Source organism: Aythya marila (assembly GCF_965140915.1).
Source record: "Aythya marila genome assembly, chromosome: 11".
NCBI lineage: Eukaryota > Metazoa > Chordata > Aves > Anseriformes > Anatidae > Aythya > Aythya marila.
The window spans coordinates 16,991,457-17,135,635 of record NC_139052.1 but is presented as its reverse complement, the minus strand read 5'-3'; positions in this window follow the sequence as shown (position 1 = coordinate 17,135,635).

The following is a 144,179-nucleotide window of genomic DNA, read 5'->3' as shown; positions in this document are numbered from 1 at the left end:
AAGTTTAATGACTTGCAAAATTATGCACAAGAGAAACACACATATCCTGGGCATTTCCCAGCCTGATATGGTTTTAACTGGAAAAAAGGATGACAGGGAGGGAAGTAGAATTAGGAACAGAAACCTCAGATATCCTGGAATGAATAATAAATCAAAATTTGCTATTGTAAACTCTTCTGGCAGCTCTTAAAAGTGACCACAAGTAGTCTCTCTGATAGATAGTGAAGGGATCCAGAACTGCTGACAGGTTTGTATATACCAAACTGATTAACACTTTATATCACATAGGCAATTATTAGGGGCTTTGAATTTGAGTTCTTACATTGCTCTTACTTCGAAGCAACCAGCTGTATTATTTTTTTTCTGATGATGATACTTTCTGTAAATGGCATGTGGAACCTGATGATTATCATTCATTTTTATTTAGTTAGCAGATGGCTCCAACAGCAATTCCTTAAAAGTTTCTTCATTTATAAAATATGAAGTGGCTGACCTAAGTTAAACCAATTAGTAACTTTCCTTTATCATTTTTCTAGGTGCTTTCTTCATTATGAGATATCAATCAACTGCAGGGCAGTAAACATGCTAGTTCTGGTATTTGTGGAATGTTCAGATCATCAATTGAAGTACACGCAGTTCAAATCTGAAATATTAGCAGTTCAAAAATCCATTAAGATCCGTATCAGATGAGCTGTTATAATACCCATATTGAAATGTGTTGCACAGAATCAGCATGTGACACCTTGGAACTGAAAGAAAATATTTCCTGTTACTACAATGTTCATATAAAAAACTCCAGATTGCATTCTGTGGACAAGATAAAATGTTTTTCACCTAGAATATGCTCCCTGTTAGTAACACCATCTTCATTAACAATGTTCAGATTAGTTTCTTCAGAAAAAGCTTCAGGATGAAAGTATTTTGTGCAATACAACTGAAAAGCAATTCAGCTATCTGTTAAAAATGGCTAAATATTTTACCTTGTTTCTACAAGCAGGATCTTTCAAGAAGATAATAATTTTAGTTCCAAAAATAAAAAATAAAAAAATAAAGGCACATTACTTGAGATAATGTGCATGACTCAAACTTAGCCACACTAAATTGGTAGCACTAGATGTGGTCCTATCAGTATGTCTGCCTAACTGTATCACATACCTCTGTTGTCTGAAAATCTCAACTACCTTTCCAATTACACTGGAGTGGAAAGCAGTTGTTAGGTTTTATATCAAGCAGAAAAGAAACTAATCTGTGCTTTTTGGCGTATTTTCTGAGTTGAGGAATATTAGAAAAGTCTACAAGATCAGGTAAGGCTTTTACTCGCATGAGTTTGATCCTGACAGGATCAGGCCAACCATTCACCAGATATGTTGATCTAAAAAAATTGTGTTTTGGAAAAAGGCAGGTTAAAATGATAAATGTCAAATATTAGTAGTTCTTTTTAAAAAGGCAAATCCCCTGACACTTCAACCTCATCCCTTGCTCTCCTCTCCACAGATGGCAACGAGGTGCACAGTAAAAGAAATTAAGATGATAGTGTGTTGACAGGAGCAAGGAGACTCCAGTTTTCATCCCTGCAGACAACAGAAATGACATCACGTCTCCTCAAACTGACACATTAATAAATTTAGTATCACCTGAACTTTTCTGGAAAAGAGAACCCTTTACACCAGCAAGTTATCTGGTGTCAGTAATAATAGGATTCTGTATCATATTCTGCTCCATATATGATGGCAGAATTACCTTTTGGGCCCTAACAAGTTGACAGGGGTTCATTTTGCTTCCTCTTTTAATGACATCTTCTTTGCAGGTGAACTGCAGATGTAATGACTTCCTCTTTTGCCTCTGAATACTCCCGAAATGTCATCATGACCCAAGACATCTCAATCTGGCTTAATGCAAACGGGAAGCAAAGGGTTTTTAAAGGTGAAACTGATCTTGCTAATGAAGAAGTATCACTCTTCATCTGGACAGGGAGCACAAAGCTTGTTAGATCGAGCTAGGTGAATGTCACAGGTTAGAGTTCAAGCATAACACAGAATTGTGACTAAAGATGTTATCTTCTATTTATGTAAAGATACACAGTCAAAACAAAGTAATATAAGTATTTTGGAATGGCCCAGCAAGGTATGAAATAAACATTTGCGTGAGAGGTCAGCATTTTGAGGACCTTAATCATGAATAGTTCAAACATTTTTAAAAAGATGACCATAAACATGTAAGGGTATGTTTAAAAGAAAAAGAGAAAAAGGGATAAACAGAAAAGGGAGCATAAGGGATGCTATTGTAGCTCATTGCTCCAAGCTGGAGAATTCACACGAAAGTATCTGATTTGTATGTTTAGCTACAGCAATTCAGATTGTAAAAATACTTTATATTTGCCTCTGAGTTGGATTCTGCACAGACTATGTATACATATATATATTTTTAATGCACAAGAGAGACAATTAGGAGCTTCAAGTAATCCACGGGCTTTTTTTTTCCAGTATGAGCAGAAAGCAGCTTGCTCTTCAGACTTACAGAAAGTTCACTGAAGCCGTTGGACACTCAAAAAAAAGTACCAACCACATTCTGACTACCTTTGTAAACTGACAGGAGACCTATCTCATCATCATAATTTTTGTGGGAGACAGCATCCATCATGTTGAGAAATCTGAGAATCAGTGGAAAGCATTAATTTTCAAAGCCTTTTCTTACTGTATAGAAATGGCATTGGCAACAAAATTTATCTCACCTCTTTGCAGATGTTTTTTACACGTTTAATTCATTTAATAATGTTTTGTTTATAGTCCAGGTTCTGGTGACACTTTTCTATTTAAAGCAGCACACTGTTTGCAGGACTTCAGAATGTCTCAGATGAACACATTGCATGAATGGGTCCAGATTGAAGCTAATGCAGAAATTGTTCAATGATTCACCAAGAGAAAATAAAAAACAAAAGCCTACTGGATTCAAATGCTTGTCTGATTCAGGGAACATTTTAAAAACACCACATGAATATTTTAAGTGCCAAAACTAAAATGGAGATTTGAAAATAAAGGCTTAGATTTTTGAAGGAATGCTTGCATCATCTATTCAATCTTCACATCTATTTCAAATTACATTTTTTTAAATATAAAAGTATATTTGAGCTGCTCTGATATAAGTTTTTGAGCAGTTTTTCATAAAAAAGCAGAAATGTGCTGGCAATATATATTTTTTTCAGACATACTGACTTACTAAGAGTTTTTAGTTATTTACTTCTGCTTTCCCTAAGATGTTTAGTTGATTTTACTAATGTGAAATATAAAATCAAATAGAAGGGAATCTAAAAAGAACAAAACAAAAACAATGGGTAATTTTTAAAATTAACAATATCTATGGCTAAAAATTATGAGCCCAGTCCCTAGCTGAACTCCGCTATTTTATCCAAAACAATGAAGTCAGTTTTAGCATTAACAATAAAAATTTCCTTGTGTATCAAATCTGAATACTAAAGGACTCAGATGAACAAAATGGAACAACTAGAGGTTATACTCCATAGCAGTGGGTCAATTTTGCAAAAACTATTCAGCAGAGTTCCCTAGAGGTCATCAGAAACAAATGACAGAGGTGAAGGAACAGTGGTTTCAAGAAACAAAATTCAATTATGGACCCCAGAAATCTGCTGGTTGGCTTCTCCATGTCATCTAGATAAGAAATAGCTTAAAATATATCAGAACCTCATACAAGGACTATGGTTCCTTATTACGCATCTGGAAACAAAGAACAGCTTTTATGCAACAGTAAAAACTTCCAGGCCATACATCATGCAGCGGATTGATATAAAGATTGTTTTCTGGAGAACAGCCTTTATTCATTCTAAATCAATGAGTGCTATAGAATGGATGATAAACTTGCATGTCGAACTCTGAAGTTGCTATTCAAATTGCTTGATGAAAGAGAAGATTGAATACAAGATTTGATTATCTAATACCTGATACAAGATGTAAAACCTTCTTTCTTGCATATTTGAGGCACAGAAATTGGTTAATGAGTTTAATTCATGTACCTTGAAATAAAAAGTAAAGTATTTGCAAATAAGTTTAAATGAATTTTAAATTAAATATATATATATGAGTCACAGCCTCTGTGTTATTTTAGGAAAAACAAGCAATTACACTTCGTTCTAACAGGTGGAATAATGACTTTTTCACCTGTCAATTGACAGCTTAAAATTCCCACACATGTAGACCATTTCTGTTTCATCTTTTCTTTGAATTTCAGCTGCTTTGCTTTTCAATGCCTGTGCTTTGCTGGTGTCTCCTTTGTGTCTGAAACTCTCACACTGAGTTCCGCCTCTTTGGTGCTGGGCTTTCTTTTCACAGTGACATTTCAACATAAACAGTCAATATTCATTACCTCAAAGGAGACTTCCCTCCTATTGCTGACCAATTAAATACCAGCTGAGATAGGCAGACAAAGGTAAAGAAGCTGTAGCACAAGACTGGCTTGGAGTATACTTCTCTTAAAGGGGAAAAAATGTATTCAAAACAAAGAATTGACAATATTGGGAAAATCCAAAGCAGAGCAAAACAGTTTCTTCAGAAGTTATGCTCCCCCTCTTTATCTTGCATGGTCCTTTCCTAGTGTTATTCCGTCCTAGACAGGAATAGAAAAGATGCATATGCATCACAGGGACAAAGACCGATTACAGGTATTCCCATACAGTCTCAATAACTTTGATGAAAGCAAGGATGTAACAAAAAATAATAACTAATATTTGATGCCGAGAGAAAGGGTTTCCCTCTTCTTATTTCCGAGATGTAATTAAGATCCAGATGTGTTTCAATGTCGTTGCATTATGTACAGTTCAGCAAAGACTGCTTCTGTTTGTACTAAGTTCAACTTTGACAAGGAAAATGCCCACCTAAACAGACCATGAGCAAGGGTGAAGAGGTATACCAAGCTTAGGCTGATGAGAACAGCCTGCTGACAGACAGCCTGAAGGCTGATGAACCTCCTTCTCTTCCTCAGAGTGGGAGGGGAAGGGCCTTGGTATCATTCACTGTCTCCAAAACACAGGCACAGCCCTTAGGGGAAGGAATAGTTCTACACATGGCAATGCAATTCAAGCATTCAGTTTCACCTGGAAAGTGCAGGAGCACTGAGTCATAAAAATACTAAGCTGAAAAGGACTGAGAGAGATTGTCTATATGGCATAAGTGCCTCAAGGCAGGATCGGATACATGAACTATTCCTGACATGTTTGTCCAACCTCTTGAAAAACAGAGGCAGCACAGCCCTTACACCTCCCTTGCCAATCCACACCAGTGCTTAACTGTGCTGAAAAGCTATCAAGATCTTCTTACTGTCTAAACTAGACCCTTTTTGCTCTGAATTAAGCCTGCATAAACCCAAATTTGCACATACACAAATGAAATCCACAGAGAAGTCCAGTGGTGCTCTGGCCCATACTGTTTTTCAAGGAGTTTAAGCATGGTTGTTGTTGAGTGGTGATAATCTTCAGAGCAAGTATATATATTTATATATACAAATAAATAAATAAAGTAATGATTTATAATCTGAAACAATAAGGAAAGTTAATTATTGTCTTAAGGAATGTTTTAGTAGAATAACCTAGCAAAGAGAACAAAACAGCCTGGAATATGAGAGTATGCAGATCAGCCACAAACGTGATGCAAACAAAAACAAGTCTGAAAACAAAAGACTTAATGACTGCTCAGTGCAAGATCAGGCTGAACTGTCACAGTCTGAAAGTGCTGCTTCAATGATATGAAATAGTTCTTGCATTTTTACATGAACATATAAAGATTATTTTTTTTTCCTTCTTGTCAAACAGAGAGATTTCTATAGCACAAAAGGGCCCAATCCCACAGCCTACCCTCAGTGGGAGGTTTGCTTAACCAAGAAATGCAATGTCAGGCATTCTCAGAGGATAAAAACAATACAAAGAATTGGTGTACATGCTTTATGTAAAGGTAACAGCTTGAATCCCTGAAAGCATCCAAATGATTTTTACTTAAATGAATGTGACATTGCCAAGAAAGAAACTTTATCCTCATGAGAGATCTTTATTAGCCAGGGTACTTAACCCTAAAGATGAGGAGAATTTAATAATCACAGGGTTGTTTTCTCCCTCTTTCTTTCATTTGTGCAACCAGCAGCTAGAGGGCACAAAAGAATGCTTTTACCTTATGATCTATCATATAAAAGAGCTCTACTGACTGAATAAACAAACAAACAAACAAACAAAAAATCAGTGCTAATATCATAGTATACTACATATTTTGTTCAGAATCCTAGTCTGTGTCCTGTTTCTCAAGAAGCAGTGGCAATTCAGAGAGACAGTGGCATGACAGTGCAGGGGACTAAACACCTTTATTCCACTAAGAATATGCATTTAAATCCCAGGACAGAGCAGGTATTTCATGCCACATACACTCTCTACGAACACGGTCATCATTACTTGCCATAACTGTTTTGCAGAGCTCTTTGTTTAAAACTAATATAAACACATATTTAACCTCCTTCATTCTTACATCTTAAATATTAATGCTGGCTGTGATTCCGCATTAATAACAGCTATTATTTTTGCATTAATAAGGAGCTTACGAGAATAAACATGGAAGTCATAGTGCAGTCTTCCCGTCAATTAAAAAGAGAGTCAGTTGTAGTTGCAGAGTATTTTATCTTATCATTTCACTCAGGACATTTCCAGGTTCATGGATCTGATCTGAATAGCTCCAGTGATGATAAACATGTAAGTATGTAGAAAACCATCCTGGCAAGAAAGCCACAAAGAAGGTTATCAGTGAATTGCCAATTTTGGAAACCCTCACTTTGGAAGGAGCATTATCACCATAAATGAGGTCATTTATGTGGACAATGCGAGCATAGAGCTTGACATTTTTCCACCAGAAATCCTAATAACCCCAGAGGGGTCACATCTGTTGCTGCACTCTAAAATAGGGTGGACCTTAATAGCAACATGTGTATTTGTATGTGTGTATATACATATATATACACAGACATGTACTTAAAAAGTGAAGCAAAACAAAGACCCTTTCCCTTCACCCCTAATGAACTGCACCAACCCCTTAGGCAGAAATGACTTGGATCCAGATAGAGTGCCATTTGCCAAATTGTAAATTGCCTACATTTATTTTGGGAGTGCACTAAACAGAGTGCTAATTGCCTTGTTTAGCACTTTCCCTTCTTTCATTTGCACTGGTGTAAAATCTTAGTAAATTAACTCAGGATTTTATTATGTAGGTAGCATTTGAACAACTGAATCAGTGAGAAAGCAGCATCAAAGGACTGATAAAAGAGGAGTTGACTCTACCCAGAATGCCATTTATATGTCCCTTGAATTAAAAAGGATGAAATTAACTTTTAATCCTTTTGCTTTTCATATAGCTGATCTTAACATAACATGTATTACTCAGTCATTTTATTTGCATTTACTCATTTCAAAATGTTAATAACTGTGGTTGCAAGCTTACTGTATGGGAATGTGCAGTTGCTTGTATTCATATACGTAAGTGTGTAGGATTCCTTAGTAATTTTTTTGAACTGCAGCCAAACACAGACTTGAGGCTTCTGTTTATTGTCAAAGAGAACACCCTGAAGAGCAATTCCCATCTAACTGTTCAGTGGGCTATGCAAAATTAACTGGTGGTCTCACACTTGTCCACAGCACCAACGGTATCTTATTTTTACGTAAAGTCCAAAGAGAAAATGGAGAAAAAATAATCACCATATTCTCACCTCTACAATATTCATATTTCCCACAAGGAAATGAGAAACATGTCATTTATTCTGGAAGCAAATTCAGTGATATACATGTTTCAGACCAAAATCTTGCACCAACAATTTTTTTCCTCAAAATAGAGGATTTCAGCTTGGTAGCACTATTGCTTGTGAACAGAATTACATTAAAAGAAAATGCAGAGTGAAGACCACAGAGTTAGTACTGTAGATCTGGGTTCTGTTCTGAACACATGTGCTGGGCAATTCCTGTCTTCATGTAATGGATTACAGCAGTGAGGAAACGCTTGGGGTTTTCTACTGTCAGAACCTTAATTTTCTTAAGTTCAGAGAAGCCAGAACTTCTGTCTTCATAAGCAGCCTTATAATACAGAAAAGACAGATAAAAACCCATTTGTTGCTGTCAATAAACACTGTACTTGCCAAAACTTGATTTATGCTCTTCTCCTTTCAGTTTGCTGTTCTTTCAAATCATGTATTTGTATATATGAGAAGCACAGTATCATCAAAAATATGAAATTGATTTACTGAAGTTAGAATGAATTTGAGAAACTATAAAAAAAAAAAAAAAAAAAAAAGTAAGGTATGTTTTCTTAGTTTCTGATAGACTTTTTGAAAGACTAATTTGCTGGTTATTTTTCCCTCAAGTACTTCTGATTGTAATGGGAACGGGAATTACAAACCAACATAGTATCAAAAGTCAGCAATCCTGAATCCTTAGTTTTCTAAGAACTTTTTAGTAAATAACACATTATATAATCATTTGCAAGTACTCAACCTTTAAGGTACCTGACAAAACAGAAGAAAAAGGATTGCTTTACAAAGCAGGGTGTTTTTTTTATGAGATTTTTTTAGTTCAGTTTCCAGACCAGCATTGTTTGGGAGGGCTCCAGGTAACTATCTAAACTTTTGGATGCTTCTCCTAATTGAACCGCCAAGCCATTTGAAGTTCCTGTATTATTATCTAACACCTGGCTGCACTGCTGTAAAGTGCTATGTGAATAAAATAAGATATGATTTAACGTGTGCTAGCAACTATTTGCCAAAATAACAAAAGAAATGTTTCCTAATGATTCTCTGTACATAAATTCATAATAACGATTCAGAAGTTACTCCTTCCATTGCAAGGGTAAAGGAAGCCATGCCACGAATTTCCATGCCACATCTTCTTGCTACAAGACTGAGTGAGTAGGAAAGAAGTAGGTTATAGATTTATTTTTTATGTGTACAATATCATTAATTAGGAAGTGATAGCCCAGTTACTGACATTTTTTTTTTCTTCTTCTTTTTTTTTTTTTTTTTTTTTTTCCACATTACAGGTAATTTATTGCACTCATTCAAGCACTAGGACTTCCATGATGTTCCCTGCTATGAACATACATAAAAAATGAGACTCTACATCTGGAAGTTTTCATTATAATCTGAAGTGTTAAATTCAAAGTACTGAAGAGCAGACAAAATCCGTACCAGAGGGAAAGTAGCCACAGACCACATACAGCTCAACGGAGATAAATACAGCCTTTCCTTGAGGTGCCGCATAAATCTAGCAAGATTAAGTTGGTTCTGCCAATTCAGTGGAGAAGTTAGTTAACTGCTAAACCCATAGAGAAGGTAAAGTACATTTACTAGAGAAATAAGATCTAGGACATGGGTTGTATAGTTCTGAAAAAGGAGTACTCTGGAGCTTAAGGACAGGACATTTTTTTAACTGATCTCCAGTGTTTGACCATTTGGCCTTGTAGCGTCAGGAATATGTTTTTAATGAATTAAGATAATACTGAAAAACAAATGGGATAGAACATCTGCTTTCAAATTCTTTGTTATTTGGTGTTTAGTCACACACACACATAAAAAATGCAACAGAAAAAGAACAGAAAAAAATACACAAAGAGAAATTTGTCTACAAATACAGCACAAAGATTTTTATGTTCTAATATAGTCCCTGATCTCATACAAAATGAATATGCTAAAGAATCTCCATCAAAAACATTGATGCAGAAGAATTGGCCACCCGTAATGTTCCAAATAAATGCTGCACAGTATCGCTTTGTAATAGAAAACCATTCATAAAAATATATAGTATTCCAGTCACAAAATACAAAGAACTTTACAGTTCTACCAATATAACACCTTCACCACAATGATCTTTACTTTGTATTATCAACAGGATTTTCTCAAAAGACTCAGACTTCAAAAAGAAATAATCCAAACAAGATTGTTATACTAATAAATTAGAACTAACCTTGTTGAGGTATCTTACAGGGGCAAGTTTTGGTATTCCCTCCTTGTTCAACAAGCCCATTTGTTTCAGTAAGTTAATTTTCAGAGCCAGTTCTAGGATCAGTACTTCTTCCATCACCGTTCCTAAGCAAGCACTCTAGCTAAAGTACAAGCAATATTTTAGCTTAGATTGTGTAGGTATTTGAGGTATTTCCTTTCATAAACAAAGTTTAGAAGTTGATTTATAGAACAGAAGTGAATAAATAGGTATGAACTGGAGGATTTTCTCTGAATCTTTAATTAGTTGTATTTTATATACATGTCTTGCTTACAAGCATCTCTAGCAACTACCATGACATATCCCTAGTTATTATATATACACAGACATGCTCATGCATGTGTATCCAAAAAAAACAACCCAACAACATCCAAAAAAAAAAAAAAAAAAAAAGAAACTTTAATGGAGTGGGATCTGCACAGTGTCAGAGTTTTTAGTGTTGTTTCCCTGTACCTGTGAAGGACACATTCTAGTTTATAAGTATCAATCACATAGCACTTTTGGCATAAGAAAGTTCTCACTCACAGTGAGAAATCTTCCACGATAATATAGTATAAGGAGGTTTTACATAGCAGAGTGAATCTTTTGCCTTGATCTCACCCTCTTAATGCAGTTTTATTTATGCTTTTCAACAAAAATCAATGTAATCTGCATGTAGAAAGAAAACTCTTTGTATTGTTGTTGTTAGAATAGTTAAAGTCTGAATAAGTCATGAACTAACAACGAAGTCTTAAAACACGGCTGAGAGCAAAGCCTACATTGACAACAAACAAACAAAAAAATACACCTATTACTGGTAGATCAACTTTTCTAAGATGATCAGGGATACAGGAATAACTCAGTGAGAAATAACTGCATAGTGGGTGACATGCTATCTGGATTTTTAGGGACCTTGTTTTCTGCCTTGCCACAGAGTTGCTATTTGCCCATGGTTCAGCTTCATACAGATATTTTTAGATATCCAAATCAATCATTGTGGTACCCAGGGAGGAAAAAAAAAAGCACAACAATTTTAAATTATTAATACTGACGATGCTGAGACAGCAGAGCTTTGAGATGACTCTACCTGCATCTTTTCCTGTAAAGGAAACACACCAAGAACACACCTCAAGCTTTGCAAATAAGAACAATTAACTTTTTCAAATGAAAGAAACCTCAAAAAGATTAAGAAACACAAAAAAGGGAATGCAAAACTCCACAAAATTTTCTCCCTGCCTCCTGTGTCCTCAGAAGGTGGGTCATTTCCCTCAGGCTTGCTCTCAGATCAGCAGCTCAGTGACTTTCTAAATTTTGACAAGTTCCACTCAGTCTCCTAGCTCCCTTGGAAACCTCATGCTTTCTCTGCCTGAGGCTTGTCTGCTCCTTGTCCTCAGGAGTATCTCGGCCTTAGCCCCTATTTCAGGCTCCCTTTTCCCCTATCTCTTCTTCTGTGATCAAGCTCAGTTGCTCTTGGGGAAGGAATAATCTCCCCCAAATTGCAGAGGGCTGCTGCAGAGGACAGCAGTCAGGAGAAGTTAAGCATCTCCCCAGGGGAGCCTCACAGACTGCATACATACTGGCTTACACATAAGAAACTACAAATAAAACATAATATAGTATCTCTAGACTATTATGTTTATGAATCTATTATATTATACCCTTAAACATATGTTTCAGTTTTCTAGTTGGCTGGAAAGCAGCTCTCTGCAGCAGACCTGCTGGAAAATCCTGCCTCGACCTGGAGTCTGAGGGATGCTCATGTACGACCTCCGAGAAGCCTGGATCTTCCTCCCTCCTCTCATCAATACAGATTCTTACACATCAAGAGCAGCTATTAGATCAAGTCACCGCATTGCCTCCAGACAATATTGTCACTTTAAAATGGGACAATTTTTCACTTACAAAGCGCTTCACTCAAGAAATGCAATGCATTAATTGAGAGCACCAGTGAGAGTCCTTAGTATTATTCGCCATATTTCATGGCTGTAAATGATGGCACAAATTTTCAATGAGTTACCCAGTGCTAGAAACAGATCAATGCCAGAAAGACAGTGGCATCCAGACCTACTTAGAGCTGTTTCTGATCCTCCTGCTGCAACCAACGTTCCCTCCTGGGCAAACATCGGCAGCATTTGATGTCAGCTACAAACGTAAGCAGCACCAGTGAGAAACAGTTAATGGAGGTTTGATATTTCATTGCAGTGGGCAGGGAAATTAAATCTGCAGTTTGTGACTCTTAGGAAATTAAGTCTCTATTAGGAAAGGGTTAAAGACAGATTATGTAAATAAGGATATTGTTATTTGTCCCATATGTAGCACTGTGGAGTGAAGACCGCTTTCTCTCTCTCTTTTTTTTTTTTTTTTTTAGTTTTTCTTTTCCACAAATTGAGAGATTAACCTGGTCTCAATTGAAATGGCAGCCCATATCATACCTTCCCTTGATCTCACAGCATGGCTAATAACAGCTGGGGCCTACCAAGCAGGCTTCTTTATTTTTCCTTTATTGTTCCAGGCCACACAACCGTGAACCTTCAGCATGTTATGTACTTAAGCATGGTCAGGTTGATGTCATTATTTTCTTATTGTTGTGGAGCTCCCTGGGTGTTTGCCCATATTCATACAGAGGGGCTTGTGTGCTCTTTGTAGGTTAACCTTTTAAAAAGGAGATGCTCGACCACTTGCAAATGTAGCCCAGGGCTGTGACATTGCACTAGGCCGATTGGTACGCTTCAAAACACATATTAGCACCACTTGTGCTATTTCATCTTTCTTTTTAATTTTAGCCCAGTCTTGTTAGATAAATCTTATATGTGCCACAAGTAAATGCTTGATAGAGCACATTTTTAAAGGCTTTAGAAAGAGAGAAAAAAAGTGTGGTTTGTCTGGGTCACTGTGTGCTTTGTCTAAGTAGAGGCATAGCTATTTGCCAGTTTATCTGTCTGCTGTCCCTCTGTCTATCTCTCCAGCTACCTTGCAGCAAACAAGCCATGAGCATTAGTGCTGAATTGCAAGAGCTACAGGGAAAAGTGCTTCTCTGCATGAACCATGGCCACATTTAGCTTTTACAATCCTATAAAAATTGGTCTACTTGCTATCAGTTCAGCCTAGAAAGCAAGCCACAGCTCTCAATTGCCTCCAGCTTTGATGTAAGCACCCCACAATATTTCCGTTTAAACTACAGTGGATAGAAGACACCTATAAAAATATTAATTAGCTCCAGTTGACACCAGATGCAGTTAACATAATGTGCGCCAGCTCTGAAATACTAGAGTTTTTATTAGGTAAGCTAATGTTTATTGCAAGCATTAAAGCCTGAGTCATAAAAGGCTGAGTATAAGAAAGATGTTTCAGGTATTATTCCTTTCACGTATCAAACACAAGTTTGTTAAATCCTACTTGCAGGGTTAATTATTTTGGAAGTCATATTGGAAATACAAGCTTTCAAAGAGTTTGGCAAGATTTTTCCATGCACTCAGTGGGCCAAATGTAGATGAGTAAGAGGATGAATCTCTACTGGTTTCAATGAATTTTGGCCTTGCAACTTTTAAGTGAAGCAGATAAAAACAGCAGCACAGATTACAGGCTTAATGTCTGAATTACTTTAGTAGCGTCAACTATGATAATGATAGTCCTGACACCAGTGTATCTTTTGCTACAGTTTCTTTTGTAGGCTGGTCGATCCTTTGCTTTTTTAAACCAAGAGGTCAGGAAGGTGAGCTGTACAGCTGGGCAGCAAGCAGCCTCATGTATCTGGGTCTCTGTCAATGCCCCAAAGGTGTATCTTAAATTACTTGTGTAATGGGAAGAGGAAGGCCGCCCGTGCTCCTGCACTCAAGGATTAGGCTTATGGTTACCAGCAGTCTGGATGGGACACAACCTGCTCTTTCTGCAAAACCTGTGCCACACTGGCAGGAGGTGAAACAAAACAATGCAGAGAAATTTATAGGATGGAGATGAACTATTCTGGCTTTCACATACATAATGACACCTTTGAAACCTCTGTATGTCTTTACCAGATATAATCAGAATTATCCTCTTAATGTTTCTTTCAACTGTTATGGAAAAGAAAAGGAACAATTAGACTTGAATTTCTGTCATGTTTTTCATTGCTTATTTATATGAGAGTTCTGATTCTACAATTTACCTCAGCATATTTGTATGTGTGTACGTCTAAGCACAAGGATAGGTTTGTCATAATCCTTTGTATGTTACCACACTGTTTGGTTGCACAGACCATGGTTGCATTGCCTACCTTACTCTCCAGGATTGAGTTTGTTGAGCCATACAGAGCCAGCCAGATCTCTCTGTTTCACCTGTAAGGAAAAAGCTTGAAAATGAACCACTCCTATGACGTGTCTGGATTTCCCTGGACAGTCTGCATTACTGCAAAGCAGAGCTGGGAGAGCCAAAAAAGAGTTTGAATGGTCTGGCAGTTTGAGCCTGATGGCAGTCTCAAGTAGCAGGCTGAGATAGCAATGGAGACAGCCTTGTGCGCATGTCAGTAGTTACAGCATTGAACTTTCACTGTGCTTCCCCCTTTTCATTGCCAAACTATTTTAACCGTCAGAAGTTCTAGTTAGCCTACAAGGAAATACTAAGTAACACACTGAATTGACTTTTCTCTGATGTTTAAATGTAAAATGAAAACTAGATCTTCCCCGTAAGTATTTTTGTGATGTAATTGTAAAGAATGACACATGATGATATTGAAGTACTGCAATGAACTATAAATTCATTAAAAACTCATCAGTCTAATCCTTGATTATCTTAAGCAAGGTGGTATCCCTTGAATTGTTTTTTGGACACTTAAAGTATCCCAGTTAATTGAAGCTCAGTTATTAAAACTACTTTAATCTTTCCCCAGATAATCATGGTCCAGGTATGAAGAACAGCATGTTGCATTAACGTAGCAGTCCTTCACTATGCTGCTACACCAAAATCTACCATCATATTTCCTGACATGTGAAGTATATAAAAAATAAAGCTGTAGGAAAATTAACAGTTTACTCCAATACCTTTTCTTATAAATATTCTCTCTCTCTTTTCTTTTTTTGTAATTTTCTGTGGCCCAAAAAAATATTTCCAATTTACTGCTAAATTTCCAATGTCTCTTTTCAAACCTTCAGGTTCCATCAGTACCCAAGAAATACAACAATAATGCCAGAAGACGTTTACCATGAACCATGGCCTACCATTCACAAAATGACTTGAACGGGATCTCCTTTCAGACAGCAGTGCGCTCTGTTAACGATTCCATAAGATCTTTACATATTTCAAATGATATTCAGGAATATGCTTATGTTGTGTGTGTGTGTTGTGTTGTTTTTGGTTTTTTTTTGTTGTTTTTTTTTTTTTTTTTTTTTTTTTTTAAGATCTTATTTTCTAATCTGAACTCTTTTAACAAAGGTATTACGCTAAGTATAAAAGCTGTCCAATTTTTTTCCAACCTCTTGCTTCTCTCTAAACCACAGTCATTTTGTTAGACATTGAAAATGTCTTGATTTAGTTGTCTTGCTATTTTGGGCCTGTCCTGCCCCCTGCAGTGGTAATAAGGATGGGGCTTCCTGCTGGGTCCTGAAGAATACCATTTCACGGCCGCCACATAGCTGGCGGCTTTTATTTATGGAGCCAAGAAAATGAATGGGTATTAGTGTCCAAACATTTCAACATGCTCCTGTGGCCATGCACAAAAGGGACTGATTTGCAGCAAATTTCCACTTATTTTTCAAAAGTATTTACCTTGCAGAAGCTTGGCTGATCGCTATAATGGCATAGCAGAGGGGAAAAATGACCATTTCAGAACCCAATTTTTATATATGTTTCTGAACCTTAAAAGTGCTATACTTCTTGTGAATAAAGATAATACTCTTGGTTCCTAGGCTTTTATGGATATGTGGCTAATGCCAGCCCTTTTTTCATATGTGTCTTTACAAGATGAAATAGGCATTACCTAAAAGCAAAAAGCTTACTCTGCAATGGGGATTGCACAGGTGAAGGTTCTTGCAAAAGATGTTACCGGTTCCAGTGCCAAAGTTTAGGTTCTTTTAAACACTGTGAATAGCGCTCAGCATGACACATCCAGGAGGTGTTTCCAACACCTGTACTTCTACCTACCTGCTGGGGGCAGTACAGTGTGTATTTTATACCTTTCCTAAACTACCCCAGAAAACTTGGGTAAGACTTTCAACTGTCATTCAGATGTGCAACTGCATGAAACCTACAACACAACACTGCATCAACAAAAATTGGCGAGATTCGCACGTGCCTTTTAAATAACTGAAAAATGAAAGGTTATTAAAAAATGGTTGCTAAAAGTTTTGTCCAGACTGTGCAAAGTTCAGGAATGCAATTCAAAGTCCTGTGCTTACGTCTTCTTAAATAGTTCCAGATGAGCTTTTGGGGCAGCAAACTTTAACTGCAGTCAGCATGTGGGTGCTAGTAGATGTAAGGGCTTATTTATATAAAACGAAGACTGTTCTGCAGGTGTTTGCAAGTACCAAATTTCAGATGCAATTCCATGTATACACACATACAGGTGGAGCTTGTATGCTTGAAGATTTCTACCATAATATTTATAAGAAAGCCACAACAAAAAAAAAAAGAAAACTGCATTACTTGTACTATAACATCATTTCTTGAAAGTTCCCAGCAGGTAAGATGTGAAGTCTAGATAATAGAATCACACCACATAGCTGCTGTACAAATTTATGCAGGTCACCAAATATTGCAGTCTGCAACCCTTGAGTGGAAGTTTCAAAAGAAACAATACAGGAAAAGAAGATTTGGCAATGCCAATATCCTTGCAACATTTTTCCCCTTTATGTTTGTGGTGTTTTTTTGTTTGTTTGTTGTTTTTTTTTCCTCATATGTAAGATATTATTCTATGCAGAAACCACATCACTTCACTACTGTTTATGTCTGTCTCACCTTCACTTAAAAGGAAAACCATCACAAATTAGTTCAAAGTTGATTGCTTCCATGTTGGAATCTGTATCCGTTGCTTTTCTCCTGAAAAGTTATTTAGCAATTATAGCAACACTTCTGATTTAACTCCTGATCCTAAATTTTCCCTCATTTTTCCCTAAACTTGGTTTACATAAATGGCAAAACCAGACAGCCTGAGTATCTTACAGAGTAAATAGATAAGGATTTTTTTTCTATAAGGAAAAAAAAAAATGAAATGCACATGAAATGTACATCAGCACATCTGGAGCTGCCTCATAGTTACAGGAGTTGCTCCTTACTCCTTTCCTTCCTATTCAGATTCATTCTGCTCAGGCTCCATCTCCTAAATCTATTCTCATTCAGGCAATCCCAAAGAAACAGTATGCAACATGGGCAAATCCTCTGCAAAGAATGACTCTACCTCCTCCTGTTAACCTACCTTCAACTGCCAGTAACAGTTTCGCTATATATACAAAAAAAAAAAAAAAAAAAAAAAAAAAGAGATGGAGGAATGAAGTGGCAGAATAGAGAGGAAGATAAATAATCTTGTCTGTGTCAACACCCTTCAAACTATGCAGGAGGCATAACAAGAGGAGACACATATATGAGGCATGCTCTTTCCTGATCTTGCTTCCTAGAGTTTTACAAGATTTGGCTCCTCTTCACATTGCATGGCAGAATACAGCATATACCAGGAAAGCTGTTGGACAAGAATAACAAAATGTGCAGCTCAAAGAATACCCACAAGTCTCTAAGAAAGGGGCTGGCCCTTTTTGTCAACCTGTTTCTCTTACTGGGGATTGGATATAATAATGTTCATAAGAGAGCACTGTGAGGATCTGCTATGAATTCTGGACATGTTGAGTATTTTTAAGTTTCCACTCATTTCCTGGTCCCTCCTGCAGACATGTATGATACTTAATGAAAACCTTAGAACACCTTTAGAAACTACAAATTGCTTCACAGTTAATATAACATTTTAATTTTCAGAAGTAATCAAGGCCAATCAAACACCAGGCATAAGTGACCTTTTCTACAACAAACTGTAATTTTAAACATTTTAAAAATAAGAATATGCCATTCATCTCCCCAGCTCATAACAGTGCAATTAAGACTGTGAATTGGTGAATTAGTGCATTTTAATCTGGTTAAGAATAAACTGTCCTGAAAATTTTCACAGAAAGTAGAGTATATCAAAGCTTGTTCTTCCCAGTAAGACTTGATTTCATTCTGTTGTAATGAAGCAGGCAAACTTTAACAAAAATGAATACCTTGCACTCTCTTTTGTTCCCCTTTTTAATATATTTTGGTTTAGTCAATGACTGAGAAAGTCTATCAAACTCTCCTCAAGGTCCCTTTTTTAATCATTAGAAGTGAATCATCCTTAAACCCCCACTTACTAAAACAGTTTAATCTTGTCAGGTTAGAGGAAAAAAAAAAAATAAATAAATAAAAGAGAGAAAAAAAAGGAGAGAGCTAGAAAAAGAAAGAAAATTTGCCTTTTTTTTTTTTTTTTTTTTTTTTCCTGGGGTTAAGAATTACTTTTGTCTAACAATGGCTTTGCATGTTATGGCATTAATTTTGCAATAAATTATAGTGCAGGTAGGTAGAATTACTCACATTGCTTGACCAAAGTGTCTGACCTAGCCAGACCTCTGATTGATGAATAGTTTTTCATTTTGTTCTTCTACTCCTATCAGACAAAATCGAAAAACTCTGTGAAAAAGATCCTATTTCATGTAATAGCATTTTGTTATATATCATTACCACTTAATTCTGTCACCAGTGCCATGTCTGTGTTAAGTAGGCCTTTCAACTTCATCCTTTCACACCTCAATGCGACATTCATCTTGGACAATCGATGTACCAAAACTCTTGGTCCCAAGAAGTGGAATAACTCAAAGACTGAAATGTAGTCACTTAGTCCATGCCCTCCAAGGGGAGCTCTTTTACAAAATCAAAAATTCAATTAGAGCATGATTAGAACTACTTTTGATCTAAGTTCCTTGCATATCAGTACCAACGTAGCATTTTCAATATACTCTTTAGGAAAGACTTAGCACAAGCCCAAGCAACTTTAGCTGTTCACCCAAGTAGCTATTGCCTACCGAAGCTCATGTGGCTGTTACTTCACTGAGATTGTTACCCAAAATACTCAGATTTAATCTAGCTCAGGTACATTTACCTGTGATATTACATCTCTTAATGGCTGTAAACAGTGTCATAAGCTTATTCACTGTTTAGACTTGCTCAGGACCTCTTTTCAGCATGGCTACTAGATTTCAGTGAAATTCATGGTAAAAGTATCAATTGTCTCTTTATCCTGTATCCTTGTATCTTGTATCTCCGTCTTCAGCCAGAAACGCTGCGGAACTTCAAGCTTGCTTGGTATCCAAACTGATTAAAATGAAATCTAAAATCAGCGTGGCCTGGAAGAAACTCTAGAGTAATATGAAGAAGTTCAAACTCAACCTATCCCCAGGGTGTCATGGCTTCTATCACAGTGCTCCAAACAGCAACATGGATAAGACAATTGTACACATGGCTGTGTATGGTTGGCTTGAAACTTTCAATTTCTACCCCATAATGTTTTGTGGTAAGATCACAAGACATACATGGTCTGTTTTACAAACTGGGCAATCATGAGAATGAAATTCTAATGCATGTAGGTCTCATGTTAAGGGCTTGCCACTGACCTATATGAAATTTTGCTCTTTCTATAGGCATTTCTAACAGCTGAATTTCACTCAAGATAGATGAAAGGCAAAATATTCAGTGAGCTGTCTTTGCTTTGCAGATGCAGTTTTGTTATTGCCAATCTTACTGATTGCAAGAGGAGAATGAGGCAGCAGCTAATCAACTAACAGCACACAGAGTTCTGGTAGCGGGAGTTTCAGTGGGTGGCAAAGCTGATCAAAAGTTGGAAAACAGGCTTGTGAAACTTTCAGTGTTCCATGGGAATGGGCTCAAAACTTATCATTTTTTCCATCTTTGCCAACACTTCCATGACTTCTAATCAGAATTCCATAGTAAATGCAGAAATACTTATGTTCAGCAGAAAAATGTATTTTTTTGTACTGTAGTTTTGCACATGGATAGAACATAACACTTTCTTATGGATTTATGCTACTAGACCACACTATATCGCATGTTGTTCAGATTATCCTTGGTGGATGGCATGCCCTCCCTCAGAGTTAATTCATCAAATTACCCCAGAGATCTCTCTCATTCTATTTTCCCTTCAAAATCAACTCCCTCAAGAAGTGAATTAACAAAACTATTTTCTTCAGAAGAAGCGGTTTGGTTCTTCTCCAAATCAGTCAGTTTGTGGAAGAAGAAAGGATCAATTTAAATGACCTTCAGGATTACAGGATTTGGGCCCTAATTTCCAAGTTTTTATTTTTACATTTCATACTACAACAGCATCTAACCATGTTTTGCACGTTTTTGCATTTCAACCAGGGACTATTATTATGGTGTCCTTGTCTTTGTCTCCCTCCTCACTGTTTTGATGCCAGTACGTTGGGTCATGTGCTGTTTGGATTGCAAGTTCTTTGAAGCATGAGCTTTAACTGGTTATTCTTCAATGATGCATTTAATAGAAACAGGAGGTAGCTAACAGGCAGAAACTAGTATCGTGGATTAACATTTTTTTAAAAATCCTCTCAACAGAAGTAGCTACCATTAATTTTGAAGATTTTGTTTCTGATTTTATTCTAGTTATATTTATTTGATTGGCTGAATTTTCTTTTGTTGTTGGGTTTTTCTTTGTTTGTTTGTGTTCATTTTGTTGCTGCTGTTTTCACACCCGGTATCTGTCTAGAATCTTTAGTCTGAATTAAAGTTACATTGCAAGTGCCTTACCTCAGTCCCAGTGAATGTGTACCCAGAGACATTCCATTGGTTCCATTGGCATCAGTCCACATGTGCACAACTGTAAATGACATGAAAAAAATCTGGCCTGTGATATGAAAAAAGCTATTTATGCACTTTCACAAAGGACAAAAGTCTTATAACTTTGGGTCTACACAGAAATGAGACACAAATATGTTAGTGAAAAGCCCCAAGTTTTCTAAATGTAGATGAGCACAGATTAAGAAAGCAGTAATTAATTTCCTTTGACCTCAAGCTGAAATTCCTTTCTAAAGCTGTCATAAAGAGAAAGAGGCCAGAGAGAAGAAGTGAAACTGTGTAACAATGCAATTAAACCCTTGTAATGAGGTCAGCCATTGGACTTGTTGCAACTGATATCATTATAGCAATGAGGAGGCATTATACGATGGCCTGATTTTTTTTACAGGATTCATTTTTTCTTTAACTCTTTACCGGTCAGATATGTATTCTATAGCATTATAAAATAATTGCTGCTAGACACCAGAAGAGTAGGCACACACTTTTTTGTCTTACTGATGTTACTTCATAAGTTCTGATAATGAATACACATGAGAAAACTCAGCAACAGTAGCATACAGAACAACTTCACTACAGACAACCCCTCACTCAGATTCAACGTCATAACAGTGGGTAAAGCTTACTCTCAAAAAGCAACTTCACACCCTCCAAAAATGGGAGCAGGTAACTTTCAGCATTAAACCAACATAATTTAAAAAAAATAAGAAAAAAAAAAAAAAAAAGTGGTAAGCAGGACATCAAGTACCGAACTTTCTGTGCTGCAACAAACCATCTACTTTTGTTTGTACAAAATATTGGCAGACTTGTATGTTGGCTGCTGCAGCAGTCCTTCTTTGTCCTCTCTATTCCTGCCTAGCTGCAAGTTCAGGTGTATTTCAACAGGTGCTGCTTGTTAAAAACAAAATCCACTGTCAAGTGGGGATAGGCAATACTTGACTCATGTGGGAGTTGTGGTACTCAAGGAAAACACGAGCAGACCTGTAGGACAAACCTGAACCAGAAAGAATTCTAAGGAGTCCCGGTCTCACTTGAAACTTGTTTATCCACTGAGTGTTGGGAAAAGAATTTGCTCCACTGGAATAGTAAACATTGGTTTCATGTGGTCTACAAGCATCATAAATTTTGATTTTCTGGCTAGGCATTAAAAAGAAACAAAAAGTTGTGAAATGCAGATTTGGGGCTAGATTCAAGGAGACTTAGGTGGAGCATATTTTACATAAAGCTTTCATTAAATAAACAAAAGGGTTTTGAAGCATAAGCTTAGGACATTTTCCTTTTCTGGCAGGAGGGTCCTAAGTATATTGCCTGCAGATGACAACTACCTCTGTTATTACTTCTCTGACTCACTTGGATCCCCTGCAATTGAACTCACATTACCCATTTCCTCAGCAACTATTCAGCAGAGTGGTAAATGGGAAATTGCAGTTCTTCCTTCAACATGCTTTATAGGAGTGATTCCTTCTCAGTGCTGCTAAGACAGGGTTTGGGTATTCAGGTTCAAGTTTATGAATCCAGAGTGGCTGGAGAAATTGCATCTTCTCAGGACATTTCAGTCATACCCTTTTCTCTATTTCCATATTTATTAGTTTAGGTGTCTCCTTGCTCAGTATGCTGGTTCCTAGCTTGAAAGGTCTTGCAATAGCATAGGGAATATGCATACTGAACGCAGGGATGCATATTCAACTACAGAAATGAGGGGACCTAAAACTTGCATCATGCAGCAAGTAAATCCATTCATTTATCTCAGACCTACTTATTTCAATCCACATACCAAAACAAAAAAAAGCTTTACAGAATCAGTCCAAATTTTAACCCAGCACTCTGCCCTTTCCCCACAAAGGTTTTATGGGTTTAACAACCTGCATATTCTGCTGAAGGAAGGTGCCTACATCAGAAGTGGGTGCTGCTTTAGCCTGTTGAAGAACTGCAAGTCACTGGATAGAATTAAATAGACTTATATGTAATAAGGGCTAATAAAGAATAAAGAAAAGAAGATAGTCCACTATAGTTTTGGCTCTAGCCATTTGCACGGTTCAGAGAGAAAAAGTTAATGGAGAACCATATTAGATTGTTGGGGCCTTAATTAGTCATACCATATTTAAACCCTGAAAAAACATTTGGAGTATGCCTCAAAATAAATAAATTGTGGCATTTATACAATGACATGGAGGGTAGATGATTGTCGGATGAAGAATACATTCACTGACTTTAACGTGGCAAGGAGATTTCAGGCTTTAGCTGCCTCTTTCTTGAGACTTCAGTTCTGGTCTCAGAAAATATCAATGTGTGTGTGAAAGCATAAATAAAAATTTCAAACTGACGTCAAGTATTTCTAATTCTTCCCTCCACATTGCTTGGCTTAAACAAGCTTGATACAGAAGTTTCAAGCACCTTTACTTTTTCTGAATAAGTTCACCATCCTGTGTGCATATCCTGCCCTCAAAAGAATTATTAGAATGTCTTACTATTTGGAAATACAGAAAAGACCAAATTGTCTTGCACTTAGAGGACTGATTTACCACTTCACATCCTTCTCCTTTTACTTGTGCACTGAGTGATCATGTACAATTTACTTATGTTCCTCAGTTTCCCCTCAGCTAGCATAATACTCACTGACCTCTGCAGAGAGCTGCAAGCTTTCTGTTAACCTCTGTATTAAGTGCAAAGCCATAGTATTATTAAAGATATTTTAAACAGAGACAGCTGAGTGATGTCCTATAAATTGTCATTTCTCCCCAAATGGTCCACAATATAATATTTCCTCCAGAAATGCATTTATTATTTAACACTTTTCTGTGAAAGGTTTCTTTTACATTGCAAATGCCCAGAGTTCTTTCATAGGTCTTAGACTATTGACCCTTTACCTTAAAACATGCTATTAATGCTTAACACTGTTATTAGTATTCAGGGAAGTAATGATTGGTACTAAAATGGAAATGTGCAGTAAAAACACCTTCTATTTTGTAAAATAATTATGTAGCCTAATAATTATTTCATATGATTCCTTTTGATTGATAGGGAAAGGGCACCAAGAAGTTTGGAATCATGATTCTTTAAGGTCTACATTCAAATCGCAGCCACCAACACCATTGTCTCCGACAGTTCCATTTTATAAGAATTGCAGCAGGGTGATCCCTGATTCAGTTTGGATGAGGGTTACACATCAGATAAGATATCCTTTAGCTAATTACCTTTTTTTTTTTTTCTTTTTTTTTTTTTTTCTTTTTTTTTTGAATGGCAAGAAATTATAATTCTATAAAGGGCAATACAGCATTCTTGCAATTTCCCAGTAAGTCACTGGTACCCTGGAGGTCAAATTTAGTTCAAGTCTGCAGTGAAATGAGACTGCCTCCTTCCACTCTTCTGTCATCCCACCTGACCCTAACCTGGTAAAAGCATCCCTAGTGGTGCCAAAAAGGCCTTTCCATTTTCTGTGTACTAGCTACACTGGTCTTTCACATTTAAGGCTGCCAGATAAATGTCAAATCACAATGTTCTTATGATGTTTAATGGGAACCAGGCTGAGAGTGCTTGAACTTGCTTCACTTCAGAGAAGTTTTTGTCACTTTGGCTTAGATGGAAAAACAAGTCTTAGATCAATAATGTACATAAATGAAATAAATTCACCAGAGCTGGGTTTTCTTAGCTGATTTGCTGCTTGCTGAAAAAATGGAAAGCCTTTCTAGCTGCATGTGTCTGTGTTCAGTACAGAAATAGCCACAAGATTATTGTTCAATGTTTTACAAAGATGGCTAGTTTTAGCTCCATTATTTTCCTGAGTGCATAATATTAGAAACTTTTATAATGGTTTCCATCACAGATTTTCAGGCTCTGACACAGCTATTGCTGTGTGTCTCTCTGTGCATAGAACTATTCTAAACTATTTTTGCTGGCCCTGTTTTGTTGCCAGTTTTTCCTTCAAACAATGTATTGAAGTTGAAAGTGATAAATCTAAGCAAGGTTTATGTCTTGATAGATACTACAACAATGGATTGCAAATGAAAGGAAAATCACAGCTGCAAATAAGTAGCGTACGTGTACACACACAAATCAGTTGTTTATAAACATTTTAAAATAATTGTTAACATGAATTTGGAAAAAGCACTGAAGTCTTTCCCATTATAGTGTTGATGGAAACAAGGCTGCTGACCTCTTCTCTCCACCTTTACCAGCAGATTTGTAAGCAGGGAGAGAAAGAAGCCAACACCCACCACCACTAAGAACTCTGCTCTATCATTCAGTTAACCTGTGAGTTGTTCAGATATTAAAGTGATAACTGCCACAATAAAAACTCAAGGCCTATATAAGAGTTGTGGAAAGAAAGAAAAGAGATGTTTCTGCCAATCCCACCTTAGCTACTCAGCTATGAATGCTCTGGGTGGAGCGCAACTACTGTCCCAGATCCCTACTTCTGTTCCTACATGACTACTGAAAGACATCAACAGTGCCAATAAAAGCACTAAAATACCAGCAGGATCAGCAGTAGGAGCAACAGCTGGCCAGATACAAGAAAGGAAATAAAATGTACCATCTGAGGATAATCAAGGGATTAGTTACGACTCATGAGTCACAACTCCTTTCTGGACAGACTCCTGCTTTGATCTAGCTACATATGGCCCTTTGCTCTGGTTCTGTGCGAGAAAGAGCAAAAAGAGAAACACAGGAAGTAAGCATTAAATGGAAGCAGTAGGTGTGAGAAATTCAGAGCTATTTATACATTAACTACTTTGGAACAATTACTTGGATTCAGAATTACATATTTTACTACATAATTAAAATTCAGGTATTTACTTTTGTAGAAGAGGTTACAAAATTAATAAAGAAGAATGTCAGTCATTTACCTAAGACATTATCAGTGATGCTAGCAAGACAGACAGGAGATGGGTAAAGGAAATTTCAAAGGTTTTATGAATATTTCATCACATTTCTCTTAATAACATTGCAGTACATGATGACAAATGGAAAGAGCTCCCATATTTCAAAGCTGAATTTGTCTGTAGAGTTTCTATTAGCTCTAGTCATCTTGGTTTTAAAGCTATTGGGGAAAAAATGTTTGTTAGCTATCAGATATTCCTTTCAGACCATGGGTGAGTAAACTCCAGGAATACTATCCAATGAGTAGAGCTCTCTAAAGTTCAATTAGAAAAGTATTTTTGAGATCTCAAATCATTTCCATCTCTCTTCTCAGAATCCTCTTGATTTATTTATTTTTTAAGTGATTTTACTCTTTTTCAGGGTTCTTGTACATCTAAGAATTTTATTTATCCTCTTATATTGTCTAATGTTCAATTATGATTAACAAAACAGTTTTTTTCAGAGGTTCACCTTTCTCAAGTTTATAAATGTAATTTACATTCTTTCTCTAGATTCATGATTCTGCATTTACATTTAGCTGTGATAATACAGCATATTATCTATAAAACTACATAACTAACACAGTCTTATTTTTATTTACAATTTGACACCTGCAAATTGTATTTGCAGTTTTATATTTTCTCCAAAATATTTCAGAGAAAAGAATAACTATGAACTACTTGCAGATCTGTGTCAAACCATATTAAAAATACTTATGAATGATGATTTCTCATTTACAAGCAGATTTGGAGACCAACTAATCATTTTTAAATCTCCTCATTAGGGGCTACAATGATTTTGTATTACACTAATTTTTATAAAGAAAGCCATGTAGCATCAAGCAAGTCAAAAATTTACATTCTTTCAGAGCAATTACTTTCATCTGTTGGAGTTAATATCAATTCTGAAATGTTTAATGACATTATAAATCTGCCCTGACAGTATTATGTTTTCAACTGGACCTGAAACAAGTTCACAAATATGTAGGAATCCTTTCAGTTCTATCACACATATTATAACTCCTCCTACAGATTATGCAATGATGCAAATGTGGTTTCCAATAATAATATAGGCATGTTGTTTCATATATGCCGAATATAGAGAGCCTATAAATAGAGGGTATATATTTAGCTTCTACTTCCATCACCCAGTGAATGTAATGCCAGAGGGAATAATTAAGGGGCAAGACTGGTTGACCTAGACATTGGTTGACCTGCCCGACAGGCTTTCAGACTGAATTCTCTGGTCTGCTAAAGAAGAAAGACTCACAAAGTGTCTTTAAAGCAGCCATGGAAGACAAGAAGAGGGTTCCCTAGTGACTCTGTGATGATGTAAGTCTGTCAGAGATGGCTCAGCTATTTGCCATCACAAGGCATTTCCTGCCCACAGCATAAGAGGACAGTCATAAAGTCATATATGGAAGGCAGAAAGGGAACTAAATGTAGTGACCTTACTACCTTTGGTCTTTCAACAGCAAAAGTAGACTTTCCCTTTGTAACCAGAACCATGTGAATCTGAATCTTTAGACCCTTGTGGTTTCTCGCTTTGTTCTGTGGCTTTGACATACCAAGAAAATGTGGCTTGATGGCCTTATTATCCAAGCAATAAATCTATCATAGGCAACAATCTGTCAGTCTTCTATTAAATTTAATTTATGTATCGATGACCTATTTTCAAAATGGTCATCTGTCACAATCCAGCCCAAACAAGATGTTTGTCACCCGTAAATTTGTTTGGTCTATCTGACCCATTTGTTCCTAAGTCCTTCTATTGAATCTGTCCCAGAAATACTGCACAGAGGTGGTATTGGGGTTTGACCATAAGGCTCTGCATGGAGATGCTATTCAATTCACACAGGCTACTGAGAAGTCATCAGATACTAAAAACTTCACTTTGCTGATTGATACACTCTGAATGGAATCTCCAAATCTACTGCAGAGATGAAAGTCCCTGTGTCAATTCATTAGTCACCTTCTCTTTATCATTAGGAAATGTAAAACAGTAAGTTTGCAGGAAAGATATTCATTACTAGACCCCAGCTGGAGCCTTTTAAGATCAGGGATTAAAAAGCACATAAACTCACTGTTTCCAATTAGGCGCAAATGCCTCTCTTCTCCTCTCTTCCTCAGCAATCATATGACTTGCTATGGATGTGGCTAAAATGACACATTTTGGCAAACTACTTCACCACTTTTTTTTTTTTTTTTTTGACAAGATAGCTGATAGATTCATCTAATTAATCTCTGTATCTCTGTCATGAGCTAATACCAGTTATCACATTCCCACAAAAACACTTCTGCAGTACCCCTATTTCCAGAGCATTTTTTACCCCAAACTATGGTGTAACCCTTTCCTGTGCTCCCTGGAAATTCCCAGCTCGGAGACTGAGTGTAGGACATGGAGTAGAAGGCATTTGGATAATAAATAAATAAATAAATAAATACATAAATAAATAAATAAATAAATAAATAAATAAATAACACAGGCCCAGTTGCAATGCAATTAGAAGTCAGAAGGTTTCCAAGATTTCTGTGGCAAACAATCTCCAAAAGATGTGTAAGACAATACATCGAATCTCAGGCATGAATAGTAAGAGATCTTTTTCCTACCACTTTCCTCACCAGATTTCCATGACTACTCTTACTGTATCTTAAGTGTTTGGGTTCTTTTCCCTGTTCAAAGGTATGTGACTTATTTACATACAGTCAAATGTTCTTTAGAGAAGGTCACCATATTCCAAAAGCACAGTTTTTAAGGCTGCTTAGCAACCTCTCTTAAGCAAATTGTCTGCCAAATTCTGCCTTAAAACTAAAGCTGAATTCCAATGGATACTCACTCATGATCCCAGTAAACTCAATAAGACTTCTGCAATTGATCATCAAGTTTTCAGTCCATTGTACATTGCAATTCTTTTTTTTCCTGTAGCTTTTTTCAAGCCTGTTTTCAAATGGATGAGTTTCAAAAGAAAATGTTAATGCTTTTCTTTCACGAATGTCTGATCAGACTGACTGAAAAGAAGGAATTGGTGTACAATTTTGTTCCTGTTAATTTTGTTAATAGTCTTGTGCTGCAACTTGTCTAGATGCTTTGTGACTATTGCTGGTCTTTTCTCTCTCTCTCTTTTTTTTTTTTTTTTTTTTTTCTTCTCACAGACATTCTCTTGCCAAGGATATCATTATGACATTCTGTAGTAACAAACATTCTTCTGTTCAAATTTATATCAATTAGTTTGGGACAGTAATTCAATCGGACGACCCACTGGATTTTTGAAAGACTTACAACGATGTCAAAGTGGCGACCTTTTTCCTCTACTCTCAGCCAAAAGCCATTTTTTAACAAGGAGCTCTTGAAAAGAAATGCCACTTTGATAATTAGTTATTGATCACGGACAATGCGGCGACGAATACCATCGGATTAGCCAGACGCCAGTGGGTCGCGACATGATAAGGGTTTCCTTATCGCAATAATCTATGAGAAGAAATATAGAATAAAGGTCATTAAGGCTTGTCTTCTGGGAGCAAAACCCAGATAACTTAACTTCCTCATAAAAATAAAAATACCAAAGCATTCTGGATGCCCTTAGTTTTGTAATGGACCTGTTAAAATAACTTCTGGCTAAATAAAAATTTGGAAGTTCCACTGTTAGGCAACTAAACTAAAAATAATTTTGATGAATTAACCCTTCTTTGGCCAGCAGTTCTCCCTCACTAAAACAACATTATCTTTCCAACCCTAAAATGTCCATTAGAAGGAATTTTGGATCATAAAACACCATAACAATTATAGACTTAAAAAAAATTGGACCTTTTTTTGTCTAATTTAGGAAGCGTTTCAAGACCTCTCTGAAATTGCTTCATATAAGTTATTTAATGGAGAAAAAATGGCCAAGAACAATTTTATTGTACTTAAAGGAACAGAAAAGAGGAACAAATCCATTAGTTTTAGAGTTTCCTTCTAGAATATTAATGAAACATACCTTTACTTTGCAAGAATACACAGCTACCTATACTGTAATTTTGGCTGCCTTGAGAGACTATTAGGTAAGTACTGAAGTAACACAACTATTTTTGAGGTGTGAAAGATAATGTTAGAGTCCAATTGTAATTCAGTTCTTGTAACACCATAGGTAACAGCCATACACAAATGGACTATTTTACATTAACAAATAGATTATTCATAGATCATCACTTCAAATTCAGCACAGGGCTCTATTAGGTAATAGAGTTACCTGGAAGAGTTATTTCAGTGTACCATCGAGGTAGAGAAAAGCCATTATGGTTAGAGAAATAGAAGTCCAGAATAACTGACTGACTGAATCTCATGTAGGATATCAGAAGTCTGAAAATCTGAAAACCAAACCTGAATTACTTTGTTTTTCATCAGTCAGAATGGTTTTCTTATAAACTGATGACTAATGGTACTTAAAGCAGTGTGAGTAATTTCATGTTAGTCAACATACCTTAAATTAAGTTAATTTATATCCACTCACAATTGCTTTATTCCTGCATACTTCAGCACAGTATTAAGTATCCAGACTTAAAAGTTCTTTCACTTTGGTTTGTAGACATTCATGGGGCAGCATGACACCATTTTATGGATAATAACAATCCACTTATTCCAGGGAAAAATAACCTTGCTTTATTGGACAGATGAACCTGTCAAAAACACAATATTAATTTTTTCTTATATTCAATATTATTTTGTAAAGTTAATTATTAATTCAGCATCATTTTATTATTTTTATTAAATTACTGAATTACTATTATCTTAATTTATGACAAATTAGCTTTTTGAAGAGCTTCCACAGATTCATTTTTATACCATACTCTGTATGAAAACATTATAAAAATGTATTTAAAGTAACAATTACAATGGTTACTCATTAGCTTCATTAGGTAACGTTTGAACTTCCTCAATCTGAAGGTTACTTCATTTTATTGCTATGACTGCATGAAATACAGTCTTAAGGAGGAAACTACAACTTCATTGAAGCTGAGGGGACTTTGTGGCCATCAAGAAGGTAAATGACACAAAAGTTTTGCTGTGAGTAAGGATAATTCTACAATGTGGATGGCTCTTTATCTTTTTCTGCTGCTATTTTGCCATTTGGACTTCAGAGACATAATTCACTTTTAGGTGTTTTTCTGCCTGTCTATTGTGAGCTATTATTTTATGGTTGAGATTAATAGCATTAGAAGAATAATTGCAACACTGTTCTGAGCTGCTAAGAGAGAAATCTGAAGCATTCCAGTTGACAGCATACGCATGGTTTCTGGCTTCCCATTTCTCCTTTAGTAACTACAAAATACCTGTTATCACCTCCTTCAGGTAGCCAATAGTGCTCCTTATTCACTATATAGATGAACACATTCATCCTCCTATTTAACCACTACAACTCGTGCCTGAAAGCTTATACTTCATACTGTAAGAAAGATCCATAGCAAACAGACACACATACAGAAACTCTTTTTGTGAGCCCAAGATGCAGAGGCCAGACTATTTAGTGCGGTGTCCCTACCTAGTACACGATTCAGTTCATCTAATCTAGTCTTCTCTGCTTTTTAATTACTGAACTCTGAATATTCTAGAAACCTCTCACTTTCCTTATGTACAGACAGGCCATACAGGGACAGTGGAGCTGACTTCTTGTATGGGGAAAGATCACATATGCAGTGAGGCATCTGTCCTTCCTGACCTCTGGCTGTACTCTCCAGAAATCTTCTGAACAGAACATTGGTATTAATACAGATGTGATCATCTTTAAAGTAAAACATAAGATGTATCTCTAGCTGAGCTAACATCTTGCAATCCTGCCTCAGTGCATCACAAGGCAATAGCAAGAACACTGTCCATCAGACCGGGTGTTTGCGTAGATACCATGGTGATGGGTGTGTGATAAGATATGGTTTATTTTTACAACAAGGCAATAACTCTTACTTACATATTTTCCCCAGGGTGTTCTGAGGACTAATCAGTTAGTGTTTGCTCAAATCTGTAAAAGGCCATATAAGTGCTAAGTATTATTATTATTACCTTATTATGATATTGACTTTACCACATTGAACTGCAGTACTTTCCTCTACTTAGGTGTAATATCACCATGAAGTGTTTATATTCCCATAATGTAAATGTTTCCTTTTGAAGGTGAGTTGAACAGCTTATTGTTACATGTGACCCACAATATAATTTATTTACATGAGCCAGGAGACTCTAAAAATATATTCTAGGGACCTTTCCAGTTAGACTCACACTATTACATTCCCAGTTTGTCCTGAACAGTGTTTGTTGACATGCATTTCCGAAAACCTGTTTGGCCAATCCATACAGCCCTCTAGGGCCCTGTGTTTTGCTGCACCAGTAGGCATGCTGTCATTACTTTAGCACTGAAATATAGCTGACTGTAAAAGCCAGGCAGCTATTCTGCTGCTGAATTCACCTGATTCGGAAGTGTCTAGCCTGTTCCTGGGAGCAAAGACTTAACTACTGTACAAAGTCCAACCTGCAGTCCTGTGCACTGATCAGCACTTAAACCAACCCACCCGCCCCACTCCCCTCTCCCCCCCCCAAAAAAAAAAACAAAAAACAAAAAACAAAACACAGAGCCACCTGATCTGTCAAGTTTGCTCTTAGTATCCATATCCCAAGCTGACAGATATTTACTCTCCTTCCCCCCTCCCCCCAGCCCTTACATCTGGATCAACGGGGACAGGCTTTCCACCCCTCAGAAGATTCACTTACATTAAGTGGCGAGGTGGAAGCAGTGAATGAACAATAGATGGCTGTCAGGCTCGACAGCAGGGCATGGATGTATGAGCGTGGAGCTGACAGCGAGGGCCTCAGAGGGTAAACTGCTTTGCTGGAACTAATTAAACAGATGAAATTATTACATGAATATGCAGATGTTGTTTACATTTTACCATATGGTATTATTTCAGGTAATAACTCGCAGGAGGATCCCTTCCTCTCATCAAGAGGAAATGAGTTGAAAAGGAGGCTCCACGTGTCACCTTTCAGTTGCTAGGCAGACATTGATATGGCAGGCTTCTCTCCAAGTCGTAGGGAAAATCTTCCCCTTGTAGCTATAAAACACTGGAGAAGATTTGCATTCTTCCTACCATGCAATGCTGGAAGAGATTATCTTTTATTAAGCATAAATGTTGGGGTTGCAAATTTTTTTCCGTTACGCACAGAAGGCAATAACTTTACCAAATGTAGATTTTCCAACGTGTATTTTACAATCGAAATGCTGCCAATACATAGTCCATAGGTAGGAACTGACAGATCCATCCAAATATGCAGAGGCTGGAAGTATGACATTTCTGCAAAGTCTGACATGTGGCAGTGCTGGTTAACATTTACTGCTTTGCTAACCACAAGTGTTGATAACAAAGGCATTTCTTTCAATAAGTTTCCATTCATCATACTGAAAAGGTTGCTCTCTAGAATTATAGATGCACAGGACTACCATGTTCAAAGCTAAAAAGTTACTAATTACATGCATTTAGGATGGGTAGTCAGCTAGAATCTGACATGATCAAATTGCTGTACAACCTAGACAAAGATATATATTGAGAACAGTTCACCACTGTAATAGTTCTAAAAAACGTTAAATACAGAAGCAAGACAGTGATGGACCATAGTCAGTATTTTGGGAGCTGCTCATTGCTAGATAAATCCAGAAAGGATAGATGTGGAAACATATCTTTACTTATGCTGTATGCATCCAGTCTATGATGAAAAGCCATCCCAAATTCTGAACAAAAAATATAGATGTTATTTCCAAACAAGCCTAACAACCTTGATAATGAACAGATCATTTTGCAGCAATGTCTACATCTTAAAGATGAACATGAGTCCTGTCATTTTGCTACTAGATTATTCAAAACTTCAATCCTAAAACAATGCAATAATAATACTCCTACAAGCTGTTTCAGCATCTCATTTCTACAATGGATCAGTGGCACCACCTTTCTGATTAGATGCACAAAATATGTGTGTATTATTACTCTTGCTTCTTCTAAATGTTCATAGCTGATATGTGGACTGACCGCATTGATCTTTCCCCAAAGACTCAAGTACCGGATATGTTTCTAGAGCTCATGGACAGAGGATAATGCCAAGTTATATCACCACTGGATTGACAGATTAGTTGCGCATTGCACCGATGCATTTGGCTTCAAAATATGTTCTTAGGTACATCATTTTATTAGATCATCGGGGTCACCAGTGACTTATCTAGTTTAAAATGCAAAGACATGATGTCAGTAGTGCAAAATTTGGCCTTGATTCAAGCTATCTTACTGTATTTTTGAAATAAGACAAATATTTTCTCTTTACCGTGATTTCCCCTCTAAAAAATACAATTGAATAGCCAGTATAATGACCTCTGATCATTCTGAGCAAGAACAAGAAAAAAAAAACACATCCTTCTTGACTTAGAGTTAGATAACTTTATATGGAGTCAGTGCTGTAAGTTCAGAAAGGATTTCTTTGTCTTCTGACATAAACATTTAGCAATATAACATATATATCAAAACAAACCAGAACAGTTCACTTTATATACATTCCCTTTGGAGAGGAGGTGAGAAAACAAACACAGAACAGATGTTAGTCATGCTAAATGTACTACTGGAGGGTGCTTGGATACTAAGGTGATGATGGTAAAAGAAATGAATAGAGTATTCTCTTCTGCAACTGCTATTCCTAACCAACAAAAATGCAATGAGAAGTGCTTCTTTCCTCTGTTAATCAATGCACCACCTAACAACCAAACAACGAAGCTAAACACTCTAGATTTTCCTCAGGAAACTAGCACACATGACAGTTACTACTAATTACTGACTCGTTTCCACCTTTCCCTCCTCATTTGTTATTGTTGAAAGCTGGCTTTGATCACTCAAAAACACATTCCTATACAATAAATTGAATCACTGCAGCAGTTAGGAAAAAAAAGTTTCTGTAAATTCCTACAGATTATCTTGTCAAAGCATTTGCCTTTCTTGTTTTATTCATTACATTATATATTATATTATACAAAGAAATCTTGTTTTAGAAAACTATTTGTTTTTTACTAGAAACTAGTCTTCTGGGTTACAGGGCACACCACAGGATTTTTTTTGGCACACGTGGTCAATTTATCTCATCCCTTCCTTAGACCTGCCACTAGGTATTTTTGTGTAACCACAACCACTACTTTTCTGCTAACAAAGACACCAGGCTTTGGAGCAGTTTTGATCTCTGGTTATGAAGCATTGTGTCTGCTCGCAATGTACTATGATTCCTGGTCCTACTAAAAAGAGCCTGGGGGCAAAAAGGCAACAGCATGGAAATAAATTCAAGAACTTGAGTATCAAGATAAGAGATGAACTTGCTGCGAGTGATCAGAGGTGTGGACGAAGGAACAAATGAAAAAAGAAGTGCTACAACAGGAGCTGAGAACATCCTTGTTGTTGGCTTCACAGGAGGTAAAGAGTGACTGCACACAGATCACTGAGCAGGCACTGCCTGAGGCTGTTACTGCTGAGCAGAAATCATGATACAGCTATTATTAATAATAGCATAATAGTGCTCAGAGGTTTCTTGATGGTGTCAGAAACAGCAAATGAGACAGCAGATGAGTCCTGGAGAATAAGGTCCTGCCTTATGCCTTACCATCATTTCCCATTTACCTCTTGGGCAGACTTTCTACAAGTCTATATTACTTAATTACTAGATTCAGAGTCTTATATTTTGTAAAATCTGAGCACAGACTATGTAAGTAATGTGTAAATGCAAGAACATAAGTACTTAATACCCCTAAAATTGACCTATTTTCTTCTTCTGTTTACTACAATAGTAAATCATGACCAATCGTTTGCTGGAATTTTTTCCCCCACTCACTTATGCCTAAAATTCTTCACTTAAGTATTCTGGCTATTATAACATTCCTCTAATATTATTGCACTGCTCTCCTCAGCTCACTCTCTGGGTACTGTGAGGTCATGTGGACAAAACTGTGCCTTATTTATGTTTGGAAAATGTCCAGCACATTAGTGTTACGGGAAAGAGAAAAGAAAAAAAAGATAAACTTTGGTTTCATTTGTTCTTATTCTCATCTTTTGTTTTTCTTCCAAGAAATCAACTCCACTTGGCAGCCACTAATTTGTGAACACTAAGACAAACAATTGAAAGATGCGTGTTCATCAAGCATGTATGTGATTGATCATGCAGAGTTAAGTTTAACTGTGACATCTTACTTCCACCAGAAAGTCCCAATGAACAAAGGGCAGCAAGAAGTCCATTCGTTTTCTTCATACCTTATTCTGTTTCAGGGTTTCATACTTCAGCATTTTGCCACCTGATGTTTAAACTCTCCCTAGTGCACGCAAAATAAAGTAAATTGAGTCATAGCAAAGATGGATTTGGCCTGAAGTGTCTTGGATGAAGGCCCAAACCTAAGAAAAAAAATAATTCAGAAAACTTTGCATTCAAAATCAAGAGAGATAAAAGAACTGTTGTGTGTTCCTGAAGTGGAAAAGCCATAACTGTGCAACATTTCTCTTGTCCAAACGTCATACTGATCTATTCGAAATAGGAAAAACTAATGCTAGTCACAGAGTCTGACATGCTGATTACTATTGCAGTATTTCACTTTAATAGATATTATATATGAACTAGAGTGAGTTTTTGTTTTGTTTTCCAAAAATGTTTCTGTGTTGCTATCCAGGGTGAAAGACAAATACTGTGAGTTTTATGTATTATGCATAATCGTTTTGCAGCATTTAAAAAAAAAAAAAAAAAAAAAAAAGCTTCAAAAAGAAAAAATCTTATTTTTCAATGGAATGAAAGAAGGGCGGAGAGACTGCTATCTTTCTTAGGCTTCTATTCAAGTACAATCACAAATACCAAAAGAGTATTTCTGCGAGTATTTTACATGGTGACTACCACAAAATATTTCAGCTGTGTCAGCAGTCGTTCAATTCTAGATTACATTTTGGCATTTCAGAAAAAACCTATTCTGGCAAAAATGAAACTGAGGAACAAGTAATATGATTATGACAATTTATATTTGTAACAGTTGTGAATGGTAGCATCAGTGCTTGCTAATCCTTTGATAAATTCTTGTTACCTTTCAGTTCCCAAACGTATCTACGCAAGTATAAAGCATATTGGAGGCAGATGCTGCAGCAGATGAATGTGCTTGCCAAGTGGTGTTTTGTTTGTTTTGTTGTTGGTGGTTTCTTTTTTTTTTTTTTTTCCCCTCTAGGTATTCTTGATATATAGTGTTAAACGCACCAAATAGTTCTTACTTCTGGCACACTTTATGCAACATTCTGGGATACTGATTAATAAAGCTTTCTTCTTTTTCTTTTTCCCATTCTTCTCCTTTTTCCCCTTTCTCCCATCTTCATGTTAGATCTCATCTCATAGCCTTTACCCAGATGAGTAATATTTACTCTAGTGGCACTACTTACATGAATAGAAGAAATAGGAATAATCTTCAATGAACTACAGAATCATATCACACTAGAACCTATCCAGTAAAGCTTTGCTTTCTTCTTTCTTAACCCTGAAACATCATAATGGAATACAATAAAACAGAAGAAAAAACAGTTTCAGGACAATCAAATTTAAAACTGAGCTTGTTTTAACAATTCACATGAAAGGAGCACAACATCTGCACAATTCTATTAATTCTTTGAAAAAAACGCACCTGGAAAATTTTATTTTCACTGATATTATAGACAGATTATAAGTGATTATATTATATTATATTATCACTTATATTTATAGAAACTATATATCAATAACACTGTGTATTCCTGCAGTTTTACACCATTTCCCATCACCCAAAAAATGGAATATAGTTACTTTAATAGGATGTAGGTTTCATGTTCTCTCTGATATTCACTTGTCTTGATCCTTAAAAGTCTGTAAGGGCTTTAGTCAGTTGTTTTTTAAGTTTTAGAATTCATTCAGTTTTACAGTTATCTTCTGAATTTAAAGAGGGGTGGGTTGGCTGCACAGTACACACAGAAGACGACATTGACAACATACATCATTGTTGTATACTGTTCTTAATTTTGAAAGAAGTGTACACATGTGCATGCATGCATGCATCTTTATGAGCGCATGCACATAAGCAAACAATACTGTCATATAAAAAGGCTGGAGAGGTTTGGGAGCTTGAAAGCAATATCTTTCCCCTCTAAACTGCTTTATTACTGGCATTCCCTCCCTCTTGGGCATGCGTTCAGCTGAGACTAGGCCAAATTGGCAGTCATTTTCAAAGTGCTTGGCAGGCCTATGATCCCTGGGAGTTTTCAGCTGACATCTCTCTCTCAACCAGTCTATGCAAGGGTCAGTGGGAGACCTGACTCCCAGGCCCTGGCTTGCTCTAGTTGTGTCATGAGTCAGGACCAATATAAATTAAAACCTTAAAGCCATACTGTGAAGGCATTCTTTACCCCCTGAGGTATTTTTTTTTTTTTCCCTGTGACAGATTGCCTTTCTACTAGTTTCCTATTTTTCTATTCTTGGATGATACAGTAGCAAGTATGTTCCTCTGAGGTGAAGAAAGGGGGAACAACTGGCTAAGAGAGAGTTAAGCTTCCACCAAGTTTTTAATATTTTTGGTAGATTTGTTGATGCTCAACAAGCAGTAGCGAAATAATAATAATACTTGGAGCTGCTTATCACTTACAAACAATAGTCCAATGACAATGTTCACACTGACGGAAAAAATGGGAGTAGAAATTAATAGTGACAGTCCTGCAGGAAACAAGGGAGAAATTGGATACCAAGTTATAAAATACAGACTAACCCAATAGGCACATGCTGCTGTTATTATATTAATATTGTTAAAAATATCAAAGCACTTTAAAAATGGAATTGTACTGTAGGTAGATGGACAGTATTATTTCCACATTCTTTTAAATAGAAATTTTCACTCCTTGTTTGGCTTGAAGGCATGGATGTAATTTGTTGCTCAAAAACCAGTAGCTGAATGCTGTGAAAAATAAGACTTAGGATTAAAGTCTCCCATTTGAAGGACAGAATCAGGCTACACCAAGAGCTCTCTATTATTAACAGAACCATGTGAGTCACTGCAGATATGGATTTCACTGATGTTCAAAAGTGGGGTGAGCCATGTTTATTTAGTTAGTTAGAGAGCAGGGAAAGATTGTTTTTCCTCCATGCAAAAATAAACGGAAGAAACCCAACCAAACTCACATAAATGAAGAAGTAAATACATATCTCAACAAATCTCACTCTCTAACGAACCTAATCCTACAGACCCAGCTGACACAGGTGCTACCCCTCTAAAAAATAAATAAAGTAAAATCAACAGATAACTACACATAAAATGCAGAATATGAGCTCTAAATCATCAAGGAAAAGACCACAATATCAGTATTGACAATTCAAGATATTATTACAGAAGCTTTTTTTTTTTTTTTTTTTTTTTTTTTTCTTTTTCTTTTTCTGCTGTGCTCATAAAGTACCTAACACAGAGGAGGCCAAGCCCTCACATGTGCCTGAATAATCAACACCTCATAGTAACATAATTTCATCTGAAATCAGGGGGATCAGGCAATCAGCATGGCTTCGGAATAAAGCTGCATGAGGGAACATAGGGGCCCAGAAGGGTGCGCAGGATCAAGACAGGCCTACACACAGCTTCTCCTCTTTGCCATCCCCAGGTGGAGACAACAGACAGACATTGCTTTTTGTTCTCCCTCATTTGAAATGTGTCTGTACCCAAGGCTGGGTGGTGGAGACGGCACAAACAGCGGCTTGCCCCAGCTGGGCGCTGGGCTCCATGTCACCCTGAGTCGTGACTCCGATTAAAAGAAGTGATCAAAACCTACAAAGCAAACATGCTACTGTACCCCAAGGCCTGGTTTCACTGCTCTTTTTCAGTTGATTGCAAACAAAAATATCTGTTCTCTCATAGTGACTTCAAGCAAAGCCACCAACCCATTTTCTTTCAAGTAGGTTTCTTGATGCAAATAATTTTGATCTCTGTTTTTAGCAATGACATGTTTCCTCCTGCTTCAGCATTCTCTTAATGTGCAGTGAGACAGACCTTCATTTTCCACCAGACACCAAGCCTCGACTTAATAAGCAATGGGGGTAAAATATCCACTCTTTACATGTCGGGTATCCTGAGGTACATACAAGCGTTGCTCTAAGATGTGATAAAGTAATCTAAAGCTGGGCCCAGCCTGCCAGTTCAGGCCTAAAGGGATTTGATTCAGTGTCAAAACCTTTGGCTCAGGAGGTCACTCTCTCTTCTTGCTTTTCTTATAACAAAGGCAGAGGGTTCGGGGGGGAGGGAAGGCTTTTTTTTTTTTTTTTTTTTTTTTTTTTTGTCTTGTGAATTCATCAACTGTTGTTTGTTGAGCAGCGGGCCTTTATTCAGCCTACTGAAACATTTTCATTAGATGGAGGCCTCTGAAGTGCGCTAGCGGCTGGGACCGCGCGAGTACAAAATCTTAGGCCTCTCCAGAAGCCGGCTGATTGAAATCAGCACTGTGTCAGGGGCTGTCATATCTCAGAAAAGACATAAAACACACGGAAACATCAATAAGCAACAAGCCTCTGACAGCTCTGAGACATTCCAGCTGACAAGAAGAGAAAAGGGGTAAGGTTAGGGCTCATGGGGGATATTTAAAATGCCTAACAGCCAGCCGAAGTGTTGGCAGGCTTCAGGGAGGCCCAGAAAAGACAAGATAAAGTCTATCAGGTTATCACCTGGTTCGAGACGGATCCCTCACAGCAAGGCCACAGGGATGAGACAATGACACAACGGCATTATTATTATTATTATTTATTTAAAAATGTATCTGAGAAACAGACCGCATTTACACTGAGGTTACCCAGACAACGTTTGTGCTGAAGAAGATTAAAAAAAAAAAAAAAAAAACACGAAAAAGGAGAAGAAATGTAAAAGAGGGAGGACAAAAAGAGAATCCTGTGAGTTAAAGAATTCTGCTTCCAGCTACCATGTACAGAAATCAAAAAGGATTAACAAGTTTTTTTCATTTAATTTCCTGTACACCAGACGCTTTTGTTAAGAGATCAGATATTGCTATTTATTGAATTTTTAATATGATCTTTATTAAAAGGCAGCACACATGTTTGGTTTTCTTTCTTTTTTTTTTTTTTTTTTTTTTTTTTAACATATATGGGTATAAAAATCAAAGCATAGCAATGAACCATAGTTGTTTGATTTTGGTCACTTTATATTATGGTGATTCAGACTTATTTAAATTTTTAAAATAATAAAATAAAAATAAAAAAAAACAGCCCCATGGAAATGGCCCCTCATCTTCCTTTTAACTCTGGTCTATTCTGCAAACTAAGCAAAAGGCCCAGTGCAGCACTTTGACCAATCAGATAACAAATTCTGCATTTGGAGTCTGTATAAGACCAAGAAATGAGGTGGCATAGCCAAGTAAAAAGGGCTATCTGTAACCATTTAACATTTTTAAATTACCAATCACTGCAGCTTTAAGGTTGAAAATTTCACCACTAACCTTTCCAGTAATAATCAACAGCATTGGCAATTCCAGCCTCTCTTTCCTTAAATATTTGGCATGGCAAAAGTATGAGTTTCTTGAGGTTAGTCTAGTGCTAAAATTAGACAACATAAGAAACGAAACCATAACCTGATCAGAAGGTTTTATTCACTCTTTTATACCAGCCCCTCTACAGTTTTTCTTTATGTACTGTTAATATATTTTGCAATCATTTACAATACTGATTAGACTGAGACTTGTGTAATATCCTACTTATTTCTTTGTTACCCTGCTCTTATTAGTGTAAATCCGTAAGATTCAACTAAGTTTTATTAGGCATAATTATTACTGTACTAGCCTGAAGCTTGGGAGACTGAGGTTCAAATACTTTCCTCTGCCAGACTTCAGTTCTAGATGACCTGTAAACCACTTAATCTTTCGACAAAACCTTCTGCAACCAGAGCAGATGGACCTCAAGAGTGAAGGCAACCACAAGCTCTAGACCCTCACATTCAATTTATTTTTCTAGCAAGGTTTTCCTTTTTGGGGACATCAGCTGGATTTCATAGTGCCTATAATCCCATATCGCTTTGTGGTAGACACCATTGGGGAACTTCAGTAGCAGTCTTGGAAGATTTTGTTGACCATAGCATCATAGTCCTGCATGCAAGCTACAGAGAATCCACTGGGGCAAGCACAGAGCCAGAACAAAGCTCTAAGGAAATTCTGAAAACTAACCAACAGACTACACTGTTCTTCCTCTCATCTACAGGTTGCTGCTGCAAAGCAACGTGAACACAGCCTCTGGGCTTCACCTTCCAAAATGTGTACTAGGAGTAACAGTTCATCCTTGTAGCACCTACTCATTGTGAAAACAAAGTAATTATAAGTCTGAAACCACTGGACAACATATCACATATTTTAGATAGACAAAACACCTAAGGTCTTCTGCAGTGCTCAAACAATAAAGCAAAGCTCAGCGCTGGCTTAAAGACCTTTTACTCCAGTATGTATTAAGAGGCATGGTTAGCATAATAATCAAAAGAAAACAGGCAGAGTACAGTAAAATGCAGTTATAAAAAAACATTTCTACACAACCATCACATTTATGAAAGAACATTAGTAAAACATCAATTCCTACTTACAAGAAAGATACAACTTTTCCTCAATTTGTTGGAAGGGTATATTTTGCTTAACAGCATGGGATGAAGTTACAAACACCAGAGGATATATATCATTCAGATTATTTTCATGAGTCTCTGAGATCAAAAGCACTCTTACAAAAGATGTCCTGAGCCTGAAGTGAGGACAAGTAAAGTCTTTTGACTGAATGCAGCATGTGTCAACCTGGACACCCATTGACCTGCCAGGTTATTTCTACTTCTGGCACTAAGAATTCCAGGGAGGATATGTCATCTGTGTCTTTTCTTTTTAATGGAAAGTTGGATCTATATCTAACATCATAAGTAATTACCCACTGTACCAATAATTGTGAAGGGTGGTATGTGGATCACAGATGGCCTGTGGGGAACAGCAGGCATAGACAGAATGGTCCAGGTGCTATTTGATGTTGGAAGAAGTTAGAGTCATCTTCTAGCTTGGCACAAGAGACTTTCTTAAGATTACAGGAGTGCAAAGGTGAGCTTTCATTGCACTTGCACGTGACCTGTGCTTTCAAAAAAACACCTGTATCTCAGGATCCTGCCAAAAATCCTAAGTGATATGGGCCGTTGCCTTTTTTTCCCTACAGATTTTTCTGTCAGGTAGTTTTCCAAAGGTACGTGGATTTGACTTTGCAGTGGAAACTAGTCTCTCTATAGTTCAAAATAAAATGATGTCCATTTTTTTTCCCCAGTGTTTTGAGCTGGAACTTTGTTTCAGGTACAGTGGTCAAAACAGGATTCTCTCTTTTTACTGTAGAAAAGAATGCCAGGTTTATTTTTTTCTTTTGTCCTTCCCTATTCTTTTGAACACATTTTTCTGAAGAAAAAAAGATCAAACAAAAGACTTTTTTTTCCCTTGAGATAAAATAAATGGTACCAAGACTCCTTACTTCTTAACAGAAGTCCAGAAGATGAACTTAAATACATGAAGTTTTTATTCCTCTTTGTAAAGACTCAGTCTGTGGAAGTTGCACTGAAAACCAGCCAAAGAACCTTCTAAGACTGAAAAATCAGGTTCACTGATCACTTCCTTTTAAGTGTATCTGGCAACCAGTACTATTTTTATGACTCAGACTGAAAACTGATTTCTTCTTAGTCTTACAGACATTAGGCATTTAAAATCCCATACTATGAGATTGTCTGCTATGAGAAATGGAAATGCTTCTGACTGTGGTAATGAAAACCTCTTTTGAGCCACTGGATTCTCAGAACCTCAAATAGCTTGACTTGAGACTGCAGCATCACTGAGCTCCAACTTATTCCACTGAGCGATTTTACGTGAAGGCTTACAAAACGATGTACCAAAAACCTAAGTGGGTAATTAAGAAGCTTACAAACAATAACAATGCTAATAAAAAAGTGTGCTGAAATTTTAAACTTTCATGGGAAGCCAAACTGAAACATCACTACAGGTAATCACAAATGAGATACACAGAGTGGAAATGGCCCAATTCCTATTGCAGTAATGAAGAAGTGATTTCACTACAGGTCAATGTGGTTTGTTAACATCTATTATTATGTATTAATACAGGATAATAGTCAGAAGGTTTTTTCTTCCTCTTTTCCTTCAGTGCTCCCAAAAGAATGGACTGAACTGTGCTAGCCATCTTGGTAATCAGTGCTTGGTCTGACCGTCAATATATAGCCAGCCCCAGCAGGAAAACCACTGAGGGCATACCAGAGTTACTGCCTCCATCCTTGGACTGACTTGCTATGCATGTCAGCAGAACTTCTGGGGGCATATCTACCTCTTCTTGGAGGTCTAGTAAACCTGTAGAGTGCCTCTACAATTCAAGGGGGGAAATTTCCAGGCACAGGGAGAGCCATGACAAGGTATTGGAAGAGTAGACTAGACAAAAACTCCTATCAATTTTGATGAGAATAAGGAATAATAATGGGTAACTTCCAGATGAGAGTCCTAGTAACACTTCAGTGAAGACTATGCATAATGCTGCAGCACAAATATGTAGGCAGGGATTGGGGAAGACTGAAAAGACACTATGAAACAGTTTCCATAGGTGAGTTCAGAAGGATTAGTGTAGACTAGATGACCACATAATCTACTAAATACTCATACTGAAATTGGTTTAGGATGAGTGGCTTCTCTCGCAAAATACTTTGCTCTGGACTTCCCAGTTCCTTGCAGTGCTCTTGGCTTTGACTGCAAATACAGTCAAAGCCTTACTTGGAGTGCCATCAGTAGCAAGGTGAGCAGGATTTACCATGCCTTTAAAGTAATTACATGCAGCTTCAAACTCAATGAGTTCAGTGGCAATGAAAGTCCAGCAAAGTATCATGTTTACAGGAACATGTGTTCATGCAGCACAACACTGCAGTCAGAACTGTGAAAATACATTTTCTGATGTGTGTGCTGGGAATTAATTTTCATGAAATCAGAGTGCAGTCCCCCTGAATTTCCCCACACAATCTGAGTATATGCCATCAAGTACCACTTCTTAAAGAAACCTGTTAGGTTAGTTATCACCAAAAAAGCCACTCATCAAGTAGTGTGACTGTTGCAATTTGTGAGCTGTGCTTACTGTCCTCTAGAGTTTGATTTAAGAGCATTATAAAACTATGTAATTTTGGTGTAGTCTTTTTATTCCCATGGTAATTTATGTCTGTGGGTAAGCATTTTATTTTGTCAGAGCCATGGTGCCAGAGTTATTTTCTGAAGCCCTTGAGTTTCCCTTTGATGCCATTGAAATTAAAACCAGAGCTGTAGATAGTACCCATGCTGTTTGTCACAGAGTCAGAGGTTAGAAAGCATTTGCTCTATTTATTGTGGCTCATCCACTGCAATAGTTACTGGTGCTCTTCTCATCACTGGTACACAAGTATTAGTAACAGACAACTCAAGAGTGGCATATTACTGACTTTGTCAGTCACCATCAGCATCACAAAAACACATTACACAAGTATCACCAAACCTCTCCATGTTGCAGGAATCTTATTTGCCTTGGGAAATTTTTAATTAAAAAGATGAAGTCAAACCTTAAATATTTTATATTTAGACAATTTGCATCTTTAGTAATTAAAAAAACACTAAAAGGTGTCTCAGCATTTTCCATAGAGGTGGTATAAAATGTACATTGTCTATTACCAATTTATTTCTAAAATAAATCAAGGTTTCTTATATGCATAAACAGCTAATCTTGTAAAGAACCAGATGACATAGTTAATCTTTACAACTTAAAAATTACAACTATCTTCCTGTCTACTTGACACATCCTTACCCTAACCCATGTCTGAAATAGGGATCAAAGACTGAAATATTTTCCAAGATTTTATCAGGAGAATATGACCAGTATGTAGTAGAAAGTCACGGAAAGCCAAGTTGCACAGATATATCAACTACAATAATGCCCACTCAAGTTTTCCAGTGAATGCTCACCCTTCTCTCAGGAAAGACTCCATAACCCTTGAAGCCCTGGTAGACTTTTTTTGGGGGTGGGGTTGGGGAATCGTCCTAACTGCAAGGAAAAAACGTGGAAAACAGTTTCATTCAAAACTGAGATCAAATTCCCTAAATTCTGTAGATGTCTACTTTCTTAGGTGAGGAACAAAATGTTCAGCAACGCTTACAGTAATGGATCTATAATAGCCACTCAAGAGGAATCCCTCTAAGAGCAGGTCTGAAATGTATTTCAAGGCAGACTAGCTCTAAGTGACAACAGTTATCACCAGGGTTATAATATCATGGCCTTCATCACTCAGACTGTGCACAGACCTTGCACGATCCTCTATGAAGCATCTTAACATATATTAGCTTGAACATTAAGCTAATCAAGCGTCCCTCTTCAGCAGTCTCCTTACAGCACAGAAGACATGAAAGTAACCTACAGGTTTAGGAGACCATGCAGACAGTTCTGCATCAGTTGAACCCAATTCTGCATCTGGGCATTCTTCTTCATCCCCAGTAGAGCTAGAGACTCACTTTTACTTTGGAATTTTAGTTCATTTTCATTGTTTTATGTTTTTGCCCAGTGGATAAATTTCAATTCTCAACCTTTTCTGAAGGGGGGGTGGAAATAATCTTTACCATCTTTACCATTCTACAGGATGTCTTCGGTGTTCTGGGTCTTCTACCCGGAAAAAGGTACTAGTGCTTTCATCTAGTGAGATCACATTATGCTTGGGGACCCGTACAGACTATAAATCAAACACAGTAAAGATCCACAGGCCACAGCTAGAGAACACTGTACTGGGGTGTAGTTGTAAATGGTTGCCAAAAGAAGAAATAAGAGGTGGAAAGGGTGAAGAGTAGTATTTACTGTCTCCGCCTCAACTCCATCATCCAAGCCCCAGTTTTAAACCTCCCAAAGCTCAGTCAGAGCATAGAGTTGAGGCAACAAACTGCAGACAGAAAAAGTAGAGCATGCACATCAGAAAACTGATTTGAAAATTAAGAACAAATGTACACTTTAAAATATATAATTAGCCCTTTTTAATTACTGCTTCACTACCATTTAGTAAAAGGTGATGGTAGTTCAAAAAATTAGATGATTTTATTCAACATTATTCAAATTAATTTGCATACTCATTTCTCTTTAATAATTCCATGATACAGTAGGTTTCTTTTATCCAAATTTTAGAATATATGTGTGTAATAGTTATCTCAGACTGCAAGTACTGTTGCAAAATTCTGATAAATTCTGGAGCAGAATATTATTAGAGGAAGAAAAGTCATTTCATTATTTGCCATGAGTCTGATTATGCATCCCACAATGTAGTTAGAGGATATAAGCGTTCTTTCCTTTTAAAAAAGGTGAGAGGAAAAGAAAGGGCCATAAGACCACTATACCAGATATCCCATTTCTCTAGCAAGAATATACTATCTCCAGCAAATCTGCTTCCAATGTAATCTTCTGTTGCTCTTAATTACCTAAAGCATCCAAGCCAAAAGCTTCTGCCTTCTCATCATTGCAGAGGCATGAATATTTTCAATACTTCATATACTTAAACTCCACTAATATGCAATATCAGACTTGTCTGTTCCATCTGAGAATACTCTATCACATCCTTTGATGGCAAGTACCACAGATGCTATTTACCTATTCTGTGCTCTGTTGTCTTTACACCTAATCTTCATTGAGATTTCAATAGCAGAATCTTGTAATAAATCTCCCTTCCTGAAGGAAAAAAGCTGCACCTACAAGCATTCAAGTGAATGACTCTTGATACCAGTCATGAACTTAGATACGTTGCACTGCAATATAAAGAGCTGCTCCTAAGCCTAATAATTTGCCATTGATCAGCATTAATGAAAATTTCACTTGAGCTCAATTGCATCAGTGTAGAAATATTTATTTACCATACAGCTATCTGTGCATGATAATATAATATTAATGCACACAGTCAGAGCACTGAATAAATGTTATATCTAAAAGAAATCAAATAAGACTTTTCTTGCAGTTTTTCCAGGATACTGTTTTTACTGTTTCTAAGATTCCAGGGAAGGAAAAAGTCAGTTCTCTGCATTTCTACTTTCAACTTCTCATTAGGGCTGTCTGCTACATTGATGCTAGTAGACCAACCTGATGAGAACAAAATTTGCATTTATTTTTTTCCAGGAACTCCTAAGTTTCACATCTTTGAGCCATCTTAATAGATTCTATTTTGGTGATGACTCACATATAGCTATGATTCAAAAAGAGCTAAGATGGAAAATATCATTAAAAGCTTTGTATTTTTTTTTAATTTGCATTTAGTTTCTGAACTGTTTCTGACCTATCATATTTTCATAAATAGACTGAAACTGATAACTGTAACAATCTACACATTCCAAGGGATAGATCACAATGAATTTCTTCATTTAGAAAAGGCATAAAACTGATAAGGCAAATTTTGCCTGTATTCTGTCCAACAGCATATGCCCAACCTAACAATACCATGCCATTATACTAACATAGTTTCATTATGCTGCCAAATTTGCCACAAATACTAATATTCAACTTTTCTAAGGTTTTCATAAAGACTTAATTTAATATTTCCACATGCACAACATGTGTATGGTTACCAACTGATAACAAAACTAGTAGCATTCATTAAGTATTGCTATAAATCTCTCCACTGAAATAGCAATAATATTGCCTTCCAGCAACTACAATAAATGTAATGCTTAATCTCTCTCTGTGATATTGTATAACTCTAGCCTGCAGCTAGACTTCCACTGTAGGTGGTACTGTAGAGGATAAGTCTACAGTCTGCAGTGAGAGCACATGATGTGTTCCTCTTTTTTCAGCACATGGAAGTTTGTGAGGTTTTTTTGTTTGTTTGTTTGTTTTCCAAAGAGAATCCAGGATTTAGAGGGGGATAAGAAAGGATCTTGAATGAAGATGTTTTAAGTGCTGCAATACCACTCTTTAGTAAAAACCCTATGTGCTTTTTCAGCTTTTTTCTCTAAGGGTGAATATTTGATCTACGTCCCTTGAAACTCCACCTTATCCTCATTTTTGTGGCTCTTGAGAGCTCAGCCTTCACTTTATCCTTCTCCAGCATAGCCAATGATATAGCTACCATAGTGGGTTTTGTGTAAATTCAAAATTTTTAAGCACATTTCTGCAGTGGCTGATTTTGACCAATGAAATAAAGACACAAAAACCTTTTTTTCATGAAAGTTTCCAGTGCTAGCTTCCAGATCACAGAAGTCTAGGCAGCATCAGAATGATGTTCACTACTTCTGGAAACACTCATCCACAGAAAACGTCTATGTTATTTAAATGTTTGTCCACTGTTCAACATCACAGTTCCTATTGCCCAAATGTTCCAATTCATCAGCACTAGTCATCTAAGCGCAACCTTCCCTGCAAGCATACATGAAAGCAGCCCTACTCAGTTTGGTGCATCCCTGTGGATGCCCACGCATAGGGATGCACACAGAGGAACTCTCAGCACCACCATCTAAACCAGGAATCAAAATCCCACAGCAGGCTATCCAAAATGTCCTCAGCATATGCTTATTCCCAAGAGGCAGGCCTGCTCCCATAGTGTTCGCATCCCACTGAGATACACTGAAAGGAAGTGGTCCTGAGCATCCCTGCTGGACAAGGGCCATCCCACATGTACTGCTGGGTGCGTGCATCAGCCCCTGCTCTTTGCAAAGCAGCAGCGCTCGCGGCAGGCTCCTGTTTGCTGCAGACTGAAGCATGTATGACAGCCAGCTGAGGACTTGGCCGAGGCCTCTGGCTGGCAGACTGTGCCCTCTCAGAGCAGGGCTGTCACAGGCGCTTGCTCCCCCTCCCCAGACCTCTCCTGAATGTCAAGCTCTAATCCTGCCCTGCTGTTTCATGCCCCTGAAAGCAAAGCTTCCTACCTTCTGCCTTGTTATTACCATAGGTACGTAGCATAGGGCTAGATTTGACCTAAATTTGATTTATTCGTTTTTCCAATGCTTTACAGGGTACTTAAGCCCTAGGTCAGCAAAGCACTTAATCACATGCTTAACCTTAAGCACATGCTTAAGTGCTTAATCAGGGCCTTGTTGCTATATAAAGCACAAAGCTATGACTCAATTTGAGCAACTGAGTTGGAAAACTGAAACTCCCCCCCATTCTCATTTGCTTACCTTGACATACACATATAAGATGAATTATTCATATTAACCATGTGTTTAAATATTTTCTCGTTTGAGGCCCAATCTAGGGGTTTACAATACAATCTAGACAAATCTGAGTATTGGGGTCCCTGTAGGATTAGTGGCTATTAAGAGAATCACGCACTGGATGCAGAAAATGATATGCTTTCCTAAAGTAACTGTTGCCATATATTAATACTCTCTTAATTGTAATGATTGATCTAATAAAAAAAAAAAAAAAAAAAAAAAAGGGGATTATCTTTAAAGGTAAACTCAAAATGAGCAATTCACTTGTTATACAAAGACAGTACTTATAGCAAGATGCACCCATCTGCACTCTACAACTACATATGCAGTTTCAAGATTACTATTTTAAAATGTGTACTGCATCCTTATCTAACTTGTCCAGTAGGTGCAATTATTTGTAGAATTTGTTCTACAGTTCTGCAGGAAATTTTCCTTTTGCTCGAATGGTTCAGATTTGCCTCTGCTGTGATTTTATTCTGACTAAACATCCTCTGAAACATTTTTTTGATGCTTCCCAGAATTACTGGCACTCTGATTACAATATCCTGTTGGATGGATACCATGAAAGCTGCTAGCTTCAGTAACTATCTAAAACGTGCAGAATGTCATATAAAGCAGTTTATCAGGGGGAGGGGGGGGAGTGGACTTATGTGAACTGGGAATGCTTATCATCATATTTGCTTTTTCATATTACCTTCTTCACTTACGATGTTTAATGGGAACAATATACCACACATTTTATACCAATATTAATTAAGAATGGTTGTGTTCCAGAAGTTTCGGGTAAGACTGGGAAATGACTTTCATATTTATTTATAAAATAAATAAAATGTATTTAGAAAAAAGGTTTAGGCACAATAACACACAGTCAATGTAAATAAATCTTAGCTTCTCCAATGCAATCATCAATTCAGCATGAATACAATGGACCACTTAAAAGATATTTTCCCCTACTCCATCAGCAAAGAGGTACATCCTCAGCATCCTCCAGAAAATGTGCAATATCATTTCCGTGCTATTTCTATATGGCATAACTATATTTGCTCTTCTTCCCCTAAATATAAGGGGATAAGATAGCAGTATCCTAAGTACAGTCATTCACACTAGGAAATGCCCTCTCCTGGCCTTCTTGCACCAGTTTAACCAGTTCCAGGCTGCAACAGATTCTCCTTCTAAGTTTTGGTGAAATTCCTTCAACTGCAATAGGATTATTGCATTGTCTCCCTAATCACACTTCAAGGAACTATAAGCAAAATGAGCATGCAAATGGCCATAAGCTTCCTGTTACTAAAATACATGGTTGTCACACAACCCAATGCCATTTTTTCTTCCTTGGCTTCTAGTTACATCTATTAACTAGGTCTTCCCAGAAAGGACCAAAACTCTCAGCTGCCCTTGAATCTGTACATCTCAGCAGCTTTGGGGCTTTCTAAGACAAATGTTTTCTTATCAGCCATGGTTGGAAGAACTGTATTCAAATGGAGCAGAAAACTGAAGAATGACACAGGAGTATTATCTTCTGACATGAACCGCTGCTGGGAAATCGCAGAGGGAAGAAGGAGCTAACAAGGGATAGCCACAAGGCCCCTCTTGAAAATCTACCTCAGAGTCAAGCCCTGAGGTTTCTGGTTAGGGATGAAGCCAGAGGGCTTTTGTTGTCTACCCTGACATTTTTGATACACACATTATTTTCATTTTAAAAACAAGATTGAAGCTCATTCCAAACAAGTTTGCATTAGTTCAGCTCTTATGTTGCCACATCCACTACTGTGGAGTCACTTCTGATGTGTAATAGTGTTAAATAAAATCATACTCTATTTGGGGGCTGGTGAAATCAATGTTTTCTATTACAGGATTGGTGCACAGTTTATTTCCATCCATTATATTCTCTGCACAGCAATAGCAGGCTCTCAGTTAGGAGATGAACCCCAACCACTTATTAGTTCATGGCTGGAAGCCATCAGCTCTGCATTATACAAAATCCCTGATTCATCACTGCCTCACTTCATCCTCACACCTTTCAACTCATGCATCAGAGGTAAATACAAAGTAAAGCAGTGGGAAATCAGAACTAAAGTTTCTACAGTAAGTTTTAGTGCATTTACTGCCTTCTTTTCATTCTTTCAAAACCTTAAAAAAAGATCTATTTTCTTGTGTGTTTTTTTTTTTTTCCTTCAAATATAATAGTACAGACTTCAACAATATCTCTGCCAAAAAGGAAAACTCCTTGAACCTTGACTTTCCGTCCTACTACACATAATGAGACAACTACTTAAACTGCATTTAAAAAGTGCTGAGTAGATGAACTCAATGCCTAATGATGTTACTCAGCTTGTCAGCAGCTGATTGACACTAAAAGTAATAAATTAGAACAGAAAATGATTTTACAAGATCCCTGGGATGACAGACAGGCTAAGTGTAATATCCTCCATTACAGTTGTCACTAGATTTTATACAGTTCAGATCTGAACAGCCTCGGCAGGAAAGTGGAACAATTTCATGAGATAGATCTTCAGATGATGTAGAGTAGCATAAATCCTCTGAAGTTAAAGCTGTTCCGATTTATGCAGACAGAGATCTGGCTCTATATTTTTATACGTGTTTCTGCTCAAGTATTGGAATTAAATAATTTGTTTTCCCGTACAAATCTGCAAAAAGAAAAGCAGAAACCCTGAGGAATGCTGAAGGCTGATGTCTTGGCTGTGTTTGTTTCTACACACACACACACACCTTCCTTTTTAAAGGACAGAAAACAGTATTTAGAGCATGGCATCACTGATTTTGTTGGCTGCCTTCATTTCAGGGAATCCCACTGTAAATCCACAGCTCTGCAGAAGCACCTTTCGAATCATTAGCATTCACTGTCAGAATCCTTTATAATGTGTTAGGATGTGTAAAAGCAAGACAAAAGGGAAGCATGTGGATACTCCACCAAGCTCAAAAAGCCATTATGCCATTATTGTTTGGGGTTAATGAAAAGAAAGAATAAAAATGTGTATCTGAGCCCTAGCTATCTGCGAAGTCTGCTCTGATTTTTGTTTTTAGTTTCTGGTTTTGTAAACTTCCATTCATAAAACTTTTCTTTAGAAGAAAACATGCCAGGGTATGTAGTCTCTGCATGTGCAGTTTGTTCCAAGCTCAAGGATGATTGTGGATGATTTTAATTCTGCTTCATTCAATGAGCTCTTCTAATGCAATGATTTTCTCCATGGAGGACCTTAACCACAGTGGCCATTTGGAGCTGACTTTTTTTTTTTTTTTTGTATAAATAATTTATAAAGCCACTGCAGACTTATACTTTTACACTGAGAGAAAGGAAAAGGGGGAGGGGGGCAGGATTGCATCTTAAACTCTATTTACAAATTTACCTTGGCAGGCCCTCTTGCTGCCAATAGGAAGCCATGTTGCATATTTAATTTGCTCTTTTGTTATGACGGGGCTTAGGTTAGTTAATTTCAATTTTCGATTTCAAAAGCTATCAAATATGGCTCAGATGAGAAATCAATTTTTCTCAGCTGCCTCTGTTTTTGTGATGGGGAGGTTTCCCATTGGCGCGAGGACAGCCACGTGACACGGCAAGAGATTAGTTCACTAGACCCCGTGTTTCAGCCACCTCAATTACTGGCTGCCTCTTGTAATTTAGCCTTATAACACCTAATTTCAAGATAGAACTCATATTTAATTCATGAAAGCTTCCACAAGAGTAATTGTGAAATAAATTGCCATAGAAAATATCCATTTGTGACTCGTTTTAATTTTGTATGCTACTAGCACGCTATTTGTTCTACTTGTTTAACACTTTAGCACAAACATATTTTATATTGAACTTTATGGACTGCTAATAGGTTATTATTTTTCACTGTTTCCCCTTCATGGACACACTACCGAATGTCCCTCTCCTTCATGCTGCTCTGGGTCTAGTAACATGGAAATAGATGCAGTAACACACAGAAACTTGTAATCTCCTAATTATTGAATGGATTGTTATGATCTGTTCATAACTTTAAAAGTAGCAGATAAAATCACAAGTGATGGTTTATAAATGGTAGTTAGATGACAAGGATCATTTAAAGGGCCAAGAAATAAATACAGTTTAATTTCTGTAATGTTTTAAACAAACCCATTCATTACACATATTGATGTTTCATGATAACAGTGGTATATGTATTTTTAATTCTTTAACCAAAATAAATGTTTCCACTGTATACACACCATTTTGTCCTTTTCCTCCCTGTTGCTATGACAACAAGGTGGGTGAGGCCTCCTCAACTGCCAAACTCAGCTGTCATCCCTTCACCCTAAAAGCCTTATAATTGCTTTTATTTGCATACGACAATTAGGCAGGATGGCTCACAGCAAGAAAACCAACCTTTCTCTCCCCCAGTGCACACAACGCCAGCCTGTAATTTATAAAAGATACACGCCATGTGGTGGAGCACTAAAATAGAGTGATGAGTCCTTTCATCTGATTGTAAGCTATTAACAAAAGAAAACATCCCCTTTCAGGCTGTAAAAAATGCCTATCTGGTGTGAACCTGGAAAAAAAAAAAGGGGGGTGGGGGGGGTGAAGAAAAAAGTTTTGCCTCCTCCATGCAAATCCTTCACATTCATTATCACGTTGAACTCAGCAAAGGAGTTTGAAAGAAAGAGTTACATTTTGGTGCTTTATGAACAATGGAGTGCCAGCAAAATTGATGACATGGTAAAACTGGATCTAGATTTTTGTTCTTGGATGACATCACAAACAGAAATGCTAAAATGAGATGATAGTTCCTAGCCAGCTTGCTGAAATCGCTGCAAGAAAAGCATGTGATGGGTCAGGGTGTCAGACCAGCACAGTTGCATGAGAACCTAAAAGTTCAGTACTTTTAATAGCTGTTTTTCTTGAAAATCTCTTTATTCACCAAAGCACTTAAGCCCATGCTGAAAGTTAAGCATGCTTGCTTGTATTTTGAGTGGACGTTGGGCTTATATGTCTGCACAGCTTTTTCATTTGAAGAATCAGAGCCCAGGTAAATGTTTTTATGCAAGTTGCTTAACAACATGCTGCTGTTTTTAAACTTTCACAACTATGAAGTATCTTTCCTTAAGGAGACCAGTTAAGCATCTTCTCTACAACAACCTCTTCTCCTTTCTGCTCTCTTCTAGAAGCTTTTCATTTAACATTTATAACACCTGAGCTGATGAAACATCTCTAACCCTGAAAAAATCCCACAAAAGTGTCACCTTTCCTTTGACGCGTTTTGCATCCATGACCCAACTGGCAGAAACAATGACCTTTAAATTTTGAATGATTAAGAAGACATCTTGAAAAATGTGGGATTTGCTACTGGGAAAATGAGAGAGCAATAACTAAACAAAAAAAGCTTTCTTGCTGTGCAGGTAGCCTGATGGAAAATTAAGCCAGCTAATATATTACAATAGCATTACAACACCCATTTTTAAGCCTGACTTAACTGTCTCAGAAGGGCATCCCTGTTGAAAGTGGCAAGACTATGTAAGGGAGAGACTATGTAAAGCAGAACAGATCCAGTCTGGCTCGAAGATGAGACTGACCTGTTGTCTTCCTGCAGCTTCCTCTGTGACCTGATACTAGCGAAGAGGAGTCGGGAACACAGTTTGCAGGTATCTTAAACTTTGCTCACCTTGCTGCTCCTGCTTTAGCACATGAGACTTACCCAAACCAGTTTCAATGTGTATATGGAAAGGGGGAAAGTTTGGAGGGGAGAGTGGAAGAGAGAATGAGGGGGCGTTTAGGCATGGGACATGCACTGTGAAATCCTGTCCTGCCCTCCTTGCACAGCTTCCAGCATCACTTCACAGCTTTCATCAGTACAGGGAGCAAGAAAGTTTATGGACCTCAGGTTTCTCAGTATGAAGTTTGAACTGACTGCTCTTGGCAGTGCCTTGGACTGGCACCACATTCAACTTGACTCTGCCACCAATCCATCAGCTGCATGGGGACAAACCACAGCTCACAGGCTCACAATAGGGCTGCTCACACACAACATTGGTATTTACTTGAATTTGTGCAAAGGACAGGAAGATCAAACCATCCAGTCAGCAAAGGATTTTTTCTAAGTGCAATTTACTAATATTTTGTCCACTCTAACTTTACAAAAAAGTATCATTTTTAGCCATTATTCCCTTCTAAGCATACATACTCCATCCTAATTGACTTCATGTATTTATCCTAAATTTCAGTATGGTATTTTACCCTTAACTGTGTTTCTCTGAGTATTCACCTTACTGTTTTAGCATGTCTCTACTTCCAGTGCTTGAGAAGTAAATGGAGTCTCAAATAAGATTCTCAGAAACTGCAATACATAATTTTGTATTTAAGTAATTTTAGAAATCTCTTGCTGCTGTTACAAATTTGGTTGAATACACCTATTGACATCAATAGGATAAATTTGTGCCTCTTTGTTGGAACAATTTCTCGTTGTATAGTTAATCTCAAAATTTTGCTGTTGCTGAATTGATCCTTTTAAATATCTGGAGAAAAATTCTTCCCTGGGATACGTATGGAGACTGCTAGCCCTTTTGGTCTGAGACCTGAAGTTGTCCCATAATTTTCATAACATTTTCATAGGACACACGAACTCAACTAAAAAAACACATTATGAAAGTGTAAGTAATATAACTCTAGACTTCCACAGGATCACAGGGAAGTTTTATTTCCTGCTCCATAAAAGACAAGTCTTTTACACAAGGAAGCTAGGTTTGATCAAAGTCATTTTTTTTGCTCTGCAGTCCACAGAACCTAAAAATAGTAGAATTTCTTAAAAGGTAGGAATAGGACAAGACATAGCTGAAACTTTAGGAGGCTTTTCAGCTTTAGTACCTTCACTCTCCTTTTTCCAAATGCATGCACTTCTTTAAAGAAAAGCAAACTGTGAACAATTAGCAAAAGTTTACAAGACGGAGCTTTTTCAGGATGGTCCTAGCATGCACTCTGACCATTTACATGGATTTTATGTCACTATTGGCTGTTGCACTCAATAGGAACACTTACAGTACAATTACAGTAACGTGGTGCTGTTCATCACATTCACATAAGAATTAAAGCTTAATATATGTTTCTCTGCCAGCTCTCAAATCTCCTTTTGTACCCACCCAGTAAAGCCTGCAGCTTTGCTGAAGTTACTACAGCTTTCTATCAACATGAATTAGAGTAGAATTTGTACCAAAGTAAATACATAAAGCATGATTTATAGTCATATCTAACTGTAATTGTCTGTGTTTCTTTAACTACTTTATGGGAATATTTTGGGGTTTTGTACAAACTTGTACTTTTTAAAAAAATATTTTTGCAAATTCTCCATATATAGCAGGAAAGAGATTTGAATGTCAGGAACAGATTTGTGGCATGGAACTGTATCCTGTTTTGTGACATCCATTTACTGACAGGGTGGCATCATAAATTACAGGAATAAAACATAAGGATAAGTTTTACTTTGAGGATCTGTATTTTCAGACCTAATTTTCTAATACTCGTCTTAAAAAATAGGTTAACTTTTTCTCTGGCCCTCTATTTGTGATAGCTACTAAAATCAAACTGAACTGGTTGGGTTTTGGGGTTGGGCTGAACATGTTTATATGCACAAGAAGGAGGGAAAAAAAAGTTAAGTAATTGATAAGAGCTGTGAATGCTTAACTGACACCTGGAAAAATAAATAAACTTTTAATATAAAACTTGCTAACATTCCTGCACATATCCAATCAACCTTTAGTAATGTAACAACTAGAAAGCAATTAAGTTTTACTTCCACCACAAGAACAAGGTAAGATGCTTCTTCAGGTCCACTTGTCTCTACGACAAGTTTGTGAGTTCTTACCATTTTTTCTATTGAGATGAAAAATGAAAGTTGCTTATTTGGAATATCATGAAGTATACACAAAGCTGCTTTTGAACTTTTAAACTAAACTCTGAACACGTTTAGATATTTTATCATCTATGCTTATTTTGTAGGCAGAAAGACCTAGTTTCATTTTAAAACAAGAATTTTGCTCCTATTTCCACAGACTATGGTGGTAGTAGGATCAGGCTCTCAGTGATGTTTTGATTGTCACAATATAAAAATGCCACTATGTAATCTTCCGTGCAGACGTTATACAGCAGTTCACTGTTCTTTAATCCACCTCCTTCTGCTTTTTATTTTTTTATTATTATTTCCAATAAAAGGAACAATGTTCACTCGACATGAACTCTAAGATTTAAATGAAGCTTCGTGTGTGCTAATATTAGAGAGACATTAATAATAAATTTGGAAGCAGGCGAGTCTAAGATGATTTCTGACTTGGTTTTGTACCTCAGATACTAGAACTTGAACTGCAGAGTTTGACACTGACACTTTTTAGGGAACAAAGTCTCTCTCCTACTACCTCCTCCACCCCCCAATTCAAATCTCATCTGAGAAGTGCTGAAATGAAGCTGTCACTCAGGCCTGCTCAGGGACCTGTCAGCAAAACATTGAGCCTTTTCATTTTGATGGGTCAGCCTGCAATCCCCTTGAAAGAGAAGTCCGTGCCACTGTGGTTTTTCTTTCTGCAGGAATTCTGAATTCTAATGAAACTCCAAATCACTCAATAAAGGCAGGGGCATGGGGAAGTAATCCAACCAAGATCGGAGTGAAATTTGTATTTTATCTTTTTTCCCCTGGACCACTATTCTAATAGCATTCACAGACGGCTATGGATTTTTTTTTCCTTCTCTATCCCCCTCCCCATCTTCTTTTTTTTTTTTTTTTTTTTTCAGGGCAGGCGCAAACAGAATGAGGTGTCCTTTGTCTTGATGCTACGCTCAGATTAGGTAGCGGCTCTCTGAAAATGAAAGGGCATGGCTCAAATTTTCTTGGGTAAATATCCATCCACCTATTGCAGTCTGCATCTCCACTGCTACAAATATCTCTAATGTATGACTGTGCTGAGAGAAAGAAAATTTCACATTAGCATTTCCTACCCAGAAGAAACAGTCTGTCATTAACACTGTACAGAGCTTTTTCAAGCCCAAAAGGAAAACTGTACCTTTCTCACTCCTCTGCTCTCAACTCTTCTTCCACATTAGTTACTACCTATGACTGATATCAGAATGGAGGGGAGAGGATGAAGAGAGTGAGAAAATAATTTATATAATATGTTGATGTATTCTCTCTAAAGTGGTTTTATTAACACACATGTTTTATGGTTTTTAAAATATGTATGAATTCAGCAGCCCTTTTATAGTTGCTCTCATTGAAGGCAGTTTATTTTAACAAGGAGATAATTGTATTTTCCTAACTGTTTAAAATTTGGAATCATTAAAGAAGATGTAGGCAGCCTGAACAGACAGAATTTATGACATGGTCAATGCCATAGACAAGCGCTTGCTTTGTATTGCATGAGTTAAAGAGTGATCCTAATCATTTTATTTATTTAGACTTTTCTCTTTATGGTGCACAATAATTAAAAAACAATTAAGGCAGTTAACGACAATCAGATTAAAAACCCAAATAATTTGGAAATAAAAATTCAGGGCCCTTCCTGGCTGAATATCAGGCACTACAGCATTATGTGGAAATATAAAATATGATCTATTTGAGCAGGATTTTATGGAACTGGAAAAAAAAACGTGGATGACAAACTAGCTAAAAACTTGTAATTTGAAGTACTTTTACATCGTTGTGTTAGATTGTATCAATTAGATGGTGTAACACTGTTAATAGCACAGTGGTAAGTGTTGCCTAACTCTCTTCATTGTCTGGTTAACCTGCAAGTATGTCCACCAGTAATGTTTCAACAATGCTACAGCAACCCTCCCACCCTATAATTATGTTTGTGTTATTCAATCTTGCAGAATCACCATCTTCAAGCTCTCACCCTCTCTCTGCAAGAGATGACCCAAACATCTCATCTTCCTCTGCTTTGCCTGTCCAAAGTGAATCCATTATAACCCCAGGTGTTGAAAAACCCAGATATTATTATGTAGTACGTAGCAAACCAATACATATGTGTTTGAGCACAGTGCATATATATATATTCCTACTATTTTCTTGAGCATTGTGATAGAACTTGGATGTCAGAAAAAGTATAGTAAGTATAGTATGTAATTTTCCTTGGTGATGACCTTCAGAGGTTTTCTTCTCCCCTTGATTGGCACGCATCTCCATGGGAAATCATTATAATAGACCCCTATTTCTCTACCTACACTGTCAGGGGCTGCAAAAACTATACTTCATTTACCCTGCTATACCTCACTATTGCACCATAGGTAGCATATATGATCACCTAGAGTTCTGATGCTGTGTTACATCTGGATGTCTAGAAAGGAGTTAAAACAGTGATAGACACTGTTTCCTTCCTTTTGTTAGAACATTAATAGTGCTTTCTCTTTTTTTTTTCTGTATGAAATCCATACCATTCTTCCACTTTTGTGCATGACAGGTAAATGCAGGGACTTTAATATAGCAAAGCTACTTTTCTCTTTATTGCAAATAATACATTTTAATTTAAAGATATGTCTAATGCATGCAGTAAGCACTCTCACATGGAGTTCAAGATTGGAATATATATATATATATTTACATAAATCTAACTGACCCACCATATATATATGTGTGTATATAAAGGACACATCATTTGCTTTTTAAAATGTCTAAATGCTTAAAAAACTTCAATTCAGTAGGTGCTGTGCTTCTTAAAATTTACGTGCCACAAAGATAGCCTTTGGTTTTATCATTGCTATTTTATCATATACTCTAACATGAGATGCATGCATGTAATAATGGGGAAGGTGGCCTAATCATTTTACCTTTTAAGTATGTTCAAAGTCTCACAAAGTAAGTGTTGGTTCCCATTCACTGTCAAGTATCTGCTGATTGCAAAAACTTAATAAAGGAAATTTTCCTTTCAGTGCATCACCAACTGTTTGCACTTGCATTAACGAATAATTTTAGAATTTACCCTGAAAACTTAACTTTGACTAAAATGCTTAGTGCGCAACAGAACTTTACTTTCATATAACTTGTTTGATGTAACTCTAAAAACAGAAAGAAAATGTATCCCTATGTCATTTGAGGGCCTGATACAATGCCAAAGTAACTGAATACTGCACCTCTGGAAAACAAAAAATCAATACTCTGGATGAGATTGAACTATAGTTAAAATTATTTTACTCAAAAAAATGAAACTAATTGCTACCTTCCTTTCAATTTTCTAAGTCCAATTCACAGCTTATGTAGCATCATATATGTCAGAAAAATTTCCCCTGCTCAGAGACACGTGTGTGGACAAACCACAGACCGGGACACAGCTGCTTCCTCAGGTAAGGGTGATACTTGCCTTAATGGGAGTGCCAGGAATGCTTCAGGGAGGTGAGGCTGCCAGTGCACAGACCCACAAGCCTACATCTTCCCATATTCTTTCTGCCCCAGATGGACACAAGTTGTCACAATCCATCTTTATTTCACATCTTGAAACCAGTCTCATAGTTTCACATGCATTAACATTTCCTTAGTATATCAAGCAGCCTAAACTCAGTTATTAGCAAACATAGAGTTTCTGTGAAGCATTTTACCCTGAATCAGAAGACAACAGATGCATTTGTGATCAGAACATCAGGGTCTTCCTCTTTCTTCTGACACTTGAGGGTATGGGACGTGGACAGGCTATAGATAGATTAATGGGAACTACCAGAATTTTATAAGTATTACCTACTTATGTATCAAAAAGCAATATAACAGATTTAACAGCTTTAACTTCTTTGTCATGTAAATGACAAAAATTGATTTTTTAAAGTAGTCCAACAATGGACAAATCAAGCCTCTGGTCAGACATATCCAAAACAAACCATCAAGAACATTTAGGCAAAATGTGACCAGCTACTAACCAACACAACTATTTGTCTAACCTTTATTCATGTTGAATAACACCCAAATGGGACTCAATGGAAGAGTCAATCTCTATATGATATTTGAAGGATCAGATTCCAAGCAGCAAAATATATATTTAAACGAGCTAAGTTCATCTTCAGGTTAATTAACGCCATTCTAGCTTTATTCTAGTGATATTTCTTTCTAGTTCATCTTAATACTATTCTATTTCCCATAAGAACCTTAATATTTTGGGCTATTTTTATTAGGAAGTTTCAGTCTCACAGTGGCCTGCGATTAATTACTTTAATAGAGTTAAAACTTGGTTTACACTAGTGGCTCCTTTTTTTCTTTGTGGAAATAAACACTAGAAGATTTTGATGAAGTTAAAACTGTCATTGCCTTACAAGCTGTGAAGATTTAACAAGCCTGAATGGTCTGCTGAAGAGAATTCAAGCTTTTTTTCTTTTCCATTCAATAAAGTGGTATCTTTATCTGTAGGTTTCTATCTTATTTTTAAACTTTTCTACTTTGTCTTATTCTTATTTTAAAGCAAAGATACAGAACCTCTCAATGCTGAAAACCCCAATGATAAACCCAAGAAGCACTCCAGATACATCCACAGTAGCATAAGACCTGTTCCTCCCTCCCCAATCCCCTTATAATTGGTTATGATGTTCAATATAAGGGATAAATGAGTGCCCCTCTCCTGCTTGCTCACAGTATGCCACAAAACCCTGAAAGGGTTAATTGGCATTTTAAGAAAAGGTAATTGTAAAGCATATCTGCTGGGGTTATCCCCAGAACTGGGGGGGTGGTGCATAGGTCTCCCACCCACTGGAGCATCTCACATCTTGAAGAGCGTGCTGAAGACAAAAGCAGTACTACTGCTGTTTCTTGATTTTCACTTTCAGCTCTAACTGCTAACCCCCAATGTGCTCTTTTGAGTTTACTATATCAAGCTAGTACTTACAGCAGAGTATATGTACTGTGTCTTGACTGTAAAATTATACTGACATTGTAAGCATAAATATAAATCTGTGTGTGTGTTTAAATCATACATAATTTACTACTGGATTTATTGGTTGCAGAGGAGCAATACACTGACTGGAGTGGGTGCACTAAAAAAATGGGTGGAGGGACTGGCTGCAGTTTTATATTTTTTAAATAAACCAAACATTTCACTGAGTAAAATATATAACCTGGCATATAAAAAGAAATGTTGTTCTAAGTAAGTGAAAAGTCAAACTGAATCTAAGCAAGGTCATAGGTGGCCATTTTCTTACCATATCAAACCCTTTGCTGGTTGTTTGTAGATGCTTGTAACATTTTTATCCTCTGAAAATATATATTTCACATTCACTTTCCCCAACTGAAATATCCCATGATGTTCTTCTAATGCATTCCAGTGAATGAGTAAAAAAAAAAAAAAAAAAGGAAACTATACTAATATTCAGGAGTGAATACCAATTTTTTTCCTTTTTCTTACTCCTACCCTCCCAACTCCTCTCAAAGCAACACTTTTCTGGGCATATGTTGCTTTCCATTTAACTTTTCTTTGGAGTTTGGCTTTAGGCATTCAGATTGCCATACGCAGATCTCCTGCATATATATATATATTTAATAGTCATTCATCACAGTGTACAAAAAAAAAAAAAGTTGGCTTTACTCCTTTAGCAAGTCAGATTCCGTGACTTATACAATCAGAGACCCCTCCTCCTTTTGTGCCTGTTCCCATTGAAATTATACCCATAGTGCATAAACTACATGTATAGAAACGCTTACTGTAAGAAGGACCACAGAATGTGATCTTTTATATTTTGTACTCACATTTAGGATTAAATTCATCACCTTGAAAAAAAAAAATCTCTTTTGGTGAAACCAGTGGCACTAAGTGTATAAACACATGGCAGTAAAGTAAGGCTACGCAAACAGACATTAGTAAGTACCTTAAGCCTTTGTTTGTCATGAGAGTATCATAGGAGCAGCCCCTATTCTACCCCTGTTCTAATTTCTCTGACACATTATCTCCTCACTTTCTGTAATTAACCCTCCCACCAGCAATAACTCCTCCTTAATTTGAAGGATACATCACAACTAGTTCTGAGCAGAATATTTCTTTAAAAGTTATTCTCTTAATTAAAGTGTCATGCCTGGCAACACATTTACTGTACAGCTAACCAAGAGGTTGGTGCTGCTCATTCCATAACATCATATGAACATGTGGGAAAAAGCATGGACATCCACCAACTTCTACATAAGATTACAAGAGCTGAAAAAGCAATTTGGTACAGTTCTTAGAGGACATCAGAGGTTTATTATATGCAGCCGAGAGTTCTAAGTGCCTCTCATGTTTGCTAATTGCTAACCAATGAAGTTTTTATCCATACAGGTTTGGGAACAAAATACTTCTCCCATGTAGGAAACACTGAGCCGGACAGCACAACCATTTGTTTTGTCCCATATTGAAGGCTAGTGACATGAGCAAGGTCCCTCTAATATTTCACAGAGTATTTGTCTCTTTCTAGTCTGTTATTAATATTTAAGAGTAAATTCTTGGTTCTATAATTTTGGGGTGTTCAAGCATAAATCAGCTGCCTGCAACTTCAGTAGATATTTCTTTCAATACATATCTCTAATTGGGTCTTCACTTAAATGAGTTCCAGCAAAATTCTTGTCATTGTTGAGCATGTCTCCTAGATCCTTTCCTCTTTGCTTTCTGCATTTTCACTTCTTCGTGAAGGTGCTTAATGCAGCATAATTGAAACAATTTTATTGTCTCCAGCCATCCATTCTACTGTTTCAGTGGCAGAAAATACTGGTCAATTTGACAACTTAATATGACTTTAGTGGTCATTTGAACTCCTTTAAGCCACCAGGTGCTAAAATTACTTGTCATCTTCCTTCACCTGCAAACTGAATATAACTGGTATATGAGAAAAGGAGGAGAAAATTCTTTTCCACTGAAAACATTTACAGAAAGACATAATTGCAAGTTTTACTAATTGATAGGGCATTGACTCTTCCTACAACAATTCTGAACCACTTGAGAGCAACACTTGATACTCTCACCTGGGGCTCACGTGTTGCCTTCAAACTTTAGCTTTTTTTCTTCCCACAGGGCTGGATCATTAAACACAGGATGGGTTACACAGCCATTTCAACTTTTCCTTTCCTATAGATTATTTTTTGTAATCTAATTTATCTATTAATTGGATGCCTAGGGTTCAATAAATGCAGTTCAAGTTTACACTTGAGCTTAGTGCTTTGACTGTATAGCTGTTAAGTGTAGACACATACAGCTAATGTTCGAGCAACTGCCAAAAGAACAGAAAGTGTCTTCCCCTTACCTCCTCCTTTTTAAGCATATCTGTATAGGTTCTTTGTGTTTGTTTTTTTGTTTGTTTGTTTGTTTGTTGTTGTTGATGATGATTTATTTATGATAGAGATATTTCTGTGCATATCAATAACATGCCAGAAACATGGGTTATGAGTTTTTAAGGTCTCTCAAGTTTCCTTCTCAAACTCACATAAACGTATTTTATCATGCAAGTATAAGAATTACACAAAGGAGTTGATCCTATTCCCCCTGAAGTCAATGGTATTCCAATGAAATCAGCCAAACCCCACCATATTTTTACTTCAGATCTATTTTTTTAGATTATATGTTTCCCCGTATAGATTATACCACACGCTTGCATAATATCAATAACGGTTCCCATTGACTTATAGCCACAACTACCAGAGAAGCATTGTGGTTAGCTCCTGCCAAGAGGTCATCCTCGGAAGTTTCTGATAAATCAATGGGAGCTTTATGGACTGGTTTTATTCTCCCTTCCAGGAATAAATGCAAAGAGTGTCACTGCCTGGACACTTGTCTTCTGCACTGAACTAAGCAGAACCACCAAGCGTAATTCTTCTGTACCAGGAAATGCCATTCTGATCTGTCCCGTTGCACCTTTTCCCTTCAATACATTGCATTTTCATATGCATTAAAAACAGTTCAGTAGGTAGCGTTTAGCACAGGTTTGTGTGTCATTCACATTGTTGTGGAGTCACTTTTCAAGTCACATGAACTTGCTAATTTTAACAGAATCCACACAATGAAACATGCCATTTTGGAAAAAAAAATCAACCTTTGTATATTTGAGGATACATTTAGTAAACTTATAATCTTGTTATAGAAATAATAATTTTCTTTTTTTTTTTTTTTTAACCAATTAGCAGACTGTTAATAACAGCATTGATTTTGCCTAACAAAGTCATCACAGTTACTACGCAAAAAAAAAAAAAAAAAAAAGGTTGGATTGTAAGCTAGCTACTCTCCCTGAAAAAATACAGATCACAATTCTGTGAGCCTGGTTTCCTACAGATTTCTGTCCTTTAGCCCTTGCTCCTCATCTATATCCTCACCATACGCTCTATTCAGGAAGCACGAGGAGATGCTGCAGGCCGCCAGCTGTTCCCAAAGCGAGTGTGGAAGGGCTGAGTCCTGCCTGCCTTTCCCTCAGTGGGGGCACTAATTTGGATTTTTTACTCCTCCCCAGATTTTCACAAAACTTACAAGAACTTAATGACCACTGACATTTCTGCCCTTCTGTCAAATTCAGTTGAAAAAAGCAACAATACTAGGAGAGGACTGACAGGTAGAGCAAACGATCATGTAAGCTTCATTTTTGTAGATACATAGCCTAAAGAATAGTATAAAAAAAAATTACAGAAAGTCTAAAGCCCTGCTCTAGCAATGCTGCTAGCTGGATGATCTGAGTTAATGCTTCATTTGTATACGGGTATGTATTTAAAGATAATTAATATTAGCTGTGACTTTTGAAACTGGTATCAATACAGTCTCCCTTTGTAGTGCCTACAGTTTTGTAAATGCAAATAATTTTGAGTTCAGTTTTGCATTTTTAATTATTAGCAGGCAGTGTTCCTTTGGTATTTAACTGCCTAACCATGACTCAGGGTAGATACACACATTCATGGAATTAACAATGACTAGGATTTTCAGGTGAAAAAAAAAAAAAAAAAAAAAAAAAAAAGGGTTTCAAAAAATTTAACCTCCAAATGAATCTGGAAGAAATTTTATTTGAGATGCATGGGCTTGTTTATTGTTTTTTTTTTGTTTTCTAAAGCTTTGGCCAGAGAGATTTCTATTAGTTCAACTACAGTAACGTATATAATATTAATATGAACTCAGACTGTTGTGAACACTTACTGTATAGCATTGGGGGGGGAGGGGGGGAGAGGAGCAGGAGACATATACTATGATATTAAAAAAAAAAAAAAAAAACAAACATTATTTCGAGGTAGGCATGCCAAAAGCAGTTCTCCGGAACAGAAGGTGGCCTAATTATTAAAAGAAATGGCTTCCATCTCTGTGATGGTCTGACTGTTTGTGGATAAAATCCTACAACTGTGAAGGGCCTCGTGCACTGAAAAAAAAAAAAAAAAAAAAAAAAATCAAAGTGTTCAGCAGCCATACATCAGAGAGACTATACAAGAAGGGTATCGTATTTTTAGAGACCTCAGAATTCCTGAGCAAAGAAGTAGTTAGTACCAGGTCTACATCAAAAGAAAACAACATTCTATGTCATCGCTGGCCTCCTCTGTGATGTTTTGCCCTCAGCTTCATAATATTCAAAAAGTCATGGTTAAAAAAGACAGACTGTCCCTTTAAAATTAGATCATCCCTTTTATTAATATGCAGAATGAGTTGTCAATTGACCAAGCAACAAATGTACATCCTCATATCCTCATTTTCACTTCTATCTATGAATATTTTAAAACCCTAATGTGTGCTTGGCCATTTGGGTTTTAAGCAAAGACTTATCACAGTGTAAAACCCCTCATTTTTATCCCTTAGCTGAGGGCTTCTTTTTCCCTTTTCCAGGGTGTCATTAAAAATCTGATGCCAAGAGCTGGGACTTGGCAGGGTTTGCGATATAATTTGCAATCTGCAGTGTTTGCTGGCTAGCCCCCACCTGCCCCCCTCTTTTTTTTTTTTTTTTTTTTTTTTTTTTTTAACCAGCCTGCCTGCTAGAGTCAATAGGGGGCATCCCTCATCTGTCTAAAAGAAAAATAGCAGCATACTAATTAGAATTCTATTTGCCAGAAGCCTCGGAGTTGCTGTGCTTATAGATTTCAAGCTTCTTTTGTTTGAATTAAATTGCCAACTTTTCCCCCCCCCTTCCTTCTTTGCACTAGGCATGAGAGAGCGGGTGCCTTATTTGATTGAAAGAGCGGATAGGGGGATGGGGAGGAGGAAAGCCTTAGCTATGGAAATGCTGAGGAAATGTCAGGGTTGTGTTTAAAAATGCCTGGTATGCTTTTCAGTGCCTGACTCCTGTCTTTCTAGCAGGGTTGTCGAGGGGAGGAAAGGGGGCCTGGCACTAAGCGCAGGCACTCTGCCCCTTCTCCTGACACTGAAATTCTGGGGGAGAGCTGACATGCCTTTCCCCAGCTCAAAGCCAGATGGTTCAAGCTTGGATAAAACCTTGGGATGAGATCACAAAGCTTGTTCATAACAGAACACACAACATCTCTGTTTTTCCTGTTAATACCTCCTTTTGTACGCATTGTGTGGGGTGAGGGAGGGGCCAGGGGATATGTCATAAATCCAAAGGAAAATGTCATATTTAACATTAATTTGTTTTCATAACCCTGGAAAAGAATTCAGGCTTTCCCCATTAAAATGACATAATTAACTGCTGAGAAGTTTTATCACAAATATTTTTTTTTAAGTTCATGAATAACTGAACAAAATACACACATGAAAGTTTTCTGCTGCCCTTAAGCATTTTTTTTTATTTTTTTTTAGAAAAAAAAAATTAAAAAAAAAATCAAGGATTCAAAGAAAAATTTCACAGGGCAAGCTTCAAGCATGACCACATTTATGAAACTTCCTAAGTTTAGGTGGCTAAATAATATTAGGACCAAGCTCACTTTCCATCTCCACAAATTATGTCCACGCACAATACGGCCATTGACTCTGGCCATTGACAGTCAAGTCTCATGCACTGATTCACAACCAGGGATAAGCGAATCATGGGGACAGAATAAAGCACTCTATGATCTTCATATTCCTCATAATGATGGAATGCTTGCAAAGGAATCAGAATTCTTTTAGAATACATTAAATCAGTCAAATTTACTTGACATTTTCATGGATTTGCTTCCTCCTTACAAATTCTTAGCAGAGCTCACCTAGCTGTGATTGGTGCTCTTGGATGACACTGCCTCTGCTCCCTACCCAGATAAGCTCCTTATTTGACTTCTGCCATAAATGTTACCATACAGCATGCTTAAAATTTTTGCATGCATCAGTTTAAAATGTTTTCCTTACTATTCATTCATCCTATTGCAATTTCATTTCATATACGCCCATGAAAGGGCAAGATACTTTGGATATGGGTACAAATGAGGGAAAAGGAAATTAAGGCTAATTCCGCATTTGCTATGTTTGTCAGGCGGTAGTTAAAATTAGTAATTTGTGAAGTCAATTCTGTTTCAGAAGAATTTGACCCTCAAATTTGGTGTAAAAAAACACTGAACTATGCCACAATATTTGACAAATTCTGTGTTTTTGTTTGTTTGTTTGTTTTTTCTTCTAAACTGGGAAACCTTTAGAATTAATGATATTCTAATCTTTTCAAAGAATTCAGGCTCATGCCTGAAATACTAGTCTTTTCCTTTAAAAAAAATATCTATACGTTATCATAATATATTTGATTTTGGCTTAGTAGATGCTGTGATTATTTTTGCACAGTCCTTCAAAATACATTTCCTGAAAAAAAGACAGAGCTAAAGTACCAGCTAACCACTGCATTTTTATGTATTCATTAAAGATAAGATCTTAAAGGAAAGAGGGAAAATACGGACATTAGTAACTCTTACATATACTCCTTGGTGCTATTATATTTTAATTAGCAGTTTGCAGGATGTAACCTTTCCTAGGCCTACATGATGCATGAATATTTTATTTGCATTACTATAAAGTAAAAATAATTTGATTATCATTTGTACTATTTATGATTACATGTTTCTAGACACGCACATAGGCTCTATTTATAGCGGACTTTAGCATTCTTAAATAGCATAGAGTGCTGACAAGCAAAGTATTGATGTTTACAGTATCATGCAAACCCTGAAGCCAACCATGTTCACATCTCTTTGAATTACTTTTCCAATTCGAAGCCTCTAAGAATCCAGTCCTCCTTTATCTCTTCTTGTTATAAAAAGTGGCAGGAGGCAGAGTGGCAGAATGACCCACAAGATGGCACCTGTCACCAGTGGGATTTCTGCTGCCTTCTGCAGGCCAAATTTTGTTTGAACTCACTATGGCCTCTGTCATATCCTCATTTTCCCTTCCACTCTTGCCTCTCCTTCTTAATCCCCTTCGTGCAGGCTCAGGCTCTGTTTACCCAGCTTCCGAAACCTTTTTTCTGCAAGAAGCCAAAGTAAAACTTCATTGAAAGAGGGGTTCAGGATTAAGAGGCAAACCCTGTGCAGGAGGAAGCCAGCTATACCACCTGCCGCCTTTAACTGGCTTCGCTTAAAGACAGTTTTTCCTATACACAATTACCAGGCTCATTCTTATAGATGTGCATCTGAAATACATGATTGCTTTAGGTCTCCAAGGTGCGGGAGTTGATTAGCTCTCTAATGAAGCCTTTTGTTATTACTTACAGACAAAGTACATCACATAGATGGAACATATCGTAAGAAAGCTTTCTTACTCAGGGCCAGCTATATTTTAACTCTGACCTGGTAAGATCATCTACAGCAATGAGGTAAAGTAGTTTCTATAAATACAGAATCACTGGAATTTAACAAAAAACTGATTAAAGGCAATGTCAGAAAACAACAAACAAGCACTGTATGATCATTAGGCCTAATGTCCCAAAGATGAAACTGATAATTCACTTGCTATCGAGGCATTTTGTACTTTGTCCAAAATGATGTAAGGGAGCATTCACTAGTTGCCTAACACAGAGTTGGGAACAGGTCTATAAAAAAAGATGTAGATAAGCATCCCTTGTCTTTGAGAACACAAAGGGCCAAATCCAAACACTGTTACAATGACACAGAAAAACCATCCATGGAACACCCTAAAGCTGCAGGTCACTCCATTTAATTTGAATGGCCACAAGGGAGAATTGCTCTGCCACAATACAATGATTCAGCAGATCACTGGGACCCACATGGAGCCTGATGAATCCAGCAGCTCTTCTGCAGCCTGCACCAGTCCCAGACCTTGCTACTATTCTTCCTCCACCGCCTGCTTTGAAGATCTCCATGCCCTCAGGTTTTCGTGCACCCTTTTGTGCCTAAGAACATCATAACAGGCTGTTGGTTTTTATTATCTCAAAGCATAAATGGGTTCTTTCAGCAGCCACCAGTAAGGACAGAAGGGAAAAGTGTTTCTAAGATCTTTCCTTTTTTTTTTTTTTTTTTTTTTTTTTTCCCCCCTAATGCAAGAGGGCATGAGCTCAAATCTTACTTATCAAAACTTAAGTCATTAAGAATCTTATAGTTTGGTCAAACCTACTTATGAAGGTCTTGTTTATGTAATATTTTACACCAAGCCAAAATTTGTGAAAACAATGCAGGTATGTTTGGACAGTAACCTAAGTTAATCCTGCCATTAAAAATAACCATTACTACTGTGAAACCTTTAAAGTGTTAGTACCACCACAGTGATTAAGAATATCCTTTCAATATCTGTCTACAGTCAGCGCAAATAGCAGACAACATTGCTGTCCCATGTTAGTTGTTTTTACTACAAATATCCAGAAGAAATTTGGACCTTGCATGCAAAACATTTTGCTGAAATTCTTTGAATTCTAGGTATCAATACAGATCCAACAAGCTGGTTTCATTTTGATGGTCCCTTCACATCCAAATAAGGAATAATCTAAGGGTGTTCATAAAATAAATAAAAGCACTTCAGTAGCTTCCTTTCAAATTGGAAAATGCAGATTCATAAGACTAAAGTGGGTTTATGAATCATGCCAATTTGTCTTGAGCTTTGGGAGGGAGATTTTTTTTTTGACCCTTTTGTGTTTTCATTTTGAAACGACTTCTGTGCATGTAGTGTTTTTTTATTTTCCCCTCCTCTGGTAGATTATGAAATCAAGCAAGTCCAACCCAAAATGAACCATTTTGATCAATCTGAAAGGCAGCTTTTTCGAGAATTTTCCTCTGCCAAGAATTTGAAAATGTCACATTTCATTCCAGTATGAACAGAAGCCAGCTTCTGAACACTCCAAATCCTTTGCGAAATAAAATTTGTCTTTTTCACAACTCCAAAATTAATTTTCCTCAAAGACTGCAGGGTGGCTTAAGATAGTGGTCAGCAGTTGTGGATAGCATGTAGGTGCTTTTTAGCATAGTAGGGGCAAGGCCAGGATCATGGAGCTGGAGCATCTTGAGGGAACCGTGAGAGGCACCAACTCTCTCAGTTCCTGCCTCTCGGTGCCAGGCTCCAATGCTTCACTTCGAAGCAAGATATAATGCCAGAATTTCCTAGCTCCCACTGAGTTTCTATCAATATTCTTAAACTTTAGAAAAGAAAAATACAATCTGGTATAACAGCCTTAAAAGACCACTGACTACTGCTACAAGAAACATTCTACTACTGGAACCTATGTAGGGATATAAGTCCAGGAGGTGACTGCCCAGTCATATAAGCTCATTAAACTCCTGCTGATTTAAGTCAATCTCCAATAATGTAGTCCTGTTTCCTGAAAAAAAAAAAAAAGAAAAAAAAAAAAAATTCTCCCAATGGTTCTATAAAAGACAATTTCCTACAGATTGTAACTTTGTCAAAGAACTATTTAGGAAATTCTGGAAGTTATCAGGCCAAATCTGTGTTGAATCAACTCAGTGGCATCAAGACATTGCACCTTCTCCTGTGGCACTGTACAGAAGCATTTCCCTCCCCAGTCCTTCTCTGGAATTATTCTGGCATAAGCAAGAACACCATTTGGCTAGAAACAACCTCATAACTGTCACATAACCGAGTTGGGCACATAAAAAACATTGCATCCCTTCGCTTTACTGAATGTATTCCACAGCCATTCAACCAACCCAACCACAGACACACCATTCACTCCTCAAGGGACCAAGGCCACCCCACCACCTCCTGCTGCATGGTCACCAGCTGGCTGGGCACAGAATGGGTGGCTTTGTCCCTGCAGCACAGCGGTGGCTCTGGGAAAGGGCAGGTGGTCCAGAACATCTGACAGCCACCCGTGCTTTGCAAAATCACTCCAAAAACTGTTTTTGAAGCATTGTGATTAAATTCTTCTACAGCTGGTGCAATAAAACAAGTAGCAGAAATTCTGTGCATGTCAAGGACAGCTATCATTTCTGCTTTATCACTGTTGTTTCACAGCATTTCCTGTGTGAGCCCTATTACTTCTGCTGTTTTAACTACCATCCTGCTCACTTGGGAGTCATATTTAAGGTCAGGCAGTACACATTAGTCCTGTCTGGAGTAAAAATTTACTCCTTGCTCTGGAAATGACAGACCTGTACAACAACATATGAAGAAGAAATGCCATTCAAAAACAAAACTACAGGGCTGTCTTTTCTTACGTTACACAAATCCAGTATGAAAACTCTAACCTATATATTTTTACAGAAGCTCTGTCCCCTTTAATCTCTCTTTGTTTTTCTAATTATTTTAGGCTTTCCTTGCACGAGTAATAAATAGAGCTTGTATTTTCCCAGCATCCCAATGAAGTAACTTTGAAATCATGACTCGTTGTTTGCTTTATGCTTTCTTGTTTTCTTCAGTACAATTGATCTCAAGATGCCACTCCCCCCACCCTCTATGATAGTCTTATTGGTGTGGACAGGGAGGAGAAAGATATTTTGGTTTTCATTCAGTTAACCACTCCTTTCTCCAAACCAAGATCATAAAATCAAACAAAACCAGCAAGAGATAATCCTCCACCAATAAATTTATCAAGAGCAAATTTTCTGCAGGCTTGCTAAACTGTCATAAAGGGGAGGAGGTAGAGATCAAATATACTGTTGAGTAAGAAAACAGAGAGCACAAACTTTGTCCTCAGCTCAGGGACAATGATGCTCAAAGATTAACCCACCCTCTCAATTAACACCTCACATGAAAATCCCAGCAAGGTCATGGGATCCGTGCTGCAACTCGGTCAATCAGCACTGCCTGCTTCCATACAAACCAAGATCGAATGCAGAATTAACACTGGTCCCCCAAGCCCTCGCTCACAGACTCACGTCAGATTAAGCCCTTGCATGGAGGAGATATGAAAAGCATTTCTAATTAGGGTCTGAGGTTACTGGTTAAAATGCAGTCGAGCAGTCTACCAACCATTCTTCTCACCTCCTCCTCCCACCCACCCCCCTTTTTTTTTTTATAATTTTAATTAAACTCAGATACTATTTAATTCCTACCTGCATATATTTAGTACTACTTGAATGCAAACCTGATAAAGAATACTCCTGATCCCCACTTAGCTGCCACTAGCACTTATTAAAAGGAGGGTGACTGTCTTCAAGATCTTCCATGGGTCCCTTTGCAATAATTACTTTTTCTATCAAATGAAAAGCATAATATTTTTCTGTAAATAGATTTTTTTTTCCTTGTGAAACCTTGACTTCCCTTCTCTCATGACAAAACTATAATTATAACTTCAGCACAGCAGTTAGGTACTGTCATTCCAGTCCGTGAGGAGGCTTTTTCCATATATTCTCTGCTCCTCTTTTTTCATTGCTTACAGGATTCCTGAGACTAACACTTGAAGACATTTTGCAGCCCATTATTCTCACAGAAGCATTTCTGAACATCCGATATTTTGGGGAGTGGGAGGGAGAGGACTCTGCACTGGTCACATCCTGTTAAATTATTTGTAATTCCAGGGCACTATACAACATACCTGCCATTGTGTGATTAGTAATCTAGATCCCTCCATAACAATTTTTAATATCTACCATGACCCTGGAAGCCTTCATGCTACATCTACAGCATACTAAAGCCTTGTGACTCCAAATTATAGCTCTGAATAATTCAGGAATTGTAACGGTAGCTCAGTACTTATTAAAGCGTTGGGAAAACTTTGGAATTCTCATATCTACCGGCTCTCCGTTATTATTCTGATAATAAAGGTGTTTTAATATATGCTGTTGCTATTCTTACAGGTTACCACAATACCATTTGTGAAGAGTCAATAAATGATCCAACCCCTGTATTAAGGGGCTATACCTCAGAGTATCAAAGGATACAGTAAAATGAAGATTCTGTTTTTTCAGGGCAGACGGAATCAATAATAATCTTTAATAAAATAATAACCTCTACATTAAATTCCAAATTAGACAGCATAAACATTTACAACCAAATATTTCTAAGCAAAATAAAACCATCTACATATAGAATATTTCAGGTTTTTCCATGACACACTCACTACACAAATAGGGACAAAATTAATGCAAGTCTAACTACTTTAATAACATATTAAACAAATTCTGTCTATGTTAATCCCACGTAAGCAGCTATAATAAGTCTTACTGACAAGGAGGATCTAATGAAGAGTTGAATTTTTCACAGAGGTTTTATTAGGTTCATCAGCCTTCTCAAAAGTCCAGGCCTTCAGTCATGCCAGCTCTAAAACCTGGAAAAGATTATCTTCAACTTACTGAGAACAGACATCTCATTTCTACAAGGAAAATTCCATTCAATGACAAAACTTCCTCATATTCTAAACTTTGAAACCCTGCCACTGGATGTCATGCCTGAGTAGTTTTAGGTAAACACAAAAAAATATTTTAAAATTTCAGTATTCTTGAAAAAAAATCTATGAGACATTTTTAGTCTATAAGAATTACTGTATATCATTATGACACAGAGCAATGTATAGCATAGAAAGCATCCAAAACATCATTTTGGTGAAGTTTACTAATGAACTGCTTTCCCAAACTGTTGGAAAAGCTTTGTTACTTTCTGGGTAGTCAAGCACTTGCACTGACATTGACTCTCCTCAGCTGATTACCCTATATTGACTATGCTCTGTTAATGGTTTATCAAAGCAGATATCCCACACTATGAGAAGTGCTCTGTATTTCTTGTAGAATTCAATGCATCCTCTCCCCAAAACTTTGTAGACTATCAGATGGGGCTGGGAGAAGTACCCATAGTCCACCTCACTAAATAAAGCCAGTAAAGTGGGTTGAGCCAAGCAATTCTTGTGTGACCACTGCTTTTGATTTCTTGTTTAAAGCAGGTGATAAGGTTTTATTTAAAACCACCCTCATAATATTTGGTGTGAAGCAGATGATAAGGTTTCATTATTGCTACCTATTTTTAAAAGCAAATTACTTTCCAGTTGGCTACACTTGGGCAAAGCTTACATGAGAGGAGACCTGGGTTGAGTAGGAAATCTGTCTATTCAGGAGGAGGAGTAACAGTTCCACCATATTATACTTCAGAGGCCAGTGAGCTGGCGATGAAAGCTAGCTACCTGAATGCCATCTTCACCTGAAAACAGTCCCCACGCTTTCACATGTGGTGCCTCAGTGCTCTGCAGCACAGTGAGAATGAGACCATGATCCCGCAGCTTGTGCTCAGCCACCAGGACACAATAAGTTTACCCTGACATCAACACTTGCAGCCACACAGTTGGAAGCAAACCCAGGAATCTTTGCTTTTTTCTTTATCTCAACTTAAAGAGTAAGCAAATCAAAATGCCTGGTTTGTACAGCCTTCAACTGCTCCCATGCAAATTATACTTTCACTTTTCACACCAACATTGGTGGAAGAAGGTTCTTAACATCAATAGAAAATGTAGAGAACTCTTCCTCCAGCCAGCTCAGTTTTAGTTTTAGAAAATAGGTTCCTACCTCCTTAGCAGATTTAACTTGTTTCTCTCCTTTATTATTATTTTTTAAATACACAAAGTTCAATAACTTCATTATAGCATTAGCCTTTAAGTTCCAGGTGCTGTTCTGGGATAAACGTACATGAAAGGAACTAAGAATATACTACAAGAGGAGTGGCAGACTTTTTTTTTGCTTTTACCTACTGTTGTCAATTTTGGAAACCTTTGCTTTCAATACTGGTTTAATGCAAAAATTAAAATTAAAAAAAAAAAAATGACAATTTTGCAAGAATGTTTTTTAAAAATATAATTTTCATTTTAGTCCTTTACCATAGTGAAAGAAGCAATGATTACCCTCAGCTCCAGAATTTTTCCATTCTTGAAATATATGAAGAAATCTGAATGTTGCTAAACAAGAAAACAGGAGCAGACAACATAAGCAGTAACTCTGAAAACTCCTCAAAATCCTTCAAGATTAAAGTTTGTGAAGACAATTGTATTTAGGTCTCTGTTTTACTTCTAAAGCATTTACCTTCTAGGTAACTTTCAAGGTAAGCAAGTCCTGATGTGAAGAAGAGCCTGAAATATTAGCTTACTACAGAGAAAATATCACCCCATTTTCAACTAATGACAACAAACTTAATCCTGCAAAACTCCATTACAGACAGGTAAGGAATAAATGGACAATTAACCACCATGCAAACAACAACAACAAAAAATAGGCTCCTGACAAAGGATTTTTCAATCTTAAATGCATCATTATTTTTAATAAAATGTGTTGTGTCACCATTATTTATCCTCAAATTACACCTGCCCCTTCCTTATACCAGCTCAGATTAACATGCAAAAGCACTACTTGCCCCTATGTACATTAGAGGAGATCCTGTTTAGGTCAACAGAAAAAAAAAAAAACTTGTCTAAAAGAGAAAAAATCTTCAGAATATATTGTTCTTTTCTAAAGCTTGTCTTTGCCATTTAGGTAACTAGTATTCTTTTCATTTAATCTACTCAGGTAAAAATAACCATTAAACATCACCTAAGTATTACTTAAATTCTATTTTGGGGATTTATGACTAGGATTAGCTTCATGTCAGCTTTGTGTCACCTCTTAGTACAGGCCTGAATGACAGAAATTCATTTAACCACAGTTTGAATCCCATTTCTTCCCCACTTCTGTATTCATACACATTTTTCTAACATATATTGATCTCAGAAACCCAGAGTCACTTTTTAACGCTTTATTAAATACAATATATACAAGGTAACGTATTGAAGGTATAATAATGAGGCCAATGGTAATATAATAATGACAGCTAAAGCTCTATCAAATATGTAATTAATATTTTAATTATATATCACATATCTGCGCCCCACTGTGAAAAATAACTGGGTCTAGTAATTTTCATGGCCGATGACAAGATTACTATTACTAATGGTCTGAGGTACAAGTGTTTATTTTTAACATTATTAATGGTACTAATTATGATGAATATGATTATTTAGAGTCATTAGGTGGTAGAAGAGTTTGATGATCCACTCAGGTGCCTAGAATTTAACATTCTCCATCTACAATCTATGGAAATTAATGACATGGCTTAACTCTATTGTTATCGTACGCACTGCCATGAAAATTGCTTCTAAGGAAGAAAAAAGCAAAAGGGATCATCCAAGTATGCTGTCCATTTGTGTACCATCCTACAAATGTTCATGTTTGCAAATCAGTACAAAAGACAGAAAATAAGATGTTATGCACTGAAAAAATGAGACCGTAACTTTGATAGAGGGACAGGTTTCATGAGCACTCCTTCATGCAGAAGTGCTATTTTTGTTATTGTAGGACTTAGAATCAGAGCTCTTGGGCCAGGTACCAGGTAAATATGGGTATCTATGAGAGTTTACGCAGGCATAACAGACAAAGGAGTATGTTATAATGCCCATTTTGCAGATGGCAAGCTTACTTCACAAAAAACAAAGGGTCCTAAGACCATATGCTTATGGTCAGAGCATCTTAAGCATATGCTTAAGACCATGAGCTTATACTACTCAGAGCATCTTCATCCATACCCATAAGCATGGCATGCCTTATCTCCCTTTACTGTCTGTGCACCTTTGCACACATGAAATACCTGTGAAGACATTTATGTCGCTGAGGTATTTGGGCAGAGAAGGTGCCACAGGAGCTCAAAGACATATTACAACTGTGTTTGCAGGCTCCCAGGTAGGGAAACCTGGTTTGGTGGGCAACTTTGGGCTTGTTACTGGCAGAGAGCACCAATATAGACACAAAGGCTGTGACAGGGGTAGGCACAGAACAACCGTTTCCTAAAAATCAGAGTCACAGCCTCAGCAAGGCCTCCACAACACTTGCTTTCACTACAATCAATATGCTATCCACATAACTACGGCATGGCCTTGCAGGTCTCAACCAAATACTGCCTCGATGAGGAAAATGTACATATAATTTTCCCATTGATTTTTAAGCCAGTCAATGCTTAACCCTTTACAGGACTCTCAACCCTGCAAAACAGCTCCTACAGATCCCATGGACTGCTTATGCATTAACTGCCTGTTCACTATAAACAATTGTCACCTCTGCAGCTAGATTTCTCGGAGCACACAGAAGTAGAGGGCAGAATCATTAGCTAGTTAAATCTGATAAATACAGACTCTCAGAAAAGGATGGAAGAAAATGGACCATTCTCACTTTGTAATGCATTTCCTTCGGTGACTGGCACACTATTAGGATCGGGATCAAAGGGGGTGGGATGCTGGCGTCTTTGGATTTGGGCCTTTCACGTTGTCTGATTGATGGAACTGAAAGGCTTCTGCTTGTAAAGCAGTCACCCCAAACAGCTGTCTCTTGCTCCTGTCCTCCTCTCCATTGCAGTATATGCAGTTCAGATTTCATTTATCAACCTCTTTGAATAGCAACACTCTTAACGGTGGAAGTAAAGCCTTGCATTAAAGAGGATGCTTAGCAATTTGCGTGCATGCACTGTATTGCTAAGCACTGTACAGCGTTACTTGCCAGAGGACATGCAGCAATGCGTATCTCCTATCTCCCACACTTTTCTGGTTTCTTAAATTATCAGTGTTTTACTTCCCTTTCATGTTCAAAGCATAGCAAATTTATTTGATATATTCTGAATGCTGAAGCATGCCAGTGACATCAATCAAACTACAGAACACTGGGAAAGCTGCTATAGAGTAATCAGAATTGGCCATAAGCTATAAATATCTACAGTCTCACGATTCTTTTGGCTGCTATGCAAACTTTGATCATTAGCACTGATCAAAGATCATGAGGGACAAAACGGTATTATGTAACAATGACATGTATGCTACAGCTGATACTAAGGGCTATATATGACCTATGCATGACTATATTGTCTTTCTCTACACACCAGCAGCATTCATTAAAATAGCAGATTTATTTTGCTGTACATACTTAAAGGACGTATAACAGAAAACTGTAGTAGAATCAGAATTGGCATTACTCACAACCAGCCTGTTTTGTATTTGTATTCTCTGCAACATACTTTCTTATATCACTGCACAGGTGACTGTCTCATACAATGTCTAATTATGCCCAAGAGGTCAAAAAACATGACTAATGACTTTTTATTGTTTTCCCACTTTGAGATGAATTAGACATTTCCTCTCTAATAGCAGGATACATCAAGCACTTCACGGGTATATCTTGCATAGTAAGGTTATGCAAGTTAGGCTTCACATTTTAATCTAATCCTTATTTGTATGAGATTGGTTTCTTAATGAACATATCTTTTATTGATTTGTAAAACATCCCCCATTACTAGTGCAGTTTTCCCAAATTAAAATTATGATATAGAATATGGGTTCACCTTCCTTGTCTGACAGCGTACTTCTCTGCCCCATACTCTGAATTAAATATTTAAATACATTATCAGAGCCTCAAAGCTTTCAAGCAAACTAAAATAGTATCCAATCTCACAGTTGTCAACTAAAATGACATAAAATTGTTTTGTGCAGAAGAAATTAAATGAATACAGCCTTACTTATTAACTTATGTTTAATTTTCTTAGGAAATCCTTCCAAAAAGAAAAAGAACTAATTGTTTCAAGTCCTCAGTCTTACACTTCTCCCAAGAGAAACAGAACATTTAAGTTTATGAATTAGCTTACCCAGTCAGGGACAAGAATGCCACATGATTTGCATGGCCACATGCATTTCAGAGCTGCTTACCAGTAAAATCTACACAAGTAATCCATACAGGTAAAATAAGAAGTGCCAGATGCACATGCATAGACAAAACTACACAACTACACCTGCACAACAAATCAAAGTGCATCTGTCAAACAGAAGACTATTGTTTGCTCACGTGTTCTTCATCATTATGTTCTCATCCTGCTTTGTTAATACTTCATACTTTCTGAAGCTTGTAGATAGTTCTAGTACTTTTGAAAAGTAACTTATAGGTAGAGGTGGCCTCTCCAAAGTCTTATAAGTAGGGCTGAAAAACAAGAATGGATCCCATTTCTCCTGGATTCAAGTCAAGTAATTTAAACACAAAGTCTTTCTTTAGCTTAATTGGGGAAGGGCACTCAACCAGCAGGTGAACCCATATTCTCACTAACTGCTTCTGTGTAACCATGTTCTTCACACCCACTCCCCATCCCTTGGAGTTGCTTGAATTAATAGAGAAAATCATTCATATAAATTATTTTGGTGACATATTTAAAACAGCTGATTCGCATGTACAGGTTTCACACTTCAGGTCAGAACGAATTGTCCTCAAAAGCAACACAGTTAAATTGAGTGGAACTAGCATCCACCAACTTCCAAGGTACATAATATATATTATAAACTTGTCTTACTTGGCACCAATTTGACAACCTCAGTTTGAGAGAACAGAGTGAAAATGAGTTTTAAGCATTCAGCTACAAAGAGGGACAACATTCATTATGTACAATCCTTTAACAGATTGCTCAGATTGTGGAGATCGTTCGGGAAACTGACATTTAGTGACTCTATTACAGTTTTAGTTACTACATGGACTACTACTAATTCCTGCTACTATGTAGACTCCTACAAAGTCCTGAGCTTCCCACATACAGATCTTATATATACCATGTTGCTTCTCATGTAACATTTGCTCTAGTCCTTAATGGATTTACAAGGCAAGAAGCCAAATTCCACTCCGTGTGTGTGAAACTGAGGAAGGAAACTGCTGAAGATCAGTATTTATCTCAACATTCCTGGACAGCAGGGTATCAGCCACTTGGAATGGACTCTCACATGAGGTCTTCCCTAGTCAAAAATTCTGTGGCAAAACATGCTTAGAAAAGCAAAGGAGAATCACACAGCCTTTGATACGCAAAGCTGAATTCAGCACTTACGTCATTCCTACAGGTACGACCCAAAATGATTCATTGCCATTTCTGATTTACATCTGTGTAAAGGAGAACAGATTCTGGCCAGATTTTATTGTGCCTTTGTTTCTTAAAAAGTGTTCTTCCTTTGTTCATTTTGTGAGGAAGAGATGAGAAATCTCCATTTTGTGTGGTTCCTTCTCCTCCCACCCCTTACAATTTGCAAATTAAGCTTTCAGATTTTATCTCATCTAAAAACAAAATAAATCCTAAAAAAGAACAACAACAACAAAAAACAGTAGCACAATTTTACTTTAGGTCATTCTCAAGGTCACTGTGGCAGCAATCTGATAAAACAAACAGTACAAACCAACAGGAAAAACCTGAATTACAGCACCTGGTCCAGTGCCTACCAAAGCCAATGGATGTCTCTGCACTGGTTTCAGTGGGCATTTGATCAGGCTCAGGGATAATTTGGCACTCAAAACCACTTTACTTCTTTTTTTTTTTTTTCCTTCTAATTTCCATTATCTCAATCTCACTAGCATAGTCCAATTTTGGGCTTACGTTACATGCAAAGACCCATCATCTTGTCAAAGACACAATAATCTTGATGCTGTTATAGTGCCTTGATTATATCCCTGTATTTTATCTAGTCCACTGGCTCCTGTATTGGAAGAGATTTGCATTTCCCACTGACTTGCTGATATGACTTTATTTTAAAGCCCTTTCTCCCCCACACCACCCCCATTGTAAGCCTAGCAGTACATTTGTGAAGAAAACAAAACCAAAAAAGCAGCCCTTGTGGTTGAATGACAGATGCATGAAATATTTTCTTGTATACACTTCAAGAACATGTAAGGTTTTTTTATCCAGTAATTGAGATCATGTGTATATCATTACACACATACACCTATATCTACCTAAAAAGACAGAAATACATTAAAGACATTTATATAGGTTAGGGTCTGGCAGACTTGAGTTTGCCAGACCTAGAGGAATGTGCTTATATACAAAGTTAAACAAATATCACATCAACTTCCTCACAAGATTGTGTCACCTTGCCTTTAGTAAGAGGAAGGGATTATCTGTAAGGATTAGAAAATCACTACTTCCTCAATAAAGATGCCAACTAAATCTTCATTGGACGCACACATGGAGATCAGAACCAAGAGATACCAGCTGTGATAAAAGATTCCTGTGTTTGAAGCATGAGAAGAGGAAATCTGTGTTGAGTTATTTTTTATATTGTTTTTCTAATCAAATAGTCTATGGTAAACCTGGAAGAATATTGTGAGCCTAACTGCATTGACTTTCCAGAAGCAATCATTTTAAATTATTTTGATGAGAAACTCCCATCTATGCAAATCTCTAGGATTCATTTGCTAAGCTTGAACATTGTCTTCTCATCTGCCAAACAGAAAGAAACAATTGATTATGCTTTCACAAATCTGTTCCCTCATTTTTTTAAACTAAACACAGGCCTTGTAAAAATGTTTCTAAGCCAAAGGACATTTCTATTTCTTTGCCTCATTTTCTACATGTAAACCATGAACATTTCCACTGCTTCAGTCATCTCTGCTGTAGGCCACATTATGGGACAATCTCTTCTGAATGCTCATCTTTCTTTTCTCCAGATTTTTTCAATTTCTTAGATTTTTACCCTTTGCAGAGCAAACACCAATCCACAATGGAATTGTGCTCTACTGGTAAATTTGTACCTACTCCATCAATCTTCATGTGTTACATGCCAACAGCCTTGTGCTTCTCCCTTTGCTAACAAGGGATTTAAAATGTTACTCCACTTATCCTCTCCAGTCTAAATCCTAAAAATGGCCCACAAGTGTTCCACATACACCCTCTGATTACATTACATTCTTAATATCTGTCTAAGTATTGAAAGCACAGTCCTTATCATGTGGTTTTCCAACCGGCTATTGTAATGACATTAGCCCTTCACATGTAGGTTCATTAAAACTGCTTTTTTTTTCTATACGAATAGCTAGCCTATACATGAACTGCTTGGAATGAACTGTTGCAATCAAGCTCACCTGTACACAAGTTTTCCAATACTGGTGCAGTATTATTTTAATGAAAACAAACTTTATTGACCATGGCAGCAAAGAAAAGATTTGTTCATCTTTCATTCCTTCAAGAAAAATTCTTGGCAGTGGGAGTTTGAAAATAAACACTACAGTCAGCTTTTTTCCATTTTTGACAGTTAGGGGCAAAATTAAATAGCACTAATGCATTCCATTTATTTCAGATAGATCAAAGAAGGAGAGAATATGCATCACCAAGCAAAGTTTTCAGAGCATGTGCTCACACATACACTCTTGCTTTTTCTAGAAGACTTTTTAATGGAAATTACTGTCATTTAGTCCATAGATTATCTTGATTGAACAGGAGAGCAAGCATCATTTGGAACAGTGCAGAGGTCATGCGTGACCTTGGGTTTACTGAACATGCTTAGACCATGAACATGTTTAGTTTCCAGTTAAGAGTATAAAGGTGTTGACAGCTCTAGTGAAGCCAGCTGTGGTGGTTCTGGAAACTGCCTCTGCCAGAGCTGACCCAAGAGAAAGGCAGAAGAGAAAGAGGCTTTCAGCTGAAAGTCTATCTTTATGGCAGTGAAAGCAAGCAGGGGATTTTGTGTTAATTAGACAGTATTCACTGCAGTCCTCTAACTTTATTAGTCAGTAACTTCTGAAAGAGCCAGGACATCAGTAACTCCTCACACCTTTGCAGTGAGACACACTAGAAGTTACTAAATAAGCACCTAAGTCACTGCTCTGCATTACAGAGCTTTACACAGAATAACTCATGAGGGGTAATGAAAAGAAAACTAGGTATCTGTTTGAATGCTTATTGAAACCCTAGTGTTTATCTGGAATATGAAATACAGCCAAATGTCTTCCTACTTATCTTACACCAGCCAATATTATCAGATATTATCACTTTTAAATATTTTGTCCAGCCTTTAAGATATCTCTTTTAAGGCAAGGATTCTGGCCAGTCAGTTTTACTGAAAATGGATTGGCAAGCAGTTTTGACACAGATATTTTGGTCTGCACATTTTGTTGATAATGCATAGTTATGCATGAGTATTTTTTTATTAAAACCAATTGTGTATACGTTAAATGGATTAAAACATGTTTGATGGATTTCAACATGTTGTTGATAGGAAATCAGTCAAAAAGCAGTATTTCTGTAAAGATGTGCTTTGCACAATCTGCCTTGATCCACTACTGCAGAATGTATCAACAATCCAGAAGGCAAAACATCAGGACTAAGGAGGTATGAGGGAGAAACAGCAATAAATGTAGCACTAATATTTAGTCATTACCAAAGCATTTCATACAGAAAATTAAGGTGATCCCCCCCCCCCCCCAAAAAAAAAAAAAAATTGAAAGTAGTAGTCAAAATTTTGAAAACTTGCTGAATAGCAATGGATCTAAAGATTTCTTAATCTAAACAGATTGTCCAGAAATTTTAAGAGTTAATAAGACTTTGATGTAAAAGCACTGGTGTGGGAAGAATATATCAGGCCTGGCCTCCAAGGTATGAGTTGCTACCTGAATCTAGACAGATGAGGCAGCTATAGGGTGGCACCAGGGCATGTCTGACTGCACCCAGCATGAACAGGATGCTACACAGCAGAAGCTTCAAACCCTTTAAAAACGTCCCATGTGGCAGGACTAGGCCCTCTACTATAAATTGAACCAGTGGAACCATCAGCAGCTATACTAAGGAGTTTGTGTACAAGTGTCTCTATAGCCTAATGAAACATTAAATCAGATTTCAGGCTCTGTCCTCCTCATTCCAACCTCCTAGGCTTTCAGTTTCAAAACCAATTATATTTCCTAGTCCACCATGCCTGTGGGCTACTTCCTTTACATGCTTCAGCCTGAGATTTGAGCAGCCTTGCAGCCATGCCCAAGTGGATATAGTACCTGGTAGTTTTCATCTGGTAAGCAAGATGTTTTCCTGTTCCCTGAACAGTCAGGAGGCTGACAGACATTGCACTCTACTGAATGAATACCGTTATGGCCTTCAAGGGGGAGGAGAGTCAGACAGGAGCTGGGACAGGAGGCGGGATGAACCTTCATGAGAACCCATCACTGAATCTTCTCCCATGGGTTTACTATGATATCCAAGGCACAGATAAAAATATTGTTCAGATTTAGTTGCAAGATTTACCAACATACCCTTTGAGTAGAGAGTTCTGTTTGAACTTTATCCACAACATTACTTCCTTGTTTAGTTGAATTTAGCTTTTCCAAAGAGTCACTAAATACTCACTCACATTTTCCTTAATGATATTTTTTATTATGAAAGTAGTTCATCATGCTAATATATATTTACTTCACACAAAAGCATATATATATACAGCTTTGTACTGGATACTAGCAACTTATAAACTGATGTTATTACCAGAGTCACTATGTGTAAGTTGGCAATTACATATGTTTTTCTTCTTTCCACTATATAAATTTCCTTTTCCTAATAAAGTGTGGAAGGTTTCCCAAAGAGTTTAATAACCCAGAATCACTGAAGTGTAGCTGTTAAAACAAGCTAAACTGGTTTAACTTCTGAGCTGTCAGACTTAATTTGAAATGACGCGATCTGACCACTGTTTTCACGTGAATTGCTAAAATTAGGTCATTTCCAAAGATATGCAATAAATACTAGAAAGAATGTCAAAGTTCAGGGTTTTTTGTTCTGAATTTGCTTTCTTAAATGAAATTAAGTGGCAAAATAAACCATTAATTTATTACATCAATCTAAAAAAAACAGTTAAAATAGTTGAACATACTAATAAACCATGAAAAGCAGCATTCCTGTAATTAAAAAAGAAAAAAGAAAAAACTTTCAAAAGGTATTTTAACATTAAAAAGATATCTACTTCAATCATATTTTTTTTTCAGGCAGTAAAAGCAAATGCATATGGCATGAAAATCTGTTAAAACATAGTACTTTACACCTTTGTTTGTACCTGCTCCAAATATATTTGTCTATAAATTAACTGCACATGGTGGTTTTCACATTGGTTTATTTTATCCATGTGTTCAAGAAATTTAATACATAACTTGTATTCCATCAATTACGGTTATATTCAGTGACTGAAAAAGAGAAGGGATATAGACACACCTATGTATTTTGCATTTTTATATGCAGTTTAAGCCCAAGGTGCCAACTGGTATATAAAAAAAGACAAAAAAGTAACTGTGAACTTCTTCAGCATCTCAGAAGAGCTAAACTCTCTTAAAATCCCAATGTATTAAGCATCATAATGTAATAGTTATGTATGGGGTTAGTCTCATTCTACAGACAGAAAACTGAGCTATGACTTCAGTGGATTGGCTTTCTAGTGAGACTCACACGATCTCGTTGTCCTCACCCCAACATCAACCATCATCTTTTGGCTTGTGTAGTAAGTCATGTCCACAGCTAAATATTATTGCTGTTTTTTCCCCAAGGAAATCCATGTATCTCAGAAAGAACCCAGGTATTCCTGATATCAAATATGCTAGAAACTTTGCAATCCTTATTCCTGCTTCTGTGAGCACTGGTTCCCTATTTAAAAAAATAAATAAATAAAAATAAAGCATCACATACAACTCCGCAGGTTCTCCGCTAACTCTGTCAACATGCACTTCCATTCAAAGTGGGACGGATATTTATTACATGTGGGTTGGGTCACTTCACCCCTCTCTTTTAATTTTAGTGCATGTGAAATTTGCCATTTGGACAGCTCTGAAGAGTGAAGTCCTTCACTTACTTGCAACAGTAGTAAAGTAACCCTTTCTATTACTGTTTCTTTAATATAACCCATCCCTTGGCCCAGCTTTAGAAAATTAGAATTAGAAATTCATGAAAACTGAGCAAGATCAAATCTTGCTCATAGCTCCCTACAACTACCTAGCAACTACAACTACCTAGCTTGGGTGGTTCATCTTCTGTTTTCTGCTCCTGTTCTTAGGTTGTTTGGAGTTTCACTCTGAACAGTCAGATTTGTTCTCACCCCCAGCTATAATTTATTCCCATGTTATTGTACCAGTAATATTCTTGGACAGGTTAAGCATGGGCAAGAAAGTTCAGATTCTCCCTTCCATTCACTCTTTGCAATGAAAGCTTCATATTCCACAGGTACACATTATTCTTGGTAGTTAGACTAAGACGAGAAATCCCATTTCATATTATCCTTTCTATTACATCTACCTGCTCTGGATTCAGACTGAAGATTAAGACTTAAACTCTACATCCCTTTATTTGATACAAGGGCAGTTGGTACATTTATTTGAAGAGGTTACATATGGAAAAGGTTAGTACCACAATCCTGCAAAAACTTGCCAAAATGCTTAATTTCAGGCATAAAAATAATTTCATTACATGCAAACAACTCAGTACCACTGAATTCAACATGCCTGTGCCCATGATTGAAATATAAGGCATAGGATCGTGGACTTAGAGATCATTATCCATGACCCAGTTTGGTGGGTCCTGACATAAATCAGATAAACAAATCCCTTCTTCTTGCATTCAGAGTGCTGAATCCTTACAAGCTGGATGTCTTAGGAGATGCTAACAGGGAAGAGCAGCCAAGCATCTCTAACCCTATGGCAAAATTGGACCTGTAGCCCCAACTATTCAATTTGTTAATTTTTTAAGAAAAAAAAAAAAAGAGAGATATCAACAAAACTCAGTACAGCATCTTAGTACGACTGATAGGACAATAACCATATTCCAAAATTGAACTCGGTAAGCACTGCCTAGAAGGTGCTTTTTTATTCTCTTCTTTTAATTCACTTCAAAGCTTAATTATATTACAGGAAATATTTGGCTAAGGTGTGGATATTCATCACGATTCCTATATTAACAGTATGATCAGAGAAGTTTCAGTCAATTTTTCATTTTAAGCTGGCTTTTACTTTCAGAATACAATTATACCCCCCTCATTTCATTTCTGTTATAAAAAGAAATTATATCTTTTAATTTTCTTTTACTAAAAGAAAAGCTTTTTCTTTAAAAACTGACGTTGTAGTGGGCAACATATTTAGAGCTTACGATCAGCAATTTCTCTAAAGAGGAAGATTTAAGGAAAAAAGTGGCTCTAAAAGTAATTTCAGCAGCAAAGTAGATTAAATATCCACCATATTAGTCACAGAGTATTAGATGGAATTGGATTGACTGGGAAGAGGTCAAAGAGTTGCTGAAGGTTTTAGCCCACCAGAGGAGCAATAAAATTCAACCATACTTAAAATCATTAGCTTTAAACCCTTTGATATGAGATCCAAACCTCCAATGCTCACAGAAGGAACCTCCAAGCACCATGCCAAGCCAAAAGGAAACCCTTTAAGGCATCTACATTTCACGGAAACCTTTAAGTGAAGTAGTAGAGTGGAGATAGAAAGGACACGCATATGCAAGGAAGACTGGGGCACAAACAGAAGGGAAAAGAAAACACAGCATTTAAGGAAAGCCAATTTATAAAATACCAGTGTGTTTGCTTTAACAAATTCTAGTGGGGCCTGCAGTTCTGCTAACAGAAAACCCACCCAATTCCTGCACTTTCTCTAGTTTGCTCCCTTGCTCCCAGTACCCCTGTTCAAATGCTCACTTCTCTCTTCATTTTCTCGTGATAACAAGGCGCACTTCTCCTAACAAAGAAAGGCTGAATTTGCTGAGTGAGTATGGCACCAAAACGAGACAATCAGAGCTCTGAATTGTATGACATGATAAAGGAAAGACGTGCTGACAGCAAGGCAAGGAGGAAATCTAAAAACTCAGAAGTCATCTAACAGACAATCCAAAAGAAAAAGGCAGAGGAGTAATTAAAAACCCTGAAGACAGTGATGGGTCTCAAGTTTTTGAACTGGCTCCCTATTTAATAGAAAGGATGGTTTCCACCCGAGAGAAGAGAGATAAAAGAGAGACTTTTCTGTAACTAATAACCGACTGACATATTTCTGTTGGTTTTGTACATTTTTTTCACTCATTTTGAAAATGACAAGTATAATTAAAGTTGTTAAATACATTGAGAGACTTGTCATTCAACTAAAATATCAACTCTTATAAATTTTCCACAATAAGCACTGCACACAGCACAATGCAAAGAAATGAATCTCTCACTAGAAAGATTTAGTCATTTGATGATCCTATAAAAAAACTCACCCAGACCTTCTATTTCCCACAGCAAGATAATGAACTTTCCTTCATGTGCTTGTGAATATAAAATGTATGTATTTAACTTAATTTCTGTTGTACAGAAAAATGAAAACCTCAAGAAGAATATTAGTGGTCAGTCTGAGCTATTTGGGACTTTAATTTTAATGCAAGTCCTTCACAGACGTACATTAGTATTTTTGCACAACTGTTTTGTTTGTTTTTCTTTTTATCCTTCATGAAAAATAAAGAGGATGCACCAGCAAGATGCCTTCTGGGGACAAACTCCAGTGCAGGAAATTTGACTGTGCTGCCACAAGGCTCAGACTAAACTGGATCTAAGTGATACCTAAGACCTGTGTTAGCTCTCTATGCAGGTTAATTTTAATTCCAAAAGATCAAAAAAAAAAAAAAAAAAAAAAAAAAAGTCTCTTTTTGGTGAAGCTATACCCTTTCAAAAATAACCAAACTCTCAAAACAAAATTTCAGCACTCATCTAATCTATGTACAGTGATAACAGTTATAACATGAACTAGATGGCTTAAAGTGTTTTAGTGAAGAAAAGCCCACACAAATACATGAAGTATTTCAGAAATAGAGCTGTATGAAATAATGTACACAAATAAAAAAGGAAAAAAAAAAAAGAAAAAAAAAAAAAACATGAAAAAATATGCTTTTTCAGTATTTGACAAGAAGTAAGTGTCTCAAAGAAGCCATCATCACTCTACATCTGCAAATTGTGCCTTTCTGACAATGCACTGGAGGAAGTTAGCAGGCAATCAGCGCATATACTGAAATACTCTGCCATCCTATGCAAAACATGGACCTCTGCAAATTTCAGAGTCTCTTCATCATATCTATGGGAAATTTCTGTTCTACTTCTAACACCCAGGAGTGAAAGCAGAGCCCAGACAGCAGGGCTTGGTAGTACACAGCTCTAGATGGCAGTACAAGGCCACGAGGGGCAGCAGGTCTTGTCCCTCTTCTGAATGGCCTGAGTGGATGACAAACCCCAAAAGAGGGGGGACACGCTAAAACTCCTCATGAAGGCAACACCTGCAGGAAAAGTTAGCTTATTTCATATTAGTCGCAACGTGTTCAAGCTGCATTTGAATTCTGCCCAGAGTACGTTGCAGCCTTTTGTATAGTTGCTGTACAGATGCGAGCAGACAGAAGGAAAAAATGTATGAAGCGCCTTGGCGCTTCACATGTTCACTAACACATGTTCAAGAGCAAAGTCAGTGTGAAGGGGGAATAACTTCCAGTTCATCAAAGGCTTCAGTAAGTGATCCTTTTCCAGGCTGAATTCCTCTGATTCCTTCTGGGGCAATATAACCATGAGCTTGTTCAGGCAATGGGAACCAATACTACCTAAATTAGCACATCTGCTGTTACAGGGTGTCAGTTGGTTTCTCACTGTAAAAGTTACAGAGCCCTGATTACAAAAGGAGTTTTAATTATTAACTAAAAAATAGGATAATTTAGTTACTGGCATTTTAATATCCTCAGTAGTTAGAGCAGAATTTGTTATTTTTTCATAGGTTACTAGATGGGAACCAGACCAGCTTTTCTGCTCCTGCTAGCAGAAGGTCAAGCCTCAAAGCAGCTTCATCTTTGTTGTTGTTTAAACCTTGACAAGACTGCTGAGATTGTCAGGAATCAGTGATGGTTTATGTACAGAGAATACCTGACCACTTAAAGCTGGGCTGGGATCTCCTGAACAAGGCAGATTATGGATGAAACTTCCCAATATGCTTCACAAAGCAAGGCAGTTGCTTTTGCACTTCACAGAAGTAAAGATTAAAATGTATTTTCCCATTTGAAATGTATTGCCTTAAGCTGTTTTGATGAGTAGGTCCCATGTAGTAGTAGAATAAAATATGCACACACAAACATTAATATCTGAGGACACTGTAAAACAGTATATTCAAGGATGTTATATGCAAGGTAGAATACACTACTGCAGCAAAGCAAATCCTGTTTCATAATTTAAATCAGAACTGGATGAGTGATCAATTTCTTTTCAAGGATAGTGACTGAAAGAATAGTTCACGTTTTATAGTTTTTTTTAATGCCTAAAATAGTCTGTTTTCAATCTCCGAAGGCTTATTTTTCTTTCTAAAGATGGCGTGGGGCCTGGGGGACCCACTTAAAGTTTCTTGCCATACTTGGCCAAGAAACACAAAGTGTTGGTGAAGTATAAACACAGAGCCCTTTTTCTTTGACCCATTCTGCAGTGTGATGGGATAGTGTTGTTAGTTTATGTGAGAGAAAATAGCATAGGCTTTCTGGAAAAAAAAAAAAAAAAAAAAAAAAAAAAAAGTGGAATTGGATTAAGGCCTTTGTGCAAGCCTCAATGCTGAGGGGAATTAGCAATAGTTGTAGGCACTTAAAGGAGCTCTCATGCTGAAGCTTATCCCAGATTTTACACAATAAACATTTGAATATCAACAGTGTTTTGCAACTTGCAGCACTAATGTATAAACTTCTTCCTTTTGAAACTCCCAAATCCCTCCAAACGTTCGCAATACCCTCTACGTAAACATGTAGGGCCTATAGTGGAAAACACCCAGTCAGGGATACGATTTTTTTTTTTTTTTTAATTTTCATCCCCAAAATCTAAAGTCACCTAGTACTATTAGCTCATTTAAGCACTTCAGAAGTTCTGTATTTTAACCATCCAACTTTTTCCCCTCCAGCCTTATTTTCCATTTAAAAGACAAAGATATCAATGGGACATGGGCTTGACTTGGGTATACTAATCTCACATATTTCATGCTACCTTAAAAAGGCACTACAGAAGCTTCAAAGTGTTTCATTCTTTAAAATACTTATCTATCACTTTTTTATCAATATGTTCATAGCAAATTTTTTTCTGGAGCTCACTACCAAGCTTAAACCACACTATCTAATGAACACTTGGAGCAGGCATTTAGCTCCCTCCCCTTAAACTCCTCTGTTAGCAAGCAGGATTCAGAATAGACTGACTAGGGAAAGCTGGATTCCTTGCTGCTAGAGTTGTACTAACACCCATGGGGTTGGTGTCATTAGCCATAAGTAAAGTCTGGCAGTTAATGACAGATTTTGAATTCAATGCTAGGTATAGCAAATTCACACTAACTTAGTTGGAAAAGAGACCTGTGCCTTTTCTAGGTACTGATTAGCAAAATTTGCTGTTGACATGACGTTACTAGTTTTTGTAGATGCAACTTAATTTCAATATCCTGTTTAAAGGATGATAGCAGATTCAGGAACAAATTACTTCCATACTCTTAGCATGATCCCAAAGTAAATCTTCTCAGTGCAGTATGTAATTATAACAGATTCTCTCCTCCTTATTTACTTTAAGTCATGTTCGGTAGTGATATGTGTAATCAATTTTACAGCTTTCTATCTGTCCACTAAAATATCTAACAAATAAGCCTATGGTGAAAATAGCAGGGTGAGAAAAACTTGGAGATCATTTTTTGTTGCAGTGTTTGTTTTGTTCTTGAAAGGACTGTGATAAGAAACTCATTGCATTAAGAAAAAATGAAGACATTACTGCCCTGTCCAGTTCTGAAGCATGTTGAAGCAGTTTGTCTATTGAATTTGATACAATGATGTATAGATGAATAAAGTTATCTCTAGTATTGAATAGGACGGTGTCAGTGGGAGGGTAAAAAGGGAGGAACTTGGAATCTGAAAAGAATACTTCCCTCCCTCCCCCCCCCCCCTTTTTTTTTTTTTTTTTTTTTTTTTTAAGAACTTGAAGGTCAGGGTCCAGCTGCCGTAAAAGGCTAGAGGACAAACAAAATGCTGGACAGGCCCAAATAAAGACAACTATAGACACATAGACACACATATTGCAGAGGTTTCCTGCTTCAAGTAGCTATTATATTAACCTACACTTTAAGCAAAGAGCATTTTTGGTTTCACACTAGTGAAAACCTAGGATGAGCAGAAGCACCAGTAAAAGTTGCATCTTTAATGAAAGAGATGAAACAGGCCAGCAAAGGTAGGAAAATTTTTTTTAAAAGAAGAAATTATATTGACTCTAGTTTACTTGAAAGTCTAGTTACTGGCTTATGTCAGTCAAAATAACATTGCTTTTCTCTTTACAACCCACTAGTATCTATTCTAAAAGATCTGGTGCCTCCCTCCTTGTAAGGCCTGCGTGATACGTAGCAAGCCTTGAAATTTGAGTCAGTATATGAAAAACTTGAACTCATTGTTCACTCATCCATGTTAAAAAACAGTTTATTAGTAAGAGTTCATATTCTGATAATTTATCATTCACATCATGGTCTGGGAAGGGGAAGAATCTTCAGGGAAGTAGTCAGAAGGGTTAATATCACTGATTAGAGGGGGAACTGCATTAAAGCTTTGAGTTGAGGTGCATTCCGTCATTCTTACTCAGTGCTGCTTACTGTTTTCTTGTAATTATTCTAAATTTAAATGTCTCCCCATAAAATGAAAGTGATTAGTATCTTTTTTTTAAAAAAGAATAAATACTAGTAAGCCTGTCCTGTTCAGCAGGGGGCAGGGAGGAGGGAGCTGGAGAGCTTTGTCTGCGTTTGCTTGGCTTTTTTAAAACAAAAAGGGAACGCCGGAGTTAGAATAGTCTCACGATCTCAAGTTTTTAATATACATAATATAATTAATAGCCTTAGATGACTGCTACATAAAACAACCCAATTCACTGTATTACTGTTTTCCAACACTAGTTTTATTTATTTTTTAAATCAGTGGCATAAAATTGAAAAAGTTACTCCAAATTAATTTAACAGCTTGATATAGAGTATATTTTGCAAGGCAGAGACCTTACAGTAGATAAGTCTAAGTTTTACTGATATCACATCAAGCTCTTTACAAGTTATCTTTTATACTAAGTTCATATAAAAATCATGCAAGTTGGTGAAAAGGGAAAGGCAAAAACTAGAACAATCTTCTGTTAAAAAACACTTTCACCTTGCAACAGAAAAATGTTTTAAGAAACAAAAGATGGAAATAAATAGTATAAAAAAGATGCAACAGTTAAGTCTTTAGAACAGTTTCAAGGCTAACGTAAGTTGCAGATCATTAACTGAATGCATTGTCTAATGGGCACAAATGATAGACTTCATTTTGAAGTTTCTCTTTTGTCTGCAGTCAAACTTTGAGTTTGATCCAATCTATATAGATAAATCTACGGATTAATCTGGAGGTTTAAATGGTTTAGCCAAAGGTTGGTCCAGCTTTATAATAGTGACAGCTGATCTGTGTTACTTTCCACTGAGATTTCTTTTTTGGATGACCCCCCTACATATTGCATCTTGCAATTAGACTGTTGACAACTCTATTATGCTGACAGCAGCAGTAGAGCTACACAGGGAATTATACAGCATGTTGTGCTGTAAATGTTACTCACAGATGTCTTAAGAGATGGTAGTTTGTCCCATGTGTTCATATCTATGCTGCAGTGCATCTCAAGTTGCAGTTGTTCAAGGTAGAACTGGTGACATGCTGAATCTAATGCAACTCTTACCAACAACTTTCTGAGATTAAGAGCCTGTCAGGATGATGTCAAAGGAGGTTTAAGAAGCGCTTCCTGAAGTTGTTCTGAGTTAATAATTAATGGATATCTTTCTTTGATAGTTCTTTTATATTTGGATGCAGCTGGCTGGAAATAACCACAAAGGGAACCTGATTTTATTTGTCATTAATTTTGACTTTACTTCGCAAATGATCATGTCCCATCATCACAGCTTTACTAATCTGGCTGTACTATAATGTGAAGATGAAACCTTTGATTAACAAAACAGATTAATCAGTTTCTAGGGTATTTTAGGATAAGATGCGTACATACATCTCCTCCCAAGTAGTTTTCCAGTACATGCTTAGAGATGTGTTAACTGTTAAAAGCTGTCGAGTAATCACAGTGAGGTTTTTGATCTAGGCTACATCTTCATCTTGTATAAATGAATGTTTTGCCAACTAAATCAGAGATGTTTTGTCTGTACATATGAGATGCAAATTTGGCATTGCATGCTGGAAAATAAATGTTGGGCTCAAACCTGTATTTTATGCTCAAAATTAAGATTTAAAAGGGATAATCTTGCTATGACAATGCCCACAGATGCTAAAAGCTGGCTAGATATAGGCAAAGATTAGAACCTGCCTCAAAAATGTATTCTTTTTATATATTTTCCAGTATCCAAAATATGTGCATATGTATACTACATAGGCATTCCAATTCACACAAGTGTAAGTTCACACATAATCTTTATGTCTTTACAAGAAGACCTGCTTGAAGACTCAGCCCTTTATGAGATCTCAACACTGTCACATAAGTGTACTGGTCACTCAAAAAACTTCGATCAAACTGATCTATTGTCTATTAACAAACTAACTCTGGTCTATTAAAATTACTTCCTAAAGAAATTAGAGAAAAGGAATCAGAACTGGAAAGAGAAGGAAAGAAAGATGCAGTATTCTAAATACTCAGAGATTTGTATACGCAAACATTCAGTGTCAAAGAAAAGTTAAAATGACTCTGTAGTACTTCAAAATACACTTAAATTTAAATAGTTTTTAACAACCTGGGTAAGAAAAAAAAACCTAAGATATTAATATTAAATGCAGTTGTATTATTTTCATATAAGAAAACAAACAGTTAAGGATTTTTTTATTATTACCTACAAGTTAAGAATCGAAGTAAAATCTAGCAGTTATATAACAGGTCTCTTACTCTCCTGGGCGATCTACCCAGGATGAAATTCTGGGTAGAATTCACTACTATGAAATTCTATTGAGACAGAGCATTTTACTAGTCAGATAATGAACAAGGAGCAAGTTTATTGTATTGATTTTTAGAGAGCACACATTTCTAAGAACATATTACCAATTTTCTAGTTATTTTCTAGTTATTAGGTATTTTCCATCCTGTGAATCAAGTTTCATGTTCATAAACAAGTGCAGATTGCAAGGTTTCCCCGTAAGACCAGGGAATTAAGTTAGATTTAACTGTTGCTGTCTATTTAGACACTGAAGTAGGTTTCTTTAGATGTGATAAATATAAATTCTGGTCCCAAGGTTTTAATGCAGACTATGGCTTCACTTATAGTACCAGATATCACCTGTTAGCAACTCTGGAAAACTTCTGTACTAACAAGGATGTGACACCCACCACTACGACAACTAGTGCACATCACAAATATTTGAGTGTTTGAACACATTTTTGAACTATGAAGGACACCCTTAAGAGTCGAGAGAAGCTTGACCATCACACTGCAGTTCTCACTGATCCTCCATAACTGAAAATACCTTCTCTTTCTCCTTCCCTCCCTCCCCAAACACGGCTTAAAAAATTGTTTTAAAAAGCTAGCAACTGTCAGCAGGGAAGCTGAAGGTACAGTGAGGTCTACAGACTTTTTTAATATCTTGTTTAGACAGATTAAGTCAGGAAAATATGCTGTTTCAGTCATCTTGAATATCTGATTACTATTTGAGTTGGATTTGAAATTTGTCAGCAATGTGCAAGAATTAAAAAAAAAAAAAACTTGCTAAATCTTGGTTGGGGAGCTCTAACCGTTTTTGTTTACTGTTATAACAAATAAGCACATACCTCTGCATGCATTTGTAGCTGTGAATGTATGCTTATCAATAAGCAACGTATACAAAATATACTGAAATGCATGCAAGCATAAGTCATTATCCTCTGCAGTTTTTCTCCCATTTTAAAAAGGATAAAGATAACAGAACTATAAGAGTATTTGTTAATTTATACGCTAAATTATCTGATTGGTGTATATACTGAGAAAATTTAAACAGTGTTCTTGAATGTAAATATATACAGATAACTACAGATATAACAAATTTGGAAAGGCAGTATTAGGAAATTGAAGCCTATTATATTTCAGTGCCCACAGCTAGACAGCACAGCAGTGATCTGTGCATGACTTGTTACTCAGCTGTATTCTGAAGTTGATATTAAGGGAACATTTATTTGTTTAGTTTAAAATGATGTTCAATTTCAGCTCAGTGTTACATTCTTAAACCAAGACAAAATTTTATGAAATGTTTTTGAATGAATTATAACTGTATCAGTTCCAAACAGCAGCAGAAAAAGCACACATTGACGATCTGCATGTTGATTTCATACTTCTGATCAAAATAATTTGTATGCAATTTTAACAAAATTACCCAATTTTAAACTGCAGATAAATATTTCTGATAAATGCACAGCTCATGAAGTGCATAATTAAAAATAGGATTTTTTTCTAGTATTTCTCCTAGAAATATCCCCAACAGCAAAATACTTTAAATGATTTAAATGTGAAACCATTTAAGAACAAATAGTGGTATCCTAGGCATGAGATTCTGATCTTCACTTCCAGAAGAAAAATATTTTGTTTCTAGTAGAAACAAATAACTTGAAAGTGGTTTTCTATTAAAAAAGGCAAAATAGTATTTGCTTCTGTGTTAGTTCTGTTTCACTGATGTGGTTAAATACATCTTTATCATTTACCACTTCTTAAAGGTACACATAAGCAGGGTAATGACAAGATATATGTGTCATGGTAAATTGAGAAATAATTATTCTATTCTTTGATTTATTACATCAGTTGTGAAGCCTCTAGCTGGAACTGGGTATTGTAACCTATGCACATGTAAATACCTTTCTTCATGTTATTTGTCTCATAATCTGTTCAAATGGGTTAATTACTCATGGGTGTAAAGATGAACAAAATTTGGACCTTAACTCTTCACTTTACCCTTAAATCTTTATTAGCCTCTTTCTGCAAGTCTATACCTGTGTGATAGAGAAAGGAGCAAATTACACAGTTGCTCCAGTGTAATTGTTTTAGATGTTTTGAGCTTGAAATAAAAGCTATGTTAATAAGCCCTCAGTTGAAAGCTTTGCTTTCTATAGTGTTCAGATGCTTGTTTTCATTTGATGAAAATTATTAATACTAACACAAAAATTGTTTTGAAACCATTTATATGGAATACGTACCTACCTCTTTGGTTAAAATCAGTGATCCATTAAGGCTTTTCTTGCTTTTTTCCAAGCTGTGAGCATACTGCGTATTTAAGTGTGTGTAAGAGTGAAGGTGGGGGGTAGGTTTAGCTGAATAAAAGATTGCTTGATATCTTGAAGTCCTTTGAAGAGTTTTATAGGCTTATAAAGCCCAGTGTGAATGAATGACATTTTTCCTCCTTTATTTTTACATATGGAAGTTTGTTAACCTGCTTTTCAATTAGTGAATAATTATTAATTATACTAATTACAGGTTTAATGAAAACCACGTACTTTGAAAAAAAAGTTAAGCTTGGGGCTGAAATTGTAGCTGCAGAGAGTGATGCTATGATAAAGGCTGAGGCAACATTTGTGCTTGTGGGGTTTTATATACACATAAATTTATTTGATAAAACAAAACACTAGAACAACTTCTTACAGAAAAGAAAATCCATAGAGAAAATATATCCAATAAATGATTTCAGACAACCTTGATTTTTTTGAACCAGGAGTAATAACTGTTTATTTTGTTTTAAAACGAGAACCATACCAGAGACACAGGAATCCTAATACAACACACAAATCTGTCTTCATTTTAAGCTATCTACACAAAAGCAACAAGAACTAATTGCAAGTTATCTGCTAGAAACTGTAATACTTTTTTTTTTTTTTTTCCACTGACAAAAGAGAGCATTGCATACATTGAGTTTGCAATTATACATGTATGACACGACAACCAAGTCAGAAAACTTAGATCTGATGGTATGATTCTGTCCCAAGGAAACTCCAACATTTTCTCTTCACAAACTTTGAATTCCAAATAGGAAAGAAGCATGAACTTGAAACATCTCCATTTTCACATGACTATTTTATTGTAGTATGTTCTCTTAATTATACTTTTAGGTAAACTTTTCAGAACCCTCTGTAACAACACTATTTACTGCTTCTCCCTAGAAGGAAGCACCTCTAGAATGTTTTAAGAAATGTGTGAATCAGAAGCTTGTTATTTTATATTTTTTACACATATATATATAAAGACTAACAAGACATCCTACTCCCTAGAAAGCAATTATGTTTTAATCATAAGTTAATGTCAGTTTTAACTAAGGATAGAAAGGAAAGTCACTAAAGATCGGAATTTAAAAAGCTACATGTGCGTATATACAAAATTGCTCATTCATTCTTCCACAATATAATTTGAAATAATCTGAACATTCAATACTAAGTTTTATAGAAATAAAGCTGTTCTTTTTCAAAAAGCTTTGTCTTTTTTTTCCCCTTGTGGCTTTCAGAAGTTTTCCCTTGTCTTCTGCATTCAGTTGAGCATGTTTTAAAGCAACAAAAACGTTTCCATCACATTATTATAACAGAAATTGAGACAAATATTTGCATAATGAAAAATTATTATATAGATAATATCAATAAGTATGATTAAAACCATCTATATGGGGGAGTTGAAAATGGAAAGATGGAACTAATATTTATAAATTACCACTGCAAAATTAATAATGTTAAATATTTTTTAAAATAGCATGCAAAGCAGCCAGCAAATGTTTTGTTTTAAACCTCTTTTTATAATATCGGTGTTACGTTTTCCACAATTAGCTGGTAACTTAATCCATCAGAAGTACATACAATTAAATCAACTATAAGGAGATGAAATTACTCTCCACATTTCTCTTCCCATGCAGAGAGAAATCCAAAATTAAAGCAAATTAACTGCATTATTGAAATCCACTTGTGATCTTGATTTTAGATTTAAACAATATTTCAGCAAATACTTAAACAGACAATTATTGTTTATATAGTAAACAGAAAACTGCCTGCAGTTTTAGATGAACTAGATTCACCAATATTGACAAGTACATAGCTGTTTGGACCCAAAATAAGACTTAATTACTATAGTCAACAACATTCATTATTGAATGCAGCATACAGCTTATATTAAAATATAACATTTACATATTTGTTATTCGCCCATCTTTCATACTAAGAAATTAGAATATATGAAAATGTATAGAATATTAAACATGCTGGCACTACAGATAGCAGGTATGAATCACTTTAGCAAGCTTTCAGACTCAGAACTCCAAATCTTTTCTTTCCAAACAAAACACATTAATTAGGCCCCAATCCTGCAATAGGATCAAAATCTTTATAAGAGTCAGACTCTCTGAATACAGTATGGTTCAGACCAGGACCCTTAACAGGCTCACAGTACTTCTTTCCTCTTGATTTGAGCTATTATCAAATTAAAGAACTGCTGCAGCTTGACTTTCTGCCAACTGTACTTGAATTTTCAGAGAACAGCTTTATTCCTTTCATAACCTATTTTTGAATGAATAGAAATATTAGCTGCAGATACCATTGCCTGAACATCACCAAAATTAAACAACATGAGAAGATGTGTCTGGTCCTAGGGGTAGAGCGCTACTTTTCATTGTCTATTAAGGCTCTGTAGGAAGAAATCTCTGAAGCTGCCTTTACAGAGCAGTTTTGGGGCATGTTAAAGCTTCTTGTCTTTCCCTGTCCCCCTGCAGAAAATTTGCTGTTTACTCAGACCAGGGAGCTTTTCCCCAAATGCACAATAAAGAAAAACCTGCAGAGATCTCCCCACTGGCTTTGTCCCATGGTGCAACTCCCACTGACAACAGCATAGAAATAGTTGGGGTCTGAAATACGAAGCATGATCACTCTGGACAAGCAGCTGCTGTACACATCACACAGGAGCTGTAGCATGTAATAGCCCTCGGGTCAGTATGGATGTCTACAGCAAAATCAGACAGCTGAAAAACAGCCAGTAGCAACTTTTGGCACAGACCTGTCAAAGATGTACTTGCCGAGGCTCCTTGGTAGGTGCCAGAAAAACATTTTGGTTTTTGTGCTAGGGTCTACAAAACCTTATGCAAGTTTTAGGCAATGCAGAGGACCCTAAGCACAACCCCCAACAGAACAGTGGAACAAAACAGTCATGTCATATTTCTAAATTTAAATGCAAGTAAATAAATTTACATTACAAGTTTACATGCAGGAGAGAAGTGTCCCAACTCCCCAGGAAAAACTGCATCCCTAATTTCCACTTCAGATCATTTAACAACTTGCAAGCCCTTTGCACCAAGCCCTAGATTTGTATCCATTACCCACCCCCCACCACCCCCCCCCAAAAAAAAAAAAAAAAATCAGGTTTCATTTCTAGCATGAAAAACACTTCCATCCAGATCCTTAGTTATAAGGCTTTCTGCAGTAGATCCTACAGTGGCCAACTCAGATCTGAGTAAAAAGGGCTAGACTGGCTATGAATCCTACCCGCTCCAGAAAGGAGCTCCTTTTTCCACCTTTGCAAAGAGCACCATGGAGGGAAGCAACCATACAGAGGCATTGCTCATAGCTCACCCAGAAAGTAAAGCAACTGCAGCTCCACAGGCTGCTCTTGGGTTTGGGATGTGGATTTTCGTTGCCAATTTGTCTTAAATGGTTAACACGGATTTCACAAGAGGAAGTAACCATTGTAAAATGGCTTTAGTAATCAATATATCAAAGTTTTTTATCAGAAGGACTTCACTAACATAATTCACAACCACAATGGGTTGGAGAAGAAACATATCAGCAGTAGGTCACAGCATGACTTACTCAAGCCATGCTCTTCTCTGTATTCAGGTGTAATTCCCCTGAAATCAATGAGAATTGGCTTGAGTAAGGAGTAGGGTTCACTCAGTGATAAATCTGAAGTTAAGATATCCAAAGCTTCACTATAGACCATTTCAAGGACTAGCTCTGATTACTCTTCCCCAGCAAGGAAAAAACTGAGCTCTCACATTTCAAAATCAAGGGTGGGCTGATAGGGCTGCCAAATCTCCTCCAGCATCACAGCACACTGAAAAATGGCAGCTCATTGTTAATACTCTTCAGAAGCCCCTTATTTCCATTTACATGAGTTCATTAGGATTACACAGGTGACTGATGTTATATGCTAAGTGTCTCCATGATTGCACAAAGTGCCGTATTAACAAAAATCAAAAATAAAAGTGGTTTGTCAAACACCATACATAAAATGCTGAATGCTTCATGGGCAAGTGTTTTAGCCTCCATATGCCTGCACACTATGAAGCAATCTTTAATTACATGATCACGCACAAAACTTCATCCTCAGTGATGGTAGTTCTACAACATTACAAACAACAAAACCCAAGGGAAGCAGCACCTAGGGCTACTTCCCTGCCTTCTCCAGTAATGCTGCACCAATATAAACCTGATCTTGTTGTTCTCAGGTTTTCAATGCAACTAAGCAGCTTGTTTCAAGACATAGGAGTGAAAACAGCCTGCAAAACCAACTGTCTTCACCTTTACAAAGTCCATTCACCTCGGTGAATTTTGCATCAGTTTTTGCATCGACCCAAGCATTTACTGATAGAATTATTGTAGTCCTCCTGTCCTTCTTTTCTCCCTTCCCTAGGAAGAACATGAAGGCTGACCCTACAAAAACATCTGCTTGCAATTTCACCTACAAACACCTTGAATTCCTAAAACCCAGAGTTTATCATCCTACTCCATAGGTAATGCCTAAAATCAACTAGCTAACCTGTTTTACCATGAAAACACACTGAAAAGTTAAGAGCTGTTTATATATTGCACACCATACGCCACACATCAGTTAAATACATATGGATCCAGGCAAAATACAAGTATCCAACTGATTCTTCCCTGATCCTAACACAAAAGCCTGTATGCATCTTTACTCCTAGGAGCAATCCCGGCTACTTCAGCAAGACTCTGCTGAGGGGAGAAAAAAATCATGTGGAGAAATTAGTTCACGTTAAGCTTAAAAATATTGTCGTTCCTTCCTTTACATTATTTGCTGATTGATTCCTGATTCGGGGTCTTTATGGGAATTTTGTATGATAGGCACTTCTGCAGCAGGCAAAGTGACAGCGAGTCTCGGGTGGATTTCTGGACAACGGAATAATATTGTATCATCGTGTCTGCACGGTGCCCTCTCCATGCACAATAGCTCTGAGTGGCAGTGCATGGTAAGCGGATGAAGCAGTAAGAAGTGTATGATCTGATGAGCTTGGCTAAGCTGGGGGCGTCTCCTCTACTCGGCTAAATTAAAAACCTCCCTGCAATTTCAGCCCTAATCACCCCCTCTGATGCTGTAATTGATGATGGTCAGTTAACTCCTTCACTCCCAAGGCCATTTATCAGAACCTAGGGAACTGTGCTTTAGCCAGCTTCTCATAGCTTACATCACTTGGATTTAGCTTTTTTTAAAAAAAAAAAAAAAAAATTTAGAAATATTAAATAAGTGATATGAAGTATACAGAGAGTCACAGCGTAAATATTTCATGGCAGGTCTCTGGTTACTTTAGAGCCATGGTGCCTCACTCCCAAGTGGCACAAGCTGTCTTTAAGCCTGGTTTGTGGAAAATCTCTCCTCTTCAATGGTACCGAGACATACATTGGCTTCTCTGCCACTCTCCTCCCTGTGGCTGGCACAGGCAACATGCCAGCAGCATTATTACACCCTTGCACCTCCCAGCTGGCAAAACAGCCCTTTGCAGCCTTTACCAGTTGGTGCAAGCTGCTCTAACTTGTGTTGAGAAACCAAACCAGAAAAGAAAGTCCTATTTGCATTTTCAGCCTGATTCCAGACACAGCCCCTGTATGCTCTACATACAGGCTTACTGTTAGTTACTACACAACATGTTCCAAACTTAATAACAAACGTGTGACTAGAACTGTTAAAATGATTCCAGAGCTGAAACAACATCTTTCCATTCCACCTTCTATTTATAAAGGTTTGTAAGGAATTGTCTGTAAAGTGCATTGTTCTTCTCTTGCAGAATTCTTTAAGTCTGACTCATACAAAGGAAGAAAAAAATCTATAAGATGTGATATATGTTTATACTCAGCTGAATAAGAGGCTTTACAGCATTGGGAAATCTATAGCATGAATTATTCTAACTGATTTATAATAGACAGCAATGCCTTAAGGACACTATTCTGACTATTTGTGCTTTCATAACAGGGTCGATGTACTAGCTGCATCATATTCAGTAAGTAGAGTATCCAAAGTTTATGTCCATATACCAGTTTTAGAATGACAGCCTATTACTGTACTTTAGATGAGGGCAAGAGGCAATGCCCCCCCCCCCCCCCTCCACACACACACATTTTTAAGGTTGTAACTTTTAACATTGTGTCTTGAAAGACTCAAATGTGCATGCAACTTATAGTTAACATAGTTCCAGTATCAACACACAATCATCATGCCTAGATTTTTAAATCACCCCATGCTGTACTAGAACACCAGCAGCTGCTGAAGTCTTATCTTTAATTTCTGTTGTGTTGCTTTGCTCTCTTTTCTGCATGGGGAATAGGCTGCAAAGTCTTGATAGGGTAAGGCTATTTTGTGTGCAGATCCCAGCACTGCCACTCTGTAAATAGGAAACCAGCTGACTCAGGAGACATCTGGATATCAAAAGATGTGTCAGCTCAGTTGAGACCAAGGCAGAAACCCCTTTTGCAGCTCACTGCTTGAGTAGCAGAGGTTCAAAGCTGCCCCCATAAGATGTTTCAAGACTACTTTACCCAGTGACTAATAGCTGACTGGTGCCTGATGGGCAAGAAAATTGGATGAACTGATAGACCTTTCCACCCAAGGTGCCATTCCTTGTCATCTGTCTGTGTAGGAGGGCAGTAATTTTTCTAGATACTTTGACAGATGAAAGCATTGATTCTAGACAGCCATTCCTACCCAGATAAGTGATTCATCTTGTAAACAGTACCATATTCTCATATACTACATCATTTTCCAATATAAAAAGGAAAAACACATCTCTTTATTTTTCTGGATCCATGAGAAGGACAGAGTCCTGGCTGGTTTCAGACAGTCTTTGATCAAGCCCTACTCTCAGGTAACAGTCTGAAAATATAGAAAAAGACAGGGAAATAACTTTAGAGTCTACGTCCCTTGCTGCTGTTATTCTTGAAAGAGATCATTTCTCAGGCCCCCAAAGTAACCACACCACCCCTCTCTTCCAATACTACTTGCAGCGTTTGACCAATGCAGCACAACACCAAAGTTCATATCAAAGGAGGAAATGACAATTCGGTCTCTAACACAACAGAACAGCTGGCCCTGAAGATCTCCCAGCACAACCAGGATCCACGTGGCACTGGAAGACGGTGTGTCTGCCAGTCAGTAAATGAATTTAATTAAGCAGCAGAGTGACTGGTCTCATATGGCTGGAACTGTTGAGTATAGGTGTGTGTGTGCATGCACACTCTACACATTAGCAGAACCAAGCCAAACTGCAGAAGAATCCATGAACTTCTCTTGTAGCAATTAAGCTAAACAGACCCTTGCTCTGCCCATGCCAGTAGGACATCTACTGGACTTGACTTTTCAGGAAATTACTTACTGCTTGAAAGGTAACACATAGGAAGAAATATGTGCAAAAATACAGAGTTGTGAATTCTATATGCCTTGTTCTGTACTTTACACTGCTTTACACCAGTTTGAAGACATCATGACACGACAGAATTAAGCATGTTAATGAAAAATAATTTAAAGAACATCTAAGAAAAATATCTCGAGATCAGGCTGTCCCCTTTTTAGGTCAGATTTGATAGCTTTGCTCATGGAAAAAGCATTACTTACTGTTATTAAAGGAAATGTGCCCAAGGCATTGAGGAAACAGTTCCATTTACTGGACCTACATGCAGCTATGCTTCTATATCCAAATGACATGCAAACTACTAGTACACAATCAACTGTGAAAGATAATATATTCACTTTTTGAATATATACTTCTGTATATACAACTAGCTAGCTCTCAGCATCTATTCAGGCACTAATACCAAGACCACTCCAAGAACATCTTTCCTTTTTGCAGCCCCTTTAGGGCAACAGAGACAAGGGCCACAAACTAATTTAATTGGCCAGTGGGGATTTCCCTTAGAGGAGAAAGCACTCAGACTACATAGGACTGACATCTTACCCCATTCTCCTTTTGTAGTCTGTGACAGAAATGAGTCTATTGGCGACAGGCGAGACACACCAGCCATATGGCCACAGCACTTTGTGTTACAGCTATTGAGGACCAACCTATCTCCTAACAGGACAACTGAAAGTCACAATAAGCCAGTGCAGGCCACCATACACCTAAGGTTTTCCCTGCAGAGTTCTCGAAGATGGCAACTGAGCTCCATGTTATCTTTGATTTAACCTTATTCCCAAAGAGTGCTTGTGGAGAACACCCAATGAGAGACTCCATCTAGTCTGCTGGCCTTTGCTGGCCTTCCATTCCCACTTTCTTATTTTGAACAGTCTCACTGTAAATGAGTAAAATATTGGAACATTAACTTATATTGTACTGCAAAGTCTATTCCAGTAAACCTGTCAAAATTGGCATCATTAATAATAATACTTAACACTTACATAGTGCTTTACATTTTCAGAGCACTGTAGACATTAAGTTAATTAACAAGTGACAGTTTCACAAGCAGAAGCTCTCCCTGCAGCACTAGTCTGTATGCCTGAATTTCTCACAAAGTCTCAAACTCTGCATTAATCCACTTGTCTTTCATCCTTCTGAAAAGATTATCTTCCTTTTTATTCGCCTCCTTTGGACATATACACCCATGCTTTTAAAAACCAAGCTATTAAAAAAAATTTAGGTGGAAGAACACTGACTTAACATAAGCTAATTGGAAAATCCACATTACCCTACTTTTCAGCCTAAATTACACAAAAATCAGAACTCTATCAAGCAAATATCTGGACAGAATATGTCTCTAAATGGGTGTAAAGTGTACTTAATATTGATTGCTCTGCAATTTCCCAAACTGTTCAGAAACAGAGAGACATAATTAGGTTTTATTTGAATTTTTCCTTCGGGTTTGAAAAGAAAGATGGCAAAAAAAAAAAAAAAACAATACGTTAGTCTATCTACAGAAGTAAAGTAAGTGAAACCCTTGTCTCTAGCAATTTATCCTATGAATTCACTAGGGAAAACAGCAGTCAGTTCTAGGAGCTATATTTCAGAGGAAGCCTATGGAGCCAGCACTAATTTCCAAAGTTTAAATTTAGGCATGCCAGTGTCACAACAGGCTTGTCTTCCATTCATAGCCCACCAAGCAAGATCAGCACCCAAAGGACACAGTTGTATCAGAGGTCCTCCATATGTGGCCTACCTACTCAAGGCAGGGTAGAGCCTTACTCAATCTGGTCTTCATCAAGATAGTCAAGTTTACAGAAGCAAAGGAACAACTTGAGAAAATGCACCAATAAGCCTGTTTTCCAAGATGCTTATGAACAGTAGAACCCACAATCCACATGGGCAACATAAGCACTTGCTGCCCATGCGAGCCACATAAGTCCCATGTGTCCACACTACAGAAACGCTGCAAACACCATCATGTCCCACAGCACCAGCCTCAAAGAGACCACTCAAAAACAAAGTCCAAACATTAGTGCAAGAGTGGAAAGAACTCCTCTCCCAGCCCTTCAATTAAGACACAATCTCATCTCCAGACAGCTATATGCAAGCCATGAGGATTTAAAACACCCTCACCACCATGTTGAAAAAAGCCCTCCTTTTGGAAAGCCCTCAGAATCTCTAGTCTGCCCTCCTCTGAGTTCCCAGCAACAGCCTCAGCATACACAACCAGGAGGAACTGAAAAGTCACAATCAGCATTCAAGTTACTCACATGTCTGATGTCTTCAGATTCAGGATGGAGCCAGGCTTTGCAGAAGCATCTCCACCAGAACATTTGTAGATCTTCAAGATGGAGCCTGATGGCCACACTGAAACACTACAGCTGCCTGCACTGATGAGGGAACACCACAGCAATCCACGTCTCCAGCAGCCAAACCCTAGGGCCTTCATTCCCACTCTTTTATGGCAGGGCAATGCAGAGGCCATAGTTAAAAGCCATCCACCATCCACCAAAATGGCAGTTCTGAGGGTAGGCAAGGTGCTGCAGCTGGGTGGCCTACCTTTTTGGGGGGTGCACCTCATTCTTGCTGTGGTGCCTTGCTGCATGCTCTCCTTTCGCATTCAGTCACAGTGCCCTGCTCATTATGTGCCACCATTTTCCTCAGTACCTGTGCGACTGCTGGCAGCTTTTCTTAAAATCCCACCTCCTGGAGTCAGAGGGTTTGTGCTTTTCTGGCCCTGTTTCAAAGGAGAGGTTTGTGGCTGTTGTGACCTGCTTGAAAATATCGACAGCTAAACCACTTCAAACATACATGTGCTACCAGAAGAAGAAGAAGAAGAAGGAAGAAGAAGGAAGAAAAAAAAAAAAAAGGCATTACAAGTGCCCTACCCTCCATTTTATAAGCACCTGGAGCCCAGCATAGGCAGAGGGGACTTGGTCCCCTTCTCCACAAACTGCTCAGGCTGTGCCTCTGTGACTCTGGAAAGCAGCTTCACTGTACAGCACAACTGCTATGAGGATTTGGCCATGACGTGAATGTTAATTTATAGCGTAACAGTTATATTGGGAAGTGATGTTTCTTCTAAGTTAGTTCATGTGTAGAAGCGGGCAAAGTCCTGTGCATGCTCAAGGTGTGGAAGGCAGGGAAGTTGCTGTAAACTCTTTAACTCTTTCAGGTGGCACTTCCTGTGGGGTCAGACCTTCAGCTGATGGAAATCAGCATTTCTCTGCTAAAAGCAAATGGTCATATAGCCTGGTTATTCCAACAAATCCATTGCTTAAAAAGAGCATTGTAAGATCTAAATATCTGCTAAATTAACTATTTTAGATCCAAAAACATGTTTTTAATTTCATTTCAGTATAAAGACATCTAATGCTAGTAAGCTGTTTGGTCACAATGTGCTTATGCACAAACATGCACACACAAAAATAGCCAAACTAACTTATTCAGCTAGGATGAGTGATTCTGAAACAACCTTAATACTACCACGCCAGTGCACAGTGCGAACAACAATTCACAATTTCTCTTCCTCTAATAGACAGCTCAAACACTGGCGAAGCTCCTATCAAAGCATTTAATATCTGCTGTAAGCCTCTGTTTAGCAGGAAGATTACATCCCCCAGATTTCACAGTTCAAAAGTTCATGCTGTACTGTTCTATTTATAGACTTGCCTGACATTGCTTCTTCTTTAGTACAGATATTCTGAAAAAAAAAAAAAAAGAAAAAAAGAAAAAAAGAAAAAAAGAAAAAATGGAACTTGATTTTAAAGAGTTTATTTTGTGCAGACAGCACCATCTCTCAGTCCTGCACCCAGTCATAAGGAGCTAGCATGAAGTTTGCAATTAAAATTTCTTCTGACCTCTCATTAGACTTGGAACTTTGAAAATAAAGTTACAATTCAGAACTGAATAATCAACACTAACATCAACATATGCTTTGCTTCTAGTTAATAATTTTATCAGGAGGAACACAATGATTAAAAATAATAATAATTTTGAGAGATCCACAGGTTAAAAATTACTTTTGCTTGAAAAGAATGGTCATGAACAGAAAGATTCTTCCAGCCTGTAGTTGCTTGATTATTTTTATATCTAGTTTTCCCTTCCCATTGTATGTATTTTCCGTAGGTCTTTCAGCAAGTAAATCCCTCATCCTCCATCTTGGTGCAGGACTGCTTTAGAAACACAAAATAGATATTTTAAGTCATCTCTAGATATTCAGTTCCAGAGAGATAAGACGCAGGCCTCAGTTTAATCTCATTTACACAGATCAAAATCAGAATTCATTTCACTGGAGTAAGCAGTGCGACACTGCTGTAAAGCTGCACAGCTTCTTACTTGGGGCAGTTTTGTGTGTGATGTTTTTAACACATCTCTGTGCCAACTTATTTGAATGGATTATTTAATCAAACCTCTCTTTTAAAAACAAGGAGGCACTCATGTTTGTGAAGAGCTCTGGCCTGCCAGTACTTTCAGGTCAATGTTGTACACGCACAGCCTCCAACCAGCTTGACCCTGCCCTGATCTGGGGTTGGCAGTATCACGTTGATTTGCCTTTTCATTCCTCTGTGCAAATGATCAAATACCTATTTTATAAGTGGACTAAAAAAGGAAGAAGGTAGTGAGAGGGAAAGCTTCTGAAGCAAATTAAGGAGAGGTCTCAGATTCACATCTCCTGGAGATACAGAATGAAAACAAAACTGCGCTGCCATCTTCATTGGCAGAATTGGGTCTAAGAGTCTTGCCTCTAAGTACGCATCCTTGCCATCTATTTAGCAAAGCACTTTATGATTGTTGAATGTGTTGACTATCTTTCAAGTGCTGTCATCTAGTTAGAGAAACGATTTACTTACTGATTCATCTGAATATTAAAAACATCAGACAGCATTTCTCAAAAATGTGTTGCTCTGTAAGCAGCAATGTTGGTGCTGTGGTTAGTTTATTAAGTGAAGCACAGGTCTGAGAGACTTTTATAACTGAATCCAGCATGTTTGGGGCTTGTGCATTGTCTTTAGGTCAAGCCTAGCTGAAGTATCCCTTAGTCACTTGCTGCGCATGGCATCATCTTCAGGGAGCAGCTTCTCACCGTCTTTTCTGCTCCATGTTTCCCCATGGTGTCATGGGCTAGAGGGGACACAGGGCTGTATATGACTTTTCTGCACTATGAGTAAGGATCAGAAACAGTGGGACAACCTCACTCTTTTCCACAGTACTCCAGAGGTCATGAAGTATGTGCTTGAAGGCACATGTGTATTTAATCAGTTCGGACGTTAAAGAAAATCAAGCTCAATTTTATGCATGCCCTATCTAGCGTGGAACCACAGTGCCCAGATTTCAGGCATATATCTTGCATCTTTACAAAGGAACACAATTTGCTGCCTAATGCTATTCCACTCCTTTTTCCCGAGGGGAATGCACCTTCTGAAGGCATAATCTGTAAGCTCCTTAGCCAGCATATCTTCTGACAAGCTTTGCCCTGCTAGTCCTCACAAAGCAGCCTGCACACCCTCGGTTCACACTCCTCTCAGCTGAGATGACAGAAGCAGGGCATTCTGAGTGCCACTTCTCATGCTCAAACTGCGAGTAGCGAACTGCTTACACAAATCCTCCTCTTAAAGTGGCTGGCCCAGCGTGACAGCTTTCGGCGTGGTAATGCAGAGCTGTACACCTGCAAGAGCCAGCTAGCCTGCAGTGGTGAGAATGTTTTGATCGCAGACTGCAGTAAATATTTAATTATCGTGTGATTTCGTCTGTGGAAACCTCAAAGCATTTCTCAATATCAATACTTGCTCTAGTTATATGTAACCATCTTTCAACTTTAAGAAATATATTCAGGAGTGATAATAAATATTTCATAAAACTGTAACTAAAACCTGTTTGTAGACTAGAGGTGACCTGCTGCTTATTCTGAGGTGAAAGAAAGTACTTCAAGAGTGTATTAATTTCAAATAATTTTAAAGAAGTCTTGTATTTGTTGGATATCTGCTTTACCCAGCTGAAAATCAAGGCCACGATGACTCAGTCATTATACTGTAACGTGAATTCACTGTCCTCCCTTCATACAACATACACAGTATGATTCAAGGTTAAGCATAGAATATCAAAAGACTCATAGCATGGACAATTTTAATGGTAAAAGAACCTTGACTTTTACTGATTATATTAGTTCAACTAAAATTGACCTTCAATATATGAAGATTTCATTTTCACAAATAAATGGTATGACTGATGCCTTTTATTAGGCTTACAAAAAAGTAATCAGAATTGAAGCTTTCAAGGCCACAGACTCTTTTTCAGTTCAAATTACTGATAACGGAAGGAAACAGTTATGAGATCTTAAAAGCTAAACTAATCTTTTCTGTTTGTTTGTTTCTTAGTAAAAGGCAGTAGTATTACTAGAGGGGTCCCACTAGCTAGCATTGCTGCTAAATAACAACATGCCACTTTCCAGCATTATCACCAGAGTTGTCACTTGTGCATATTTATCCAGTTAATGGGATGGATTTATTACAAGTATTGAATAATTTGGACCCAGCCTACACTGATGTATTTTATGGCATGTGGTCAACACAGCTATTACGGCATGGATCTGCAACTGCTCTATAAACTGGAGCATACAGTCATTAAAATGAATGAGCACAAGTGTTTGTTATGCTGTTTTTAATTATATGTTTATCTCCTTCTCTTTTATACTTCCATTTTATTTATACCACATGTGGTCACATATGGGCCATGGATGTCATCTTAGGGAGTTTAGACAAACCCTAGGCAATCATCTTACTTTATTTAGGAGGGTATAACTTATCTTAGCAGCAATTATAGGGCTATACATCTTAATTTACATCCATATTCCTGATTTTCAGTGAAGTCCAATATCCAGAGCTGAGGGTATGCTAAGCAAAAAGGAGCAAAAAGGTTTCACTATCGTGTGGCACATTAATTATCAGAAGGATTAGACTCAACTCCCTATTAGGAGTTGGACTCAATGATCCTTGTGGGTCTCTTCCAACTCAGGATATTCTATGATTTTATGATTTTAATGTTTATCACAGATTAAAGATAGCATTATTAATTACATTAGATGTTTACCTTATAAATTCCTGAAGGAGTTGCTTTAATAACTTTTGTAGAACAGAAAACCCTGGAGACAAAAACTTATGGAACTATTAGTTTAATAACTAATAGTTTGAAATTATAATTTAAGGCACAAATTAATGCTACTTACAGGGCTCAGTTCTGTTTTCTTTGAGTTCTGCCAAGTAGATAAATGTAATTCCCTTATGTACTGATGAAAATAAGTCTGAAATGATAACACAGGTATTGGAGATATTGTACCATCTCTGATAGTACAGTTCTACTGCCAACAGACAGGGAGCCACTAGAAACCAGACTTTATGTAATGGTACATGAAACCCAAGGGACTGGTCCATGCCTCTGGGGGCCATTGGCATCATGTTAGGCCTGTAGTTTATGCCATGAAGGCCCTTTGACTTGTTCTTAGTTGGCTTATGGGCTTATTCTTCATATAATTTCAACAAAAAGATTAAAAGAAAATTAAAAGCATTCTTCAGTGAGTTGTATTGCCTTCAAGTTTGCTTTCTGTGAATGTTAATGCCAGAAAGCACAATCATCTGAACTTTCATGAAAGTCAAAGACACTGTTTTAATTCATGTACTTTCTTTGGACAATTGGCAGTCAGAGACTTGCTAGACAGTAGCTTCCAGACACACATGCATCTATAAAAATTTGCATGTATATATACATTGCTTTTCCCACTGGGTGGGCTATCAGTTGTACTCCCAACTTCAGCTCAAGGCCTATATCTTTCACATGACAGAATGTGAGCAATTTATGCATTTAGCTAAATCAGCTTAACCTGGGTCAAACTACACCCATGTTGGAGCTCTGCCATCATACGCAGAAAAGAATTATAGATCTGATGGTACATGTTCTGATGAAGGAGAAGCAGTGACACTGGACTGATCAACAGTTTAACTATGACACTACTGGCTCCCTCTGAGGACAGGATCAGGTCTACTGAAATGATCAATTTAAGTTTTAAATTGTACTTTTAATTATTTAAAATAGAACATCAGCAGAGCTAGGGAAAAAAAATCCCTTTGTGTCAAACAGTAATTACATCTGACTTCTGCACTGAAAACTCTAAGTTCTGTAGTACTACATTATAACGGCTTAAAAGTATAAGGTTTTTTCTTTTGCATAGTTCAGATTGTGCACTGAACTAGATAGCTTTGTTACTAGGGCACATGGCTCTCCATTCCTGGAACCCCGCTTGAACTCTTTACTTAAATGAATACACTGGTTTTGCTCAGTCATTAGTAGGCAGTAACTCATATCAAAATGCATTGCATTTAATTCAGGACAGTTGGCAGTCTCTGCACAAGAGAGACTCCAAAATGAGCCAGCATATAAAGGGGAGGGGGGGAGGAGGAAATGTCTTCAGCTTAGAGCTGGGGTTACCACTAGGGCAAGGAGGGGATTTTCTCACTCCAGCTGTCTGCATCAGAACTGGTATTCAGTTTCTGGTACTCTGAGGACTGTAATCTTGGGGTGGGGTGGGGGGGGGGAAGAGAAATCTTAATGCTTACTGGGAGAACAGAAATGTGATAATAAGCCATATAAAAAAATCAGAAATATACATGCTCATGCATCAATCACCTCCATTTCAGATGCAATGCCAAACAGAGGGGATGAATGAGGGCTCAGCTCAGTTAGGAAGAGTGCAAAAATCAACAGCACTAAAGCTACTTTTCAGGTTAGCATAATCTTCTGTCTGCAAACACTGTTTTATCTGATTTATTTTATTTTTTTTTTTTTTTTTATTGGACAGCTGTGATCTTCTCCTTTCAAAACCTTGTCACTGCTGTTCAGCAGAAATGTAAGTGATATGATTAAGGAACATGGCATCTTGTATAATCGGTCGTAATCATTATCTAGGGGTTTCAGTAACATGACACATGCACAGCAACAGCAGCATCTGCTATGGACTGACAGATATCTCAAGCTCAGGATGATGGAAGCACACTCAGGGATTTGTAAACTTGTCTTGGCTAATGCCACTATCCTGATGTGAACCTGTTGTTGGCTACGCTGCTTAAAGGCCAAAGATTAAAAGTGTTTTATAAAGTTCATCGTATCCCTCCTGAACCTACATCTCTGGCTGGTGTGGGATGTATCACCTTAGCAGACCTTTCCCACTTTCACTGATAGGGTGGTACTTTTGGAAGTAGCTGTAAAGAGCAGAACTCTATTTTTATAGCATTTCCTCACCATGCATTAGGTTGGTCTTTTACACATACTCAGTATTAGATTAACCATCTTTTAAAAGAAGTCAACAAAGTTGAATTGTGTAGTATACTATGTAAGTTATAAACACTAGGGGATGGATTCCCTGCTTCAGGGACACGTGACAGTAACTTGAACGAGAGCTACCGTGTCCCTGCTGCTTGCTTAGAAGCTCTGTACCTTATGTATATGCTGAAGTCTGCTGGCCATAGCCCCAGAGACACCAGACATATCCTGGGTGGAGATCTGGGCATAAAGGAGATCTGAAGTCTGTGTCTTCCTCAGCCTGCAGAGACTAAAACCAAATCTCTCACTTTCTGTGCATGTTTCCCAACCACTGTGCTGTTAAAGATCTGGGAGAAATAGAGATGAGAGATGTTTTCCATGCCTCCTTGTTATAACAGGGTCACTGGGAGGCAAATGGCAGTGAGCCAGGAGAGCAACAAGCAATTGAGAACCAGGCCAGAAATGGGATACAGGCATTTTTTTTATTATTATTATTATTGTGGCAAAATTTAGAACAGCTGTAGGCTGCATTAATTTACTCTGAGGTCTGACTGATTGCCAAAGCCATGGCTGGGGACATCACTTTTGTACACCAACTGTGGAAATTCATCATTCCTCCCCATTGACATTGGAGGATTGATACCTGGGCATTGTTCATTTATTGTGATTCCAAAATATTTCTTTCAGTCACTTCTAGACAGGATCTTGTATTCACTCTGCTTCATTCAACTGTTTGTAAACACTACTGCAGCCATATTTCTGGTATTGTTACAAGGCAATCAGACAGTGGGCATGGTGAAGTCAGGCTTGCTCTGCAATGAAAGGTTTTTTAAGCAAACATGGTGGTTTATAAAGGTAAAGTCCATCTAGACAGGCTAGTACATTTTATTTGTATTTTTCATCCATCTCAGCAACAGGAGTGTAGAATTCAATACTCACAGCTGACAGATTCCAAGTAACATTGAGGGTTATTCCCAAGTTACAGCAAAGATGATGTTTGTTATCCAACAGTTGTTAATAAGGTCCACATATGAGGAGGTCCACATATGACAGAGGTCATAATCTGTCTTGGACAATCTTTAAACAGGTTAAATGCTTTAAATTAATTGCTTACTCTTCTGCATATTGTATATACACTCCTACTCCTGAAAAGAACTCTAGATCAAGTTGCATCAAACCATGTTATCTAAGAAAAACATGGCTAATTGTTCCAAACTTATTTATTCCCACATTACATTCTAAAGGCTTTCTGGATAAGGATGCTTCATAACATTTTATATTATGATTCAGATTCCCTTGCTGTCACCATGGAGGACCTTATTCCACAAATATTCTTCTCAGGTTAGCTTTTTTTTTTTTTTTTTTTTTTTTTTTTTTTTTTTTTGATTATGGGAATCAGCTATGTTGATTTATACCATTTGAAAATCTGGACCATTGAGTTCAAGAGGATGACTAATGGAGTCAGGTGCTTATCAAGTTCAGAGATGGTATCAGAATCTGATTCTGCTTGTATCTGGGGACAAAGGACTGAGACCTGATGAAAGGAGAAGAAATTAGTTAACCACCTTTATGAAGAAGACAAAGACAGAATGCAAACGCACCTGCCTCTTTAAGGCTTCCTCTACTACTGCCTCATGGAACAAAAAAAAAAAAAAAAATAGTTTTGCTTTATTCTCAAATACAAACATATTGAATGATTATTGTGTCAGTGCCAGGATGTAGGTATCAAAATTCACTCTTCCTTCTAGTGTTCTTGCAGGTCAAGGTTTGAAAGAAAAATATGTGTATAAATAAAACAGGCACAGATCAGATGTAAAAATCCACCTGCTACATTTATTAATGTGATTCTGCCTGTGAAAATATAATGTCTAGAATTAGGTATCCTGAAAGTACAGCTAAATAAACTTAAACAGAATTTTGAATAAAGATACATTTGGGTATATAAACCAGGAAGAGATTAAACGTAATATAATCAAGCGTACAAAACAGAATGTGACACAACAGGGCAATGATCAGTATTTCCACTCTTAAAAATTACATTTTTACATTGCCACAGGTGAAGTTACTATAGCTGCTCCCACTTTCTGCATAGATGTTAGCAGGTGTTCCTGCCTTCCCTTTGCCTCTGAGACAAACACCTGCTAATATTAGCTACCTACTTCCAGTCCACACCAGAAGGAGCTTAGCAGATGATATTTTCATTGGATTGTGCAATAATGTGAAGTCTTCTCTAATCTTATTTGGCACATTACCCATTGGATTTATGGAAATCCTTAATGAACTTTAACCTGGAGGTGTAACAGTCACATAAACTTTGCATGTGAGTGTGCGTTGTGGTGGTCATGAGGTGTGCCCTTGACTTTACTTACTGCCTAAGTCTTTGGCTAGTTCTACAAGTAACCCTTAAATCCAAAGGGAATTAAGTATAAAAATCAGTCTTCCAAACACATAGCACTTTGGCTGATTAGCATGGAGAAAAAAAGAATTAATAATGAGGAGAAAAAAAAGATAGCCAGAAACTACAAACACCAGGGAGCCTGTTTCAGTGTTACTTGAAAATAAAGCAACAATAGCAAGACTAGTCATCTCATTAAATAATAATTTGTTATTTCCCTTTAATGCTGCACATGTTCTTTAATGGCTGTGACTTCTTAAGACAGTTGGACTATAATTTCTATGAATTTATCAATGGGAAACTTGTATAACTTTTAATGAGTCCTTGAACTGACCACCTGTGAGCAAGAGGTATCATAAACCTTGTCTCTTGAAATATGAAAAATAATTTGAACATAAGCCTTCCTTGATGTAGCTGATCTAAAGTAGGTCTTGAAATTACTGGCAGACAGCTCAAGCCATGCTCCCTACAAAATTAAAACATGTCTACTGCCTCTGTCCAATGGCAGGGAGTAGGTGTCCACATTTCTCACATTTGGAAAATTGCAGGTAATTAAAGAAGGAAAAATGTCTGTGTTTATTAGAGATTGATTCTTTCTGTAGAAAGGCATATTGTTATATTTCCTTGTGATCAGAGTCCAGCCATCAGAACTTTCCAGCTGTTGAAACTATCCTCATGGTCTTTCATGTCTACGTGATTGGTAAGTTGGATGTCTTGTGACAAGAGGCAAGTATGTGCTTTGAATGGGATCCTGGACTCAGGGGAATTTCATTTTCATATGAAACTGAATTAGTACAACTTGCCACAAAATTTCAGAGAAAAATCATGTGAAAAATGTCATTTAATATCAGCTGAAATGCTTTGTATGCTTTACCAGCTCTGACTACAGTGCTGAGAAGTGCTGTGGAGTCTTTCTTCATTTTATTCTTCTTTATATATCCTCTGTTGGATTTTCTTGTTTCATTTTTGCTTCACTGGTTTGTTCAAATGTTAATATTTCTGGTCTAAATCACATATCCTCTGGCATGTGTTTCCACATGCAGAGGTTTCTTTTCCATTAACAGTGTAATGAAATAATGCTCTATTAATAAATCTGTATAAACATTTTCAAAAATTACAGAAATACATTTCCAACAAGGAATTTTCAAATATATTGAAAAAAAAAATATTTCAGCACGAAACAAATGTTGCTTTCAATACAGAAAGTTGTATTTAATTTGAAATTCTGTATTTTCCTTGCAAAAGAGGAAGAAATATTTAAAAAAAAAAAAATAATGAAATTTTAATTCCTAGTTTGCATACTATTCTTTCATTTTTATTTCATAGGTATGGATTATCTTTCAACTCTGAGCATGCTGCGGGAACAAAATTCAGGCACTAGAAGTCCAGTGCCAATTTTAGAAAGACTACAGATATGTTGAATTCAATTCTCAGGATGTGCTTTGCAAGAGAGAACAGTGAAGAAGCCAGAAAAAGTTAGATGGCAAAACCACCACAAATGCACAAACTGTTTTTACAGAAACATTAGCATAAACAAGGTAAATCCATCCCTTAGCTCAGATGGCAATTACATCACAGGTAGCACAACATTTTACTACCTTCAGCAGCTTTACAGAGATAAACTCTCTGTGAAAAATACACTTTGAACAATTTTTCCTGTGTGTGAGCCTGAACCAGGCTTTTCTCTGGTGCTAAACATAAATACCCTACTGTAACTCCTGTCTTCTTCTTGCATAAATAAACAGTCTACAGGCAGTGGAAAGAGATACTTGCTAATGTGCTTCTGTTGTGACAATGTCAAAAAAAAAAAAAACACCATTGAGGTGTTTTCCAAGGGGCCATCTTTATCCTGACGAACATCCATACAGAAAATGTAATTGCACCCTTTTAAAGTATAATCCTGGTGCCACAGAATATCCTATGGATCTGCTGAGTGATTTACTGCACCAATAATGCTGTCCTTTAGTTTTCACATGGTTTTAATGGAAATACCTGAATACTGGGAACTACACAGCATTCCCTTTTGTGGCACCTGTCTCAAATGAGCTAGGTCCCTCATTTTTCCATTTCACATATTAGAATGAATATACAGCAGGAGGAGCTGCCTTACATTTTCCATTCTTCATGTTAAATATAATCTCCTAGCCTAAGTGCTGAATCACATCTCCCAACTATTTCCTGCTCCAATTGTGCCTTCACTTGTGATGCTTTTATTTACCATGTCGGCTCGCACCTTTCTTAACAGTGTTGCTTTTCTTCTCCTTCAAACAAACATATCCTTTTCTCTATGGCAATTTTTGAAATGTGTGCTCAAGTCAGGGGTTAGACAAACCTTATCAGTATGCGTGCGTGTGTGTGTGCGCACTTGTGTATGTAATTCAGGTATTTTCTCTCACTGAGCAGGACAGTTGCATTGGAAAGCTCGTAAAAGCTCGAGTGGAACAACAGCACAATGCATCAAAGGGGGAACCGAGATTCTTTTTTTCCATAATTTTAGTTGAATGCATCACAAAGTGGCAATTATATGGCACATTTTTCTTCTAAAAAATTGGCCTCGTTGTGCCTCTAGACAACAAAACAGCATGAGGAAACCATACAGGCACAGCTTGGTTCCAAATAACCATGTTTACCTAATATACACAAATATGCCAGGCCTAACTATATAAATATTGCTGTTCTGACTTATTTCTGGAAGTTTCTGAAACACATAACATGGTGAGTAGAAAAGAACATTCGCTATTTATTTTTCACTATTGGAAAAGGCAGTAAGTTTCAAGCATAAACATTATTTGCAATGTGATAGGGGAAGATGACAGAAATGTCTATGGAGCATTTTCTACCCACTCATACAGTGAAAACCTTGCAATGAAAAATCACTGGAGTTGTGCAGCTCAAATTTACATAGCATGCATTTTGATTGATCTAGGAAATATTTTCTATGTTATTTAATTTGAATTGATTCCTACTATACTTTTCCTTCTTCCTTTTATAAGATATTCAAAAGATTCTCAGGGTGACATGAAACACTTTTAAGAGAACTACCACTTATCTCTTCTTTTCTTATCTCTTGGGCAGCTTTTTCCAGCATTCAAAACTAGTGCCTGAATTTTAAAACTCCCTCACAAGATTCTTATCATATGAGGTCTATCGACAGGGAGGTTTCCCTCTGGAGACCGAATGTAGTGTTTGAATTCATCAGAAATTGCAAATGATGCAAGATGACTCAAAAAATATATTCCTAACAAGCACTCAAGAAATTCCCCAAACTAGATGTATGTCTGGCTTTAATAAATGACATATCCAAAAGGTAGAAAAAAAAATAATAATTCTGATTCCAGGGGAATCCACAGCAAATGAGCCACAGCCTGTGGCACTTGTGCCTGACACTGCTGTTTCAGTGCACTTGTGTCAAGGTGCAGGGCTGAGATGGCACTGTCTCCTTTTTGCCAAACCTGGAAGATAATGCAGCTATGGGCTGTAAGAGGCACCCTTACCATTACCCTTACCATTAGTCAGGTTTTGACTTAAATTATCCTGTTGGTGGTTCCCACAAGATTCTTACAAAATGTATTTGCAGCAGTCATTCCTTGCTCACAATCAACAATCCACATATTTTTTGGCTTCTAGGGAAAAAAAAAAAAAAAAAAAAAAAAAAAAAAAAAAAAAAAAAAAAAACAGAGAATTTATAGGGCCTAACTCACCGCTCATCTGAAGCAGAGGTTGGTGCTGAGATCCAGCATATAAGATTTCCACATAACCCCAAGGCGGCCAAAATCTATATTGGCTTTCAGTTCCAGCTGTGCCACTTTTTGGACTGAGGGTGACAAGTGGGCCCACTGCAAGTAGCTCCATTTCCTGACTCATGTCATCTGGATGCTCTCCAAGAAGATGCTCTGCAATAGGGACTGCCCCATGGCATAAAACACAGGAGTCCTGCCCAGTGTCCCTGTGGTTAAACCTGGTTAAACCTGGTTAAATTGCAGTATACCTGGTCTTAAATCATTTTAAGTCTGGCACTTTATTTCTATAAAAACACCCCAAAATATCTCCTTCCCTTTTTGCACTCACTTGCTTTTTAAAGCATTTGAAACAACAAAACTTGTGTTTTGCTTTTTGTTTTATTTTTATTTGGTGTTTTGGGGTAGGTTTATTTGCAGGAACAGAGGTTACTCCATTTAATTACTTTCTTATTCCTCTTCATTTGTCCATTCTACTAAACTTGAATATCTTCCTCCAGTTTGGAAAAATTAGGTTCTGACTAAATGACAGCCTTCTCTTTCCTCTGCTCTCTTTCTGAAAACCACAAAATACTGAGAAATTCTGAAGCAAAAAGAAATTTGAAGGGGGGAGGCAAAATAAAATTTTAAAATTTCACTTGAAGTGACTTTTTGTAGCTATAGTTTACACTCCTATAGAAAATAAATTATTTTGTACTCACTCACAATTATTTTTTTTTTGGGGGGGGGGGAATAAAAATTATTCTTGCCAGAAACTTTTAGGAAAAACAAAACAAACAAACAAAAAAAACAGGTCTAATATGTCCAAAATATAATCAGGCTTACATTGTCTACCAGTATTTCTCCTGCAGAAGTCAATATGATCATTTAATTTTCAGCAGTGAAAAATAATGGAAGATTTTTTTAAAAGAGCCCTTCCAGGAACAAACAGTAGAGAATCTCAACACATTTATTAAGTTAGGAAATCCAATGAATAAAGAGATTTTTCAGGTCACTTAATTGAAAAATTCTCTTTTCTTCAAAAAAACATCTTTTAGTGTGGATCCATCCCTCTCCGCCAACACCCCTTTATGGGTTCCTCATTTCAGTACTGTGGTGCTGAGGGAGGGATTTTGTTCTCCACTGAAACCAGTTCCATCATGGATAGACCACATGATAGTGAAATTCAAGCTGAAGAATTAACCTCTTTTTATTGTTGTTTGTGTTAATTGAATAATAATAGTCTCCTCTAGCTGGGATAATGGGATGGCCCTGGATCTGTCCCACTTCATAAGCCTGTCCTTTTATTTCTTCTCTAGGTATCATAACTGTTTGATCACATGGGTCCAAATGCTTCAAAGCCACTACCTCACAACCATTATTTTTCCACCAATTTTATTTAGCTTCTATGACTTATTTTTTTTCCCAGAGTTCTGATCTTTATTCAAATTTAAAGCAAGCAAACAAACAAAAACATCTCTTTATTCCTTTTCCTTGCCCAAATGCCTTGCAAGACAAAGACAAATAACTGCTTTGATCTGGAGAGAGCGTGGATTTTCTTTCTTCTTTAAAACAGGCAGAGGATATTTGTGCAAGTGAAGGATCAGGGTCAGGACAGGCAGAGCTTGTAACTGAAGTTGTCTGTCTTTGGGCTATGCAACTGGGCTGCGAGCTTCCCTAATGCCTTGGCACTGATCCATATGCTGACCCAGAGACACTCAGCTGAGGCGAAGAAGCCAATTAGGTTATAACCTGAAGTTGGTTCAAGCAGAGGTCCTGTAGGTGAACTCTGGCTGCATTATCCACTAAGCTGCCCTGAACCAGCATGTGGTTTAAGCAGGAAACGGGATTGTTTTTGTCAAAAATCATTGTTTTCCTGGGAATTGGAATTGTATAAAATAATGAGAAAAAAAAAATACAATTGCAAAATTCATTTTCTATACAGTGGAAAAATCATTTTATTGACATTTATTTTCTCTGTTGTCCTCCCTTATGTAGATTCTGTAAGAATATGCTTCTTAGTACTTCATTCCAGTAACAAATCTCCTGTTTTATTTCAGTGTACATTTAAATGAGAACAATACTCAGCTAATAAATAAATAAACATTCTGGTGTATTTGCATTTGTTGAAAGGGACAAACCATGAATGAATGCTACAACAGCATTTGCAATTTCCTTCATATTCCCCTATTTTCTTAACACATTTGGAAAGAAGAAAAAAAAAAAAAAGGACTAAGACATGAACACTGAACCTCAACTTCTATGAACTGGCACAACTCCATAAAGCCGGTGGGGCTACTTTGATTTATATCAATTGGAGATCTGGCCTAAAAGTTTGCAAGAGTAATGGAAATGTGAGAATTTCAGCAGTGCTTCTCTGACAGAGGAGAGATGTGCTGCGGGGAGCTGCACATGTAGTACATGGTCATGACTGCTTACACATTAATTAAACCAGTTTTATATTTTGGTACTGGAAAGCTGGTTAAAACCATCTGTTTCTTTTCAGAATATTCTACTAACTATGAAGAAATTGTGATCAAGATTAGATGTAGGTGATAAATAGTTGTGGTTTTTTTTTTACTCTGCGGCTAAACATAAAGATTTAAATAGTATTTGTGTCAGAGAGTACTTAAGTACAGATGTAAAGGTTTTTTGCAATGTGACAAACAAAATAATCTTAGGCTATTCTGCAATGTTTTGTTTCATCCAAAACAGTGATTTAATTTCTTTTGCATTTTATTTACGCTTCCTTCTTTCTGCATATTTTAACCCTTACAATATGGGAGCGTGTAACATATTTTGAAACAAATGTTGAAGGAAAATTTCCCAATTTTTTACTAAAACTAATTGTTGAATATGACCCAGTCTGAGGCCTCTTACACATCAAGCAATCACCAGGCTGATGCCTCAGTGGAGCGTTCCAGCAAATTACCTGGCACAGCCGTTGCGGGGTGGCTGTGCTGGAGCACATCCGTGGAGCTGAATTAGAGGTTGTAAATTGCCTCCACAAATCCCTTCCCTCATAGTCACTTATTGTCCCACATAAGTAGCTATCATTTTAATTGACAGAGTGTTGTATGAGGGATGCAAAATCATGAAAAATATGAAGTGCATCATACAGAGACAAAACACAGCTCCATTGAAATTATACCTTGTCAAGAGGGAAAATATTCTGGTTGGCTGAACATGAATCAAAGAATTTGGAGGACCAGAATACTGGAATTACCTGAACTCAGAAAGTAAGTATAGAAAAGGACTTGGCTTGCTTATTTGCACACATCTTTTTTCTTTACTTATTTTTCTTTTGTGCTGGGTATAAAAAAAAAAAAAAAAAAGGTAAAAGTTTAAAAAGGAAAGTTGGAGATGAACTAAAATATAAATAATAACAAACCATATTTGTGGAGTAGATAGCCCAGAGACAGATAACAGCGCAGAAACATTTGCCTCAGGACTGGCTCAAAACCTAGCCAGAGTCTGAAGAGATGGCAATAGGTCGGCTGTTCAAGGGCCCACGAGCAGTGGGTTTGTGGTCCGTGTCCCTTCTTCATAACAGCGCTTAAGTGGTTCACAGCCTCTGCATTGGCCCTGTGAACAAAGATGAATTTCACTGTCTGAACACATCTGTCACGTTAGGATGTTGACACCATGCATGATGTTGTTTAGCTGTTTGGGTTTTGCACACATTAAGAGTATAGTAGTACCTCTTCTCCAAAGCAGATACTTCTTTATAAAAGAAATACATGCAGATGTGTTTAATCACAGTTTTGTCACCTAATGCTGCAAAGCCACATAGGAATATCCAATTCCTGTGTCCTTCTTGTCTTTGTTTTCTGCTCCATGCTTTGTATTACTGTATGAAAATGCATACATCAATAAAATGAGGGTCGAGTTTTATTTTCTGCTTTTTTTAAAACAATAAAACTGAAACATACATGATCAAGAAACTGAAAAATGTGATAAATAAAAAATGCATTATCCTTACTGAGTTCTCTTTGACTTTGGATTTTGATATCCTTTGCTAGCAAGGGAGAAATATCTTACACCACAGATTTTAGTGGAAGTCAACAAAGCTATTTCTGTCTTAAAGAGTAAGGGTAGAAGAATCTATACCCTAGTTTTTCTACTAAAAAGAGAGATTAAAAAAAGTTTACATCCACTATTGATTGATTTATTTATTTAATCCATCCACTGATAGCACGAAAGCTTCTGCTTTTGCACTTTACTGTTGATGCTTGACTGAACTATAGAGCTTACTTTTTTTAATGCAACCCTGAAATCAGCTTCAACATTGAAGGAAAGGCCATGACACTAGAGATTTTCAAGCAGATGGAGTAAAAAAATATTGGTTTTGTGTGTATCGGTGCAGTAGGTGTTGAAAATATAAAAAAGAGGACCATTGATCAAAATAATAGATAGAAGCATTTTTTAATCTGCACAAGTCCATACATGTTTTTATCTTCAATTGTAAACACACATACAAAGACATGCAGAAGTGTATCTCTATCTCCTGAAGTATTTGGCATTATATGTATCTTTCAGCTTTTAGCTTGATTTCTTTGACAGTTCGGCCAGAATACCATTTTCCCTTCCCTTGTGGCAAGCTATACACGTTAAGCCTTTTCTAACAGTCCTCTTCTGCTGTTTTCTTTCTTTTGCTTGATGTATGTCTTGTTTTGTTCTTGAAGTAGAAAAGCACAAGTTCCAAAATAGATTTTTATTTCCAAAAATCATCCGCTTTTAAAGTACTGCCAACTTGGTGAGGGTTTGCTTGAAGGGGAAAGCCAGGTTTCTACTGCTACCCCAACAGCACATACAAGTGCACTGACCAACGGAAAAGTCAATCCCAAGAAAACTCTAACTCCCCTTTTCTCTCCCTGGAGTTCAAACCTAAAGGCTGTTGACATCTCCTATGATTTAATCATTAGGATGAGGTGCTTTACTGAGGAATGGCCTCAACGGAAGGTCAGACTTCAGGGTTCAAGGATAACACTTGCACTAACAGAGTGGTGTATTAGAGATTTATTTTTTCAAGACAGATATTTATTAAATATACTTTGTGAGTGCAGATTGCTATCAGTATATTTTGTACCCTTGCACTCAAAGCACTTCTAAGGAAAATGTATATCACAATATACAATTTACAGATGGGTAGACTAAGGCACACCAAAAATAAATAATCTGCTACTTCAAAATTAATAAATAAATTAGCTACATAAGTTGAAGAAGAACTGTGCAACCAACTGAAACTACTAGCTGGGGTGGCTTGTTTAGTATGCTAAGTATGTTAATGTACCTCAGGACTGACAAATGTTCTGGAAGGCAAGGCTTTTTTTGATGCAAAATCCCCTAATACACCCAACTTTGCATTGAATATTCTGAGAAGTAAGAGTTAACTTTAATGAAAGCCTGTTTGTATTTTAAAATGTCATATATAGCTTGATTAATGGAAATAGATTAGAAAGAAATATATTTTAATATGGAGAACGTACTTACCATTGCACTATCAGAGCACAACTGACATGGGACACAGTCTAAACAAAAGTCAGCAGCTACTAATGAGGCTTGTTAGTGATGCTAATCTATGTAAATGTTATTAATTGAGAACATCTATCTTTTATCTCCAACATTTGGTAATCAGGCAATTAAAAAACAATGACATTCCCGGTGGTTGTTCTCCCAGTAAAAAAAAAAAAAAGTGATCAAAGAGTCCTGAATAAGGAAAGGGAAAGTCCCTTATCAAGAGCTGGGCCTTGCCTTGGGCTACCAGGCCTCATTAAAGGCAGAAAAGCTCTGTTGATCACCAATTAACCTGATTTGTAGGAACTCTGATAAAGACCTCAAACAACATGAGTTTTCTTAACTATAATAAATGACACAGTTTATTGACAAAAATAAAAACGTTTGGTTTGAAAAAGAACATAAAGGAGCTATTCAAATTGGATAGCCCTACCACACACCAGTCGTGAAAGACGTGGGATAGGTTTAACTTCACCACATTGGTGGCATATTATCAATGCCAGATACAGTCAAACCTATTAACAGCCATATACACAACAACCAAATATATACATATTTGGTAGCTGTCACATAAATTTCTGTCATCTCTAGTCATAACAGACAGCAGATTGCATTAATTATGTATGTACTATGCTCATGAATGGAAATTCAGCGCTCTAGGGTGAACTCTGTATCTCAAAACACGAAAGAAAAAAAAAAAAAAGGATATTTTCTTGAGGCTTAATTGGTGGACATTTTGTGATTATACTCTTTCTTTCCTTCTTTCTTTCTTTCTTTCTTTAATCTTAGCAGTTGCTTTAAATTATCCCTAGTGTAAATTTCCATATGCCTTTTTAACTCATTCTTTCACTTCCGGAGAATTTAATTCTTCTTCTCAGGTATTGCTTGTAGTGTCATGACTAGTAGGTAGAGCACTGCAGTGTGACTGTCAACTATAATTGTAATTATTGCCACTGGTTCATTAATTCACATGGTGATGGCCTGTCCCTGTTTGCCTCTCTGGAGGAAGAGGGAATAATAACTAAATGTAAAATTTGGGCCTAGAGCTGAGTAAAAAGGTGTCATAAATATGGTACTAAACTCAAGCCTTCTATGCATTTAAGGGTTAAATGGTATTGTTTTCCCACTTCAGCTATTCCACCAAACCTATACATTGTGAATGTATCTGCTAGAGTTAAAATTGTTTGTGTACTGGGGACTATGCTGGCATTAGCGTGTCTTCTAAAATTATACCCTGGGCTTACATCACTTTATTGGCAAAATCTGTAAGTGTGCTTTAGGTCTTCAATGATAAAATGTATTTGAGACTGTGGAACTAGACCTGCCTTATTAGGTCTATCTAGCTGATGTCCATGATCTTTATGGGCCAGATCTGACTTTGATAAGAATCAGATTGGGTCATAAAGTGAAAAAATACCACTGTCACTTTTTCTGACATATCCATTTGACACATGCAGGACTATATCTCAGATTTATACATCAAAAAATCAGGTCACTTTTCTTCTGCATGATGGAGGCCTCTGTCATTTTATAAAAATATTTGCTGTTATAAACTATTTTTCCTCCTCATATCTGCCTTTTTCATCCTCTATTTATTGATATTCAATATAGAATTAAAGTGGTGAAAAAAAATCATGGGGAGGTCCAAAGCCATTAAATGAGCAATTTTTAAGAAACTTCAACTCTAATATAAAAATTGGTGCTATGTCACATTTAACAGAGAATGTAGGGTATCAAAAGGCATGTCTCAGAAGAAACTAAAAGGAGGCACAGCAGCAAAGCCAGTAGGAAGTGACAACAACCCCTTTGAAGCTCAGCCCCCTTTTTATTAAGAAGTTAAAATGAAAGATCAGGTGTTTAATGTTGGAATATGGGAATATTTTGGTCTGAGATGACACTTGTATGGTTTTGCTTTTTTAACTAATGCATCTGTGCTCCCCTCCCCAATAAATAAATAAATAAATAAATAAATAAATGCTACTGGTTAGTGATACTGTGGGTGAGCTTTCATCTTAATATATAGGACTGAGCTTGTTTTACAGCAAAGATAATTATCTCAAACCAGTGATTTTGGTTGGTTTTTGATTTAGCTGTTCAAGCAGATGCCACCATAGAGTTTCTATTATGCACAAACAATTGTATTTCATTGGTAAGTGCCCTGCATGCCTACCTCATTATTAGAACCCAATTAATTTTTCTTTGTAATAAAATGGAAAGACTTAGAGCTAACAGGAAGGCTAATCTAAAGAAATTTGGACCAACCGCAAAGAGTACCTGGAAGACGCATAAAGAAAGAAGAGTGGTAATTACGTGACACATGCACACACACAAAAAAGAAAGAACATGAATTGAAGTTTCAGAAACAGGCCCAGGGAGCACAGATCGCAATCTGGCTAGATTGCAAAACTAGTACTAAGATGTCTTAATTATATGATTGATGTAAGCTTCAAAAGAAAGCTCTGTATTCACAATGGCTACAAGGTTATGAGTGTTATCTAATGTATAAAGACAACTACCACTGAAGGCAAACACTACACATGAAACTTGAGACCTTTCTCTTTCAGAACCAATCAATAATGTCTTATTTTTAGTCTATATTATGTTTAAGAAAATGTGATGACATCCTTGATTGAAGATCACACAAATAATTATGTTAGTAATGACTCACTTTGTAGGATCTACAAGGACTGGATCTACAAGGACTGTTGTTTGAATTCCTGTGACACTGTATGCAAGGGGACCTGGTTCAATTACCTGATAGAAGTATGTAGACTATTTGTTTGAAACAAACTGAAAAAAAGCACTGCTTGGGGACATTGATTAACACATTCTAACACAGTTCTGATTACTTTAATCCAGTGACTTAGCTCACCAGCAAATTATCTGTTTTCAAGACAACAGAGGTAGCTGACACCAGGAGTTCCATCTTGCAAGGAATTCCAGTATTTCAAAACCTGTTTTTCTCCAGATTGGATGAAAGCCCTTCAAATCTCATTCTTTTAGGGACTTTTTTTTTTTTAAGCGTATCACTAGAATTTTATTTTGATTCAGTTTAATCATTACAATTGTTAATACCAATGGAAAATAAATACAGAATATTGACATTTCTTCCAAAGGAACATTTTTATAATTTGGGGTTAAAAATTGAGTGAAGAAATCAATACAAACCTTTTTTCCAGTCAAGCAAATCACATTCCAGAAGGAAAGTGCTTTCATTTTGGAATTCTAAAATAAAGGCTGTTTATGAGCTTCCCAAAAATTTCTGGAAGATGACCAAACACTCAACATTTCTCAGGCTGTCAGTGCCACCATCAATAAACTGCTTTTCTGCCTTTCTCTTGGTGCTGAATAATTTGTTCCAGAGGAGTATGATCCAGTGCTCCACAGCAGCTGGTAAAAAGATTCCCTCCAAGTTTTGTGGTGATGTGGTGAAACAATCTCTCTATCCAAAAACATTGATTGGCTTATTTACATTGAGATCAGGAAATGTTATCTTCACATGTAAAATGCACTCATTGTACACCCAACAAAGTCTACTCTGAGGAACACAAGGATCCACAATTTCAGACCAACTGGATGTGATATAGGTCTTCATCCATACTGGACAGAATAAAATGATAAACTAAAGGTTCTCCAAAAGCCTTAAGTTCATTATGGCACAGCATATGTTTTAAACACATCTACTGCCTGATCTTTGTTAGTGTTGCAGGTGAAACAGTCTTTTCCTCTGCCTATCTGATCTGCTTATTACTGAAGGGTAACTCCCTTGCTTGGAGATACCCAAATACAGTCTTAACACAGTTGGCCCAATTCTGTTTGAAAGTCATTTTATGAGTCCTGATTGACCAGGTTTGATGGTAATAGAGTGAGAGTTAATGCTACAAGCATTACACAGAAGAGGCAAAAATAAAAGCTCTACTGTGCAGACAGGAAGGGTGAAGGGTCCATTGAAAATCAGAGAGATTAGCAACTCATCACATTATATGTGGGTTATCAGGAGACAGAGGTAATGAAAGTGAGACCTATATCCTTGATCAATAAGAGTTTGACTGCATTTTGAGTTCATTTTCCCCTGCCGAGAGTGAGACAGCAAGCTTACTATTGATCACAGTGTTAATCCATAACTAGTCTGGGCCCTAGCCTAGTGGAACAAGGAGGAAAAATAAGATAATAAGCAGGAACTCTTGATCTTTTATTATGGTGTGCTAGATAAAGAGAGTGCAAGGTTCAAGGTGAAATACTTTATGGTTAACCCCTTCTTTGCTGCTTAGTTCTGAGTGCATGAATCAAAGCAAATTACCCAAGCCCCATTTATATTTATATATATATTGACCTTGAATCTTGTTGACAAACATTGTGCTAGGGTGCCTGCATGGGAATACAGGTTACCACTCCGTGTCTCTTCAAAGCCCAGGGGACAAAGACACTTATGTGTCATCTGAGTGTGACTCCAGGGACACATCCTCAGCTGGTGAAGGCCTGTGTCTTTCCCCTGAAATAAGCAGGCAGGGGTTGCTGTAGCTGAGACAGGATGTGACCCTAAACCTAACCTTCAGCACCGTCCTTTGGAAACTGAATGTACTAATCTTAGATGAGAAATATTTTCCATTGCTTGCGTATTTACTCTAGCTTCCGTTACATGCATGTCTAGATATTCTCTGGTCATAGGCTTTTTTTCCCCCCCTCTGATGTCTTTAACTGACAACACGTGCAATTAAGACAACTTAATCTTTCCCATGGCAACAGCCAACTGATGTCAGAGACAGCAACGGTTTTGAGGTGAGCAGCTGACAGAAACTAGTGATGGCCAATTACCTTTTAATAAATCTTGGGAAAAGAAAGAAAATTAACAGTTAGTGCAAAGTTGTTTTGAAATCATGAATATTCCATAAACAATAGCTTAAGTAACATTTAAAACTAACAGCATTTCCTTCAAGAGCAAAATGATCTTTGTCTCATAATTACAGTTTGTAAAAGCACAAAAAACATGGGTTTATGTTCCATCCACTTGGAGGTTAGAAGCATACCAGGAGCCTAGTAATACAAGGAGCATCTTCTCTCAGCCCTGCATTGATATAATAGAAATATTTGCATCTATATACACATTTGGACTTACTGCCTTTTTGTATGAACCTGTCACATTTCAGCAGATAGTTCCTCAGTACTGGCACTTCTAGTTTGAGTTAAAATTACCCATATTCCAGCACAGCAGTGGCATTGCCTGTGCTGTTGCAGATGTCTTTGGGATGAGATCAAGAACCAATGGCCTCAGAAATGCAATGTGGTTTCATTTTCTGTAAAAATAATTAACAAATCTTCTTTTCCTTGAATTTTTGGTCTGCCTAGATAGATTTTTTTTTTCATAGTTTGCATCAATGCACATCATCCTTAGTGAGCAGAGAACAGAAAGATGCCAGTACACATGGCACTGAATGAGGTCTTACACATCTCAGGGTGAATCTCACCATAGTGTGATTATTTGATACTTTGACTTGGCCATATCATAATTGCATTCTGCCTGCTAATGCCACTTTGCTATTGCAGGTCAGTAGTGTACTGTTCAGCTCTCCCTGGCTACAACTAACTCATTCAGGTAGCCTGTAAGACTAATTTACAACCTCTGCAGAGCTACCTCACAGTTAGCTCATTTTAGTAGTTGTTAAATTATCCCTGTGCATCATTTACATGTTGCATGAGTTAGGATAATTAATGCTTGTAAAGCACTCTGAGGTTTTTGGATGAAATGTACAGTAGAATTACAATGAATTATTCTCATGATAATGATGATGATAAATAAATATTAGAGGAAAAATAAAAATTAAAATTAAAAAAAAAAAAATTACAGCAGCTTTCACATGCTATTAAAAACACAATCCTGTAGCTGGAATGGTCTTTTCCAGCTGTGAGTGCCCTGTTGTCTCAGATACTCAAACAGACAGAAGATTAATCTTCAAGTGGTATATAGCCAGTTAGAGTTCAGCATGTTTTACACAAGTGTGTGCAATGCAACTATCCACTGTAACTTAAATCAATTTATGGACAAAACAAGAGGAAGAAAAATCCCATTGTTCTTTAGTTTATTAACACACACACACACACAAAAGTGTATGATAAAAACGTCAGGTGTTTTTGTTATTGTTATATTTAAATATCAATTTGCTAAAATATTGCTGTAGGCAGCACCTACAGGTTAAGCCAAGTGGTTCTTCCGGCACAACATAGAGAAGCAGAGATTCCTGTAGATCAAAAGCAAACATCTCTCTGCAGTTTCAGGGGCTGTGTTTACTGGGCTGCTCACCTTTATTTTATAGTATTTCAGTAGTTTGATGCATGTTATTAGTTTTATATTCTGAAAACACAGCTTTGACTGCAGAGGCTCAAATACTTGACACCTTTAATTCAAGGTGCTGGTTTTCCCTGACAAGGAGGTTTCCCCAAACTCTCTCATCTCATTTTTGTCATGCACTTGAGAGCACTCATTAAGTTTGCAGTGAAAGGAGGTGGTTAGAGCAGAGCAAATAGTCAAGTGGACTCTTGCACAGAAGCTGCTTTTATAAGGTCATGGTCTGAACTGGACACTACTGCCTCCATTTTCTTATGCAGTTATTTATATATGCATGTGCACAAGGCATAATTTGTGTGCTTTGAACAACATCCCCAGATCTTTATGGATAGCATTTTCTGATGACAGCCTCCATTTATGCACATGCCAATATTCAGTGCAATCCTTGCACAAATAAAGATTATTGTCTTCATCTAGCCAAGGCAGGAACCTCAAAAATATCATTCATGATAGATGTGTGTACAGACATTCAAAGATACAGTTGAAGCCTTCTATATTCATCTGTTATAATGTGTGCCAAACCAATAATGAAATGCAATGTCGCATTCATAGTCAGATCAGAGCTTTGTGGTTTTACTCTCTTGGAAGTCCTACAGTTCTCAGGCTGACATTTCTGCCCAACATGCCCCTAGGGAGGGCTACAGAGCAAATATGTCTGCTTCTTCTGAAAATAAGATACGGAAATTTTTATCTTCAAACTATGGGGTGAATGCATCTCCCAGTTCATGAAGGAAGGAAAGTGATCATGGCTTAGAGCTGGAAGACTCCTTTTTTCTTTTTTTGTTAGGGAGGTTTGACCTTGTTTCCATGAGTAAGAATTAATTCAGTTACCGGAAATGGAGCAAGCCAAATTCTCAATTAATTGTATTGAGTTTTGTATTTTACTAAACCAGGAAGAACATACAGGAAATTAAGATATACAAAACCATTAGAAAAATAGCTCATGAGAGATACTTTTTGACCAACTTATAATCTGGCTATCATGTATAGAAAGTCTCCAGAGGTGAGAGTTAAACAAACTCCCTCAAGTCTATGCCCAGTGGGTTCTGCCTTCAGAGTCCAGTTGTTGGAGAGCCTAAGACAGGTCACTAATTGCCTCACCAACCACTTCTTTAAAGAGGATTAATCCAAGGACAATTTTTGGCCGATTTATCAGGTTATGGTTTAAAGTCCTTAGCCTAAGTTGGACATTTAGTACTCCTGCATTCAAGGCACTCCAAAACAACTGGGGTGGATGTGGCAGAAGCTGCCAGGACAAATACAGAAGAGTGGGTTTAGAGGGCAGCAATCCAATGCCACCACAATTCACACAGTACTCACAGCCCACTCACAGTAGCCAGAACAAAGCAGGCTACTACTTGCATGGGCAACAGCAATAAAAAAAAAAAAAAAATAATAATAATAATAATAATAATAATAAAAGCATGTTTTGGACTGAAGGAATGTTCTAACAATGGATTAACTTCTGTTGGCTGTGGAAAATAGGTGGTGCAAACCTCAGGAGCCATCCTAACCTTTGAACAGCGCTGCACCAGCTGCAACACTGCTCCACTTCCTGCTTCAGCTGCTGAATGAGTATAAATGCGTGCTCTTCCCTTCCCTAATTTTCACCATAGGATGGGAATACCTGCCCCAGAAATATTTTCCTGGAAGGTATCATCAAAAAAGCACATCTATATGACTAGGTGAAAAGAGCTTACCACACTTACAGAGAATTGTAGGAAGGTGTCTTTTTCATCTGGAAAGGAAAGCGGTTTCTTTCAGTTGTCAAATTATAATGTCATAAATAGTAGATTGAATGGATGTTTATTAATTATTCCCCTTCAAAATGTCCACTAGTGATGTAAATTGAAACTGATGGGTTTCTTTGGGGGGAGTTTTTTAAATATTAATTTGCATTTGTTGGTTTTAATAGAGTTTAATTAAAAGAAGGAAAATAATCCTGGTTAGTAAATGTCAACATATTCAGGTTTTTTATAGTATCCGGCAATACATTTTTCATTTTCCAAAAACTATTTTTTGCCACAACACAAAGCAGATCATTTGTATCTGAAATTCGATTTTACACAACTGATTTAAACATGGGAATTGTCGTGTGTACTCAATGACATGCAGATAAATGCATCTACCATGCAGCCTCATTTGCCACGCTGGAAACACTCCAACCATCCACACACGGAGAGGTGAACCATGGCTCTTTCCTTCAGCTAGATCTAGAGGGGATCTGCCATGTGGTGGAAGAAATCAATTGTATTTTCCCTGTTTGGAGCTCCTTAGTGGCCCATGCAGAACGTGCTGCCCATGATCTGGTCCCCTGTCTGTTCTGTAGGGGCCATTGCCTGCCTGCACTGGGGGTGCTCTCCCTCTGGCAGAAAAATTAATTCTTCTGCATGCACTGTTAAAACAATAGTGGAATATTTCACTGTAAGATGCACTGCAATCACACCGAGGAATACTGGCATGAGCTGTTACAAATAGACTTTCTGCTCCAGATTGTCAAAAGTAACAATAATTTATGTAATTATTTTATATTAATTATAGGTCATCTACTAAAATCTTTAATTAATTAATGCTGTAATATGATTATGTAATTTATAGTTACTGTTGGAAAAGGTTAATTTGTCAAGAAAGACACAAGGTAAACAGAAATGTTATTAAAACCCAATATAAACATTCAATTCAAAACTTGAACTAAACATAAAGAAATGGTACAAAGAAATAAATGCCTAACCATATACCTATATCTAAACACCCATATATCTATTGCAAGTTCACAAAATAGTTGGATTTCTTGCAGGTATTTCTTACAACTGAGAAAAATACAATTTTTTACTTTTGCTTCAGAGGAAATTTTTATCTTAAAAAAAAAAAAAATCTGGTCTCTTAGAGAAATTGTTCCTTTTGCAACATTTTAGTCAAATTAATTGTTTTTATTGTGTTTAATTTATTATTGTGATTTCCTTTACAGGGAAATTTGGTTGAGGATAAATGTAAAAGAGAGCATGAGTAGTTCTGTAATCATGTCAGCAATGCTTTTTAAAAGGCTTCAGAATAAATCCTTCAAATCTAAGCCACATTTTCTTCAAAACATGTATTTTCAAAGATCTTGCAGTTTGTTTGCTTTATTAATATTATTTTATTATCAGCTCTGAAAAGTATATTTGTCACTGTATTGGCTGAATTTCCCAATACCAGAGGGCATAAGAAACAAGAATTACCTTTGGTGGGATTCACAGATCACTCATACCCATCCTTTCCACACTTGGGGTGGGCAAAGAGGGCTCTAAGTCCCCCAGACCTACAGATCCCCATTCTCACAGTACAGAGCAGCCATCAGGTTTCTTACATCCCTACTTGCAGACTATTTTATGCCTGAGTAACTTTGTGCAGCAGAATATATCTTATGAAATCACTGGAATTGTTCTTATTTAGGAGCTGACAGCTGCTGAAGTTCTCTCTCTCTCTCTCTCTTTTTTTTTTTTTTTTTTTTTTTTTTTTTTTTTTTTTTTCTTGAGGCATGTTGCCTCTTCCTACGTTTGTGTAGAACCAAATGTGTTTTGAGCAGGATAGTCACCCAAACCATGATGAAGGAGGCAAACTTACAAAAACCATGTAATTGAGAACCACAATGTTAAACAGGTGTAGTAAAATCAGAATCCATCCCTACTGTTTGTTACTGACATATGCTATAATACTACTGAATTATTTCAGCAACCTGATGTGAGAATGGGGTGTGGGGTAGAAATTTGCAGATGGTAACAAGGGCAAAAAATGCAGAATGAATTTTAAATCTGTGCAGCATAACATTTTAGCATCAAAGTGAGCATTTAGTACCAAATACCATTAATTAACATTTCCATGGGCTTTTTATTAAATGCTTGCTCAGCAAGTCAAGTGTCTTTCAAGCCTGCAACAGCTGTGAATGTATAAAAATATATTGACACAGATATATTCATGCATGCAAATAAATGTATTTCTTTCATTTGTTGTGGATGATTGTTATTATATTACAGGTTTTTAACAAGTTAGAAACTAATTTGCATTATCAACCTGAACAGCTGAAAAAAGGTCATGCATTACTACCTGTCTACCTGTTTGTAATCACTCCATAGCATCTGGTCCCAGCTAATCCTTCCTGTGTCCTACTTGTGAGCAGCTCACCCACAGGAAAGGGGTACAAACCTTAACCCAGGTTTCACTTACAGCATCTCTTTTAGGGTTACTCAGATGCTCATTTAACTGTGGCTCTAAATTAAGGTAAGAGTCGGTCAATGCCAAACAAGAAATTAAAAGGCATAAATTAACTTTAAAATAATGCATTGCAACAAGCAGCTCTGCAACTAAGTGCACTTCTTACAGCTTAATCGTCATATAGCTTGCTAATGCCAGACCCAGTTGGCAATCACCTGATAGCTTTTGTTTTCACCCTGTGATAGTAACTAAATTAATTTGTTTCCTAATAAAATATTTCAGGATGTTGAGAAAATACAGATAAGTAGACAGAATCCTTATTAGGATCATCAGTATTAACATAAAATCCTTTTGTGCTCATTAAAGAAAATACAGTCAATTTAATTAATGCACATTAATCCCTAGTTGACATTAAAATCAGCTAAAAAACAACACTGATATAGATTATTAAAATGAGACCAAAAGAAAGTGTAGAAAGTGTCCCCTGTAGGAAGAAAATTATTACTGAGGTCCTACATTCCCATTTTGGTTTGTGATTTTTTTTGTTTGGTTGGTTGGTTTTGGTGGAAAATGTAATCGAGCTGGAGCCACAGTTTCTTGATGATTATTCTAGGGAAAGTCTGCACCCACCAGAAGGGATTCAGGAGCAGAAAGCCATGCTTGAGATGAAAATCTGTCCCATGCAATAGTGCTGAGGAAAAGCCCTAGTCACTCTTACGCTAATACTTGTTGAAGTAAAGTGGGCTTTCACACAGGATACTGGGCTGTATTTCTTTCAGGGATGTTGCTAAGCTTGAGATACTGCTTTCCACCTTCCTGCTTTTTGTACTTTTATTGCCATGGCTGTGACTCAGCAGAGTGTTAAGACATTGCATGATCTCTAAGAGGGTGAGTGATCTCATCCCTGTTCAGCAGAGGCCTCAGTCTCACATTTTATTTCAGACATAAGGTGTCTCGTTGAAGTCTGTGAGATATCTCAAGTGGCTTTGGTCAAGAAGGCGTTTAGGATTGGCATTATAAAAAATGCCTAAGTGATTCTGGTGTGCATAAAACTTATTTTCCAATGTATTTTAAGTGTTTAGAGACCCAAAGGTCATAGGTTTCATATGTGGGCTCAGATGTCTCCTGTGTGCTAGCTCTGGGAAAAATGTAGGTATATCAACCCCACCCAGTTAGGACCACTTTGCTGACACCATGGGATGTGAGTTTCTTGCTCTGGGACCTCTAAAGCCAGCTCTGCACTGAGGTTTTCAGGCAAGCTATGCCAAGATGAATTTCCAATCCATTCTCAGGGATCTGGCTGCCTTAGGTGTAGCAGGAATCAAGGGGCCATTCAACATCCAAAACCTCTCCCTTAATAGCTGAAACAACATCAGGAATTGGGAGTGTCAGGGATGAGATTTGAAGCATCAGTGGTTTTTCAGCCTTGCATGTTCTCTCTGGCCCAATTTTTCTGCAAAGTGGGACTGTTTCAGGAGGAATTCGTGAACATATGGTCCATTTCCCTCTTCTTCTCCCACCAGAGCTAGGGCAGGAGCTTATGTCCTCTCTTATGGAGCAGGACCTTGAGCATAGATCACCCCTCTGGGGCAACTCTGAGCTAATGATATGAGGACAACACAACTTCCAGAAGGGAAAAGGCAGCAGGTCAGCCCCCTTCCTTCACTGGGTCTGTTTTCTCTTTTAAAGCCCTGAGAACTCCCCCTCAGTGAGACTCCTTGGGTGAGCACAAAGGCCTTATTTTGAAGGACTCAGCAAAAAAGCAGAAAACACTGCACTGTGCAGCACTGCCAAGGAACAGACAACCCCAGAACTGGCAAGGGGCAAATTCTAGGACTTGCCAGGCCTTAAGGAGAAAATCTGCAGTGCCTACAAGCTTCAGGTTTATTTTGACTAGCAGCTGCACAGGCATTTTGAGAAGCCATATTTTGGACATAGGTGTGTAAGAGCCTTTGTACACCTAGTCTAAGCTGCTTTTGAAAATTGGTTTTATATTGCTCTGCAAGTATTATCTTATTATTACTTTGTTGAATGGGGACCAAAATCATTTGCTCGGAAAAGGTGTGTGTTGGCTAGAAATTGATCTTCAATGTGTAGCTTAGATTTCAACTGAAGATGGCAGAAAAGCATCCTGAAAGAAAAATGTAATAAGTTCTGGTTTAGAATTCTTGTGTATATAGCAAAAATCAATTCATTTTTATAGAATCTAGGATCAATAACATGTATCTGTTCTCCTGGACACAAGTATTTCTAAAATACCATTCAAGTCACGGCAGGCCTTATTTAAGTTAATGAGAGTTTTGCCATTGATTGTTCAGTTACATTTCACTTTATATTTCTTCATCGGTACCTGGTGTTTTTGTTGTGCACAGATTTTAACTCCTCAGTGAGGATTTGTTTGTTGTTTTGTTTTGTTTTGTTTTGTTTTTGTTTTCCCCAGCTTTTCTGTCCTCTACTAAAACCCTATGCACTTCCCTCACTATTGATTTCATGCACAGAGCCTCGTATCTTCACCCTATAACTTATTTATTCATTACTTGAAAAGTGAAGATAAAACATCAGAAAGGAATAAGTGAATTGTGTGATTATCCCACGAACAGTACGTTTTTTGAGAATATACTTATTTGCTAACCAAATAGAAGATTTTTTTTTAATGCCATGACATGTTCCAAACTATGATAAGGTTTTGGGCTAATTAAATAAGAAGTAAGGTTTGTTAATGTACTGTTTTTGTGATAGATGTTAGTATGTCGAGTCTTTGCTTCTCTTTTGCTTCATATTTTAAAGTTTCCTTTTATGTGTGTGAAAAATGAGTAAAAGTGTCAAGTCTTATCACACCTGACCTTGCTTTTTGGCTAGCCCCTTTCCCTTATCTATCAAACACATTACTCTCCCCATCATAACGTGGTAGTGCAAACATCGCAGCTGGCCAGCAAACATGACCAAAGCTACCTTTAAACTACCTCTAGACTCTTTAAACTCAACTAAAAGGCTGATTAGGTTCCACCTCTTTGGTCATTATCTCATTTCGATAGCCACGCAATGAAAAAGCAATCTAGTAAAAAGCTGTCTCATAGGAAAACTAGTTAAAGTGTGTGCTTGCTTAGGACGGCGTACTTAAAGAAAACAATTTATTCGTTTCTCCAAACCAACTGTGTAAACTAGTTTAGCTGTTTGCCGAGGCTTGGAATGAACAAACGTTGTCGCTTTCTTCCCAAAACTCCCAAAGGAGGAGAAGAGAACGACCGGGAGCTTGGCGGGGCCGCCGTCGGCCCCATCCCGCAGCGCCCCGGGGGCCGCCCGGCCCCGCGCCCCGGCAGAGCCCCGCAGCCGTCCGAGGGGAGGCTTCGTGCCCCCCCAGGAGCTAAGCAAAGCGATGGACACCCCGATAGCCGTGTCCCGCTCTTGTTTGTGGCCAGGGGATGCTCACCCTGGGATGGCCTGGGAGGTGCGTTCCCCACTCCTTGAGTCCTGACACCCACCCCCCCCACAGCACCCCTTTCAAGCCAAATTTAAAAGGAAGAGATTAAGAAGGGGAGGGAGAGGCCAAGCGAAAGGCAGGGCGGGGTGCGAGGCTGCAGCTCGTATGTGTAGGAAAACCACAAGCCTTTCTCGGGCGATGTTTGCTCGGGTTTCTTTTGCCAGCACGGCACAATGGCAACTATTCAGGAATCGGTCAACATGACCTGGCGCTAACAAGCCCTAAAAACATATATACTTGATGCTCACAGAGCCTAGGAATCATGTTTTTAAGTGGGATTTACTTTACTTTGTCAACAGAACAGGTACTGTGGCAAATCCCTGCTGTAGAGGGAAAGCGGTCACCGTCCCCTCCTCCCAGAGGACCCCAAAAGCGGGTCCAAGTGGGTCCAAGCACAGGCAGTCACAATCAACAGGATTTGTCCCAAAACAAGAATAGCCTGGAGAGGAGAAATGCCCTGGGATGTGGCCAGGCGACCCGCCCGGCCTCTCCCGCTGGTCATCGCCCCCCCAGGGCTACCCGAAGGGCGAGAGGGGCAAGCTCAGCAGGATGCCCGCTGAGCACGGAGAGGCGGCCGGCCACGAAAGGGTTACGAGCCCGGCGATCGGGGCTATTTGTCACCGGTACCAGCAAAAAAAAAAAATAAAAAATAAATAAATAAAATACTGCTAATAATGAATTACTGATTAACGTGATCTGTCAACACTCCTTTGCCCCGCGGGACTGCAGCCGATCTATTAGCTGGCACCTCCTTTGCCATCTCCCTCACCTTGCTAAGCCTTTGCATCCCTCGCCTGGCCCTGAGTCATGGGTAAACAGCGCCGGGTGCCAGGCTGTGCCCGGGGTACCAGCCCGGGGCAGGCACCTCCCGGGGCCGACCGAGCCTCCCCGCTCCGAGGCCAGCTCGGAGGCTCGGCCTCGCCTCGAGGCTGGGCTCCGCTTGATGCCGGGGGCTCCTGCGGGAGCAGAGCGCAGCCTCCGGAGCGCTCAGGAGCGAGCTGAGCTCTCCATCTCCCCGAGGTGCGCGGCCAAGGGCAGAGGAAAACTTCACCCGTAGGCACGGATAGCCAGGGGTCGAGGGTTTGCTCCGGAGCGCATCCCTGACTCTGCAGAAGGAAGAGAAAAAAATAAATAAAAGCAAGAATTAATGTTAAAAAAATATAATAAAAAGCCCACAAGTAGTTGGAAAAGTTTGTTTTGCATAGCAGAGCGTGGCTACGCGCAAAGGAAACGTTCAAATAAATAAAGGCAACAGCACCTTAATTAAAATTGCTGGAGATGCTCGGCAGCTCCGCGCCCCTGCCTGGGGACCCCCCTCCCGGGCAACCCGGGGGGAGCAGCAGCAGCCTCGCTGCGGGGAACGGCCGCCGGGCAGCAGCCCTCCCAGCGCAAATTAATTCATCACAGAGCTTGTTAAACAATTTGCAGAGCGGAACTGTCGCGGGCTGTTTTCTTTTTATTTATTTATTTATTATTATTATTATTATTATTACTTTTGGGGGGAGGAGGGTGGTGGTTTTGTTTTTAACCCCTCTCTGGGGGCAAACAGCAGCTGGCAGCCAAAACACTTTCTGAACTGTTTCATCTGGGGAAAGTGTGGAGGAAAGCGCCGGCTGGCTCTCTCCGCATCTAAATATGCTTGAATATAATTGACCGACCGCCGCTATGAAGCATCTGACGTGGCTGATGCTGCTGTACTCAGGTGCTTTGAAAGTCCCAGGAAATGCTCATTTACAGGAAGAACTTGTTAAAAATAAAGGGCTCGGATTAAATGAAGAGGCTAAAGGCAATTGTTTGTGCGACCGTTTGCATCACGGTTGCAGAAGCACTCCTACACCCCTCTCCGTATTTCAGATTTTTAGTTCAGAAAAGCCTGGTAGCTGTGCGGTACTGGTTCATAGAAATCTTCACCGTATTTCCCGAAAACCTCGTATGTGCTGTAGGACCTGCTGTGTTAAATTATGATCCAAAGGCTGTGGGGTGGGAACAATCAATCAGAATACCTGGGGTAGTGTGTAATGTGTGTGCTCTTGCCAGCGGGAGCAAGCGGCCCCTGAACACAGTCCCCCAGCAGGTTAAATAAATATGATACTATAGACAAACCGAGAGGATCACATGGCCGCATCAATCAGCTGTTGATAAAATACAATCTTCCTTTAATACACGCTGGGAAAGTTATTTAACACTTACAAAACCTGAATCCAGTGCTGTTTCTTTTAGTAAAAAGGGAGAAAAATATTCTTTGAAAGTGCAACTCTTTTTAAAAGGCAAGGCGAGGTGACAGTTGCATTTTCCTGGGGGAAATAATAGAAAGCTTTTAATGAAGCCACAGACACCGTACAAAGTACGTGAGCCACGATGCTGGAAAAATACAGGAGCTGTAAAAAGAACAAGTCGGTCTCGAAGTGGCCGGAGTCGATGCGGGGCTAAGCATTAGGGTTTATTTCCTTTTCATTCATGGTTTCACAGCCCGGGTGGCTGAAGAGATCCCGAGAACAATTTTTGCTCGGCGTGCAATTAGGGACGAGCACCGGGAGCTTTCCGCTCCTGGCTGGGCATTTAGGGCAGCCACCGGACGGTCTGACCAGCGGGACGGAC